Raw genomic sequence first — 136,406 nt, 5'->3', positions numbered from 1 at the left:
TACTATTATGTTGCCTACAAGATAATCAATTTTACGTGATCACAATCACATACCAGATTATTGCTATCCGATCCCTGAAGTTTGACAGAATTAGACCAAATATACATTAATCCTATTTCCAGTTAGTCCTTTGTCAAGTTCGCTGTCACTCCTCAATAAAAATGAAGAAGACCCTACATCGCCATTGTGTCCCATGTTCGCCCGTCCCACAGTAAGCTTCTAAGAGCCCCGGCAACCTTCCTCCAATCTCCGAGTCACCCCTTACGCCATCAGCTTCATGGCGTCCGCTCTTGCGAATTACGCTTTTCCTCACTGAGTTACACTATAATTGCTCACCATCTGGAACATCAGTCCGATCCTACTTCAGCGATACAAATGAAACCTTACCAATAAGGCCGTACTCCCGCATAACACTGTAGGTATGATACACATTACTACACCTCAATACCGATAACACGTACACGTGATCGGTCGCTGATTGTCAAACTTATAATGTCAATTTGATTTGTAATTGATTTTGAGTTCATAAAAAATGTATCTTTCTGTTTACCGCACTTTCTCCTCTTCTAAATCAGCAGCAATAATTAAGGAGTTGGTATAGATGTACACGCTAGAGCTTGGGTTTATATAAACTAGCTATTTATGTGTAGTATGCAACAAAGTTGATCCAGCTGATGGACCAATCAGCAATATGCCCAAGCGGGGCATTATTATTGATGTATTGATAGGGATTCAGTTCAGTTTTCAGTTTGATGTTTATTTTTGGACTTGTTACTTTCATTATCTACTTGCTACGGAGAACAAATATACGCGTGACTTAGGACTTGAAATGATCTAGGGTCTATGTCTAAAAGTGATGTAGCCTTTCTGCCTCGGGTGAACTTTTAGGATTTCTGCATATCTGTGCTACACACTTGTTCTTTGTACATTTCCTCTTTTCAACCCTAGTGTTTTAATGACGAACTTCCGTGTCAGTGGGTCATTCGTCACGCTTTTTCAGATTTTCTCATGGTATCTGATTATGTAATTTATTACCATGGCGCCTAAACAAAGGAACACTTTCAGGCCAGCTCCTTACGATCCCGGGTTGCTAGAAAATTTGACAATTAATTGTGCCACTCCGGAATCCAACAATTTCCTGCGTCTTGATGGCGGACATTCCGGAAGTACGGTGACTAGTTTGCCTTCCAATATCGTGAATATGATCTCTAGCTTGGCAGATAGTGTTAACACGTTGCAGAATTGTTTACTCCAGATAAGAGTATGAGTCTTTGAGACAGTTTCACGGAGGAGACAACCTGCTATTGCCGCTGGAAGCCCAAATTAAATCGAGCGACTATACATGTTTCTTCGCAAACTGATGGATTATCACTCGAGACGGCAAATCAAAGGCTACAGGAGGAAAGAACTTCTAGCACTCTAGCAGGTGAGCAATCCATTCCCAACGCACCAGCTATGGCTTGGAATCAGAAACGTTGCCGCTAGTTGAAACCATATCCCCGACTCTACGTCAACAAATTATTACTGGGGAGGATGTCAACTTGGCGGCCATTCTGATTCCATACTTAAGCGATCAGACTGAGACCAGTTGTTTCAACGAAAAACATGATGCTCGTTTAACCAGATCGTTATATCTGGGCGAATTTATATTGGCCTTTTGGCGTTGATAAACAGGTCATGTGTGACGCTCATCCCCACAAGCGCGTTGATTTGGACCTGAATTAACGTGATATTGTTGACAAGGCTACCCGTTATAAATCTGAGTTTTATGAGTACCATCGTCAGTTTTTCTTTAAGAGCTAATGATCAGTTCACCTAAAATAATAGAATTGATTGGTCTGTGCCAGACAATACACTATTTTGCAATATTTTTGCAAATTAAGCCCATGTGGCGTATTCACACTGCGATAACACTCTTCATTAATCATAGATCTGCCCTGTTACTACCCAGGATATTAATCTGGATCTTGGGCATACTTCAGGCAACATCACTTCAAAATCGTCCAAAGAAATGCCAAATACCTCGAACTATAAAGGCGGACCTAGAGTTTTACGCGAAGGTCGGTTCGAGAGTGTCTCCACCCGCTGCCAATTTCTACAGGTCTGCTTGAACTGCAAGGGTAATTATACTAGAGTAGCTTGCCCTTTGTGGATCCGCCAGCTTCAAAAGAAATGTACTTAGCTGTGACTTCTCACTTTTGAACACCTACTGCGGTCAATGTTAGAGTATTGTTTTCTGAGCTTTCAGGACACCCAAGTCAGTCTTTTGTGAATCATCTTATATAAGGTCTAACTAAGGTTTTGACACAGGTTTAGAGTACATCCCTGTCTAGTCTATTATTTGTAAGACTATCAGCAACTAGGGACTCTGAAAGTGTACGTGTTTTATTAGAGAAAGAATTGGAGAAGGGATACATTATAGGTCCTTTTGACTATATTCCATACCAACATTACCATATCAATGCCATCGGTTTAGCGGAACAATAATATTCTAAAAATCGTTTGCTTGTAGATTTATCTGCTCCACATTAGGAGGAAAAATAATCCTAGTTTGAAGTTTAATAGAAAAAATCACATGTCTGAAATATGTTACGGTTGATGATGCCATTCAAAGTATTAAGCGTTGTGGTCTAATACGTGGTTAATAAGAACTGGCATTACAGACGCCTCTGAGCTCATTCCAATAAAACCGTCTTTGTGGCCTTATCAGAGCATCACAAGACAAGTATTATTTCATCACTCGTTTGATGTTTGGATGCCGATCGAGTCCAAAGATTTTTAATTGTCTTTTTCAAGCATTGTGTTTTGTAGTTATAGAACGAGCCAGTGTATATGCATTAAGCACTATGGACCGGTTTATTTCTCTCTTTAAGAACCTTGGCATTCCCAAATTTTCTTATTTTCCTTCATACTGATTGGGGGCACCACTCGTCTGTAACATACAATCTACTATACATATACATAACACTCGCTCATTTTTGGCTTTTAAATTCTTCTTAATCCATTTCAATCCATTACATTCTATCTTCCAATTGGCAAAAATAGCGACAACCCCCACCCCCAACCCCCTCAAAAATAACATCCTAACACCCTCAATAAAAGCACCCGGTATAAATAGTACGCTATAATATTACTATAATGACAAAATAACAAAATCATACTGTACCCTTTCTAATACACTGAACTACAAGCAGGTATCCCACTTTCTTGCACGTGTAAGTAGAACAGTCTTTTGTCTCCAGTTTTCCGTTCACTTGGACACAATTTTTGTCATACGTTGGGCATTCTAAAGATATACATAAAATATCTTACCGTAATAAATGAACTTCATACTGAAATATTAAATACATGTATATCTTTAAGGTCTACTTCAAAAAGAAACAAATCAAAATAAGCTTAGAGTAGGATTATTTCAAACGTGTTAATACAGTATCAGTTTATTTATTCCATCGTTGGTCATATTCTTAATCAACTTTACAGAAGCAGACATGACAGTGTCAGAATACTGTTTAAATAATAAAACTGGTATGAAGACTGAAGTTTAAAGTTAAAATCGACGTATGATGGTGTAAAGACTGGTAAATGATAGTAAATAAGGACTGAAGTATATATATAAAAAAAAACGATAAGTAAGGACAGGTGTAGGAAGGTAAGTAAGGACAGGTGTAGGAAGGTAAGTAAGGACAGGTGTAGGAAGGTAAGTAAGGACTGGTGTAGGAAGGTAAGTTAGCAATGGTGTAGGAAGGTAAGTTAGGACTGGTTTAAGAAGGTCAATTAGGACTGGTGTAGGAAGGTAAGTAAGGACTGGTGTAGGAAGGTAAGTAAGGACTGGTGTAGGAAGGTAAGTAAGGACTGGTGTAGGAAGGTAAGTAAGGACTGGTTTAGGATGGTTAGTTAGGATTGGTGTAGGAAGGTAGGTGAAAAGTAATGTTGAATGCTAATGCCATGGTGGCCTTTAAGATAAATCTGAACAAGTCTTAATTTTTGTGTGTATCGGAGGTAGGTGCATTTTACTCACTTTCTGCACACTTCGGGAGCTTGAATCCTTCGGACTGAGCCACCAAGAGAAAGAGGCAGAAAAGAAGTAACGGAAGTATGTACTTCATCTGTAATGTAAACATTGATTACGAAAAGTTAATTATCGTAAAATATAAATTAATAACTTTGAGGACTTAAGAAAAACATTATTTAAGGACCTTATACTAAAAAATTAATTATGGACTTTAAGAATAGTAAAACATGAATTAAGGACTTTATACTAAAACATTAATTATGAACTTTAACTGTACTCAAACATTTAGTCATTACGGACTTTAACTATGCTAAAACATTAATTAAGGACTTTATACTAAAACATTAACCATGGACTTTAAGAATAGTAAAACATTATTTAAGGACTTTATCCTAAAAATTATTATATGACTTTAACAATAGTAAAACATCAAATAATTACTTTAAGAATAGTAAAACATGAATTAAGGACTTTATACTAAAACATTAATTATGAACTTTAACTATACTCAAACATTTAGTCATTACGGACTTTAACTATGCTAAAACATTAATTAAGGACTTTATACTAAAACATTAACCATGGACTTTAAGAATAGTAAAACATGAATTAAGGACTTTATACTAAAACATTAATTATGAACTTTAACTATACTCAAACATTTAGTCATTACGGACTTTAACTATGCTAAAACATTAATTAAGGACTTTATACTAAAACATTAACCATGGACTTTAAGAATAGTAAAACATTATTTAAGGACTTTATCCTAAAAATTATTATATGACTTTAACAATAGTAAAACATCAAATAATTACTTTAAGAATAGTAAAACATGAATTAAGGACTTTATACTAAAACATTAATTATGAACTTTAACTATACTCAAACATTTAGTCATTACGGACTTTAACTATGCTAAAACATTAATTAAGGACTTTATACTAAAACATTAACCATGGACTTTAAGAATAGTAAAACATTATTTAAGGACTTTATCCTAAAAATTATTATATGACTTTAACAATAGTAAAACATCAAATAATTACTTTAAGAATAGTAAAACATGAATTAAGGACTTTATACTAAAACATTAATTATGAACTTTAACTATACGCAAACATTAAGTCATTAGGGACTTTAACTATACTAAAACATTAATTTAGGACTTTAAACTAAAACATAAATTATGAACTTTAACTTTACTCAATAATTAAGTCATTACGGACTTTACTATACTAAAACATTAATAAAGGACTTTAACTATACTGAAACATGAAGTCATTACAGACTTTAACTATACTAAAACATTAATAAAGGACTTTAACTATACTCAAACATGAAGTCATTATAGACTTTAACTATACTAAAACATTAATAAAGGACTTTAACTATACTGAAACATGAAGTCATTACAGACTTTAACTATACTAAAACATTAATAAAGGACTTTAACTATACTCAAACATGAAGTCATTACATAGTTTAACTATACTAAAACATTAATTAAGGACTTTAAGAATAGAAAAACATTTAGTCATTACATAGTTTAACTTTACTCAAACATTAATTCAGGACTTTAACTACACTCAAACATGTAGTCATTACGTACTTTAACTATACTAAAACATTAATTCAGGACTTTAACTACACTCAAACGTGTAGTCATTACGGACTACAACTATACTCAAATATTTAGTCATTACTGACTACAACTATAATCAAATATTTATTCATTTCGGACTATAATAAACATTAACCATAGTGAAATCATTAATGTATTACGTGTTTTAACGATAGTAAATTTGTTATGAACTTAGATTGTAGTAAGCTATTGATAATGAATATTATATATAGTAAATCATTGATAATGAACATAATGAAATTATAAATAATTATTATGATCTTAAACTCTAGTAAAAATTTGTTTTTTATGTCAATTTTTAATTATATAATGTAATTTGCCTATAATTTACAACAGTGGACATGTAGTTCGTCAAAACTGAAATAGTGGCGAATTTTATCCAGTAAAACCTTACCTTATGAACGATCAAAATGAGATCCCTACTTCATTATGAGGTACACTTACTTCTTCGACAGCATGAAACAGTAAGCATCTATTTTCTCAATAGCATGAAACATAGAACACCTACATATCTTACGACATGAAACAGTGAACACTCATATCCTACGACATAAAACAGTGAACACCTACGTATCCTACGGCATAAAACAATGACCACTCATATCCTACAGCATGAAACAGTGAACAACACTCATATCCTACGGCATAAAACAATGACCACTCATATCCAACGGCATAAAACAATGACCACTCATATTCTACAGCATAAAACAGTGACCACTCATATCCTACGGCATAAAACAGTGACCACTCATATCCTACAGTTTGAAACAATGACCACTCATATCCTACAGCAAGAAACAGTGACCATCCTACAACATGAAACTGTCATATCCTACAGTTTGAAACAATGAAACAGTGACCACTCATATCCTACAGCATGAAACAGTGACCACTCATATCCTACAGCATGAAACAGTGAACACTCCTATCCTACAGCATGAAACAGTGAACACCTACATATCCTACAGCATGAAACAGTGAACTCTCATATTCTACAGCTTAAAACAGTGAACACTTATATATCTTACGACATGAAACAGTGAACACTTACACATACTACGGTATGAAACAGTGAACACCTACATATCCTACGGTATGAAACAGTGAACACCTACATATCCTACGGCATGAAGCAGTGAACACGTACATATTATTAAACATCAAATTGTAAACCCCCACTTCGAAATTTTTTCACTGTCCAATATTTCGATGGCATGAAATTTTAAACACTTATTTTCTCTAGAGTATCAAATTGTGAATTATCACTTCAAAAAAGCTAGTAAAATAAATAATGATAATGATAAGTATTTAATGGTTATTTTAGAATAATCTATCTCACGTACTTAATCTGCAATAAAATGTCAAATGAGAAAATATTTAATGATATTTTAATAGTAGTATCGATATATTTTCCTGTATGGAAATGGTACTTAATTTATAACAATATCTTATTTAAGAAAATATGGGACGAACTTACCTTTATGTCGGCGCTCTGGCAACGATAATACAAAACCGTAGACGTCTCCTTTATGTACTCGTTATCTCAAGACAACGTACATTAATATTCTAGCAACATTTCTTACGGATGCAACATATGTTATTTACTGATAGATCAACATTACAAGCGATACATATTAAGTATGCAATCTCTTATCAATCAATTATAGTACTGTTTGCTTAGCATATAAATTTTACATTGTCGCTATGACAGCAGTATATATATTACTCTTTTTTTCTTAATAACATAAAGGTAAGCGTTTTTAATAAGTGAACAATCAATTTTGGTAGATCGCTGATTTTTTATTTAATAAAGAAACGGTAAACCTAAGAAAAATTTGTTTGGTCTCAAATCAAAATTCTTAAGATTTTGTTCACTTCCCTTCCATGAAATTAGTAAAACGACTAAACAAAAGGCACAAACACCATTCAATGTTACATAAGATAGACACACATGACTATAGACTCATTTTCCAAGCGTTTCATGATTATGTTGGCTACAGTAGGAGACGCTGGACTGCCCATGACTTTCCCAAACCGTTGCCATTCAGAGGATTAACCTGGTCATCAAAGGTCTATCAGAAATATTCAGAGTATTTACCGTTTCATGACTGTTGCAATATCATGACAACGGTAAATACTCTGAATGGTTTCTGATAGACCTTTGATGACCAGGTTAATCCTCTGAATGGCAACGGTTTGGGAAAGTCATGGGCAGTCCAGCGTCTCCTACTGTAGCCAACATAATCATGAAACGCTTGGAAAATGAGTCTATAGTCATGGCCCCCGTAGAATGCAAGGTCTATCTTATGTAACATTGAATGGTGTTTGTGCCTTTTGTTTAGTCGTTTTACTAATTTCATGGAAGGGAAGTGAACAAAATCTTAAGAATTTTGTTTTGAGACCAAACAAATGTTTCTTAGGTTTACCGTTTCTTTATTAAATAAAAAATCAGCGATCTACCAAAATTGATTGTTCACTTATTAAAAACGCTTACCTTTATGTTATTAAGAAAAAAAGAGTAATATATATACTGCTGTCATAGCGACAAATGTAAAATTTATATGCTAAGCAAACAGTACTATAATTGATTGATAAGAGATTGCATACTTAATATGTATTGCTTTTAATGTTGATCTATCAGTAAATAACATATGTTGCATCCGTAAGAAATGTTGCTAGAATATTAATGTACGTTGTCTTGAGATAACGAGTATATAAAGGAGACGTCTACGGTTTTGTATTATCGTTGCCAGAGCGCCGACATAAAGGTAAGTTCGTCCCATATTTTCTTAAATAAGATATTGTTATAAATTAAGTACCATTTCCATAATATATCGATACTACTATTAAAATATCATTAAATATTTTCTCATTTGACATTTTATTGCAGATTAAGTACGTGAGATAGATTATTCTAAAATAACCATTAAATACTTATCATTATCATTATTTATTTTACTAGCTTTTTTGAAGTGATAATTCACAATTTGATACTCTAGAGAAAATAAGTGTTTAAAATTTCATGCCATCGAAATATTGGACAGTGAAAAAATTTCGAAGTGGGGGTTTACAATTTGATGTTTAAGAATATGTACGTGTTCACTGCTTCATACCGTAGGATATGTAGGTGTTCACTGCTTCATGCCGTAAGATATATAGGTGTTCACTGTTTTAAGCTGTAGAATATGAGAGTTCACTGTTTCATACTGTAGGACATGTAGGTGTTCACTAATTCATGCTGTAGGACATGTAGGTGTTCACTAATTCATGCTGTAGGATATGTAGGTGTTCACTGTTTCATGCTGTAGGATATGTAAGTGTTCACTGTTTCAAGCTTAGGATATGAGTGGTCACTGTTTCAAACTGTAGGATATGAGTGGTCACTGTTTCTTGCTGTAGGATATGAGTGGTCATTGTTTCAAACTGTAGGATATGAGTGGTCACTGTTTTATGCTGTAGAATATGAGTGGTCACTGTTTCAAACTATAGGATATGAGTGGTCACTGTTTCATGCTGTAGGATATGAATGGTCATTGTTTTATGCCGTAGGATACGTAGGTGTTCACTGTTTTATGTCGTAGGATATGAGTGTTCACTGTTTCATGTCGTAGGATATGTAGGTGTTCTATGTTTCATGCTATTGAGAAAATAGATGCTTACTGTTTCATGCTGTCGAAGAAGTAAGTGTACCTCATAATGAAGTAGGGATCTCATTTTGATCGTTTATAAGGTAAGGTTTTACTGGATAAAATTCGCCACTATTTCAGTTTTGACGAACTACATGTCCACTGTTGTAAATTATAGGCAAATTACATTATATAATTAAAAATTGACATAAAAAACAAATTTTTACTAGAGTTTAAGATCATAATAATTATTTATAATTTCATTATGTTCATTATCAATGATTTACTATATATAATATTCATTATCAATAGCTTACTACAATCTAAGTTCATAACAAATTTACTATCGTTAAAACACGTAATACATTAATGATTTCACTATGGTTAATGTTTATTATAGTCCGAAATGAATAAATATTTGATTATAGTTGTAGTCAGTAATGACTAAATATTTGATTATAGTTGTAGTCCGTAATGACTACACGTTTGAGTGTAGTTAAAGTCCTGAATTAATGTTTTAGTATAGTTAAAGTACGTAATGACTACATGTTTGAGTGTAGTTAAAGTCCTAAATTAATGTTTGAGTAAAGTTAAACTATGTAATGACTAAATGTTTTTCTATTCTTAAAGTCCTTAATTAATGTTTTAGTATAGTTAAACTATGTAATGACTTCATGTTTGAGTATAGTTAAAGTCCTTTATTAATGTTTTAGTATAGTTAAAGTCTGTAATGACTTCATGTTTGAGTATAGTTAAAGTCCTTTATTAATGTTTTAGTATAGTTAAAGTCTATAATGACTTCATGTTTGAGTATAGTTAAAGTCCTTTATTAATGTTTTAGTATAGTTAAAGTCTGTAATGACTTCATGTTTCAGTATAGTTAAAGTCCTTTATTAATGTTTTAGTATAGTAAAGTCCGTAATGACTTAATTATTGAGTAAAGTTAAAGTTCATAATTTATGTTTTAGTTTAAAGTCCTAAATTAATGTTTTAGTATAGTTAAAGTCCATAATGACTTAATATTTGCGTATAGTTAAAGTTCATAATTAATGTTTTAGTATAAAGTCCTTAATTCATGTTTTACTATTCTTAAAGTAATTATTTGATGTTTTACTATTGTTAAAGTCATATAATAATTTTTAGGATAAAGTCCTTAAATAATGTTTTACTATTCTTAAAGTCCATGGTTAATGTTTTAGTATAAAGTCCTTAATTAATGTTTTAGCATAGTTAAAGTCCGTAATGACTAAATGTTTGAGTATAGTTAAAGTTCATAATTAATGTTTTAGTATAAAGTCCTTAATTCATGTTTTACTATTCTTAAAGTAATTATTTGATGTTTTACTATTGTTAAAGTCATATAATAATTTTTAGGATAAAGTCCTTAAATAATGTTTTACTATTCTTAAAGTCCATGGTTAATGTTTTAGTATAAAGTCCTTAATTAATGTTTTAGCATAGTTAAAGTCCGTAATGACTAAATGTTTGAGTATAGTTAAAGTTCATAATTAATGTTTTAGTATAAAGTCCTTAATTCATGTTTTACTATTCTTAAAGTCCATGGTTAATGTTTTAGTATAAAGTCCTTAATTAATGTTTTAGCATAGTTAAAGTCCGTAATGACTAAATGTTTGAGTATAGTTAAAGTTCATAATTAATGTTTTAGTATAAAGTCCTTAATTCATGTTTTACTATTCTTAAAGTAATTATTTGATGTTTTACTATTGTTAAAGTCATATAATAATTTTTAGGATAAAGTCCTTAAATAATGTTTTACTATTCTTAAAGTCCATGGTTAATGTTTTAGTATAAAGTCCTTAATTAATGTTTTAGCATAGTTAAAGTCCGTAATGACTAAATGTTTGAGTATAGTTAAAGTTCATAATTAATGTTTTAGTATAAAGTCCTTAATTCATGTTTTACTATTCTTAAAGTCCATAATTAATTTTTTAGTATAAGGTCCTTAAATAATGTTTTTCTTAAGTCCTCAAAGTTATTAATTTATATTTTACGATAATTAACTTTTCGTAATCAATGTTTACATTACAGATGAAGTACATACTTCCGTTACTTCTTGTCTGCCTCTTTCTCTTGGTGGCTCAGTCCGAAGGATTCAAGCTCCCGAAGTGTGCAGAAAGTGAGTAAAATGCACCTACCTCCGATACACACAAAAATTAAGACTTGTTCAGATTTATCTTAAAGGCCACCATGGCATTAGCATTCAACATTACTTTTCACCTACCTTCCTACACCAATCCTAACTAACCATCCTAAACCAGCCAGTCCTTACTTACCTTCCTACACCTGTCCTTACTTACCTTCCTACACCTGTCCTTACTTACCTTCCTACACCAGTCCTTACTTACCTTCTTAAACCAGTCCTAACTTACCTTCCTACACCATTGCTAACTTACCTTCCTACACCAGTCCTTACTTACCTTCCTACACCTGTCCTTACTTACCTTCCTACACCTGTCCTTACTTACCTTCCTACACCTGTCCTTACTTATCGTTTTTTTTTTTATATATATACTTCAGTCCTTATTTACTATCATTTACCAGTCTTTACACCATCATACGTCGATTTTAACTTTAAACTTCAGTCTTCATACCAGTTTTATTATTTAAACAGTATTCTGACACTGTCATGTCTGCTTCTGTAAAGTTGATTAAGAATATGACCAACGATGGAATAAATAAACTGATACTGTATTAACACGTTTGAAATAATCCTACTCTAAGCTTATTTTGATTTGTTTCTTTTTGAAGTAGACCTTAAAGATATACATGTATTTAATATTTCAGTATGAAGTTCATTTATTACGGTAAGATATTTTATGTATATCTTTAGAATGCCCAACGTATGACAAAAATTGTGTCCAAGTGAACGGAAAACTGGAGACAAAAGACTGTTCTACTTACACGTGCAAGAAAGTGGGATACCTGCTTGTAGTTCAGTGTATTAGAAAGGGTACAGTATGATTTTGTTATTTTGTCATTATAGTAATATTATAGCGTACTATTTATACCGGGTGCTTTTATTGAGGGTGTTAGGATGTTATTTTTGAGGGGGTTGGGGGTGGGGGTTGTCGCTATTTTTGCCAATTGGAAGATAGAATGTAATGGATTGAAATGGATTAAGAAGAATTTAAAAGCCAAAAATGAGCGAGTGTTATGTATATGTATAGTAGATTGTATGTTACAGACGAGTGGTGCCCCCAATCAGTATGAAGGAAAATAAGAAAATTTGGGAATGCCAAGGTTCTTAAAGAGAGAAATAAACCGGTCCATAGTGCTTAATGCATATACACTGGCTCGTTCTATAACTACAAAACACAATGCTTGAAAAAGACAATTAAAAATCTTTGGACTCGATCGGCATCCAAACATCAAACGAGTGATGAAATAATACTTGTCTTGTGATGCTCTGATAAGGCCACAAAGACGGTTTTATTGGAATGAGCTCAGAGGCGTCTGTAATGCCAGTTCTTATTAACCACGTATTAGACCACAACGCTTAATACTTTGAATGGCATCATCAACCGTAACATATTTCAGACATGTGATTTTTTCTATTAAACTTCAAACTAGGATTATTTTTCCTCCTAATGTGGAGCAGATAAATCTACAAGCAAACGATTTTTAGAATATTATTGTTCCGCTAAACCAATGGCATTGATATGGTAATGTTGGTATGGAATATAGTCAAAAGGACCTATAATGTATCCCTTCTCCAATTCTTTCTCTAATAAAACACGTACGCTTTCAGAGTCCCTAGTTGCTGATAGCAAGTTCTTACAAATAATAGACTAGACAGGGATGTACTCTAAACCTGTGTCAAAACCTTAGTTAGACCTTATATAAGATGATTCACAAAAGACTGACTTGGGTGTCCTGAAAGCTCAGAAAACAATACTCTAACATTGACCGCAGTAGGTGTTCAAAAGTGAGAAGTCACAGCTAAGTACATTTCTTTTGAAGCTGGCGGATCCACAAAGGGCAAGCTACTCTAGTATAATTACCCTTGCAGTTCAAGCAGACCTGTAGAAATTGGCAGCGGGTGGAGACACTCTCGAACCGACCTTCGCGTAAAACTCTAGGTCCGCCTTTATAGTTCGAGGTATTTGGCATTTCTTTGGACGATTTTGAAGTGATGTTGCCTGAAGTATGCCCAAGATCCAGATTAATATCCTGGGTAGTAACAGGGCAGATCTATGATTAATGAAGAGTGTTATCGCAGTGTGAATACGCCACATGGGCTTAATTTGCAAAAATATTGCAAAATAGTGTATTGTCTGGCACAGACCAATCAATTCTATTATTTTAGGTGAACTGATCATTAGCTCTTAAAGAAAAACTGACGATGGTACTCATAAAACTCAGATTTATAACGGGTAGCCTTGTCAACAATATCACGTTAATTCAGGTCCAAATCAACGCGCTTGTGGGGATGAGCGTCACACATGACCTGTTTATCAACGCCAAAAGGCCAATATAAATTCGCCCAGATATAACGATCTGGTTAAACGAGCATCATGTTTTTCGTTGAAACAACTGGTCTCAGTCTGATCGCTTAAGTATGGAATCAGAATGGCCGCCAAGTTGACATCCTCCCCAGTAATAATTTGTTGACGTAGAGTCGGGGATATGGTTTCAACTAGCGGCAACGTTTCTGATTCCAAGCCATAGCTGGTGCGTTGGGAATGGATTGCTCACCTGCTAGAGTGCTAGAAGTTCTTTCCTCCTGTAGCCTTTGATTTGCCGTCTCGAGTGATAATCCATCAGTTTGCGAAGAAACATGTATAGTCGCTCGATTTAATTTGGGCTTCCAGCGGCAATAGCAGGTTGTCTCCTCCGTGAAACTGTCTCAAAGACTCATACTCTTATCTGGAGTAAACAATTCTGCAACGTGTTAACACTATCTGCCAAGCTAGAGATCATATTCACGATATTGGAAGGCAAACTAGTCACCGTACTTCCGGAATGTCCGCCATCAAGACGCAGGAAATTGTTGGATTCCGGAGTGGCACAATTAATTGTCAAATTTTCTAGCAACCCGGGATCGTAAGGAGCTGGCCTGAAAGTGTTCCTTTGTTTAGGCGCCATGGTAATAAATTACATAATCAGATACCATGAGAAAATCTGAAAAAGCGTGACGAATGACCCACTGACACGGAAGTTCGTCATTAAAACACTAGGGTTGAAAAGAGGAAATGTACAAAGAACAAGTGTGTAGCACAGGTATGCAGAAATCCTAAAAGTTCACCCGAGGCAGAAAGGCTACATCACTTTTAGACATAGACCCTAGATCATTTCAAGTCCTAAGTCACGCGTATATTTGTTCTCCGTAGCAAGTAGATAATGAAAGTAACAAGTCCAAAAATAAACATCAAACTGAAAACTGAACTGAATCCCTATCAATACATCAATAATAATGCCCCGCTTGGGCATATTGCTGATTGGTCCATCAGCTGGATCAACTTTGTTGCATACTACTTATAAATAGCTAGTTTATATAAACCCAAGCTCTAGCGTGTACATCTATACCAACTCCTAAATTATTGCTGCTGATTTAGAAGAGGAGAAAGTGCGGTAAATAGAAAGATACATTTTTTATGAACTCAAAATCAATTACAAATCAAATTGACATTATAAGTTTGACAATCAGCGACCGATCACGTGTACGTGTTATCGGTATTGAGGTGTAGTAATGTGTATCATACCTACAGTGTTATGCGGGAGTACGGCCTTATTGGTAAGGTTTCATTTGTATCGCTGAAGTAGGATCGGACTGATGTTCCAGATGGTGAGCAATTATAGTGTAACTCAGTGAGGAAAAGCGTAATTCGCAAGAGCGGGCGCCATGAAGCTGATGGCGTAATGGGTGACTCGGAGATTGGAGGAAGGTTGCCGGGGCTCTTAGAAGCTTACTGTGGGACGGGCGAACATGGGACACAATGGCGATGTAGGTTCTTCTTCATTTTTATTGAGGAGTGACAGCGAACTTGACAAAGGACTAACTGGAAATAGGATTAATGTATATTTGGTCTAATTCTGTCAAACTTCAGGGATCGGATAGCAATAATCTGGTATGTGATTGTGATCACGTAAAATTGATTATCTTGTAGGCAACATAATAGTACAAGTGCCATTGACCGGGAGCTCCAATATTGCTTTGTTTAGCAAACTGTCGTCTTTACAGTCAACGTATACTGATTGTTAGTACTGCCGATTGTCCTCGTCGCACGTTATGCATTCCGTCAGGATCGACTGACGTGGTTGCATCATTTGCACAACTGGCTCAGAACTGCACAAAAAATCTTCAAATGAGCCAAGATTCTTGCTGAGTCGTGTCCGTTCCAACAACCATGAAACTAAAACTATTACAGACACGACTCCAACCACACCATCCAAAACAGTGTCAGTAATTTTTTGACGTTGTGATGAAAATTATGTCGATAACTGCATGCAATATGTTCATTGTTGCTACTGAAATCGTGTAAACTTAAACCTGTAAACCGCTGCAGCGGCAAATCCCAGCGGTACTTATTTAATTTTCCCATGCAGTTTATCTGCTAGTATATATGGTAATTTAGAGACAGTGCTCGGTGCTTTGTGGCGAGGCGTGGAATGGACTGCTTTAACCAAATCAATTTCGACACCCTATCTAGCCTCGATGGCAGAGTGACACACAATATTAATGGCGGAATTCCAGCTGCAAGAATTGCTAACGGATGTTAGGAAGATTCCAATGGAAACTCTTTTTCATTCTTGACCCCTTTTTGCGAGATTATCGCTTGCGCTTAATTTACTGAATAATTCAACATGATTTAAGTATGTTTTCTTATTGTTATGGCTACATACTTAATTTTCCGTCATCATTTTTTCTTTATATTTCTCGATAAATACGGAAAAAATAAAGTTCCGCTCACTTGCTTATTAGTGGAGTTGTCAATTATCTGGTGGGAACTACTTTTTATATAATTTCTAAAGATCTCTTTACGTTCAGCTTCGTAGGGAAGTACGGACTACAACTTCGTATAAAACAATGTACAGAAATAATAAACAATGAATGAATAACGGATTTGTCAGGGGAACAATATGTAACGGTTCCACTTAGGATTGGATTTTTGAATACTGAAAAATGGCACAAAACAGCTGTCAATGACGTCACGTCCGGTCATCCAAGCTGTTATGCGTAGTGATTTGTTATAATCGGCCATTATATTATCAACTTTATACATCCAAGTGTTATTTTTTTGAAACCTATATAAGAAATTAATCATACACTGCATGTATTACAAGACGATTTGACGTCTAAATATGATGAGGTCAATAAGAAGTACACCACGCTGATGTCGGTACATAAAACAAGACTGCTTATTATATCGATCGATTAATGAAAATTACTAAAACATTTCAGTGTTCATGTATTATCCTAAGCTAACTTTCTTATTACCTTAAGCCACTTATCTGATTAAATACTTATCTAAATAATTTTTCTTCTCTATTAGTATATTGGAAATATGTATTTTATCATTTTTCGATTTCTTTGTCCTCTCTAGTAGTTTAAAATGCAGTTGGTAGGAAACAGGCATATTGTTGTTCAAAACTGCTTACAAATATGAGGATTTTCATTCATATAATTGTGTTGAACAAATTCAAAGGAAATTTATTATCAACTGTGAATGTGAGACTTTCCGAGTGCTTGCAGTCTAATAATCTTTCTCAAACGGTGGGGCTAAGGCGTTGAGACTTTCTTGTTCACCCATGAATGAGGTTTTGCTTTCTCCTATCGTGTTAGCATTGATGCTTGATGTTTTCAAAGCGTTAATTCTGGAAAAGAGAATTAGTCCATCAACTTGTAAAACACCATTGAAAGTTCTAAAACAACGTTTATAGATAATGGATTTATCATTGTAAATATGAAGATGTAAAATACCCGATCAAGAGGTACATTTCTATATTCAAATGCTGCATGAGGCTGTAGTTGAGTTCATGTCATTTTCATCGTTCGAACTCAGTCGAATATGTCACATCAATGATGATTTTAGATTATTTTCAGGATCAGATGCGTCTTTCCTGGTTATAAAAAACTCTTGATAGATTCATTTCAGGTTTTAAAAAAAAGAGGAAGCATTAAGTTACCGAGAAATTACAATATTGGCATAAAAACATTTGATGAAGAATATTTCCTATGTTGTGTTCGTTTCAATAAAGGAAGCGCAAGGCGATATTCTGTGTATAACCGGTTAATGTTGTTTTTTGGTTTCGTTATCCAGGTTGCAAAGTAAACGGTAAATGTTACTACAAAGGCACGACGTGGAAGGAAGACTGTTTCATTAAGCGGTGTGACGTTCAAAAGAACAAATATGGCAAGCTAGTGGCTACCCCTAAAATTATAAGTGGAGGTAAGTTATTTCTGTAATAATGTCAAAAGAAGAACACCTGCATCAAAAATGTATCAATGCAAGTAAGTTCACTACCCAAATCAACTACACAAATGTCAGTACTTTAAACGAGACTGCTTATCATATCAATAGATTAATGAAATTTACTAAACCATTTCAGTGTTCATGTATTATCCTAACTAGCTTTCTTATTACATTAAGCCACTTATCTGATTAAGTACTAATCTCAATGTTTTTTCTTCTGTATTAATGTGTTGGAAATATTTTTGTATTTTAACATTTTTCGATTTCCATTTTCTTTCTAGAAGTTTAAAATGCAGTTGGTAGTAAACAGGCATATTGGTGTTTTCAAACTGCTTACAAATATGATGATTTTCATTCATATAATTGCGTTGAACATATTCATAGGAAATTTAATATCAACTGTGAATCTGAGGCTTTCCAAGTGCTCGCAATCTTAACATCTTTCTCAAACGGTGTGGCTAAGGCGTTGAGACTTTCTTGTTCACACATGAATGAGTATTTTCTTTCTCGTATCATGTTAGCATTGATGCTCGATGTTTTCAAAGCGTTTATTCTGGAAAAGAGAATTAGTCCATCAACTTGTAAGACACCATGGGAAGTTCTAAAATGTTTAAAGATCATGGTTTTATCGTTGTCAATATAAAGATGAAATATGTCCAATTAAGAGGTACATTTATATATTCAAATGCTGCATGAGGCTGTAGTTGAGTTCAAGTCATTTTCATAGTTCGAACTCAGTCGAATATGTCACATCAATGTTAATTTTAGATTATTTTCAGGATCAGATACGTCTTTCCTGGTTATCAAAAACTCTTGATCAATTCCTTTTAGGGTATACAAAATAAGAGAAAGCATAAAGTTACCGAGAAATTACAATATTGGCATACAAACATTTGATGAAAAATATTTCCTATGTTGTGTTCGTTTCAATAAAGGAAGCGCAAGGCGATATTCTGTGTATAACCGGTTTAGATTTTCTTTTGGTTTCGTTATCCAGGTTGCAAAGTAAACGGCCAATGTTACTACAAAGGAGAGAAGTGGAAGGAAAACTGTAACACTATGCAGTGTTACGTTCAAATGAAAGACAATGGCAGGCTAGTGACTACCCCTACAATTGTAATTGCAGGTACGGTATTTCTGATATAAGGTCAATAAGAAGTACACCCGCATCAATAATGTAGCAAGGCAGGGTAAGTTCACTACCCAAATTAACTACACAAATGTCGGTACTTAAAACGTGGCTGCTTTTCACGTCAATCGATTAATGAAAATTACTAAAACATTTCAGTGTTCATGTATCATCCAAACTAGCTTTCTTAATACATTAAGCCACTTATCTGATTAAGTACTAATCTAACTGTTTTTTCTTCTGTATTAATGTATTGGAAATATGTTTGTATTTCATTATTTTTCGGTTTCCATTTTCTTTCTAGAAGTTTAAAATGCAGTTGGTAGTAAACAGGCATATTGGTGTTTTCAAACTGTGAATCTGAGGATTTCCGAGTTCTTGCAATCTATACATTTTTCTCAAACGGTTGGACTTAGGCGTATAGACTTTCTTGTTCCCCCATGAATTAGAATTTTCTTTCTCCTATCGTGTTAGCATTGATGCTTGATGTTTTCGAAGCGTTAATTCTGGAAAAGAGAATTAGTTCACCAACTTGTGAGACACATGGGAAAGTTCTAAAACAACGTTGATAGATCATGGATTTATGATTGTAAATATGAAGATGTAAAACGCCCGATCAAGATGTACATTTCTATATTCAAATGCTGCATGAGGCTGTAGTTGAGTTCATGTCATTTTCATCGTTCGAACTCAGTCGAATATGTCACATCAATGTTAATTTTAGATTATTTTCAGGAACAGATACGTAATTCCTGGTTATGAAGAAACTCTTGATAGATTCATTTCAGGGTAAAAAAAAATAAGAGGAAGCATAAAGTTACCGAGAAATTACAATATTGGCATACAAACATTTGATGAAGAATATTTCCTATGTTGTGTTCGTTTCAATAAAGGAAGCGCAAGGCGATATTCTGTGAATATCCGGTTAAGGTTGTCTTTTGGTTTCGTTATCCAGGTTGCAAAGTAAACGGTAAATGTTACCCCAAAGGCAAGACGTGGAAGGAAGACTGTAAAACTATGCGGTGTGACGTTGAAAAGAACGGATATGGCGTGCTAGTGGCTACCCCTAAAATTATAAGTGGAGGTAAGTTGTTTCTGATATAAGGTCAAAAGAAGTACACCCGCATCAATAATGTAGCAAGGTAGGGTAAGTTCACTACTCAAATCAACTACACAAATGTCAGTACTTTAAACGAGGCTTTTTATCATATCAATCGATTAATGAAAATTACTTAAACATTTCAGTGTTCAAGTATTATCCTAAGCTAACTTTCTTTTTACATTAAGCCAATTATCTGATTAAATACTAATCTAAATGATTTTTCTTCTGTATTAATGTATTGGAAATATATTTGTATTTTATTATTTTTCGATTTCCATTTTCTTTCTAGAAGTTTAAAATGCAGTTGGTAGTAAACAGGCATATTGGAGTTTTCAAACTGCTTACAAATATGATGATTTCCATTCATGTAATTGCGTTGAACAAATTCAAATGGAATTTAATATCAACTGTGAATCTGAGGCTTTCCGAGTTCTTGCAATCTGAACATCTTTCTCTAGACGTTGGGTTAAGGTGTTGAGATGGAGACTTTTTTGTTTACCCATCAATGAGTATTTTTCTTTTTCCTATCATGTTAGCATTGATGCTTGATGCTTTGAAAGCGTTAATTCTGGAAAAGAGCATTAGTCCATTAACTTGTGAGACACCATTGAAAGTTCTAAAACAACGTTTATAGATAATGGATTGATCATTGTAAATATGAAGATGTAAAATTCCCGATCAAGAGGTACATTTCTATATTCAAATGCTGCATGAGGCTGTAGTTGAGTTCATGTCATTTTCATCGTTCGAACTCAGTCGAATATGTCACATCAATGTTAATTTTAGATTATTTTCAGGATCAGATACGTCTTTCCTGGTTATCAAAAACTCTTGATAGATTCATTTTAGGGTATACAAAATAAGAGGAGGCATAAAGTTACCGAGAATTTACAATATTGGCATACAAACATTTGATGAAAAATATTTCCTATGTTGTGTTCGTTTCAATAAAGGAAGCGCAAGGCGATATTCTGTGTATAACCGGTTTAGATTGTCTTTTGATTTCGTTATCCAGGTTGCAAAGTAAATGGTCAATGTTACTCCAAAGGCAAGACGTGGAAGGAAAAATGTTTCATAATGCGGTGTGACGTTCAAATTATAGGCGGGTACAAACTAGTGGCTACCCCTAAAATTATAAGTGGAGGTAAGCTATTTCTGTTATAAGGTTAAACGAAGTACACCCGCATCAAAAATGTATCAATGCAAGTAAGTTCACTACTCAAATCAACCACACATATGTCGGTACTTAAAACGAGGCTGCTTATCATGTCAAACGATTAATGAAATTTACTAAAACATTTCAGTGTTCATGTATTATCCTAAGCTAACATTCTTTTTACATTAAGCCACTTATCTGATTAAATACTAATCTTAATTATTTTTCTTCTGTATTAATTTATAGGAAATATGTTTGTATTTTATCATTTTTCGATTTCCATTTTCTTTCTAGAAGTTTAAAATGCAGTTGGTTGGAAACAGGCATATTGGTGTTTTCAAAACTGCTTACAAATATGATGATTTTCATTCATATAATTGCGTTGAACAAATTCAAAGGAAATTCCCTATCAACTGTAAATCTGAGATTTTCCGAGTGCTTGCAATCTAAACATTTTTCTCAAACGGTGGGGCCAAGGCGTTGAGACATTCTTGTTCACACATGAATGAGTATTTTCTTTCTCGTATCATGTTAGCATTGATGCTCGATGTTTTCAAAGCGTTTATTCTGGAAAAGAGAATTAGTCCATCAACTTGTAAGACACCTTGGAAAGTTCTAAAACGTTTAATGATCATAGTTTTATCGTTGTCAATATAAAGATGTAAAATTCCCGATCAAGAGGTACATTTCTATATTCAAATGCTGCATGAGTGTGAAGTTGAGTTCAAGTTATTTTCATCGTTCGAACTCAGTCGAACATGTCACATCAATATTAATTTTAGATTATTTTCAGGATCAGATACGTCTTTCCTGGTTATCAAAAACTCTTGTTAGATTCGTTTTAGGGTATACAAAATAAGAGGAAGCATAAAGTTACCGAGAATTTACAATATTGACCAAAAAAAATTTGATGAAGAACATTTCTTATGTTGTGTTCGTTTCAATAAAGGAAGCGCAAGGCGATGTTCTGTGTATAACCGATTTAGACTGTCTTTTTTTTCGTTATCCAGGTTGCAAAGTAAACGGTAAATGTTACTTCAAAGGAGAGAAGTGGAAGGAATACTGTAACACTATGCAGTGTTACGTTCAAATGAAAGACAATGGCAGGCTGGTGACTACCCCTACAATTGTAATTGCAGGTACGTTATTTCTGATATAAGGTCAATAAGAAGTACACCCGCATCAATAATGTAGCAAGGCAGGGTAAGTTCACTACCCAAATTAACTACACAAATGTCAGTACTTAAAACGAGACTGCTTATCATATGAATCAATTAATGAAAATTACTTAAACATTTCAGTGTTCATGTATTATCCTAAGCTAGCTTTCTTATTACTTTAAGCCACTTATCTGATTAAGTACTAACCTAAATGTTTTTTCTTCTGTATTAATGTATTGGAAATATGTTTGTATTTCATTATTTTTCGGTTTCCATTTTCTTTCTAGAAGTTTAAAATGCAGTTGGTAGTAAACGGGTATATTGGTGTTTTCAAACTGCTTACAAATATGATGATTTTCATTCATATAATTGCTTTTAACAAATTCAAAGGGAATTTACTATCAACTGTGAATCTGAGGCTTTCCGAGTTCTTGCAATCTAAACATTTTTCTCAAACGGTGTGGCTTAGGCGTATAGACTTTCTTGTTCACCCATGAATTAGAATTTTCTTTCTCCTATCATGTTAGCATTGATGTTCGATGTTTTCGAAGCGTTAATTCTGGAAAAGAGAATTAGTTCACCAACTTGTGAGACACCATTGAAAGTTTTAAAACAACGTTGATAGATCATGGATTTATCACTGTAAATATGAAGATGTAAAACGCCCGATCAAGAGGTACATTTCTATATTCAAATGCTGCATGAGTGTGAAGTTCAGTTCATGTCATTTTCATCGTTCGAACTCAGTCGAATATGTCACATCAATGTTAATTTTAGATTATTTTCAGGAACAGATGCGTCTTTCCTGGTTATAAAAAAACTCTTGATAGATTCATTTCGGGGTTAAAAAAACTAAGAGGAAGCATAAAGTTACCGAGAAATTACAATATTGGCATACAAACATTTGATGAAGAACATTTCCTAAGTAGTGTTCATTTCAATAAAGGAAGCGCAAGGCGATATTCTGTGAATATCCGGTTAAGGTTGTCTTTTGGTTTCGTTATCCAGGTTGCAAAGTAAACGGTAAATGTTACCCCAAAGGCAAGACGTGGAAGGAAGACTGTGAAACTATGCGGTGTGACGTTGAAAAGAACGGATATGGCGTGCTAGTGGCTACCCCTAAAATTATAAGTGGAGGTAAGTTGTTTCTGATATAAGGTCAAAAGAAGTACACCCGCATCAATAATGTAGCAAGGCAGTGTAAGTTCACTACCCAAATTAACTACACAAATGTCAGTACTTAAAACGAGACTGCTTATCATATTAATAGATTAATGAAGATCACTTAAACATTTCAGTGTTCATGTATTATCCTAAGCTAGCTTTCTTATTACTTTAAGCCACTTATCTGATTAAGTACCAATCTAAATTTTTTTCCCTGTATTAATGTATTGGTAATATGTTTATATTTTATTATTTTTCGGTTTCCATTTTCTTTCTAGAAGTTTAAAATGCAGTTGGTAGTAAACAGGCATATTGGTGTTTTCAAACTGCTTACAAATATGATTTTCATTCATATAATTGCTTTTAACAAATTCAAAGGAAATTTACTGTCAACTCTGAATCTGAGATTTTACATCTTTCTCAAGACGTTGGGTTGAGGCGTTGAGATTGAGACTTTCTTGTTCACCCATGAATGCGTATTTTCTTTCTCCTATCATGTTAGCATTGATGCTTGATGTTTTCGAAGCGTTAATTCTGAAAAAGAGAATTAGTCCATTAACTTGTGAGACACCATTGAAAGTTCTAAAACAACGTTTATAGATCATGGATTTATCATTGTAAATATGGGTATTGTAAAATTCCCGCTCAAGAGGTACATTTCTATATTCAAATGATGCCTGCATGAGTGTGAAGTTGAGTTCATGTCATTTTCATCGTTCGAATATGTCACATCAATGTTAATTTTAGATTATTTTCAGGATCAGATGCGTCTTTCCTGGTTATCAAAAACTCTTGATAGATTCATTTCGGGGTTAAAAAACTAAGAGGAAGCATAAAGTTACCGAGAAATTACAATTTTGGCATAAAAACATTTGATGAAGAACATTTCCGAAGTAGTGTTCATTTCAATAAAGGAAGCGCAAGGCGATATTCTGTGAATATCCGGTTAAGGTTTTCTTTTGGTTTCGTTATCCAGGTTGCAAAGTAAAAGGTCAATGTTACCCCAAAGGCAAGACGTGGAAGGAAAACTGTTTCATTAAGCGGTGTGACGTTCAAATCATAGACGGGTACAAGCTACTGACTACACAGAAAATTATAAGTGGAGGTAAGCTATTTCTGTTATAAGGTCAAAAGAAGTACACCCGCATCACAAATGTAGCAAGGCAGGGTAAATTCACTACTCAAATCAACCACACATATGTCGGTACTTAAAACGAGGCTGCTTATCATATCAATCGATTAATGAAAATTACTAAAACATTTCAGTGTTCATGTATTATCCTAAGCTAACTTTCTTTTTATATTAAACCACTTATCTGATTAAATACTAATCTAAATGATTTTTCTTCTGTATTAATTTATAGGAAATATGTTTGTATTTTATCATTTTTCGATTTCCATTTTCTTTCTAGAAGTTTAAAATGCAGGTGGTTGGAAACAGGCATATTGGTGTTTTCAAAACTGCTTACAAATATGATGATTTTCATTCATATAATTGCGTTAAAAAAATTCAAAGGAAATTTAATATCAACTGTGAATCTGAGATTTTCCGAGTGCTTGCAATCTAAACATTTTTCTCAAACGGTTGGGCCAAGGCGTTGAGACATTCTTGTTCACACCTATGAATGAGTATTTTCTTTCTCGTATCATGTTAGCATTGATGCTCGATGTTTTCAAAGCGTTTATTCTGGAAAGGAAAATTAGTCCATCAATTTGTGAAACAACATGGAAAGTTCTAAAACGTTTAAAGATCATGGTTTTATCATTGTCAATATAAAGATGTCAAATGTGCGATTAAGAGGTACATTTCTATATTCAAATGATGCATGAGGGTGAAGTTGAGTTCAAGTCACTTTCATCGTTCGAACTCAGTCGAATATGTCACATCAAGGACGATTTTAGATTATTTTCAGGATCAGAGACGTCTTTCCTGGGTATCAAAAAATTTTGATAGATTCATTTTAGGGTATACAAAATAAGAGGAAGCATAAAGTTATCGAGAAATTACAATATTGGCATACAAACATTTGATGAAGAACATTTCCTATAAGGCGATATTCTGTGTATAACCGGTTTAGACTGTCGTTTGGTTTCGTTATTCAGGTTGCAAAATAAACGGCCAATGTTACTACAAAGGAGAGAAGTGGAAGGAAAACTGTAACACTATGCAGTGTTACGTTCAAATGAAAGACAATGGCAGGCTAGTGACTACCCCTACAATTGTAATTGCAGGTACATTATTTCTGATATAAGGTAAATAAGAAGTACACCCGCATCAATAATGTAGATAGGCAGTGTAAGTTAACTATCATATCAACCACACCGATGTCAGTACTTAAAACGAGACTGCCTATCACGTCAATCGATTAATGAAAATTACTAAAACATTTCAGCGTTCATGTATTATCCTAAGCTAGATTTCTTAATACTTGAAGCCACTTATCTGATTAAATGCTAATCTAAATGTTTTTTCTTCTGTATTAATGTATTGGAAATATGTTTGTATTGTAACATTTTTCGGTTTCCATTTTCTTTCTAGAAGTTTAAAATGCAGTTGGTAGTAAACAGGCATATTGGTGTTTTCAAACTGCTTACAAATATGATGATTTTCATTCATATAATTGCTTTTAACAAATTCAAAGGGAATTTACTGTCAACTCTGAATCTGAGGCTTTCCGAGTTCTTGCAATCTAAACATTTTTCTCAAACGGTGGGGGTAAGGCGTATAGACTTTCTTGTTCACACATGAATGAGCATTTTCTTTCTCCTATCATGTTGGCATTGATGCTTGATGTTTTCTGTCACGTAGACCGAGTCAGCCAAGTAATTACATTAAAGAATTTCACAACTCAAAGACTGTGGTAATTTCTAACATTTAATAAAATAACAACAATAACAATATTATACAGTTAAGATTCTAAGTAACCCCCATCTCTGGAGCTCCAAGACTAACTCTGACCTACAGTGGCTAATAAATTCCCTGAATGGAATAATTCCCCTATAGAAATACTTTACAGTCATAGACTTAACCGTAGCACAACACCATTGTATTATATGAGTATGAAGCACATACAATTCCTCACTACAAAGTAGTATGACATATCTGTCCGCAAATAACAATAAGCGGTCTTTACTGCGCACAGAATTCCATCATCTCTTTCACCATGAACAGAATATGTCGCGGAGGTGGAAAGGAGATTGATCATAAGGTCACGACACGCCTATAGGGACGTGCGACATCCATCACCACTGATAGTTGTGGTCTCGCATTGTTCCAGTAACCGTGTATCACACACTTGCACTCATCATGCTGAGCCGTAACAATTAGTCGTTGTACCAATAACGTTGTACCAATAACACAGTTGTACCCATAATCCCGTTGTACCAATAATAACGTTGTACCAATAATACGGTTGTACCCATAAGAACGTTGTACCAATCATACAGTTGTACCAATAATTACATTGTACCATAAGACTATGCCAGCCACCACGTGTACTCTGTTTACATCCATGGGTCACATTCCCAGCCCGCACGCCTGCTTATCCCTACGACCCCCATATTGGACTGTAATTAACAAAATACGTTTCACTATTCTGGACTACCCTATTACGGCTTAGTATTAGAAAAATATCTACAACAATTATATTTACACTGGCTTCATATTGCCAATATGAAATGAACACGAAATGACCTCGTGCCTAATTGTATTACACACCTGGCATGACATCATGGCTAGCTACCGCTTCATGTAACTTTGGCTTAATACTGGCTAAATACTCAATGACAGCTTAGTATACCATTATGTACATATACATATCAATAATTTGTGAAAACATTGTAACACTCACTCCCGGGGAGTCTTCCTACCCCGCTCTAGCCCTTCATCGTGTCCACCCTGCCTCTATCAGTATTAACTGGTGACTGCCCCGAACTAACCCGGGTTCCTTGCTACGGCGCATTACAGCCATAATGCATTTTGATTGGTTAGTAATAATAATGCAATAACAACCTTATCCGATGATTCCCCCTCACACAATAACAACTTCCCATCTGAATTACTCGGTCCATACTCTAAATCACCAGAATTCCAAACATCCCCAATTTAACTATACTACTTAACGAAGTTCCTGACTTCCGGTATATTTACATAGACTTACACAAGTGAAGCGTTAATTCTGGAAAAGAAAATTAGTCCATCAACTTGAGACACATAGGAAAGTTCTAAAACAACGTTTATAGATCATGCTTTTAGCATTGTAAATATGAAGATGTAAAATGCCCGATTAAGAGGTACATTTCTATATTCAAATGATGCATGAGTGTGAAGTTGAGTTCATGTCATTTTCATCATTCGAACTCAGTCGAATATGTCACATCAATGTTAATTTTAGATTATTTTCAGGATCAGATGCGTCTTTCCTGGTTATCAAAAACTATTGATAGATTCATTTCAGGTTTAAAAAACAATAAGAGGAAGCATAAAGTTACCGAGAAATTACAATATTGGCATAAAATCATTTGATGAAGAATATTTCCTATGTTGTGTTAATTTCAATAAAGGAAGCGCAAGGCGATATTCTGTGTATAACCGGTTTAGACTGTCTTTTGGTTTCGTTATCCAGGTTGCAAAGTAAACGGTAAATGTTACTCCAAAGGCAAGACGTGGAAGGAAGACTGTAAAACTATGCGGTGTTACGTTGAAAAGAACGGATATGGCGTGCTAGTGGCTACACCTAAAATTATAAGTGGAGGTAAGTTGTTTCTGATATATGGTCAATAAGAAGTACATCCGCACCAATAATGTAGCAAGGCAGGGTAAGTTCACTACCCAAATCAACCACACAGATGTCGGTACATAAAACGAGACTGCTTATCATATCAATCGATTAATGAAAATTACTTAAACATTTCAGTGTTCATGTATTATCCTAATCTAGCTTTCTTATTACTTGAAGCCACTTATCTGATTAAATGCTAATCTAAATTTTTTTCCCTGTATTAATGTATTGGTAATATGTTTATATTTTATTATTTTTCGGTTTCCATTTTCTTTCTAGAAGTTTAAAATGCAGGTGGTTGGAAACAGGCATATTGGTGTTTTCAAAACTGCTTACAAATATGATGATTTTCAATAATATAATTGCTTTTAACAAATTCAAATGGAATTTACTATCAACTGTGAATCTGAGGCTTTCCGAGTGCTAGCAATATAAACATCTTTCTCAAACGGTTGGGCTTAGGCGTTTAGACATTCTTGTTCACCTATGAATGAGTATTTTTCTTTCTCCTATCATGTTAGCATTGATGTTCGATGTTTTCGAAGCGTTTTTTCTGGAAAAGAGGATTAGTTCACCAACTTGTGAGACACCTTGGAAAGTTCTGAAACAACGTTTATAGATCATGGATTTATCATTGTAAATATGAAGATGTAAAATGCCCGATTAAGAGGTACATTTCAATATTCAAATGATTCATGAGGCTTAAGTTGAGTTCATGTCATTTTCATCGTTCGAACTCAGTCGAACATGTCATATCAATGTTAATTTTAGATTATTTTCAGGATCAGATACGTCTTTCCTGGTTATTGAAAACTCTTGATCAATTCCTTTTAGGGTATACAAAATAAGAGAAAGCATAAAGTTACCGAGAAATTACAATATTGACAAAAAAACATTTGATAACGAACATTTCCTAAGTTGTGTTCGTTTCAATAAAGGAAGCGCAAGGCGATATTCTGTGTATATACGGTGTAGATTCTCTTTTGTTTTCGTTATCCAGGTTGCCAAGTAAACGGTCATTGTTACTCCAACGGCAAGACGTGGGAAGAAAACTGTGTTACTATGCGGTGTGACGTTCAAATCAAAGACCAGTACTACTCGGCTACCACTAAAATTATAAGTAGAAGTAAGTTATTTCTGTTATAAGAAATAATAATAAATGTGAATCAACATTTCTATTTTGTTGATGGTATTTCTTATGGTCTATTAATAGTTTATCATTCCTGCTCATTACATTGAAACATGTTTCATTCCAACTGTTATGTCGGTAGTGATGTAATCCATGTTAACGTCTTACTGTAAACTGTAGATAAGAGCTATGGAAAACACATTATCCTATGGAGACATCAGTTGTTTTAAAAGTCTTCATACACGGCGCAGTTCATTCGATATTCAGATGCCTGTTTCCGATATTCGTGATAGTTGACGACACATTCCAGAAAAACACTTTTACGAAAGATGCAGGTTGATGGCTAATATTGCAATAGTTGTTAGAGTTGGTTCTGTTAATTGCATTGGCCTAGATTTTCATAGCAGGCGGCTTCAAAGAAACAGAATATTCTTGCCCTTCCGAGATCCAAGGCCATACTATCACTGTTCATGGTTAATGTTTTATCACTCCTGATTTTCGATCACAAAATGTCCATTAGGATATTTCATTGTTGAAGTATTCTATTGAAGTTAGGAATTAATGATTATACAAAAGACATATAAGAGCATAGCGCATTTCGATACAACAACAACAATAAAAACACCATGTTTACTGAATCACAATTTAAACGACAATTCGACGGAGCTAGAGCAAATGATAAAAAAAACAGAAAACTTAACAGGACACTTTCTTTGATGATGTCACAATACATATGAAGCCAGGACGTCACAATTGAAACAACGGAAACCTGAGCCAATCACAACTGTATTAAACGTAAAAATTATATCCGTTTCAAAATACAATTGATGTCACGTGTGTTATTACACTGATAGCAGTGTAGCTTTGTGATAAATATACGAATTTAAACATGTTTTCTTTTTATCTTTGTAATTATGGAAGAGACGACATGCATAATTTAGAACTTATGCTTAATGTGATCCCGTCGCTTTTATAATAGAAATGCTGCCAGAGCACTCGATATTTCCTTGCGCTATTATTTACCCTGCCTTAACTTGGCGTCTCTGTATACATTGCAGGTGTAACGTAAACAAGTCATGCTAAATCTTCACTTCTTTTATAAAATGTTTTTTGTTTTTTTCAGAATGCAAATCTTCGTATGGAAAATGCATTTCCGACGGGAAGTATTTTCAACATAAAATTAACAACACGTTGTACACATGTAAGTGTGAAATCAATGGCAACACAGCCAGTTTTAAACAGTGTTCTATTCCATATTAATTGTCAACACAGAATGACATGACGGATTAATAAAGCATCTGAAGCAGAATGTTTTTCGAGATTTTTTTTATTCAAGATTTAGCAAATAGTGTTATGGTCCAATACGATACGGATTTACATTACAACGATTCGTCCTATAGGACCATGCCATCATTTCTGAAATTTCTTTACTGGTATTTACATTTTATAGAAATGATAGGAATTATTGTCACATATTGTCCGCTGATAAGCAGTTCAGGATATGCATAGCATTTCATTACTTACTTCGATAAACCAATATGTACATGTGTGTCGTCTATGAAGCAGAATACGCTTACTCTTCTGGAACACCTTGTCTTATTCTCTTTGATATTTTTTCATGAGTCTGTGCGTAAATATTTTTTTGTTCATATGTTGCTCTAGTTTCATGAATCTGAGTTTGGATTATGATAATGTTCATATGTCGACACCTTCCTGAAAAGTCGATCTTAATATATTTTGTCTACACCGCAATGATTGAGTAGCCAATATAAATACGTATTTCTGAATACAAACATAATAAACGCCATTGGTGTCACAAACTAATAAAATCAATTTACATGCCAAAGGGTAAGTGTCTTCTGGCGTGCAAAGTCAATTTAGTAATATCACAATTTCAAATGAGAGCAAAATAAACAATATACATTGGTTTGTAATCCACACTCCACAAAAATTGTGATCGTCCTATAAAATCTGGACGACATATCATAAATCATGCTGTCGTACGTCTGCGTGTGTTATATTAGTAATCAAAATTTTGACGAAAAACAAAAATAATAAAAACCGACAACAGTCATATGGTTTAATGTTTGATTTTATTTTTATTTATACGATACATTGTATTCGTTGTTGGTGTGTGTATCGATAACACGTTTATGTATCGACAACATACCAGCGTCGGACAATACAACTTAGGACTCCGACACTTTCGGTCACGTCAGGAAGCACCAAAATCCTAAATGTTTCGACTGACTATGGAATGGCACATACCGGCATTCCTTGGGGATAACCCTGGGCAGAAGTAACTTGTTCACACATACAATCAAGGATGACATCATCTGACTGATATTTAACGGCTTCCCCGTATCCCTTGCATGTCCCATCTGCGTCCTTACATACTGACAAAAAAGTGTAAACAAGATATAGAGAGAACACATCATGAAATGCTGTAAAGACGCAAGCAAAATAAAGTTAAAGGTCAAGAATTAATACTTATTCATCAATACGTCCAGAAATGTTGATTCCCATATATTTACCTCATATATTGATATAAGTATTTTAAGAAAATGAAAATCACTCTGATTCTTCACATTTATAACTCACATGAAAACAAAATCCTGAAATGAAACATTGAAACTGTACTGTGTAAGGCATGAGATAATTGTGAAACATTTATTTCTTCAATGTGGTAATGAGTCATTACAAATGTAGGACAAACGTCACGGTCAAGGTCACAGGGTCAAAATATTTGGTACCATCGGAAAAGTTTTGTCACAAGGAACATACATTCCAAATATGAACGCCCGACTTCGTACCGTGTAAGGGTCGAGTTAAAGTTGAGAGCAGACAAACAAACAGAGAGACAAACAAACAAACAGACGGCACGAAAACAATATGCTCTCGATCTTTCGATACGGGGACATCAAAACATGGAAAATACTATTTCGCTAACAATTTGCATGGAATTATCAAGAAAAGACATATCTCTTCATGTAATGAGAAAAAAATAAGGAACAATTAATATACTATTAGAAATTCCATCAACAAAATAGAAATGTTGATAACGGGTCATTTCTATTATGGTTTCGTAAACATGAAATAACTTACTTCCACTTTCAATGTTAATGGCAGCCAGTGACTTGCCCTCATCTGTCACATTAACGTCACACCGCCTATTGTAACAATCCCCTTCCTGCCACGTCTCACCATTGTAGTAACATTTACCGCTCGATGCTCTGCAACCTGCATAACGGTAAAACAAGACAATCTAAACCGGTTATGACTAGAATATCCCTTGCGCTATATGTTACTGAAAAGGAGAAAGAAAATACTCATTCATGGGTAAATGAGAAAATCTCAACGCCCTAGCCCCACCGTTTGAGAAAGATTATTAGATTGCAAGTACTCGGAAAGCCTCAGATTCGCAGTTGATAGTAAATTTCCTTTGTATTTGTTCAACACAAGTACATGAATGAAACTCATCATATTTGTATGCAGTTTTGAAAATATGCACGTTTCCAACCAGCTGCATTTTAAACTACAAAATAATACAAACAACCTGGAAATGTTACAATACAAACACATTTCCAATATATTCTTAAAAGAGAAAAAATATTTTGATTAGTATTTAATCAGATAAGTGGCTTAAGGTAATAAGAAAGCTAGCTTAGGATAATACACGTACACTGAAGTGTTTTAGTTATTTCCATTAATCGATTGATATGACGAGCAGTCTCGTTTTATGTACCGACATCTGTGTGGTTGTTTTGGGTAGTGAACTTACCCTGCATGCTACTTCTTATTGATCTTATCATATTTGACGTCACATCGCCTTGTAACACACGACGAAGCATCAAGATCTGACCATTCATCCTTATCATATTTACAGCCCTCATCTGTCGAACAACCTGTAAAAATGAAATATCGCCATAATTTTACGGTTCATCTGCTTGAACTATGTCTCACAGTACATATCTGCAGTATGTCCGACGTTACAACCTACCTGTCTTAGTTATTTCTCACAATATCAACCACCTGCTTGAACTATGTCTCACATTATACCTGTCTGCAGTATGTCTGACCTAATAACTTACCTGTCTTAGGTATTTCTCACAATATCAACCACGTTCCTGAACTATGTCTCACAGTACATATCTGCAGTAGATCCGACTTTGTAACCTACATGTCTTAGGTATGTTTCACTGTTTAGCTCACAAGTCTGGAAAATGTGTTTCATTAGAAGTTATCGGTCTGAACTTCTATCAGATCTTATAACATGCTTTTTTCAAATATGTCTATCTAACATGCCTATCTCAGATATGTCTGACTCTATAAATAAGACCCAAAATGTCTGTTTCTGGTTCTTGCATAATAAAAGTAGGATAAGAAAGTTTTTCATTTCTTTTTAATACAATGATTAATTGCTTTTGACACAGACTTCTCAAGTACAGTATATTGATTATGGAAGAGTCCATGATCATGAGTCTGTTATGTTAAAGTGTCGCACGTGTGTAGTACGAGATGTTTCCCGAGCTGAATATCACAATCTGCCAGAACGATTGTTCTGTTTAATTTTTTAGTCTTTTCTGTACTATCATATGCCGAGATTTCCCCGGACAGCTGTACAGACGAGAGGATTCCTATATAATTCCCCTCCACCTACCATCGGGAGGGTTGAACCGAAAATGAAAATAAAAAAAAGATAAAGAAGCAAAAGTTTCGTCAATATCTTTCGAAGCAAAGCAGAGTTATCAAAAGTTCATGATGTCTTCCAAGTTTGTTTTCTCTTTATTAATTATATTTGTCTTATCTCCTTTTTTCGGTTCCCATCCATTGTATCTTTTGTTCTTGCACGATGGTATTCCATTTTGTTTTTCTTTTTTTCCCATCCATATCTTGTTTATGTTTGCGTGTATATTTTATTACACACATATATCGGCACGGTTATAAAACTTTGTTGCTTTTTTATATAGAAATATACAGGTTTTTAAACTGAACTAAGATGCCAGTCACTTTTGACGGTTTTGCGACGGACGTCTTTCCAGAAAGATGTCAACAGAATAATTGACATCGAACTGTATGTAGATATATTAAGCGTCTAGGCGAATTTGCTTCATAGTACTGCTACTTCTGTGGATTGCCAGCAAATAAAACATAATCAAAAGTATTTTCCAAAATGTTGAGGGAAAAAAGAGAAAAAAAAACAACAACCTACAAACAAAACGAAAACTGGAGTCGGTAGCAAAAACATGTTGGTGGATGAAAAAACGGAAAATAGACATTTTTGCCTTATCTGTCTCAAGTGTGCCCCACCGTAAATCTTAACAGTCTAAAGTATGCCTCACTGCTTAATTACATAGACAAAATCGTAGTCATTACCTGTCTTTACTATTTTCCACTGCATGAATTTCCGCCTTTTTGATAGGACACAAATATGGGTGGTGCAGTCGGCAAATTTTGTTGCACCTTCATCTTCACATCCTCCATCCTTTGGACATCCTATCCGACAAGACAAACATTTAATATAAGATCGTTAGCTATTGCTAAACATGTTCTCATGGACTACCATTGTTCAATACATTGACATACTAAATGAGGTTTGCTAATAGTTCTGAATATCATTTGTCATGAATGAACTTGTATCGACAGTTAGATTAGATTGATGTAGAGATACAAACACAATTGATAAATGTTGTGTGACCACACCTAGACTTGTCGATGAACTGCCTCGGAATCATGCATTCCTGTTTCTTACACACACCCTAACTAATCCCCATCACAACTGTTACACACAAACGCTGATATATCTTCTCGGTAAAGGATAAGATGTTTCTACCATTTAAAGTTGATTTATCATCGTCGTATTCCCGATGTGAGTAAAGAGCGAGTAAACAGAAATGTATTAATACTCAAGAACAAAACCAAAACGTGACATCTATACGAAAAACACAGTGAATCGGAAAACTATCGGTTTTTTTATCCTGAAAAATAAAACGAAAAATTCGCTCGAAAATGGTATCCATGAGAGGAAGTGACATCGACAGTTAAATGTATCATACTTATTTTGACGAATTCATGAGTACCATCACAATTTAAAATTTACTTCTAAAACTGGGCGAAGTTTAAAGACCTTGTGATCATTATTTGAGTTTACCTTTTGTTCTGCTGTTGATTTTTTGAAAGATTAGTTTAAAGAAAGTAATTAATATATATGTGATCAATGAACTAATAACGACAGCACGGACAAGTGAATTGTCAAATTTTCGAGGAAACCTGCCCGTTTATCAAGACACAAATATTACATCAATTATATCACATACGTAGAACATAAAACAATTACAAAGTTAAAAACTAATATGGAGAGCGGTGGTGTAAATGTAGATGTCACGATAATCCCTTCGGCCGATGGACGTCGTAAGCCCTTTATAAGGGACAAAAACATCTTAGGATGTGTTATGAAAGATGATGATTCAAATATCAAAATGTTTTACATAAATCTAGGTATATTGTGCAATGTTGTCACTCTGAGTAATTTTAATAAATCAGTGTACAGTAACAATCACAATACTTTTTATTGTAACTATATATCCATTCATTAAACATTTACAACAAATTTTCTTATTTGTAATCAACCAATTCCTTTCTTAAGAGTGTTGCCTCTTAGTGCCATTTTTGAAATTATTATTTGTGATGTGTTATACTATGCCCATGTCTGTATCATTGGGTATGTAACTATTTCAAGAGAAAACTTACATTGTCTGTGTCTGTTGGTCACTCCATTTTCAAACTGAAATTGAAATTTGTTGTAATAATTCATGCAAAACTTATTTTATATTGAATTATGTACATTCGGTCGAACATGGTTTTCAGGCATCCTTCAGAATATATCACTGAGTCATAACACAAAAAACGGGGTCGCTCTAATTAAACCATAGCATGAGTGCACCCTAGTTTTTGTGTCAAGAATCAATACTTAAAATAATAAAAGATAATTCATATAATGCAATCACAGACTGTAAAATGTTTGACATTTTTAATGAACTATTTTTATCGATGATAACATCTTGCACTGCGCATTGACCAATCAATCGTGACAAAATGACGTCAAGTGAAAAGTCTTCTTTCATAGGGGATTGAAATACGATAGCTGTTAAGATTTTTGTATCAAAATGAAATTAAGTATTGCCATAGATGTTTAAATATATGTTTACCGTAATATTTTTGTATTAATTTGGCAATGTACTCTCCCTTCTTTTTTCTATATATACATATTGTATCCGTGCATTTTTTCTGGTTTCTCAACTTGTTTCGCTTTCCGGATCGTAAATATGTACCATCCTCTAATGGGCAGCCTGGAAAAATAAACAGATTATCGTGATATACAGAATTGTATAAATGATATATTGTGTCGTGTTCACAATACAAAATATGCCATACATGACTTAATGAAATGTCAGAATATAGCATATACATTTATATACATAAGAACACTTACAAATGGATGACCTTTGTCTGGATAGACAGCAGTTTGTAATGAAATGTTTTCTACTGTCAACAAAGTATTTATTTTATCTGAGATGGTTTCTAAATATCATTTGGGCTATTTTCAGCTTTTATGTCACGTGTCTGGATAGAAGAGACCCATGCTTTTTCTTTTTCATCAATGAACTTAGATTGGCCTTTAATCAGAAATAATTTTATAAGGCAAGTTTTAAGTGTGTCATACTGGCTCTGTTCAGCGGTCTGGCAGTTTTTGGATAATCTATATAAACTATACCTATTAATCCTAAGAGTTCATCTTTGTCTATAACTTACCATATGGCCTTTCTTTATAGAGCATCGTGAATGTTCCATCACTGTTTGCCTTCTGTCGAAAAATTTCCTGAACGCACCTAGCTTCATTCACTGTACACCTTTCCTTATATGGTTATAGGAGGACATTGTGTACCTTTCCTTATATGGTTATAGTAGGACATTGTTATATGGTTATAGGAGGAAATTGTACACCTTTCATTATGTGGTAATAGTTGGTCTTTGTATACCTTTCCTTATATGGTTATAGTAGGACATTGTATAACTTTCCTTATATGGTTAAAGAAGGACATTGTAAACCTTTCCTTATATGGTTATAGGAGGAAATTGTAAACCTTTCCTTATATGGTTATAGTAGGACAGTGTACACCTTTCCTTATATGGTCATAGAAGGACATTGTGTACCTTATTTGGTTATAGGAGGACATTGTACACCTTTCCTTCTATGGTTATAGTAGGACATTGTGTACCTGACATGGTTATAGTAGGACATTGTGTACTTTATATGGTTATAGTAGGACATTGTGTACCTTACATGGTTATAGTAGGACATTGTGTACCTTATATGGTTATAGTAGGACATTGTGTACCTGACATGGTTATAGTAGGACATTGTGTACCTTATATGGTTATAGTAGGACATTGTGTACCTGATATGGTTATAGTAGGACATTGTGTACCTTACATGGTTATAGTAGGACATTGTGTACCTATGTACCTTATATGGTTATAGTAGGACATTGTGTACCTGATAGTAGGACATTGTGTACCTTATATGGTACCTTATATGGTTATAGTAGGACATTGTGTACCTGACCTAGTAGGACATACATGGTTATAGTAGGACATTGTGTACCTTATATGGTTATAGTAGGACATTGTGTACCTTACATGGTTATAGTAGGACATTGTGTACCTTATATGGTCATAGCAGGACATTGTGTACCTTATATGGTTATAGTAGGACATTGTGTACCTGACATGGTTATAGTAGGACATTGTGTACCTGACATGGTTATAGTAGGACATGTGTATCTTACATGGTTATAGTAGGACATTGTGTACCTGACATGGTTATAGTAGGACATTGTGTACCTTACATGGTTATAGTAGGACATTGTGTACCTTACATGGTTATAGTAGGACATTGTGTACCTGACATGGTTATAGTAGGACATTGTGTACCTTACATGGTCATAGTAGGACATTGTGTACCTTACATGGTTATAGTAGGACATGTGTATCTTACATGGTTAAAGTAGGACATTGTGTACCTTACATGGTTATAGTAGGACATTGTGTACCTTACATGGTTATAGTAGGACATTGTGTACCTTTGAACCATCACGTAGATTATAAAGTTAGACCTATATATTTGATATTTATACATTAAGTAATGAGCATTGTCATGATAGATCTCACCATCAACGCATGTGTCAATATTTTGGCTGAATAAGGACTCTCTCCTCATAAAGAAAAAATATGATGATCCTAATATTTTCATTTCCGTTAAAAAAAACCGAATGATCAAAGTATTCACTGCTCATGTAGGATCTATTTATTATAAAATAGCTTTAATCTTTTATCCATACATGTTACATATCGAACATGTAGAAAAATGTCAATTTTGGTAAAACATCGAATCCAATAGTGACAAATTGTAATTGTATTTCTTTCAATAGGTCCTTAAAAGCAGTAGCAAGAACAATCGCAACCTTTAGAAGTCGAATACATTTTCTTTCTACCATTGATTCACTATGATACAACAATACTTTTAGGTGAATATGTATTTTAGTTTACAATTTGATACACTAAGGTTTCAATTGAAATGGTGTTAACACTTCCGTGTTTCTGGATTGTTTGTCATGGAAGGAAATGGACAATACAACAACTTCTCTGCCTTGTTTAATTAATTAATATTTTGACCATTAAGCGGTTTTCATGAAAATAAATAAAATGAGGGTCGTCTTTACTGCTGTGCTTACAAATCTTTTTAAATAGCCCACATGTACCAGACTCAATTGGTTAGATCCGTAAGTGATCGCAACCGCTGGAGGTTTGAAAATGACCCAGTGCCCATAATGTATCGTGCTATGAATATTATTTACTAGAAATTTATTGAAATAATACAATAATATGGTAAAGGTAAATTAAAAGACTCGCTTTAGGACATACTTAACAATCTGTTGACGATCTTGTATGTTAAATCATTGTTCATTTTCTTGCAAATGTAGGCATTACATTTCTCCAGGCGTTTAGCTCCGACTGGTACACAGGTGACGTCATCAAGGGCCGTGCATTGTCCTGGAAAACATAAGTACGCATGGTATATTCATATGATGCATTTTTTCGTTATTCCTGTTTTTTCGAATTGTCTTTGATGGAACGCATTCTGTCTATTACATTGATCCCATTTTTATAGATATGTAATTAGTAAGATGCTTTATTACTAATGATATAACTGTCAATTAAATTCCAACTGTTATACTTCTTACATACCATACCATAAGGCAAATATTTGATTAAATAAAATTATTATGTATTTTTTTCATAAACAAATGATACAATTGATATTATTAAAAAATAAGAAATAAATGTGACTTGAGGAAAAGTCTTCTTCTTTCAACACATGAATCAATGGAATTTCTTTATATACAAAATTTAAGTATTATGCCATTGTCTTTAACATTGGTAGTTTAAAAGAAGTAATTTCTTCTTACCTTTAGATAAACATTCATCATTGCCAGCAAAAATCACCGGCAAAATGAAAATGGCGGTACACAATGTTAAGACGTACATGCTTGTCTGGAACGTGAGTGTGTGTGAACAAAACGAAATACGTCTGCTATTTATTTCTTATAACCTAATCGCTCAACAATGCTATACGTGTCGGTAATCTGAAAATTATATTCTGTTTCATGCCTTTGGTTTCATTGAACAAAACCAAGACAATACCGATGTGAAAACAAAACCACTATTCTAACACATGATTGATAAAACTATCACGAGATATTATTTGACAAGATTTTCACAGAGATCATTACAAAATATACAAAGAACAAGACTAATCGGTTTAGGAAATGTAAGTTTTGATTTATTATCATAAGTCTTTGTCTTCTAATGTGGTAGACAGTTCTCAAAGAGCACGATTGGAGATTTAATATTGCATCATAAAGCAATATATTATTTCAACCAATGTTCGTCCTTTTGTTTGTCGTTTTTCAATTCATCAAAAAACAGTTACTTTCCTTCGGCTGTTACAATTGCGTCAACAACACAGTCCGCCGCGGAACATGATTTATGTTTAACAACCCTTTCTTGTTAGCCTGTGTCCCTTTGATGTTATTTACATAACCCATAATCTGATAACGGAATCAATTGTTGTTGAGAAATAGGTTGTTAGAGGAAAAACTTTAAAGTTTTTTTGTTTTTTTTTTTTACTTTTTTCGGGATATACACTTTTACTTGAAGTTCTTTTGGGGGGGAAATCATACACCGAAGTCATGAAATGTATTGAATTATAGGGAAAATACTAATTCTATTGTAGTTTTTATCGATTTTCGTCGGTCATATCCTAGTTTTCAACACTATAAGTACTAAGTATTACTAACGCGTCCTTAAACAACAAATCAGTCTTAGGAAGCATTTAAATAATTGTAAATTTGCATTAAATGGTGCTATTCACATGTGCGTTTTGTACAATCTATTGTTATTCGTGAAAACACATCACGTTACATAGTATGTTGATTAAATAAAATAATTTCATTCCGGTACTGATATAAAATTGGATCTTCAATGAAATTTATGCATCACATCGTAGGCAACTTTCAGACAGGTAATTAAGATTGAAAGTTTTTACGAAAAAGAAAGAAAATTGTCTTATTCATTATAACTTGAAAGTTATAGTTATGGACAGTATATTCAGGAAAATTATAAAATATAATGAAAACCAGTCGACCTTGTAAGCAATCCTTTAATAACAACTTCAGTGTTTATAAAACTTGGCATTACTGACCACTTGAAGGACAGAATAAGGACGATTCTAATAATGCCATTGGAAATTAATTCTTTTCTAGGGGAATTTACAGTTTTCCATGTGTTATTTTAACAAACAGCGCAGAAGAAGACTAAAATAATGCATGCACATCTTGATGAGAGATTTCAATATCAGACGAATAAGCTTTGGCCTGTAACTATTATCAAATTTAAAGAACCTGTATACCTGAACATTTTTCCTTTGGTCAACTTTCATGCTATTACTTAAATGTGTAAGATATTAAGAAGTTGTAAATCGCAATAAACAGAACTAAACTGTTTCCAAATGAGGGACTCATTTTAAAATTAACGCGATATTGTAAAGTGACGAATCATCCTGCTGCTTCTGTTCTATTTGGGAAATACAGGGCAGGTAGTTTGACCGATAGAGTAGCCTTCCGTCGATATAATTTCATCACATACGCAAACGCCCTCCTGCGTCAACACTTCATTACCATATCCACACAGGATCCGTCTACCGCTTTGCAAAATGGGGACAACACGTGATATGAATAAACAATATCAATAAGCAATGACATGGAGCAAGTTCAACAGGCGAATGATATTGTTAAATCAGGATTGTGATACGTTTCTCAAATATATGATTGAATCAACCTACCACAAGCAATCGTACTTAGATAGCATAAAAAGGGAAATGCACTGTACATGTCTCATTAGTCAGCAGCGAAAAGAGAATTAATATTAAAATATATTTTATAGTGTGATCCTTGTACCCTTGATCAACTAGATCGCAGAGATGCATGGAACGTTACCAACTTGTTAAATGTCACAATGATAGTAATGACGGAATCGCGCCCTTTAATAACTTTTTATCTAGTGTGTCATGATATTTGCCATGAGTGTGAAATATATGTTGGGAAATGATTCCGAAGATTTATACATCATTTAGTATCTTATTAGAGATTACTTACATCCACCTTTAATGCCAGTCCTTACACTAGATCCCCCGTCTAGTGTGTCACTAACTGTACAATTCTTCGTGAACCATGTGTCATCCAACCAGGTATCTCCGTGGTAATAACATGTTCCACTGTGTGATCGACAACCTGCAAAACAATCAGATTAATTTGCGTAAAGTAAAACTGGTAATATTAAAACCATAATATACAAATAAAATTAATCTGGAAAAATAAAACCAGTGATCTCAAAATCATTATTTACAAATCAGACTAATTACGGTTTAATTAAACTAATGAGCTTAGAATTATAATAAAGTTAACTTTAGGTCTTTCTCTTCTTCATCAATGTCATATATTTACACAGTTGACGTGGTTTTGGTTTTCAATGCCAACTAGTGAATATATTTCATAGAGTTATTTTAGAAGTTAAACAATAATTCAATGGTGAAAGTAAAAGTATCGGAGTAAATATAGTCTAACATATATACCATAAGAAGTTCGTGTTGGGAACATGTTTTAAAAAGGCTGACAATATAGGATGGAGAAGTGAATTCTAAGAGCGAAAAAATAGTTCTCGACTGTGACCAATTACAAGAAAATCCTTAATGACATTTTGTAATGAAATTTACTGATTAGAGCCGAAAACACAATTGACATACGAGCATTCACAGAAACAATTCTATCACCACCCAAATATTCTTCTAGAAATAAATAAATAAATAAATAAAACATATGAGATCTTACGCATTATCAATATAATTAAGAGGACGCTATACTATAGATAAAAGGTCTAAACAAAGCAAAGAAAATAGTAGGAAGGATGAAAAAAATAATCAAATACCCTAAGTGTTGCATTGAGGGCAGTAAATTCATTTAGGTCGCTCCTATGGCTGTATAATGCAATTTGATAAATTATTTGGCTCTACTGAATCTAAATCTAAATATATCTTTAAGATAGACACGACTTTAAATCCCAAGCTTTGACGAAATCTGCTTGTCACGTTTAATTCATTCGAATAGTGGTAGGTTTAAGAAAATACACATGTGCTTGACACTTTTATAAAATTATCTGATGTATGAAAAATTGCGATTCTTTAAACAGAAATATATGAATTTGCTGCACCTCCCCATTTAGATTTTGACTTTTCTTTTGATCACTTGGAATTTTCCGTAGTTACCTCCTAGGCTTCAATATTTTAGTCCCAAAGCATTATTGACGAGTCCTAGAAGGATGAAACAGATGTATTAAATTATAGAAAGGTGTTATTCAATTGTTCGGCTTCTGCACAATCTTAGTGTTAAATGAAGTTATTTACTTGTATGTCTTGTACAATCTTAGTATTAGCGGGGGTTATTTACTTGTTTGTCTTGTACAATCTTAGTATTAGCGGGGGTTATTTACTTGTTTGTCTTGTACAATCTTAGTATTAGCGGGGGTTATTTACTTGTTTGTCTTGTACAATCTATTTGTTGTCATTTGGAAGGTGGAGTAACAGATTACTGTGACGAACGATTGAAGTCTCCCCATTTGTGATCCCCGTTGTAATCTTTCTCAACGAACATCGTTTTATCACACTCATGGACTTATTGTCCTCGTTCCATTGTTCTGTGTGGTTCTTACACCCGTCAGCATCACTGCAGCCTGGCAACAAAGACAAAATAGCAAGTTCACCAAAATATCTGGCAAAAATGATTAGTAAGTAGTATAAAACAATGCATCTAATCTTTTTGTACAGCTATTATTAGTCAGTTAAATCGGATACGTTTTAGGTAATAAAGAAAAAAATACTTCTCAATATGAAGACTTTTATACGATGTTGCAAGAAGAACTATACAAAAAGCAATATAATTTTTTTACAACATTTGCAGACATAGTATAGTCAAATAATGACACAAACTGTATCATACGGCTGTCTTTGTAGTAATTTTGGGCATTGAAATTCAATAAGCACTATGCATGTTATCAATATCATTTTACGTTATGACAGAACTTTGTTTATTTGGTTCCGTATATCAGAGAATAAATTCTAAGTGACAAACTGACCTTGGTGTACGATTTTCCAATTCATGTAGACACCATTGTTGACGATTCCGTGGCATGGAATGTCGGAGAATAAAGACGTGGGTAAATGTTTTTTGCTTCATCGACGACACTTGTCAAGCCTAACTCATTCTAAATATTGTAATGTGATATTCTCAATATGATAACTGGGAAAATAGCTATTAAACTTCCAAAGGACACACACAGAAATGCACAGGACACCCACAAATACATAGAACACACACAGAAATACATAGGACACACACAGAAATACATAGGACACACACAGAAATACATAGGACATATACACAAGTACATAGAAAACACACACAAGTAGATAGAAAACACATATAAAAACATAGGACAAACAAAGTAATTCATAGAACACACACAGAAATACATATTATTTACTCAGTCTTCTTCATCCGTAACAGAACGTGAATGCAGGTGTTCCACAAGGTTCTGTCCTAGGGACCTTATTTTTTTGTTTATATAAATGATATTTCTTATAATCTCGCTTCCCTATTTAGACTTTTTGCTGACGCTACTTCCCTCTCTTACTCATCCTGTGACTTATTGAAAATGGAGCAAAATTTGATTTGAGAAAACGTAAAGTTTGGTCAAAAGTCTGGTTGGTGTCTTTAAATCTCAATAAAAATGAGGCTCTAGGCGTAACAAATCGCCACCTACAGTTTAATCTATCACTTAATTTAACAACACTCTAATCCGTATTACTAATCATCATAAACACTTAGGAGTCCTCCTTACTAACGACTTTAAGTGGAAAAGTCATGTTGAGTATACTTACCTATATTAGAACTTTGCTTGAATATGCTTGTGAAGTATGGGGCAAAAGAGGGGCAACACATTCTTTGATATTAGAACAAATTCAGTTAGAAGCTGTGAGAATAGTCACAGTGCTGCCCATATTCACAAAAACTGAATTCTTGTATCGAGAAACTGGTTATCGTTTCAACAAAATTTTATTAACATTCCATATGTTAAACGGATTGGACAACAGGCAGAGCCTATATCAGTCCTTTCCAGAATTAATACATAAATGCTTTACATTTATCTGCAAGAAAATCCAGTGAGTAAAATATTGTATATATTAAATTAGGATATAACAGGTAAAGGGAGGTAACTCCAATTTATTGTCGAACGTTAAGTAGTTCATTATGTCAGATTATTTTTCATAGGATTATAAATAAGTTGAAATAATACAGGTTTACTGATAATTTACCATGCAAGAATCCAGGGATTCAGGTCATAAAGTCCATGTGTATAAACACCTCGACCATCCACCCAAGGATATGCATAATAACTTTTATTTACTATGTTGATAGGTAAGACCATGGTTAAGTTTGAGAGGTTTATAAAATGGTATTTCAGTTTTTTCATCTATATTGGAGTTGGTCCTCTTAACATAGTATATAAGTTAACAAATTAGTTACTACTACATAAGTATAAGTAGCAGTCATGAATTTAATGAATACATTCAAAAAAATACTTTCAAAATGCTCATCAATTTCAGTCAGAAATGCTATCAAAATGCTTGATATTGCTGATTTACATACATCAGGTATTATTTCAGTGATCCGTAGATTAAATGGAGAAATATTAAATGGAGAAATTACACATTAAATCTATTAGTAAGATGGAAATACTCAAATACTATATGAAGTACGGCTAAATTGATGTCAGCATTACATACCTTACAACCATTCAAAAGAGTTTCAATGTTTAAGTGGTCATGATCTAGGTGTATGTCTATTTCAGCTATATTTTGAATTAACCGGTTTCTATAGTCAGTGTATAATGGGCATTCAAGTAGGTAGTGCTGAGCATTTTCAGTTTCATTACTACATATACATGTTGAAGTATCAAGCAAATGGTCATTAAATAAATCAGAGTTTAAGTTACTACCATTGTTTCTAAGCTGGCATAAGAACATATTATATTTTCTAGGTCCTGTGTATTTAAAAGTTTTGATGGCACCTGTTTGATTATTTACATTGGGCTTTATAACTTTCTTAAATTTCTGTATTGAATTAATGTTGACTAAGTCAGGTTGGAGCATATTAAAATAACTTACAGTTGATGGGAAATAACTTTCTTTTCTACAAACAGGAGGATTGAATAAACAAGTATTTCTTAGAGGATATCTTACATTCTCATTAGTATAAACAAAAAGTTCAATAATATTACGTAAGTAGCTTGGAGTTTCATTTCCCAGAATTTTATAAATAAGAAGAAGTTTATGTTGGCTTCGCCTATTACTAAGAGTTTCAATTCCAGTTTCTGCATAGAGTTTATAATGAGATGTCCCCCTTCTTAACCCAGTAATTATCCTAAGTGCTTCTAACTGAACTGATTCTAATAAGTTTTTTTTCGTGATTTGTACAATTATCCCAGATGACATCCCCATACTCTAAAATTGGTATATAGTTGTTAGGCTTTTCCTGTCTACTTTGTGTTTAAGCATTCTCAAAATATTTATTCTCTTGTAGGCTTTATTGTATATATTAGTGATATGTTGAGACCATTTACCATCACTACTAAAAGTTAAACCTAAATGTTTATGAATCTTGACAGAGCTGACTGAATCACCTGCAAACAGTATATCAGGAATAATTTGTTCCCTTTTTCTTGAGAAAAGTGAAGATTCTGTTTTCTGAGGATTAAACTTGATATCCCATCTGTTAGCCCATATATTTAGATTGCTTAAGTCATAGGTTAATTTCTGTGCAATTTCACCAGAATTATTTTCAATCACTTCAAAAATTGATGTATCATCAACAAACAGCTTAAACTTGCTTGTGATGCAGTCAGTTATGTCATTAATATAAACCAAAAATAAGAATGGACCGAGAACTGAGCCTTGAGGAACACCAGCTTTAACATCTTTAAATGTTGAATGAAAACCCTCAGTTAGTACCCTTTGCTTCCTATCAGACAAATAGTTTTTAAACCAATTCAAAACATTACCACTTATACCATATGATTCTAATTTAAAAATTAGGCTTTCATGAAACTGGTTGACTGCCACTTTAAAAACGACGTGAATCCCGCAAGCTTTCTTTATTCTATTTCATCGTTCACAATTTGGCACCCGATTTTTATATTAAGATATGTTTATGTTATAACATTTATTTTAACATTCCGTGCTATATTTACATGTTATAACGAGTTTTATTTTTACATTACGTGCTATATTTACATGTTATAACGATTTTTATTTTTACATTACGTGCTATATTTACATGTTATAACTAGTTTTATTTTTACATGTTATAACGAGTTTTATTTTTACATTCCGTGCTATATTTACATGTTATAACGAGTTTCATTTTTACATTACGTGCTATATTTACATGTTATAATGAGTTTCATTTTTACATTACGTGCTATATTTACATGTTATAACGAGTTTCATTTTTACATTACGTGCTATATTTACATGTTATAACGAGTTTTATTTTTACATTACGTGCTATATTTACATGTTATAATGAGTTTTATTTTTACATTACGTGCTATATTTACATGTTATAACGAGTTTTATTTTTACATTACGTGCTATATTTACATGTTATAATGAGTTTTATTACATTACGTGCTATATTTACATGTTATAACTAGTTTTATATTTACATTTTAACGAGTTTCATTTTTACATTTTTACATTACGTGCTATATTTACATTTTATAACGAGTTTCATTTTTACATTACGTGCAATATTTACATGCTATATTTACATGTTATAATGAGTTTTATTTTTATATTACATTACGTGCTATATTTACATGTTATAACGAGTTTTATTTTTACATTACGTGCTATATTTACATGTTATAACGAGTTTTATTTTTACATTTTTACATTTTACGTGCTATATTTACATGTTATAATGTGCTATATTTACATGTTATAATGAGTTTCATTTTTACATTACGTGCTATATTTACATGTTATAACGAGTTTCATTTTTACATTACGTGCAATATTTACATGTTATAACGAGTTTCATTTTTACATTACGTGCTATATTTACATGTTATAATGAGTTTTATTTTTATATTACGTGTTATAACTATATTTATATTTACATGTTATAACTATTTTTACATTACGTTATATATTTATAATAGTTTCATTTTTACATTCCGTGCTATATTTACATGTTATAATTTCATTTTTACATTACGATATTTACATGTTATAATGTTTTATTTTTACATTACGTGCTATATTTACTTTTATGTTATTACAAGTGTTTTTCCATTTCATTACGAGTTTTATTTTTTGTCACTGTCTATAATTATCTCTCTCATATTCATTCCGTGTTTCTATATTTACATGTTATCTTTACAGAGTTTCTCCATCATTTTTACATTACGTGCTATATTTATATTCCTCATAAATGATCTTTACAGTGTCCATAGATAAAGGTAGTCTCCGTCATATTCTTAATAAATTATCTTTACAGTGTCCATAGATAAAGGTAGTCTCCATCATATTCCTAATAAATTATCTTTACAGAGTCTATAGATTAAGGTAGTCTCCATCATATTCCTCATAAATTATCTTTACAGTGTCCATAGATAAAGGTAGTCTCCATCATATTCCTAATAAATTGTCTTATACATAAACTATCTCTGTAAGGGTAATGCTGTGGTGAATATAAACTAGTTCTTTTTTGATATACCACTAGACATTGTTCAAAATGTAACAACCTTCCTACATAAAAAAGTTTTCATTTCAAAAATGGTCAAAATGTGTACAACACCATTGTGTGATGTTATGGAAACTTGTGTTCCTTCACAATATAGCTATCACCGTTAGAATGGCCACTTGTCTACTGGAAACATGAGGTCCTATACAATATAGCTATCACCGTTAAAACGGTCACTTGTCTACTGGAAACATGAGGTCCTAGACAATATAGCTATCACCATTAGAATGGTCACTTGTCTACTGGAAACATGCGGTCCTATACAATATAGCTATCACCGTTAAAATGGCCACTTGTCTACTGGAAACATGAGGTCCTAGACAATATAGCTATCACCGTTAGATTGGTCACTTGTCTACTGGAAACATGAGGTCCTATACAATATAGCTACACCATTAGAATGGTCACTTGTCTAGTGGAAACATGCGGCCCTATTCAATATATGTATCACCATTAGAATGGTCACTTGTCTAGTAGAAACATGCGGTCCTATTCAATATAGCCATCACCATTGGTCACTTGTCTACAGTATCGAAATAGTACAAATGTCACACAAGTGAACAAAGATTGTACATAAGTAAAAAGCAACTTTCAATACTTATTTAGAAGTAGATAAAGAGTTATAAAAATGAATTTATTTGCATCCTACTGTTTAAAGCTTCTTCGACTTGGAGGTGACTTTGGAGAATCCTTATTGGCCAATATAAATTGGAAAAACCAGATTTCATAATTTGCAATACTGAATTATTTCAAAAGTACATGATATGTATATTGTGAAGCATTCCACTATTGAAGAGTACCAAAGCATAACATGTATGATAAGTACATGTACTCATTATGATAACCCAGCTTTGTCAACGAATATAAAAATAACTAAAATAACACATGATTTTTTCTGTATTTTAATATATATATCATTCCGAAAATAAATAAAAAAAGGTTTGTTCAATGTAAATACACTACTTTTCACATGTCTGCTACCTGAAAGTTTATATTAAAAATCACAACCGTCTGGTCAGTTAAACCAAAGACTGATAATAGTTTGTTTGTTCACAACTGCTCCAAAACGCTGGATTAAACTCCGGTTTGTAAAAAGTTCTTGTTTCCTAAGGGCTTTCGAGATCCCTGCAAAAAAGAGCAAACAAAACATTAAAATATATACCAAAATTATGAAGATTTGCAAGCCCAGAATGATGACATTAAGAAATTAAGCCACATTGATATAAAGACATTACTGTTAACATTAATCATTCAGATGAGCTAAGGATACATCAAGTCAAACCAAGGTGTTCAAAAGAAATAAATGCTTTCAAAAACCATGTAAATGATATCAATATTTATCAGTTAACAGTTCTGTTAAGGTTAAATAAACAATTTGTTAAAGTATTACAGAAACATTATGAGTAAACATGTTAGGGCTATTCCAGTATATATCCTAGGTTTTGGGATACCATTCAAAGTATGTAACTGACAGCTTGCTTAAAATCAATAGGCAGGAAACCAAACCAAGTATAGAATACTTGTGTCCAGTAGATGTTTTACTGGAATAGCCCATAGTTTAAAGTTGTAAATTCAAGCATTAAAACATTCCAATACACCACCAATACAAATTCAGTTTTCTTTACAAGTGACAATAAAAAAAAGATGAATTATTAAAGATAAGATCTGAAGACAAACATGCAAAGAAGTGCACGGCTGTGTAATAGATATTATTTCAGTAAAATCAAAATTTCCTGTAGAAACTGTATACTTTTCACAAAGAATTCTACCAAATTATGAGCCCTAATGTCTTTCTATTAACTCCCCACATCATATAAAAATGTTCTCCCTTGAACAAAACAAAATTTGCCATGACGCAAATTGTTTCTCAAAGACTGAAAGAAATTCACTAAATATCAGTCTGCACCATGTTAAATTTATTTTTTAAAAATTCTCTTTGTTTAGAAAAACTCAAGTTCTGGAATTACTCTAAATAGATTCTTGCTATTGTATAAATACGTCATAAAATACTTATTTTCCCTACAAATGTATTTTTTTCTCTCAAAACTTCAGCTGAATTCATTAATTGTTATTACAAGCAACACATTTTATGCCCTTGTAAACGTGTCAAGTGAATGTAACAAGTGCAGATATTTAACACAACATGAAAAAAGCTATTCATAGTTCCATAAAGGGATTTTATAAATTGGTAAAAGAAATAAAGTGATCATTTTGTCACTTTGAAGTTTCAGGGTGTTATACCAATAGTGCTGTTTAACAGAACTCCAGAATTAAAACACATACCATGTAAAATAATGCTGTAGCTGTGTCAACGACAACAAAGAGACAGAAAAATAGGCAGGGCAGAATCTAGATCACTTCACACAAAAGATTCAGTTATACAAGTAACATTTCCATACTATTCACATAAAACATTAAGTATTTTCTTTCTAGTACATCTTTAATTAAGTATTAAAAAAAACAAATGTTCCAGCATAAGAAATAGCACTTTATATTGCCAAAATTGTGATATTTTTATACTCTTATAAATTCCACAAAATGTAAATAAGATATTCTCAAATATCATTATTACTCAAATTTTCTGAAATAACTATTTTTCCAAAATTTAGAATATATCTTCTCTTGAAAACACTGTAAAACCCTGACAGCTTGTTCAAAATTAAAGAAGAAAAAAACCCACTTTAATTAATCATCACTACATGACTGAATCTACAATGACCTAATAACTTAATGTTTTGTTTACATTTTTCACATTTTATTGAATAGATAATTAATCTGTCCATTTCAAACATTCTTTATTTTAAAAAGTGCATGTGTACAAATTAATATGTCCTATAACATCCCTGGCAAATCTTACCCAGAATATCAAAAGTCACTGACCTACAGTTTCATCACTCATTTCACATCAATCATGTAATACCTGGGTAATATTCCTGGTGTATAAAACAATCATGACTACATGCTGATTATTACATGAATCTAAATATACCTGCATCTTGCTTTCTAGAATTCTGTAGACAACATGTTTCTTTAGCTTATTCATTATGCTAAATTACACCTCAACTCATGTATTGATTTACTTAGAATGATCATGTAAACCACTGCGGATGATATCAAAATCTGTACAGAATCTGTACAAACCAGAATCTTTTTTTTATATATTTCTATACAATAATATAGATCAAAATAACTCTTCAATGGGTTAAAATTGTACAATCTCTATCACACAACACTTCACTCACTTTCACACATTAAAAACACCTTTAAAATCATAAACTAAACAGACATCATTAAAAAGCAGCATTGACCCCAAGAGAGGTGTACTGGCTACTACACAACTACTGCTAAGACACTACACCTGGGTCTATTTTGTTGGACCGTTTCGGAGTGGACATGGAATTGATGATTTTACCAATAGCTTTGATTGGTGTGGCAATAGTATACTTCTTTTTATCAGGCGGTATATTGGATTCATCTTCAAACAGTTTGACAAGATTACGAACCTTGGAGGCGCTTTTTGTGGCTGATGATACAGATCCAGTATTTCCACGCATTTTCTTATGGGGTGTGTTCATTATGTTGAAAGCTGTATTATTTAACCACTTCTTTGCTGACTGGAACAAGCAAACACAAAATATGTCATCAAATAACAAATCATCTTAATATATAAACAAAATGAAACTTTTGAAGCCTTTTGTCTTGTTTTCTTATTGTTTTTAATTCTTCTATTATTCTTTTTGGAATCTGCCTCGATAATGAACTGTATATACTATTTTCTCTCCATTCCCCTCCCAATTTGATGCGATTTTCTTTTATCTAGGAGACACAAATAATAATGTGAATGTGATCATACCTTCCTTAATGATGTGGGTTCATTTTCAGCATTGACAGATCGCTTTGGTGTTCGTTTGGATCTGGAGTTGCCGATGGGGGTTCTGGGTGAGCGAAGGTTGTAGCGTGGTGTTCCCTTGGAGTTCCGCCGTACGTTGTTTGAGTTACCTGGCGTTGGAGGACCAGGCTTCTGGTAAACTGTACTGGCATGCTTTGACTGCTACAATGTTTACAAAAAGTTGACAAAGTCACATAGAATTCTACAAAATTTAAAAAAAAAAAAAAAAAAAAAAGAAAAGGAAAAAGAAGAAAATACTGCAAAATTTGTTTTAAAAAAAAAGAAAGAAAAAAGGGTGTAATTTGTAGTAACGCTGTTGGAAATTGTCTTTCAATTTTTTTATTTTTTTTTCTTTTCGAATTTCTGGATGATGTAAAAGCAGTATACAATGGTAATTTGGGATTAATACATACTGAAAACAACATCAAACATATTCTTATAACCTCTTGGTATTGATCTGTCTAATTACCTGTTTAGAAGATTCTCCCTCATCACTGGAACTCTCCTGTTTTCTCTTTTTAGCACTGCCCTGTGCACAACCAGTGGAGAATGCCAGACTTTCCCTTACAGAGTTCTCTGCGTACTGCTGCATCTCCACAGGATATGTGGACCGCATGTGGGGTAGCAGAAGTGTGTTACGTCGCTGAAGCTCACTGAACCTCTTCCATTCTAGATCAGCTGGCTCATCTTCCATTGCAAATAATTTGGCTGTACCTCCTAGAATTCAATGAAAAAATATTAGCGTCATAACACTAATTTCCTTCTGATGATATTCCTACAAATTTAAGTTCTGCTACATGGCAATGATAGATAGGAAAACCTCATATATATTTATTCAAATAGAGTACAACTCATATTGAACTAAGCAAAAATATTGTCCTTAAAACAGCTGGTATAAAATCCCTCATTTGATTAAGGTGTAATATAGAACCAGACTACTTGAATGACCGTAAGTTCACAGCAAACTTACGTGGAAGAGATGCAACAGAACGGCCAGAGTCTGTACTAATTACACTTTGGTCCATACTTGCAAGGCGAATCCGAGAGGAACGTCTTCTGGGTGCCTCCTCCTCTGAAGAACCACTAAACATAACAAACAAACACATCAATCATAAATTGTAATGTCAACACAAATCAGTGAGATGATAAACAGATAAACCACTAATTGATGAATGATTTTCAAAGATAACCATACTCAGAAAAATATTTGTGTTAAATAGAATCAAACTAATGTGAGTATTTGACCAAGAAGTACCTGTGAAACATGAGATATGTTCTAGAATCCACCAATATTATACCTGATGTTAGCACAGGGCATATGATTTAATCAGAATATATCAGTACTATAAGTCTAATGTTCAAACCTGTATGATATCTTGAATGAGATATCTCCCAAAACTTGAAGGCAAACATTGATACTCATGGAAGACAAATTTACACTGTGCCTTTATTTGAAGCTAGAGTAAGATCACATTCTATATTACGTAACAGGACCTTCCTTTAATGTTTCTTGGCTGTTAGTGTTATGCAAGGCGGAACAGAGCAGTTTACTTTTTGAAACCTGACTCCTTGTCATGAAAGAAACTACTACTCTGCACCAGCATCAATATTAGTTGAGCCCCTGTGAAGAGGATTTCCGATTTACAGAAGCATACCTGTGTAGTTCGCTCAGAGTGTCCTCATCCTGACGGTTTAAACATGTCTGTACAAAGTGATTGTTGTCGCCTATGTAGTTCGTTCCTGTAATCTCTAACTGAGTACGTAATGTTTCCACCTGTTTGTTTGTTGCCTTAAGTTCAGCTTTCAGCTCTACTACCTGTTTGCCTACAATAAAATAATGCTTTTTGGTACACAACTGACCCTTATATCAAATCATGATATCTGATTTAATTGCTTTCTTCTTAATCAATATTAAAAAATCTATGAGTTTTCATTTGAGGCATTCAGAAGATTCCAACAATGATATATAGAGCATTAAACACAATAAAATGTACCTGCCTGCCTCCTCATTTCAAAAAACAAATTGAAGTACAAAATACTTCATGAACACAGGTGAGTTATAACATTACTGACCGATTCTATCTTATTTTGCACTCTTTTCATCTAAATCAGGCAAATGCTAATAAAGCTTGTACTTTAACCCAAACAGGTTTCCCTCAGAGTATAGCTATGTTGCCAGAATTACTTTCGTTTTCCCATAACTTAACCCTGTGATACTAATGAATTTCTTACATAGTGTCTTGTTGTTGCCTTTTTCCTTGTCCAGCTTGTCCTGGATGCCTTGCTGTTGAGTTTTTTCCGTTTGTAGAAGGACCTGTTGGAATCATATATGTAATTGTAGTATGATTTTGATTTTTTAATCTTTTCTTAAATATTTTGAGTCTTTGCTTCTATAACTATGAATTGATTAAAGAAATAAATAGGATAAAACGTTACTGCTATTCTGCCTTAGTAATTAAGACAAGACAGTTAAGTAAAAAGGTAGCAAACTTCATAACACTGAAGGGCACAGAACACTACTATCGATATTGTTTTAAAATCAGGATGTTATAGAGTGATTTAGTTGATACTCATAAGCCTTGAACTTGTGTGTAAACAAAAAGATAAAAAAATTCACCAGAAATTTTAGGACTGTAATACAGTGGCTTTCATGTGTATTATCCACAAAATGAACTGCTGCAGAAAAGGTTTGTGATTTTAAATTTTTTTTTCTATTTAAGAAAAGGAAAAATTTCAGCCCCACAATATATGTCATCTTACAATTCATTTAAACTTTGTTAAAGCTATGTAAATACAGTGTGCATTAGGTAATATCTATTCCCCTCTAAAGCTGGTTTTACAAGATTAGTCATTTGTCTTACCTTGAGTCTTTTCACCTCCTGAGACAGGTCAATAGATTTTGTCTGGAAATCTTTGCCAACCTTCATATTTACATCAACTTCTTTCTTGAGAAGGTCAATAACCTCCTTCTTCTTGTTGTAATGGATACGATAGTTGTCTATTGTCTGTTGTAGTTTGGATTCTTTATTCTCCATCTCTAAGATTTTCTCATTTAGCTGTATCAGTCAAGAATATATTATATACATATCTTGTTTTTGGAGTAAAAGTTAAATAAATAAAGAATTGAATCAAAACATTAAGATCATCTTTGTCAGGCCCTATTATTTGAACCGAGCCATCCCCTCTATCCCCTGAGCCATGAAGGATAATACTAATAAGAAAGATGTCTTTTACAGAAACAGAGGTATCTGTACTGAAATAAAGAAAGAATAGGGAATAACATAAGTAAATGAACAGAGTAATATTTACCTGTTTTATTTCAGCATTAGCACCTAAGGACTGCTCCTGAATCCTAGATAGTTCTGCACGGAGCTCGGTCTCTTCTGATTCCTTGGCATTTTTTACTTCAGCAACCTTCAACTGCCACTGCTGGAGCGTCAGTTCTGAGTTATCTTTCAACTTTTCCACCTAATACAAAGAATGAAGGTATAAACCTTCACATTTTGTCAAATCATAATTTTTCTTACAACAGGTATTAACTTTGAAAATAATGAGGAAACTGATTTAAAATACATAGTGTTACATCCTTCCCATTTTTCAGTATAATTGCAATTAATGTTCTGTTACTTTAGCTTATACACTTGATATTTATCATAAGGTTCTGTAACTAGATAATGAAAGGGTAAATATCTATGTAGGATCTGACCTGTCTTTTGTAGCTGGAAATTTCTTTTGTAGCCTCGTCAAGCTTGTTGCTGAGTTCAGAACATTGACCCTTGACTACTGTTGTACGACGCTGTTCCTGTTCCAGTAGCTGTCTACTCTCCATCTGGAGATCTGAAAGCTTAGACTTGAACTCCTGACGCACAGAGTTCAGTTCCTCACTGTGACTTTTGGTCTGATCTGCCATGCTGAGGTCACAGTTGTGTTTCATTTCTCTCAGCGCTTTTTCCAGCTCATCACACCTTGACTGTTGACTGTGTAGTCTATTTGCCAGTTCCTTTTGACTTTGTGTCTCTGACGTCAATAAATCCTGGATTTTATCAATTTTAGTCTGATAATCTGATTTCACTTTCTCCAACATGGTACTGTTTTCTGTTTTATGTTTCTTTTCCAGATCTACTAAGTCATTTTGTTTCTTCTCTAGTTTTTTCTCTAAATGTGAAATGCGATCTTGCAGTGCTGCTTTCTGACTAACTGCAATCATTTCTTTCTCATGTACAAGGGCCTGGCAGCGTGTCTGGAAATTCTGTTCCTGACTCGACAGCTGGTTGCGATACTGTTGGGTCTGTTCTTCAGTTGCCTTATGGTACTCATTCTCTAGTTGTGTTAACTGTGAGCGCCAGTACTGCTCACTCTCCTCCATTGTCTGTTGACAGCTGACACGTACCTGGTCCAGGAGCTCTGTTTTCTGCTTCAGTTCTGACTCAACTTGTGCAACTTTTGCCTCTAAGATAACTCTGTCCTTGTTATCCTGCTGAATGGTCAGTCTTTGATTCAGTTCCAGTATGGTTTGTTCAAGTGCACGCCGTTTCTCACCAGCTTCTTTCAGTTCTTGGTTTGTTGAAGTCATATCTTTGACAAAACCTCGCATTTTATCTTCGTGACTTTTCACAAAATCATTACAATCAGATTTCATCTGCTCTTTCATTTCTGAAATCGAGGTCTGGTACTGGGCTGTCATAGATTCTAACTTTTCAGTCAAATCATCATTGTCTTTCAATGCCTTTTCCAGTTTACAATTTAACTCACAGGCAGAAGCTTCATATTTATCTGTCACAGACTCCAACCTTTTGGCCAAAACATCATTCTCATTAACAGCTTTGTCCTTCTCTGACTTAAGCTCTTGGACTGATGTTTGGTGCTCTGCCGTCAAAGACTCTAACTTTTCAATCAAAACAGCGTTGTCACTCACAGTTCTCTGCTTCTCTGACCTGAGCTCATTGATTGAGGCTTCATTCTTTGCTGTCATAGACTCTAATTTTACCATTAAAACATCATAGTCACTTTTGGCCTTGTCCAATTTACACCTGTATTTAGTGATTGAAGCTTCATACTTCGCAGTCACAGATTCACACTTTTCAGACAAAACATCTTTGTCACTCAATGCCTTCTCCTGCTCTGACTTGAGCTCACTGACTGAAAATTCATACTTTGTTGTCAGAGATGCCAATTTTTCAGCTAGATCTTCATTATCACATAATGCCCTCTCCAGTTTGGATCTAATCTCACCAAGAGATGTCTCATATTCTGTGGTCACAGACTTCAACTTTTCTGTCAAAACACTATTGTCACTCAGTGCTGTTTCCAGTTCATGTCCTTGGATTTGAGATTCAGACACAAGGTGTTCACATTTCATTTGTAGATTTTTGATGTCTTGTGTTTTTTCTGCTACATGTGTTTTCAAAGAAGAGATCTCTTCACAGTTGGTATTGTTTCGTGTTTGAATTGATTCATTTTCCTGTGTATGTTGTAACACAAGCAACTCAAGAGAGGAAATCTGGTCACTTTTGACCGTCATCAATTCCTGTTGTGAGCATGTCTCTTCATTCAGTTCAGACAGCTGTTTGTCAAGACAAGAAATCTTTTCACAGTTCCTACTGCACAACTCCTGAAGTGATTCCTTTTCTGATATCAGTCCAGCTACTTGCACAGTCAAATCTTGTTTGTCTCCAGTCAGATTTGAGATCACAACATCACGTTCAGAAATACATTCACTCAATGATGAGATCTCAGTGTCCTTGGTACTTAACATTCTTTCCAGTTCTCTTGCCTTTTGATTCAATTCAGAGACTTCAGTTTTAAATTCACAATTGACTTTCTCCAGATTTGAAACACTATTGTCCTTTTCTAAAAGGGAAGCCTCTAATGAAGAAATTTGTTCACATTTCTCTTGAGTGTTCCTCTCCTGTTCTGCCACTGCTTGGTCAAACCTGGCTGACAGCTGTTGCATCTCGACTGACAGTTTATCCTTTTCCTGTGTCAGCTGATCATTACTGACTTGTTTTGTCTCTGCCACTTTTGTGACTAGGACCACTTGACCAGTGAGTTCATCAACCTTTTCCTGAAGATGGGCCACTTCTGTTGTAAGAGCCTCATTATCTTCATTTCTGGTCTGGATCTGTCTTGTAAGGTCGGCAAGTCGGCTGTCCAGACTCGAACCCTTATTCACACTAACCTGAAACTGTTCCTTGAGGTGTTCCAGCTGTTTAAGTACACTTTCACACTCCTTTTGAGACTTCGCCAGATCTTTGTTCAAAGTAGATTCCCTTTCTGCTGACTCTGTATGAAGCTTCTCTAACTCCTTCTTAAGACTATGCATTTGATCTCCATTTGCCTTCTGACTTTTCTTGAACTCTGTTTCACTGTCTTTCAACTTCTTTTCCAGGAATGCTTTGGTTTCTGATACTTTCGAAAACTGCATGTGTTGTTCATCTAAACACTCTGTGAGATGAGATAACTCACCATTAGACTGTGACAAAGACACCTTCAAATCAGAAATCACAGACTGTTGGGCCTCTATATCATTTTTGAGTGTGCAACACATTTGTTTCTCTTTCCCTAGCTCCTTCTCCATACTCTTTAGATTCCGCTCATGATCAAACCTTGCTTCCGTCTCCTGAGTCAAATTCTCCTTCAAGCTTGTAACTTCTGCCTCTGTCTTTTGAAGTGACTGGGTAAGTTCTTCACAGAACCTCTCCTGCTGTGCTATCTGTTCCTTCAAGCCAGATTCTTTTTCTAACCATTTCACCTGCTGTCTCTTTGAATTTGTTTCCATCCCCTGTACCTTACTGTCGCATTCAATCCTGTTCCTATCCAACTCAACCTTACATTCATCACAGCGGCTTTGGAGTTCCGTTATCACATCCTTCAATTGATCTTCTTCTGATCTTGCTCTCTCTCTAATATTAGTTATTTCGGCCTTCAAATGTTCGACTTGACATTGATGAGTGGTCGTTTTCTGGTTAAGTTGACCCTCCAGTATGGCCTTGTTTTCCTTGAGAGCACTGAGTTCCTCCCTGAGCCTTGTTTCTGTCTCACAAATTTCTTCTTTTAGACTGGTCATCTCTTCCTTTAAACATTTTACACAGTTGTCCTTGACCCACATCTCGTTTTCCATACGTATCTCTAATTGTTTGTAGCTGCTTTGACTGGTCTTCAGCTTGACCTTGAGTTCATCCTCAACATTCATGGCCTCCTCCTTCTGCTGCTGCAGCTGCGCACTAAGTGAGTCTAATTTTGTCTTCCATGACGCCTGTTCTAGGATCAGCTTTTGTTCCATAGATTTCTGCTCAGATTTGGCAAGGTCCATAGATGCAGCCATAGTTTGTCGTCGTTCTTCTGTGGCTAGTTTCTGTCCCTCAGCCTCCTGTTAAAAAAAATCAAGATAGATGTATATATGTATACATATCACTGACACTGACAAAAAAATGCATCACACAGGAAGATGTTTGTATATCTCATGTTACTGCTAGGAGCTGGGATCGGCTAAACTTAGTAGTAGTCACAACAAGATGTTATTCAGTGATGTAACTTGCTTTCAGGAAATCATCATATAATATTCCAACAGACAGAAGTATTATACTAGAGATTACCAATTTGATATCCTGATTTTGTTTCTGAAGGGAAATGACTAAGTAGCTACCTATTGGCTTGTTTACACAATAAGTAGACCTTAGTTATAATGAATTTCTTACCATACACTCTGGTGTATTGAAAAGTACTTGCTACTTACCATTGTCAGAAGTTGAATCTCTGTTTGAGCATGTGAGAGTTTTGTCTGTAGACTGATGATCTCCTCCTCTGCCGCCTGTTTATCTGAGTTGGCTGTCTGTAGAAGGGTGCTTAACTGGGACTCCTTAGATCTCAATACTTCATTGTCAGTCTGAAGAGCAGTTAGATTCGTGGTCATTTCAGACAGATTCATCTCAAGTTTCTCCACATTTTTTTCACTGGTGGTCAAAGTCTGTTGTACTTGCTCCATTTCATCATCTTTTTTCAACAGACTCTGATGGGTCTCCATAAACTTAGTCTGAAAGAATGCATTTCATTCTCTTAACAACAAGTCAATAACTTCAAAAAATCCAAATAACAATTATCTAACTGTTGTAAACAGAATTCAAAAACACTGACAATTCAAATTTACAAATGCAAATATATCCCAATGTTCTGACAGTGACCTTGACCTTTGAATTCCTAATATTATAACTATACATATTAATCACCTCTTTATACCACAATGTACATATGAAGGACATTTTGAAGAAATTGAACTTCTGGATTCTAAGATATCACCTAAGTTGAGAACAGATGAAGAACATTGTGATTGACAATAGATCACCATCACCTTGCACAAGGCTCAAAGTATCATAACACCGTAGAAAAATCAACAAATCTACAGGATTGAGAAAGGTAAATAAAGGATTGCTCGATGCTAACCTCAAATATCCTCTTTGTTTCTTCAATATTAGCTAGTTCCTTTTCTAGATGTTTGTGAGATTCTGGGTCTATCCATGATCCCCTCAGTTCACTCAGTTGTTCCTCCAACTCTTTAATGCGTGTCTCCATTATCATCCCCATACTCTCTCCATTTTTATTATGACAGTCTATGGCTGTAAAACACAAGCATTCAATTTTATAATACATAATCTGACAATGAGGTTAATGTCTGTCTTGCAGACTGTTTCCCCTATCAGCTTACTTTCCTTATGTTTTTCACAGATATTGATTTTAATCCATTTGGTTATACAATAATTGTAACCAGATTTATTATCAAACCACTACCAACCATCTAAAGGCTTCTGTAATTATGACTTACCAGTGATTGCCATCATCTCCTCCATTTCTGTTTTCTCTGCCTTTATTTCATCCAGTTGCTGCCGTAAAGAGACACGAGATTCCTCCAACTCTAGAACTTTTTGCTTGGCCTGTTTAGATTCAGACTTGCAATGTTCGAGAACAGATTCCATTTCAGCTATCTGCAGCTTCTGATGGTGACACTTACTGCGGTATTCCTCATGGCTCTTCTTGAGTGACTCCAGCGCCAACATCTGTAATAGTTAAAAAATAGTAAACTATTTCAAAAGTAGTAATTTTAAAAAGAATATACATACATGTATGTTTAATCATAAAGCCATATTTCAAGTCAACAAATTTGATTTGTTTACTTCCAGCCTTTATCTTGACATATACATATAAATAATGCAACAGAAATTCAATCACCTGCACAATTATGAACCTTGCAAATAAGAGCAATCTTGAACCATGTATAAATGATAATGATAAGTTGTAAAGAAATCCTAATTTTATCTGACACATAGGAGTTGTGAATTCTTGATTGTACCTGATTTGCCAAGGATTTTGTTTCTGCAACTTTCTCATTGTTTTCTCTCTCCAGAAACTTGCAATGGTCTTTAATATCCTGCAGTTCACTACATCTCAGTTGTGCACTGTGAAAGAAAATTCTTCCAATTTTGAATTGGTGCCAAAATGTTATTATCATGCATTGAAGTGAAATAAAAACTTCTAAAATATCTCAGTTTTAAATAAATCTGATAATTCATTATTCTTATCAAAACACCTTATTAAACTCAATTTCATAAAGCAGTCTTAATTCCAGAGGAATTTAGATTTTGTTGTAGAAACCTCATATAAGTACTTACATACAGAAAGAAAATTTTCCTGTGCATCAATATAAGTAAATATGTTTGATTTTGATGGAGAAGTTGTGTTCCGATTGATCTTCCCGTTAACAATATCTGTTATGACAATCCTAAGTGAACGATTCCTTACCTACTGATTTCTTTCTGTAAATGGTCTCGCTCTTGTTTCACTAGCTCCAGTTCATCATATACATCTGCTATATTTCTCTGTCCTTTCAATGCTGTTTCCAACTCTACGATTCTCCGGTCTAAAATAGTAATTGAATCACAAAAATATTCTTTTTCTACCAAGATGAAAACTGACCACAAAGATATAAAAGGTAAATTTAATTTTGAAGTCAGCTGAAGTTGAAAATGATAATCTTTTAATTTTCCCCCCATTTATTCTGTACATTTTGACCATGAATATCTATCAGAAGACCTGTTGTTCAAACTTATTCCATCGTTATATGTTTCAAACAGTACAGAAAATTTCTAATCAATTTGTTCAATCAATATTTTTTCTACCCATTAGAATCTTACACTCCATTTCATAAGCGATTTCTCTTCAGTTACAAATACTGTCTAGGGTGCTTATTCTTTGTTCAGTAGTTTAACAGGATCTGATTCTCAATAAAAGCAGTATTTACCTCTCTGACTCAGCAGTTCACACTTCTCTTTAATATCCAGCTCAAGGTTGTCTTTGAAATGTCTCTCACTTGCCACAACCATCTCTAGTTTCCTGATCTCTTTTTCCTTCTGTCTTAACAACATCTGTTGAATGACAGAACAACTTTCATTCAATGACTGTCACAATTGTTTTTCATACATATTTTCACAAAGATATGTTAGGCACTTGCAAACATTTCAACTGTAACAAAGCTTGTTCAAAACAGGCACAACACATTTAAGGGTAAGCACCTAAACTTAAGTACAACTTGGGGAGATATTAAAGACAACACACATTATTTTAGGCCTGACAGAGCCACTTGTATTGTAATATTATAAGTACATTTAAATTGAACAATTTTACTCAAGTTTAGCCTGTCAATGTCAAACCCATATTTTCATAACAAAATGATAATGTAAAGTTTCCAAAGACAATCCATCACCTTGACCTGCCATAATCCTGAATTTCTTGTCGTCTTCATATAAATTCAGAAAGTACTAGGAAATGTCTGAAATACATGTAGGCCCGCAATCCCATACATGAGGATTATTGTTAAATGTTAAATGTTATCAATTATTCACCTTGATCGCTGACCACTTTAATTTGAAAAGGTGTGGATGAGATAGGACAGACCCCCTTTCCCCCACCCACCCACCCAAAAAAACCAGGGATACAAGAAAGGGCCTCAACATACAGTGAATCCTACAGGTCAGTTTCTGATAATAAACACTTACCTTCTGTGCCACCTGAGGTGACTGCATTAGAGCTGAAAGAGGAGTGAGTGGTGCAGGAGAAGCCAGAGTTAACATTCTCATCGGGGAGCTGATTTCATGGGGGCCACAACCCCTCGCTGAGCCAGTCATCAGAGGGTGTACAGGTGTCAGGGGCGTACCATTAGAAACTATAAGTAGGATTTTAGACTTTTATATTATCACTAAATATCTCACCAAAATTAATTTACTGATTTGGATTAATGAGTACTTCTTTCTTTACATCAAAACCAATTTACATAGCACAAATTTAAATTGTACAAATATCTATATTGTCAAGTCATAAATGAATTCAATATGATTTTAAATACCAATTGCTGATTGTTCTCAAAATGTTTTATCTTTGTCAATAAATGACAGTAATGTACAGGTCTTTATATCAGCTGATTTTTACAAATTACACATTTATTACAAAATTACAAAGATTCTTTGTGTAAGCTTTTGACTGTCAAGGTACACAAATCTAAATACTTAAATATTACACAAAGGCTACAAAGCCAATACAATCATGGTGCTACCAAACCACAAGAAACTAATTTCTATAGCTGTCGGCACTTATTTTACTTACATTCTGTTGAAATCAGAAATAAACATTCAAGCTCATATAACCAGCATTTTAAATGCCTATGTCACTTTAATATCCTGTTTCTATGCCAAAAATCTACTAGACAATAAGATCATTTAAACAACTTGACAGTAAGGATTTGGTGTGTGATGTGTTACGCAGAAATGTTTGTGAATTTGAAAGAAATAATTGATGTATGTGCAAGACAGTCTGTCAATACTGTAACTTTACAGTTTTTGTAACTGATTTTTCAATTAAATTCAATTATTTCAAGGATGCAATTTCCTTTGCATGTTAAATATAAAACATACAAACTTAATATCATCGTTCACAACAAAACAAAAAGTCTAAAATGAGGTCAATAAACAGGTTTATAAAGAAAGTAGGAAATTCAAGTTCCATAGAAACTTTGTAGACTTGAAAGATTTCAAATTATCAGCATTTTCTAAAATTTCTCTGATATGCTTGTACTGTAGGATATTTTTGACCAACAGCACTATCTAAACATTCTGAAACCTGATTTTAGAATTCTTAAAACCAAGCACATTTCAAAGAGAACGCAAAAAGGAGTGCTCCAGATAAATCTCCGTATAGAATCAGTATTTGATTTATCGATAACCTACCATAAACAAGTACCTACTGAGTGCCTATTATTAAGCATTGGATTAATAAAGAATATTTCCACAAAATTTATGGACACTTTTTAGTTTTCAATATATGGCACTTGTGGATTGATGCAAGGCTCATTTGGCAGAATTCTTCCCATCAAATGCCATTTCAACAAGAATTTTAGCCGGAAGTAGGTTCTATTTTTGTTTGGTATTACATTCCAAATCATCAAACAAAATGAAGTCCTTTGATTAACAAACCAAAAATTTAGAAAAGCATTTCATCCTTTAAGAACTCAGACGTATGCTATGTTTATTTTTATATTAAATCTGAAGGCAGTATGTTTGATTCTAGCTCCTAATATGACTTCACTTTATATACACAAATACATGATTACCTAGAGCACTGTTGAAAGGATGAATAAGTGAACGGATGAACAAGTGAACGGATGAACAAGGGAGTGAAAATGTGCATAAATGAATGAAATCATGAATGATGAATATGATGAATGACAAAACTGAATAAATAAACACTTTAGTAGATGTAATTTGTGAATATAAACATGTGTATTTAACAATATTGTAATTATTATACCGGTTGGAAAGTTGAAAGATTGGTCAACCGTCGGCGTTGATGTAACTATGCCTTTGCCCTGGGTAACTAGTTTGAAGAAAAGATCAGCATCTTTGTGAAAAGTTGACTCTAGGACAAACGGAAAATAAGGATGTGTCTAATCTTATTCATGTTAGGGTGACGGAAAAGTTAAAAGGTTTTCTTAAATTTCCATTAATGATAAGATCTAAAACAAATGTTTTGGAAATGGCTTATTATTTAAAAGTCATGAAAAGTAAGGGTTTTAGAAAAGTTAATGCTGTATTGTGACAGAACTGGAACTTCCATTGAGAAATACCTGTGTGGTATTATCAAATAGTGATCAATGTAAAACATTTATCTAGTGCTGTTTGTGATTTATATTGGAAGATAGATAAGGAGTAAGATATCATGTATAAACACAAAACATGCACAATGACATTACTACAATAAGCAACACACAATATTTCAATTTGTAATTTCAAAATTAGATTTATAAAGATACATTTGGTGAATATTTTCACAAAATCTAAATCAATGTCTCACATCTAGCAAATAACAGCTACTGCAATCAAAAATACTATTATTTAATTTTTTTGTCCTAAATTCTAATTCTCCTCTATGGTTTGTAACTCACAACAAAACCTGGAGGCCTGGGATATCATGCATGTTTTTAAATGATTTATCTGATAGCTAGGCCTGCCACTGGAAGATCTAGGGCAAGCTAACAAATGGTGTGTTTTATTGGTGACACAATCTACACCTTTGAAAATTTAAGCATAAAGCATTAAGTCTGACATGCATCTTATCACTGTATATAGGACAACTATTAAACCAATGACAAATCTGATAATGGAAGCTCTAAATAGTATTGATACACAATTTTCTGTTTAGGCTAGGGCATAGTGACAACAGCTAAATTAGTCATATGAGAACTTCTGCTGGGATACATACCATTTTCTCTCTTCTTTTTTAAGATTTCAGCAAAGTCTGCTGGGAGACGAGTCGTCAGATCTTGAGATGTGACCATTGGTTCCAGCAGCTGCATAATGTCCATTTGTTCCTCTTGAGATAAGGTCAAGGCAGCATCAACAAAGTTCTGCTTCATTTTGTCTTGTACAAATGCCCCAAGTAAAGCATATAAAACCTGCACAGGATTTATAATATTTCACAAATATCCAACAATACAACACATAACATTGTATAATGTTCATTTATCTTTATTATACCAACATAATTGTAATCAAATGAAAAAACATTTTTAAGTCAAAATCAAACATTCTTACATGAAAATTAGTGGTTAGATTAGACAAAAACTGACCTTTGCTAGCTCCCATTCTACAAGCTGTGAATCACTGGAGGACAAGCCATTCACAATCAGGGATATATCTATTACACAGGATCCTGATTCCAGCTTGGTAAAGTAGTGCTCTGAAAAATGTCAGAAAGATAATTGTATTGATATCAAACCTTCAAATCCCATTATATTGATAAAAACCTTAAAGAATATTTGTTTTAATATGATTAAAGTAATTCATGATTCTGTGAAATGAACACTGCTACAGAATTATAGAATTTAGTTTATTTAAAAGGATGTAAAGTGTACCTTGAGTTTCACTTGACGTCAATAGTAAATTATCTTCCTTCTTGATTGTTGCTATTAGTCTATATCTCACCATAGTGGAGGATTATTTTCGTGATCTAGACTAAGAACATTATGGACATTTATTTGTTGTCTATTTTATCAAGCTTTTCAAATAATCTATTTCTACTTACCCTCTATATACTCCTGAATCTTTATGTAGCATTCTGGTACTGAAGAAACAGTCTCGCATTTCTCACTGAAATTGAGCCAAATAAATATTTACAAATCATTATTTTTATAAATGAACTGCTATTATATCATTCCTTAAATAATCATCACCAATGAATCTAAAATGGTTCTTTTAGTGTTTTTCCTGGGAGAATCCCATTTTGCCACATTGGAAAATTTTTACACATAAATTGCATTAGAAGTTCTAATGCCAATAAATTCTTTAGGGAAACATCAGACTTACATATATAGAGAAGGTGTTGTTTATGGCACCTAGTTATATAGACAGGAAAAACACTATTTTTTTCGTGTTCAATTTTTCTTTTTGAGACTGAACTTTCTCCATTGCTTGAAATTGAGATCTTCAAAATAAGTAATAATGCTATTTGATGGTAAATATTTCCTTCTGCTTGGGTCCAAATAAGCAATACCTACACTTTACCTCTAGTGAACTAGGTGAAATCATTATATCTGCTTTGAACAATACATGTGGCTTTATATGTGAAGCACATAACATAGACAGAAGACATGTACATGAAAAAACAAGGGCACTGTAGACGAGTAAGAGAACTGAAGAGTTTGTTGTGGTGTTAAATGTATCAACATAATTTTGAATCACAATATCTTTCACACCAAAATATGCTACATACTGTACCTCAATCTCATAAGATTAATAAACACACGTCCATCAGCAAGGTCCAACAGTCTAGATATTTTACTGTCAGGGATCAGAGCATTTACCTAAAAACCAATCAATACAATTATAAATATCAACACAAATCATCATATCCTGAATCAGAAGAGGAGTTTTTATAAAAACATATTTAAAGATATTGACCGTAATTTTAAATGAGATCTGTAGACCATTATGGTTTAGTGGTAATCATTTTAAATTGACTGGTCAATCATGATCAATATCAAGTAATGTAAGGATCTGCATAAATGTTGTGTAATTATAACTTTAACATGTATAGCAAGGTATATAATGGTATATTTTGATCAGTGTATCTTCAATCACAAATGTAACTAATTATGTAAATACCCAGTTTATAAGAGCTTTTTCCTTCCTTGTGTCCATTTTGTCAGGTAAAAAGGTTAATGTTGAAAGTTCTTGTTTTTTCTCTGACCTGAAAATACAAACAGGAAACAATTCTTAAAAAGTAACAGAATAAATTTGTTTTAATGTGATTGCCAAGCCAAAGCAATTTAAACTAAAACATATTGTGTTTGATCCAAAACTCTTATGCAAATGTTGTCAATCAGTCTCCACACATATACTGTATCTCTGACAATTCTGAAAGTTAAATATCATAAATTGACTTAACAGAACAGAAGTCAGCTGATTGTTTAATGCTAGTGCCTGGGTTGCTTTTTTGGTTAAAGACCATCTTCTAAGCATGTTATACATTGTTTCCCAGGGCAAAAGTTGGTTCCAGTGCTAGTCCCCATCTGGTTGACATATAATTTTCAGTCTCTGGAAAAATTATATACAACAGGTGATAGCCTTTAATTTATAGACAATTGATCTTGGAGTCTAGGTTGAATGTTTCTTGTGTCTGTTGTATATTCCTCCATGAAATAAGGGGGAAATGATGTTAAAGAAAGATATCAAATTACTAAGATAACCATTTCTGTTTATACACCAACATGTTAATTGTTATATTTTTGACATATTGAATTCATAAATCGTGACTGACATGCACATGTCACTGCATGTTGAATTGTTACCACAAGCATTGAAATACTTCCTGAAAACTCGTTAAAAAAACAATAGTGAACGCGCGAACAATCCTGGTCTAACCGGTATCCCAACGTAGTAGGTATAAAACCGCATTAAACGGGCAAATATGTCATATTATGGTGGTTATTTGTCAATACGTTCATTTTTTTCAGTTCTTTCCCTAAACTTTTATTGAAGTATAAGTATTCAAAGCTGTATATGCAATTCAGCATGGCTCGATATATTGAGGTGGGCGGGGTGGATTTTAAAAAGTGCAATCACCTCAATACGTGATAAACTTGTTTACATTCACTTCGTCATTTGTTTTGAAGTATGTGCATTAACTATATCATGTTTGCTTATATATGCGAATTTGTTTATACCATAGGCAGCAACATATAAGCAACGTAAAATATATATTAAAGCATGGACTCATGCGGTCAAAAATACACGAACGTCTATAATCAGCTTTGAAGAAATTTTGGCCCGGGAAAATGTATAGTAGTGTTTGCCAATTTTGCTCGAAATAGAAATATTCTTAAACTGGTTACTTTTGTTAAATCAAAATAACGCAACACTTACCGTTTCAACGCAACTCAGATGTCTTATATGTTCGGCATGCTAGACAATTTCGTTCTTAGCAGCGAGGATCAGGGGCACCTGCTAAGCGACATATTTTGTTTTGAATTTTGCGCTAGTAGCCTCGTTTTGAGAACAGCTTTTGAAAACTAACCCGAAGAATAGAGTCGTGGATCGTAATAGCGTTTCATGCTACGTACAAGATTTATACCTTTGTTAGTATTTTTCACCGCGTTACGAAAAATTTAAAATAAAGTATCCTAGTGCTTCGAAAAAAGTCAGATACTTGAAGCAGACAATGAAAATTTTCATGTTTATTAGCTTGTTGAATTATAGAAAGAGAGCAGAAGAAAAATATCTAAACCGGTGTCTCGTTGAAAATGTTACCTCCAAATTATGTCCATGTTTCAGAAGCTATGAAATCTTGTACCATGTACTTACATCATTCGTCTTATATCCTTAGCCTGCCGTAGATATGACGGCTTAGTGTCGAATCTCCTTGGTCGTGTAATTGGAATTCTAGTAGGTTTGAAACTAAGATGCATTTTTGAGAAATTATGAAAAGCCTGCAGTATAGATGATGGAATGTTATTTCCGATTAGGAGGGATTTATATAGTTGAATTTCAACCTTCTTCAACCCACAACAATCGGCAAATGTATATCATCTGCTAAGTTTTTCATTATATATACACTAAAAAATGGCGGGACTAATTGTTCTAAGATGCATGCTAATGGATTGCCCCCAGGTCCCCGTTGCCACGCCCATCTCTGTCATATGGAAATAATTATTAGACAATTACTGACTATTATATTTAATCGCAGAAATGTTATCAGTGATCGAAAAGAAAACCCATCTTTATCCCCAGGATAATTAGTTGTTTTCAGCTGTAAGCAGTATTATAATCACGGTTGTTAAATGTAATAGTTTCACACATTTATGTTTCGGTGTGGAACCTATAACATGTCGGATTTACTGGCCCCGACTGTGTAATTGATATTTTAATAACAGTGTGCATACTGAGATTTATTTCTTGAAATATAATATCATAGTATTTAATATTAACAATATTGTGTGTGTGGATTATTTTTAATGGGATTCTAAACATTATGTTTATTTATTTCATTCTTTAAAACCTGTTGTGTCAACTGATAAATGAATGAGAATCCGATGTAATGTAACAAACATAGATATCGCCTCCACATTATACGAGAGGGAGAGGGGGGTGGGGGGAAATAAAGATTTCACATGTAAAATTTTATTGTTTCAATTTTCATCTTCTACGAAGTCCTAGCGATCAAATAACCAAACAAAACCACAGGCACTCGAGGCCAGGATATTATTTTTTAAACGTTGATTTTTGTTTTAGCACTCATGACAATTTTCATCTTCTACGAAGTCATTAAAAATACATTTTTAATGACCGATCAAATAACCAAACAAAACCAGACTGTGTACAAAACATGTCTTTTTTACTCGGTACAACAACGTTTATCGTCGTTATTTCTCATCAATCTGCGACAGGTTCTTCCTTTAATGTATTTGGCTTTGAGATATTATCAACAGATCTAGGAGAATTGGGTGTAAGTCTTCATTCTTACAGTCGTTCAGCGTCGTTATTACAAGAAAATTCAATGTCTATTACTGTAAGATAATTTTATTTCTCATTAGAAAGCCTTTTCAAAGAATGATTGTGTAATGTTATAACATGTCACAGGTATGCTTTGTTGGGAATTCACGCAGATATTAATACTGACAAAACACAATACTTCTCGGCAGCCCCAAATAATGTATGATGGATATAATATAAACATATCTGGATTTAATTGTTGTGCAATGCATATTGGGCCTGGTCATGCATATTGGGTCTGGTCATGCATATTGGGTCTGGTCAGTCATAATTTTGACACTCTTTTTCAAACGCAATGTCGTAGCTTCGTCACGGTGATTGTTTTCTGCGATTAAATGATTATTTGGTTTATTGTCAGTGGATAATTTGTACAATGTACTTCTAGTCCACAGATCGCCAATGAAACGTAGAATGATAATAAAGTTATTAATACCATTGAACCAGGGTTTCCTCTTCTTTCTGTGTTTTTTCTTGTGTTGATATAACCATGTTTATGAATCTCATTAAAATACATTGTATAATATTGGACAATCACATGACATCACATAACATTTTCTCATTAATATAGCAGAATGTAGTTGATTTCAACAAATACAGCACATGTGATAAAGACGTGTTTTACATAACTGTTCTGTTATCGATTTGATAACACCAATTATTTAGCGGAACTTGGATTGGTTGAGGGTCCGCATTGTTACGTAACTCAGTCATAGCGTCATATGCATTTTAACGTCTCAAAGAACGATATATAGCCTGTGTACGAATATCGCTTAATTTACATCTGTAATGAATTGTTGCTTAACACTGTCTGCAAATGTTTTGAATTAAACAGAATCATACATTTTATGAGATTTATGAAATTCGTCATTCGTTAATGTCGTGTCAGATCAGATAGGCATCAACGTACAAATGTACATTTTCTGAACAGTTATCAAAATGTTAGTTCAATGATGGCATCCAGCTTTTAAAGATGTCTATCACGAGGTACAAAGGAAAGTTCTACAAGGTGATGTTGTCAATCACATGATATGATTTGTACAGAAATACTACTTGAATTTGCACTAGAAAGGAAAAGATTGAACATCTTCATAGTAGATCCGGAAGCAGTGATGTAACTAACCGGAAGCAGGTATGTGTTACTATCTGGAGGCAGTGATGTTGCTAACCGGAAGCAGTGATGTTACTATCCGGAAGCAGTGATGTAACTATCCGGAAGCAGGTATGTGTTACTATCCGGAAGCAGTGATGTTACTATCCGGAAGCAGTGGTGTTACTATCCGGAAGCAGGTATGTGTTACTATCCGAAAGCATTAATGTTACTATCCGGAAGCAGTGATGTAACTATCCGGAAGCAGGGATGTTACTATCCGGAAGCAGTGATGTTACTATCCGGAGTCAGGGATATTACTATTCGGAAGCAGGGAAGTAACAATCTAGAAATCGAAAAAAAGGAATATTGAAATAATCACATAGCTGGGTTGAAAAGATCGAGGCAAGCGGTTTATGTCTGTTGGGTATATAAAGGATTTCGTGGTTTAATTCCATATGTATTTCAAGAATATGACAAAATATTGTCTGTTGCCAAAATGTTTACTTGGGAGTTCATGGTCAGCATAGATTTATTTATCTGATACTCTACATAAATGTAGTCGTTTTTGAAACTGATGCTTGGGATGTTATTAGAAGTTTTAAGCTAAACAAAGTCGGAATGTTGTAAGATCCAAAAACTAAAATTAATGACTCAACATTTTTGCATTTTAACTAAGGGTAGTGTAGCTTACGCCAATCTGTTTTCCTTTTAAGTTGGTTTATCAAATTTATTTTCAGGAAATTACACCATATGTTTATCAGTACGATAAGTAGGTTGTTGACAAGTTCAAACCCGTGACAGCTATATAGACAGTGAATAAGAAATTTACCCGGAAAATCTCATCAGATAAAAAAACCAAAAATAGTAAGACCAAAAAAACACACACATAAAGCACACAACAAAACACGTGCATAAAAAAACACAACAAAACACACACATAAAACACACAACAACAAAATACATAACAAAACACACACATAAAACACAAAACAAAACACACACATAAAACACACAACAAAACACGCAAATAAAAAACACAACAAAACACACACATAAAACACACAACAACAAAATACATAACAAAACACACACATAAAACACACAACAAAACACACACATAAAACACACAACAAAACATGCACATAAAACACACAACAACACACACAACAACACACACACATAAAGCACACAACAAAACACACACATAAAACACACAACAATACAATACATAACAAAACACACACATACAACACACAACAAAACACACACATAAAACACACAACAAAACACACACATAAAACACGCACATAAAACACAATTCAAAACAAAATATTATCACTAATACTGTCAATATTTAGTTTAGTATTCATTTATTATTTAACTGAAGTGTATATTCATTTTCAATAGCAAGGAGAGGACTTTTGTAGTTCATGCCTGTTACGTTAATTCCTTTTGCTAGTAAAATCATGACAATGAAATACAATGTATTCTGAAATGAAAATAACGTATTATGATTTAGTAAATGATAAGCATTCAACAAACAGCATACCTTATGTGGCGAGCAATTAACACTCTCTGAAAAAAGAAGAGTAACTTTGGCGCCTGGCCTCCTGGGTCAGTATGGCGTAGTTTCGCTTACCTTTGCTCCAAATATATTATGATTTTTTTATAAGTACGTTTTAATTAAACTAGGTTGAAAATAAACGGCTTCCCTATTCTAAAAAAGGGTATGCCAAGATTTTACAGCCAATTTGATTGTTTGGTATTCTTTTCTTGACATTTAGAGCAAACAGAGCTCGAGGTATAGATAATTTCTATTATACTTTAGCAGGACAAAAAAGGAACAGTAACTTTTGTGATATGAAGCTGTACGTATTTGATGCTCATTAGTTTGCCCACTGGTTCCATTGTTGTATACCTTATTCTTATTTTGAGAACGTGACATTATTTACGTTTTTACTCCTCCGGAACACCTGGTCTTATTCTCCTTGTACATTTCCAGGTATGTGTATATTTTCCTTTAGTTTCATTGAATTTGAGTTTGGATTATGATTACGTTGACATATTGGTATTTTTCTGTTCTTTTTTAAGATAAGACAGATATTCCGAACATCCGGAATCTTTTGAACTGGCACGTTGGGTATACTTACCATCATCAGACGTTCGGTATCCGAAACATCTAAAAGTGTAGTACGAAAAACACATGTTGACTATAATGTAAATAAATGGTTAAATTCGTATGTCGTACAGAACTGACATTTTGATCACAGGAAAAGAGATATACCTAGTCCTCCAAAATATAGAAAATTACTGCCATTCCCCATCTGAATCAACAGATTTTCCAAACGTGTTGGTTTTTACACATAACTAGTTGTATTATTGAAAACATATCTCTAGATATAATATAAGAGAATTTGTAAACATTTCTTAAAATACACACAAAATGCGATTGATTTATGTGAAATTATACACCAAGTTTACCCCATTTTTTTCCACATATATTTTTTCGATATGCTTCTGATAAATTTATTTTCCAACAAAAATTGAAAATAGACAATACGTGTAGACAAATGTGGCCTGAGACTAGAACAAGAACTGGAATAAGTATTTCTGTGTGTTTGCTTTGTTATATTTCTGTATCCTCAGTTCCGGCTACTTTTCATTGATCTGGTCTCTCGTATACGTTTTTATCCTTATTGTCATATTCTTAGGCTTTTCTGTCTCCTTGAAACTTATTTCAGCATCCTTTGATTTGACACCGGTTTAGGATTCTTATTAAACTTTTAAGTTTTGTGACGTTCTTGCTCGCATTCATTCTTCTTCAGATACAAATGCTGTATATTCGTTTTTTTTTAGATGTAACTCCGGTCCTAATAATTATAATATTTTAGCCTACTTTTATATTTCTCTGCTTCTTGATAATTGTTTCAACTCAGAACCAGATGTTTATAGTTTTATTTGTCGTATTATAAATTAAAGGAGGGGGTGACTTAAACAGGCTTCTTGTTTCTAGAAAACATATCGACATAAACTTACTTAAAGTAATAATTTCGTGACTTCTTGTCCCCATATAAAATGTGTCAAAAAGGTATTCACAATCAACTAAACGTTATAACATACGACCTGGGACATCATTCTTCTTCATACGTAGTTATACGTGTTTTAAAGGCACTGACAATGTAAAGTCTAGTTTAAAGTCACTGACAATGTAAAGTCTAGTTTAAAGGCACTGACAATGAAAAGTCTAGTTTAAAGGTATTGACAATGTAAAGTCTAGTTTAAAGTCACAGACAATGTAAGTCTAGTTTAAAGTCACTGACAATGTAAGTCTAGTTTTAAAGTCACTGACAATGAAAAGTCTAGTTTAAAGTCACTGACAATGTAAGTCTAGTTTTAAAGTCACTGACAATGAAAAGTCTAGTTTTAAAGTCACTGACAATGAAAAGACTAGTTTAAAGGCACTGACAATGAAAAGTATAGTTTAAAGGCACCGACAATGAAAAGTCTAGTTTAAAGTCACTGACAATGTAAAGTCTAGTTTAAAGTCACTGACAATGTAAAGTCTAGTTTAAAGTCACTGACAATGTAAGTCTAGTTTTAAAGTCACTGACAATGAAAAGTCTAGTTTAAAGTCACTGACAATGTAAAGTCTAGTTTAAAGGTATTGACAATGTAAGTCTAGTTTAAAGTCACTGCCAATGTAAGTCTAGTTTAAAGTCACTGACAATGTAAAGTCTAGTTTAAAGTCACTGACAATGTAAAGTCTAGTTTAAAGTCACTGACAATGTAAAGTCTAGTTTAAAGTCACTGACAATGTAAGTCTAGTTTTAAAGTCACTGACAATGAAAAGTCTAGTTTAAAGTCACTGACAATGTAAAGTCTAGTTTAAAGTCACTGACAATGTAAAGTCTAGTTTAAAGTCACTGACAATGTGAAGTCTAGTTTAAAGTCACTGACAATGTAAAGGTCACTGACAATGAAAAGTCTAGTTTAAAGTCACTGACAATGTAAAGTCTAGTTTAAAGTCACTGACAATGTAAAGTCTAGTTTAAAGTCACTGACAATGTGAAGTCTAGTTTAAAGTCACTGACAATGTAAGTCTAGTTTTAAAGTCACTGACAATGAAAAGTCTAGTTTAAAGTCACTGACAATGTAAAGTCTAGTTTAAAGTCACTGACAATGTAAGTCTAGTTTTAAAGTCACTGACAATGTGAAGTCTAGTTTAAAGTCACTGACAATGTAAAGTCTAGTTTAAAGTCACTGACAATGTAAAGTCTAGTTTAAAGGTATTGACAATGTAAGTCTAGTTTAAAGTCACTGCCAATGTAAGTCTAGTTTAAAGGCACTGCCAATGAAAAGTCTAGTTTAAAGTCACTGACAATGAAAAGTCTAGTTTAAAGTCACTGACAATGAAAAGTCTAGTTTAAAGTCACTGACAATGTAAAGTCTAGTTTAAAGGTATTGACAATGTAAGTCTAGTTTAAAGTCACTGCCAATGTAAGTCTAGTTTAAAGGCACAGACAATGTAAGTCTAGTTTAAAGTCACTGCCAATGTAAGTCTAGTTTAAAGGCACAGACAATGTAAGTCTAGTTTAAAGGCACTGCCAATGTAAGTCTAGTTTAAAGGCACTGCCAATGTAAGTCTAGTTTAAAGGCACAGACAATGTAAGTCTAGTTTAAAGTCACTGCCAATGTAAGTCTAGTTTAAAGGCACTGCCAATGTAAGTCTAGTTTAAAGGCACTGCCAATGTAAGTCTAGTTTAAAGTCACTGACAATGTAAAGTCTAGTTTAAAGGCACTGCCAATGTAAGTCTAGTTTAAAGTCACTGACAATGAAGAGTCTAGTGTAAAGGTATTGACAATGTAAAGAACTATTGCTATCAATGTATTTCTTGAGGAGTGCTGCAAGGATATTTCTCAAACTTAAATGTGAAGTTTTCCTCGTTTTTTTCGTTGTGCGCATTTCATTTGGAGTTATTTCAGGTGTATAGCTCCTCGCTGAACCCTCATTGTACCATTCACTGGTAAATAAAACCGAGAAAATCGGGAAAATGACGGGCGACCATATTATATTTTGATACTGAAAGTTTGTTATTGCTATTTGAGAAGTACCGGAGGGGTCTTTCTCATATTTCATTTTGAAAAAAGATCGGCCTGATCGGAGCTAATTTATCGGCCATTGAGAAAGGAATCTCTTTTTCGTAACAAAAATGATAGTTGTAAGCTAAACTGACATGAAATAAAAAAATAGATATTAATAATAATAAGAGACTGCTCTCAGATTCGGACCGACAGTAGTGTTCAGTATAACAGTTATTCAGATGTAATCAATGGGTATTGATCGCAAAAGCACAATCAAATTCAATTGTTCAGCTTTACTGACACTACTACGGAGAAAAGTCATAAATAAAAACAACAAGACCAGTAAAAACGATTTTTTTCCTGTAGTTTTACAAACAAATAAAGGCGGAATCCGCTAATTAAGTATATGTCCTCGTTTTAAGTTAAATAGATTTTGAATAATCTACAATAGGTCCCAGATGAAATGTGAATAGTAGGATGACTTAACACTTCCATACAGTTTCAATATGTATGGAAAGAGTAAATAAATCAGAATGCAATTATGTGCAATAACAAAACAACGGAAATAAATAATGCTTTCGCGCGATAATATTCGCCAAAGCTAAACGTCATTACCTCCCTTGACAAATTTATTCGTGGACCAATCGGAGAGTGCGTTACAAAAGAATTAACACGATGATGAGATAGTCACGAAGAAAAGCACTTTTCTTAGATTTTGGAATGAAATGCAGATAAAACAGGTTTGATACACTTATCATTGTCTAAATCAGATGTTGTTGCTACCAGTTGTACTAAAATTCACCACCAAAGGGACATTTTGCTGCTTTTATTCAATAAATTCCGTTTATTAAGGGACTCGAGAATAGGTCATTCGGTGCGGACTGTGATTTTGACTCGGTTTAAAATTGTCCGAGGACAATTAGTCGTAGTTGATACATGCGCGAAGTCCATGAATGTATATTAATACACTTTTGAACTTTCATCTGTTAAGAAACAATTAAAAAGTCATTGTATCAAAATGAAGAGAGCGGGTTAGGTTCTATTTAATCTGTGAAAACAGTTGTATATTTATTTCGTTTTTGAGAAGTATGTTATTTTAGATTATGAACCAATGTTTGGGATTTAAACAAGTTGAGTTGATGGTTTTTCGGCCTTTTTAAGTTGAACTCAAGGGAAATAGATAAAAAGAGTGTAAAGGAACTTAATTTGGATTAAACTAATCTAGGCCACATTACATTGATTTAAGCCACATAAACCAATATTCAAGATGGCTGGCATCCGCCATTTTTGATTTTGACCTTTGAAAGATGTGAGCTCTGGTATTTCTTCGAAATTACTGACTTCATTGTCTTGAAATGTCATTTTAAAACTACTCGTAATTGTCTTAGTTGTGCATACCACATTAATACATTTATCAAGATGATTGCCACTAATGAAATTTGTGTATATTTTTGTTATTTTTTAAACCAAACACATTTCTGTGGTATTTGAAAGAGTTCTCTACATTTTCTCTAAATAGCTGGAAAACAGTCTTTTAAGAACTGAAAGAGATTTGAATTATGACAAAGGCCAACAAGGTCCACTGTCTACCACCTCTTGCTAACTCAGTCTTTATCATTAAAAAACATGTAGTGCAATTAATTAGGAATGGAATGGACACAGAAAAATTTGGAATGAATGCTGTCATCCTTTCTAGCTTTCAAAAAGAAAGTGACATAAATCAGCTTGTAAAATTGTGACCACGAAAACCACATCATTTGTTAAAGTCTTGACAAATATTTTAACTAATCCTGTTTAGTAGAGAATATTATCAAATGATATTTTAGATGGCTAGATTAATATTTATTAAGATGGACACCTCTCCTTGATGGAGATCAATGACAACCCTGTATCATATGATGTACATTAAGGGAGATATGTCACTTTCTATTTAAATGTACTCATATGTGATCACAGTGCTGATATAACATTATTCAAGCAAGACCTCTTCAGAAGCCTGAAGAGTACATCTCGGCTCTGTCTTCATCAGCACTTACAAATGAAGAATTACTACACATAATTTACATTTTTAACTGTTTGTACATATACACAGTCTCAAGGACCTGTCAATATGTCAATCTGCAGGAAATGGAATGAAAATTGATAAATTTATGATTTGATTATATATTGTGGCAAAACTTTACATGAAAGTCTCAGACTTAAAAAAACTTTATATCATTGCTTGAATTTATGCCTGTTACTATCTTTTATGTTACTTTCAGTTTCTAGTGGGCACAGTGCTGTAGTGACAATGACGACTGAACTCCCAGCCAACACAATGAGCCTACAGCAGCAGCAGCAGCAGCAGCCTAGCTTGGACCTGTCCAGTTATATGGACATTGTCACCACTTACAAGTGTCGCTTCTGTACCTTCACTAGCACAGTACCACAGACTATTGGTCTCCACATTCGTCAGGTACATGTTGCACAAGGAGAGTTTATGGCTCAAGAGACAAATAATGACTCTGCAGAGGTCAAGGACACAAAGAACACAGAGAATAAGATCACAACAACTAGTATTTATCAAGATTCAAATGTAAATGGTGTACAGGATGTATCTGAGCAGACAGCCAACAACCAAATTACACAAGTAATGACCAATTTCGTTGATATGGAAACATCAGCTGTTTCTGTCTTACCACTGTCTATGGAGACAACAACTGCTGATGCCATTTTACAATTGTCCACAAGACTGCCAGACAGTAACGGCGATGTTGATGATGGCTCATTGTCAGAGAAAAGTAACTCTAATGATGACAACACAAATATAACTCACTTTGTCACTGTCCATGAGGAAGACCAGGATGAAGAAAGTTTTACTGCTGACCCCACCATTATCCAACAGAGCTTCCAACAGGTCCATAGCAACAGACAGCCTGTAATGACAACGGGAGAATCCCAGACTGCGATACAGGAACCCTCCATGGAATCTGAATCATTGATACTGACTGATGCCAGTCAGCAGAAGTCAGCACCAGTCACAAGAGAGCTCTTTCTATGTGGTCAGTGTAGTATTGGGTTTAATAGTATTGATGAGTGTCGGGCTCACATGATGGATGACCATGCTGATATGAGAGTGGAAGAGGATAATGAACTCTCACATCGCGTCAGTGTGGGAACCCAGGTGGAGACTACAAAACGTGGTAGGAAAAGAAAAACAGTAACTGTTAAATCTGAATCACCACCTTATGCATTAGACTCAGACCCAGACCTAGACTGGGATGATCAGGAAGAGTATAAGCCACGAGGTAGTCGGTCTCGTAGAAAGATACGTCCTCCAAGGGCTCTGAAAGAAGATTACTACCTCGGTAAAAGTAAAGTAAAAGAAAAACCTAAAGTTATGCAAGGGTTTAAACTGAAGTGTGATGAGATTGGTTGTTGTGCCAAATTTAGGACTAAAGAGGCACTTGAAGTGCATTTAAAATGTCACATGACTGATGTTTTTGAATTTAAGTGTCCAGAATGTGATAAATCAAATGAGACTTGGAAACAGATTCGTATACATCTGTGGAAAGTTCATGAAATTGATACAGATCTATTGACTTGTGATATTTGTGGAAAATTTAAAACTGATACTATGAGTCGTTTGTTGATCCACAAGGAGATTCACAGTGTCGACCGCCCCTACACATGTGACATCTGTGGCAAAGGTTTCCGACAGTTTAGCCAGATGAAGAATCATCAGACAATTCATGGAGAGCACCAGGAAGATGATCCAAGTAAATGGTATCACCGAAAGGAATGTCACATTTGTAAACGACAATACGCCAATCAAAAGTGTCTTATAAAGCATATTGAAGCTGTTCACAGTAAGATTAAACCCTATGTATGTCCATACTGTGGTCATACAGCAGCACGTAAGGCCATGATGGAGCTCCACATCAGGACTCATACTGGAGAGAAACCTTTTAAGTAAGTCAAACCATACAATACAGCCGAAGCCCTAACTGCATAAATAATGGATTTGCAGGATTTGTGATGATGTGTGACAAAAAGAAAGCAAACTGGTAGAATTAATTTACTCTTTGTTTGATATTGTAATTCTCATGATACATGAAGCAAATACTATTCATACTTAATTCACATACTTTCAGTTAGTGAACATGTGAATTCCAGTAACTTAAGTGGTACTAGTTGTATGTACTTTATTTTGAACTTTATCAGACTTTTTGTGATGTGTTTTGTGTTGTACATGATGTTTACTTATTATATTAAAATGCTTTTTATTTTAGGTGTGACAACTGTCAGTATGTGACGGGTGACCACAATTCCCTGCGTCGTCACAAGATGCGTCATTCTGGTCAGAAGCCATATAAATGTCAGTTTTGCGGATATTCCTGCATACAAGCCATTTCCATTAAAATGCACATGAAGAACAAACACCCTGGAGGAAATATTGGTGTCTTCTGCTGTGACATTTGCACCTTCCGCACAGTCAATGAGGTGAGCTTCAAAGGTCATATGGAGGACCATAAAAATGGCCTCATTGTTGAAAATGCTCCGCCTGTGCCACAGCAACAACCCAGACCTCACATCATTATACAACAACCAGCAATCAGTTCACAATTTCAGCAAGGTGACAAAATGGAAAAAGTCACAGTGCAAGGTGCAACAAGTATGAAGTTTGGTGAGACAATTAACTTTCAAAGTTTAGGTCAAATTGAGGGTCAAACCATTGAGGAGCATGTAGTTGAGGTTCCTATGGACAAAATGGAAGACAATCAACTCCAAATGCAAATTCAAACATTAGAGTCTGGGGAGACTCAGATCAGTGAAGAAGATTTAACAAGACTTTCAAGTTATGAAGGACTTGTACCCTCTGACTTGTCTGCAGCACAGCTTGTGCTATCAGCCTTGAATGCCATATCTTCACAGAATTCTGAACGAACCAACAATGAAACACCACAAATTTTGAATGGTGTAGAAACATCCATTATGTCATCAGATATCAAAGATGGTGTAACTACACACACCATCACTTTTCACATGCCTGCATCAGCTGCTGAGAATGTGGTCGGTGCCACAGAGACTATTACAGATGCAATGGTTGCAGACAATGTTGTGGATATGACAGAATCTATTGGGTCTCTGAAAGGGGTAGAGGACACTACTAGTGTACAGAATGGCATGTTAATCCTATCAGGTCAGCCTGTCACTCTTAACCCTGTGATTATGAATAGTGATCAGACAAGTAGTGCTACAATCCAGGACCTGGCTCAAGTCAGCTGTCTTATGGTCAACCAGTAACAGACATTTCAAATAATTCCAAATTGTGATGATTGTTGAAATGTTAAACATCAATAATTTTGCCTATTTAAAAAGCCATTGTTTCAGTATAAATGTTTCAATTTGTAAAGCACTTTGCTCAAATAATTTCCTTCCTTTGCACCTCAAAAAGAATTTGATGAGTTTAATACATTTTTAATTTGTAGCTTCTTTTCAATGTTGAATGTTTTTTGTTCAAAGCATAAGAAAAAGGAAGTTCAAGGAACCAGTTGAAATACAACAATCCTTGTAGATTGCAGCAGCTGTGTAGATAATTACTTACAATCTAGTCTATGGATTACTACATGTATCTAACTGCTAAAGCATGCAGGTTACCTTCATGTGTTTCATACTCAATGTGTTTCAGATTAAGGAAAAGTATTTGTAAATCTTAATGCAAATTAATATTGTATCTTATGATTCTTATAAGGCCAATGTTTCTCTGGTATTGAAGACAGTATAAAAATTGGATGTCTTGAAAATGAAATAGTTACAAAGAAATTAGTTACTCCATTCATGACTTCAGTGAAAAAAAATACATGTGATTAAAGTGCATCTGGAAAATTTAGAATTAAAAAAAAAGAAAGAAACCAAATCCTTTACATTGTATCAATTAACAATCATTTTGAATAGGAAGAATTTTAGACAAAAAAAATGGTTTATTGGTATTGATGTGTATCACTTGATTTACTGCTGAAAGACCAACTTACTATATAATGCATAGTGTGAAACCATGTTTATTTATTAATTTTTTGAAATGCCCTCTGTGCATCACATTATTTGTCTGGCTTTGTTCATCTTCCGGCATATGTCAATAAACAATTTTTATTTTTGACTTCTTCTCAGAATGCACTGAAACAATTTTAATGTAAATTTGCGGAAACCTTCCATGGGAACCAAAAGTATGAATTAGATGGTCCCAGCCTCCTCTCTCGAGGGGCCTGAGGGATGGGATAAAAAAATGTAAATTTGTGGAAACCTTCCATGGGAACCAAAAGTATGAATTAGATGGTCCCAGCCTCCTCTCTCGAGGGGCCTGAGGGATGGGATAAAAAATGTAAATTTGTGGAAACCTTCCATGGGAACCAAAAGTATGAATTAGATGGTCCCAGCCTCCTCTCTCGAGGGGCCTGAGGGATGGGATAAAAAATGTAAATTTGTGGAAACCTTCCATGGGAACCAAAAGTATGAATTAGATGGTCCCAGCCTCCTCTCTCGAGGGGCCTGAGGGATGGGATAAAAAAATGTAAATTTGCGGAAACCTTCCATGGGAACCAAAAGTATGAATTAGATGGTCCCAGCCTCCTCTCTCGAGGGGCCTGAGGGATGGGATAAAAAAATGTAAATTTGCGGAAACCTTCCATGGGAACCAAAAGTATGAATTAGATGGTCCCAGCCTCCTCTCTCGAGGGGCCTGAGGGATGGGATAAAAAATGTAAATTTGTGGAAACCTTCCATGGGAACCAAAAGTATGAATTAGATGGTCCCAGCCTCCTCTCTCGAGGGGCCTGAGGGATGGGATAAAAAAATGTAAATTTGCGGAAACCTTCCATGGGAACCAAAAGTATGAATTAGATGGTCCCAGCCTCCTCTCTCGAGGGGCCTGAGGGATGGGATAAAAAAATGTAAATTTGCGGAAACCTTCCATGGGAACCAAAAGTATGAATTAGATGGTCCCAGCCTCCTCTCTCGAGGGGCCTGAGGGATGGGATAAAAAAATGTAAATTTGCGGAAACCTTCCATGGGAACCAAAAGTATGAATTAGATGGTCCCAGCCTCCTCTCTCGAGGGGCCTGAGGGATGGGATAAAAAAATGTAAATTTGTGGAAACCTTCCATGGGAACCAAAAGTATGAATTAGATGGTCCCAGCCTCCTCTCTCGAGGGGCCTGAGGGATGGGATAAAAAAATGTAAATTTGCGGAAACCTTCCATGGGAACCAAAAGTATGAATTAGATGGTCCCAGCCTCCTCTCTCGAGGGGCCTGAGGGATGGGATAAAAAAATGTAAATTTGTGGAAACCTTCCATGGGAACCAAAAGTATGAATTAGATGGTCCCAGCCTCCTCTCTCGAGGGGCCTGAGGGATGGGATAAAAAAATGTCAAATTAACTCAAAGTCTTCTCATGATGCATAGATTGGATCTTCAGGTACGGTACCAAAATCATAGATCCCTTAGGGTCTCTCATTTCTCCATGTAGGGAAAGAGTAAAATTTAGTTTGAGCTTGTACATTGAGGTACATTTGGATTGTTACAGATACAGTCAGGACTTTCCTTATACAACATTATAAGATTGAGATATATTAGCAAATTAACATTGTTGCTGAATGTCTTGCTCCATAAAAAATGATGATTTTGTTGGATTGGGAGATAGGGATAACTGATGACATGCTGAATGTTAAATCAGAATTAGTATTCATACATGAAAAGTTTTGCTTGTAGAACCTCCAGCTATTAATAATCATCATCACATCAGTATTTACTTGTACCCTTATCTGTATAAGTAGCATTTAGGTGCAGAAGATTTCTAGTCATACAAGTCCTGAAACACAGCATTACTGTACATTATCTAAACTGTCCATTCCAACTTTGTGTTAAAACGTTTCAGTACAACTTGTTCTGTACCCAAACAATGTAATGTTTCTCCAAGGGTTTATAATAAGTTTTAGTCTCTAAAAGTGATTTCTAACTTGAGTTCTAAGAGATAAACATGCCTGTACAATCTAAGTCCTGATTTTATACTGTCTTTGCATTATGATATGCGTGTAGAGTTATATCTAATAAACTTTAAAATAATTATTCTTGCTCTTTGTGTTTATTATCTAAGATCCATCCATTTGTCATCCGGCAACAACTTCTCCTCAATAACCAATGGACCAAATGTTTTAATATTTGGCTGGTATGCTCCTAGGATGAAGTTTGACAAAGCTTGTGAAAAGAAATTACCTTGACTTAAATTCAAGGTCACAGGGGCTGATTTTGTTAAAATCTTTAAATGACTTTATCTGATGAACTAAAAGGGCTAGAGGCATGATATTTGGCTGGCGTGTTCTTTGATGAAGCCTGACAAAGTTTGCAAAAATAAATTACCTTGACCCATTTTCATTGATTAGCTAATAAATGGTTCTTAATAAATATCTGTTTGTTGTTTCTTTAACATTTTTTCAATGAAATCATTGTTTTTTATAATATTGAATTTGTCCTGTAAAAACAAGTGAATATGATATATATGTAATAGTAAAATATAATCAACATCTAAAATATCATTACTGCAAAAACATGCAACATGTGATTGCTGCTAAAGTATATAGATGTATCACAACAGCTGAAAGTAGTTTTCATGACACAGTGTTTTGTCTCTATATAGGGTCAACTTAAGCAGCACCTTGAGTCAGATAGATTTTACATGCCTGTCAACAAGAATTTTGGCATCATGTGAGTGGGCGGGTGAACGGCGGAACATGTGGTGTCCATTTGATAACTTGAGTAGGTTTCAATACAGCAACTTCAAACTTCATAGGGAGGCTCATTACCACGATCGCGCAAACAAGTTCAATGATCGTAATTTTCTGACCAAAGTTGACAAAATTATGGCCCCTTATTCAAGTACCAAAACACTGTCTGCTCAATATCGCAGGTAGTTTTCACCAAATCAGCTACAAACTTCAAGGAAAGGTTCAATACACTGTACTGTAATAGTTCAGACTTTTCCGATCACTGTAATTTTTGGATTGTAATTCATGAAGTTATGGCTGCTTATTCAATTACCAAAACAGTGTCCACTCAATATTGTGACAGATCAACTTTAACCATTATAGGAAGGTTCTTACCATGAAAGCTTGGACAAGCTCGATGACCACAATTTTAGGATCGAAAATTATGGAGTTATGCCCCTTCATTCAATCATCATTACCATGATCACCTATAAAAAGTTTGATGACTGCATTTTTTTCTCTGAAATTCACAGGGTTATGGCTCTGTATATAATTAGCAAAACAATGTCTGCTCTTTATCTTGATTAGTTTTCAATAGATCAACTTCAAACTTTGTAGGGAGGTTCATCACCATTCAAGTTAGGACAAGTTGGAAAATCGCAACTTTCAGTCTGTAATTCAAAGAGTTATGGCTTCTAATTTCAATAATATTTCTAAACAGTGTCCGCTTGATATCTTCAGGAGTTTCAAACGGATGCATTTAAAACTTCATTGGGAGGTTCATTATCACCATAGTTAAGACAAGTTTGATAACCTATAAAATTGATGAAACATGACTTCAGATTATCTCAGAATGTTATTACCATTGACGCTCAGTGATTTTCTCCAGTTTCCTCCACCATTACACAAATTGCACTGTCTATATGACCTTAATGTGTTGATCAGACATTAAACATTCAACTTATGAGAGGTGTACATGTATCATGTATCGCTCATAAACTCTTCTTGCTTATAGCATGCGAAGGCATGAAATATCTGTATTATAAAAATATACTTCTGATTTTGATATTCAATCGTTAAGCCAGCAATGCCATTGATTTTTCAGGACAGAACCCAAAGCTTTCTTCACAGGAGCGAATACTTACTTAAGTATATCTTTCTGGAGCAGGCCTATAAGGCCTCTATACCAGACTCTTCAGGTTCATCCCAACTAGTTGATGGGTCACCACTTCCGAATGCTCAAGTAAAGGCCCTACCAAGTTGACTAATGTTAGTCAAACAGAGGGTGGTAAATAGTTGATACAAATGCCAGAAAACAACACATTCCTTGAAGTGAACCAGTATTAGACAAATGTATATTGAATTTGCCATTTCTGTACGAACAACTAAAGTATGCGACACTTTAAAATTAACTTTTAATCGCTTTGATCAGACGTTTAGTCCTAGTAAGTATGTATCATGTACACTTGGGTAATGGGTATGGAAGCCATTCTCCAGGGATGATCAACTTTGTTTTTCTTTGCTGAATATCGGACACAGATCATCATTCAGTTCAAATTCCGTTTCCAGAAATATTTAACCGATATAGAAGCATTACTTCTTAAAACGGAGAATCTGCACTACCCATTACCATGAAAGAAAAAAAAACAAACAATGAAAGAATAACGATTTAAAAAAAAACAACAAAAAACAATAACAACAACAACCACTTACACTCAACCAAAGATTGCATGTTGGGTAAAGTGAAAGTAAAAGCAGTGTTCGAACTCTTTCTCGTGGAGGCGTAGATAGTAAGTCACAGGTTAACAAAATGGAGGCCGACGGAACTCTGATAGATAATGCGGAACGAGAAAAGGGAGACAGGGAACATGAGGACGCAGTAGATATGCTGGAAAGACTTTCGAAGGATTATTCAACCTACCTCGAAATTGATGCTTCCAAAGACGTAATTTTTTCAGTTTACTATGTCCATATACTCTTCCTCTGTTCGGGCAGTAAAAAGTTGGTGATAAGATAGAAAAAAAAAACAATTGCTTAAAACATGTCAAAAGTGTGAGGACTCAGAAGTAAAATGCTTATCAGAGATTATTCAGACAGACCAGAGAGGAAGAATTCCTCCTCGGCGTGAGCCGGAATATTTTACATTGTCCCAGTTCCACTTACCCTACATGTACACTTATGAAACGGGAAATTCATTTTGATTGGCAGGTCCAGTACAGTCTGCAGATCGGTCTATCTAGCTCGATACACTTATCATAGTTATCGATCGACAGATTGTACTGAACCTTATTGATTGAAGAGGTTCGGTCTTCAGTTGTCACAGTACTGTGTTGACATTTTAGCGTTCTGAAAGGAAAGGTGAATTGATGACTAGATAACATTTTAGTAATTTCTAAAGCAGGATAGAAAGTGATCTTGATCTGGAAGTTTCATATCCTCTTGTGTCGGTATTGTAATTGCATTTGGTTATACTTATTGGTTACAACATGTTTAGATTTGTATATGTCTGCTTTAATTCACTGTTTGCAGTATTTCAAGTTGGGATTCAAAATGTCTCAACACAGGTTCTACTAAAAGGTTTAACTATTTAAAATTTTTAGCAGAAAAATGCAATTAAGACAAGATTTTCATACCTTTAGGTATGTTTAGGATATACAACCTTCATTGTCGAAATCTTCAGGTTTTCTTTTTCTAATGATTTGCCATTCAGTTACTGATAGTATAAAGATGCTGACACCTTGCATAGAGGATTTTTAGGTATCAAACATGAATGCTGTGGTTTCAAATTGTGAAAATAAATGAATTAGTCACATTTCTTTATGAACCATATATCCTTATAAATGATTACAGTATAAGATTTTGGGGACCAGTAGGGAGCATGTTGTTTTCTTCAGCGATACTCAATACATATACTTTTGTATAATTTCCTAAATTGCTTTGATAAGGTTCCACAATCTTTCTGCCATCCAGACTTAGTGCTGTGTATTTTCGAAATGGGGGCCTTTTCTTATAAAATGGAGTCCTTCTGACAGTTTGAGTAAAATACCTAAAAATAACTGTGATAAGTTTTTTTATACCAGGTATCTATGTTTCAAAATGTTTTTTAAACCATATTATATATGCAACTATAATGGAGTTGTATTGACTTTTTTATTTTAACAGAAAAGTAAATTTGGAGAAACCATTGAAGATATGTTGACAAAACTGGATGAATTTGGCAGTCTTGTGGACATGGTGAGAGAGAACTGTATGAAATAATTTGATGATATCTTCAATTAAGTTAGCAAATTCTCAATGCAAAAGGGGAAGTAAAAACAAATTTGCTTGTGTAAATGTGTTGATAATTAAAGCAAACTTCATCAATTTCATGACATATGTTAAAATTGATTGAATATTACAGATTCGCAGTGATTCCACTCTATGCCTAACTTCCACCTTGCCAAAGGTACAGGAGAAGCAGGCTGAAATCCAAGCTATATTTGACAAGATTGACAGACTGGAGGTTTGTTGATTCAATAACCAAAATGTGTATGGTCAGCTGGTTTACATGTTTAACATCCAGGCAGTCATTTTTGGGCTGATGCTGTATATACTACTGTATACACTACATTTGTTTTACAAGAAGTTCAAGGCACAGTATAATCTATAACTCAAAGGATTAGGAAAAAAACTGACTTATTACACAAGACAATAATAAACATATAAACTATATGTTGACATTATTACTATACCAGAATAGAAGTGGATGAACTTCATATGAATCACAGGGTTTCATCAGAATAAATACTGTAAGGACAGATATTTTGGAGGACAAGTCACACGGTTTCAAAAGAATAAATACTGTAAAGGCAGATATTTTGGAGGACAAGTCACAGGGTTTCAAAAGAATAAATACTGTAAGGACAGATATTTTGGAGGATAAGTCACAGGGTTTCAAAAGAATAAATACTGTAAGGACAAATATTTTGGAGGACAAGTCACAGGGTTTCAACAGAATGAATACTGTAAGGACAGATATTTTAGAGGACAAGTTACAGGGTTTCAAAAGAATAAACACTGTAAGGACAGATATTTTGGAGGACAAGTCACAGGGTTTCAACAGAATAAACACTGTAAGGACAGATATTTTGGAGGACAAGTCACAGGGTTTCAAAAGAATAAATACTGTAAGGACAGATATTTTGGAGGACAAGTCACAGGGTTTCAAAAGAATAAATACTGTAAGGACAGATATTTTGGAGGACAAGTCACAGGGTTTTAAAAGAATAAATACTGTAAGGACAGATATTTTGGAGGACAAGTCACAGGGTTTCAACAGAATAAATACTGAAAGGGCAGATATTTTGGAGGACAAAAAAATATACTCTTTCATGAGAACAAGGACAAACCAATTATAATTAGTTTCAGACAAACCATAGATCTTTCAACCTGCTTTCAGATGTTCACAGTATTGGATATAGAAGGGATTCAGGTTAAGGTCATGTGTAAATGTTTTATTGGCAGGCTTTTGTGTCGGTGGTACGTGAGAACATAGCCACGATGGAGGACTGTGTTAACAAGGCAGAGGACGAGATGGGCTCATTTAGTGGTCTCAAGAAAATGCTTTCCTCATTTGTCAGTCCAGTAAGTCATTATCAGAATTATTGACACAATTAGTTACAAGTCTGTCTTGATACTAAAGAAGTTTTCTACCAGGAAGACAAGGAATATATACAAGTAATTGCCTTTATTAAGAGTACATTTGAAATTTGCAATTTAACTTCACTGGTCATTGTTCAAGTTATACTGATAAAAATGCTGCAAATTTGAAACAGGTTTTTAATATACAAATTGACCATTGACTAAATTCTACTTTAGCAACAATGTGATTGAATCAATGCATCCAACATGCTGGTTCTGATACAAGGACACTAAAGGGCATGTGACTGAATCAGAATCCAATCAATGCTATAGAGGTGGAAAGTTGAGATGCAATCTTATTTGATCTAAATTCTTAATAAAGGTTTGAAGTGTGGATCACAGTTTGTAGAAGTGACTAGTTTGGATATAATTTAACAAATTCCGTTCTGTACATTACATTTACCTTTCTGTGTGCTTTCAGCATTTACACTGCATGTGTCCAACTGAATACAGAAAAAACTTACTAGAATAAAAATACTTCGCTGAAGTGAAGAAAGCAATACTTGTATAAAATATATGACTTCTCTTGAGAAGAAATCTATGCACAATCCCTTGATCATGAAATATGCCCTCTGGATGGTTGGCTTGTCTGAAAGTGTTTTCAACCAATATGTTTCATGAATAGGTGTTTTTGTGATCAGTACAAAAAACATCTTTCAAAACAATACTCCATTGTTTACCTTTAAAATGTGTTAAAATGATTCCATTAAAATTTAGATGAAACACAGCAGCTTTCAACTCTGCATCGTTTCTAGCTTGGATGAATTAATGAGTTAGTTTCTTTTTCAAATTGGAGATAACTATACATATTGTTTGTGATGATCTTCCTGTTCAGGGTAGGTACTGAGTACAAGGCCTACTGATGCAAGTATGTGCCAAGGTGCATAGCTTACAATTGTTATCACAGGTGTTGATTTCATGGTCAGCTGGTGGAAGGTATTGTTTCAATTATTTCAGACAGTAAGTTGGTTTAGTATTAGGAATTGAGAGGAGTTGGTATTGGGAAGTTTTTCATTGCTATGATATAGAGGATATAATTCCATACATCGCCACTTCATTTCATAAAGAGGTGATTGGTTTCGCAAAGGATTGGTTCAAGGACAAATGTCTAGCAAGATCCAGGCAGATTTGTCGTTAGAGCATATGTATTTTTTATCAAAATGAATGCATATGATTTGATTTGTTAAAGGGAGTCATATTGTACATTTACATTTTTTGTATACTTCAGCATATTTTATTGAATCTCTTTATATATTTCAGAAACGTTCACAAACTAAAGACAATAGAACTGTATCATTCACCCCTCCACATATCTTTCGAACAGAGGAATATTTTCCCCAGCAGCCAGCACAAAAGCATGAACCAGGGGAGACAACTGATTTTTCAAAAACTAAGAGTAATGTCACACCTGAGGAGTCAACAGCCTCTTGATAATTAATGTTTTAGTTAATATAGAGTAGTTCATTTCGAGATTTGTGAATGTGAAAGAGAGTGAGTGTGTGACAGAGGTGAATGCTTACATGATTAGACACATTCCAACAAAATATTAAAGTTAAGTAGAGATAAATTTTCTTAATTTGAAATTGCCTAGCATTAATTCTCAGTTATAATTCAGTAATTGATAGCTGTCTGAAGTTCCTTTTAAACCTGTTTACAATGATTGTGGTGTATTATTTAGAGGGTCCAGGATAGCCTTGTCAGTACCAGCCAATGCAGCTTCAGATGAAGATGTGTAATGGAGATGTATGGTTTATATCCCTTCTCAGGGCAGTTTGTCTCTGGAAGCTGAAATCATGGATCAGTCTATGCTGTCTTGATTGTAGTCCTATTTCTCTAGATGGCATGTGACGACCTCCTGTATATTTTGTTCATTGTCAGTGAGGTAACCACCTAAACTACATTATGGTACTAATGCCAAAGTTACTGAAGTATATCATATCTATAGAAAATGATGAACTTTGAAATAATGAATCTGATGTGAACTTATGATGTTACACTGACTAACTGTTTATGTTCCTGCTTTTGAACATTAACAACATTAATTCAAAATCAATAGTTCATGGATTTATCATGAATTTGAGAAATACTACCATTGTGGTAGAAGGAGAATTTTGGGGTTATTTGTAGAAACGGAAGAATTTGAACAACCCTTCAGAGTGGGATGGGGTAAAACTATATGACATATATAAAGTGTGAAAAAGATCAATATTTTTTTTCTTGATAGCACGATTTGAAAACATTTTAAGTAAAAATCTACTGATTAGCTCAGTTATTAGGAAAGTTTTCTCTATTTGGAAAATTTTCCCATGTTTTCAGTACATTGTCTTGACAGGAAATTTGTTTATATTCAGAGGGGAAAACATACCACTTGTAGAATACTACTCATTTCTGGTAGTAAAATTTGTCATGATTAATCCCTGTGGTTGTACATCTATATAATTGAGATATCTGGCCTTTCAAATTGTATTAGGAATTAAGCATAACTATTGGAGAATACTTTAAATTCATTGGTTATATTAATCTTGGAGCCATGATTCCTTTACATGGAGTGTGACTTACTTGTTTAAAAACTGAACTGTGATTTAGAAAGTGGTACAATTTTGTTAATAAGAGACCTGTTTGTTTGAATACAACTGTTGAACACTTTGGATGTACTTGTGTGTATAATGGATGCAGACACTTTGTAATGACACTGGACTCTTGATTATTGGTGGTAAATATTTGTACGATAAAGCTATGAAACTGCCATTGAAACTATTTAGCTTTACAATTACTTAACAAATGCTGTAAATTCAATAAACATGTACAGTACTTTGAATGGAAATTCACTTGAGTTTCAAAATCAATGATGCATGGCACAATTTTTTAGAGTTGCTTCCCTTGTATCATGACATAAAAATTTTCATTAAGACTCCAAAGGCTAAGTAGCTATATTTGAAAAGTCTTCATGTAGTCATGCATTTGTATGGTGGTAAAGACATACAAAGATACAGACTTGTGGTGATTTAGCTTAAAGCTTCTTTTGCAGTGGAACTGTTATTTGCAATGAGGTATGAAGGACGATTGGAAAGCACAAAATAGTCCCAATTTAAAAAGCCTTGTATACTGAACTTACACCTACCAGTATTTCCCATCTCCAGAGTCTTGTCCTGGATTCAATGTTCCGTGAAACAGATAAAACAATTTTGATGTATTAAAACAAATCAGAAGCTTGTAAGGAACTTGTTGACCTATATTTCTGAGGTAGCTGTAGCAACAAAATTGTATAGATTTGTGCAATATAAATGAAATAAACCTGTTACAGTTATATCTTGTTTAGTTTTTAATTTTTCGTCCATCCATTGACAAATTCTTCCTTTTAATGATCTCTCCTTGACAAAAAAACTTAGCCATCAAATAGGGCTGATAGCATCCTATGATGGATGTCAATCTGTTTTATTCAAATAAATGACCTTGATTGACTTGCAAGATCAAAAATGTCAAAAGAGTCCATTGTTCAGAAAACATATGAAGAATAACAAAACCAAAGTCATGAAATTTGGCCAGTAGTCTCCTGGAATGAGCACTAATGAATGACCTTGTTACACTTTCAAGGTTATAGGAATGTGTATCAGGTACCAGAATACATGTGCATCAAAAAGGGAAGAAAAGTGGGGGGGTAGAGGGGTGGTGGTGGTAGATAACCAAGAGATCCATGGTAATTTTACCGTTTTAATCATTATTTCTGCAAGAGGCTAGAGTTAATGAGCAAATCTATATTTGTATATAGGTAAAAGTGTTCCAATTGGAAAATTTCTTGTAAAATTTGAGCTCAAAACATAGTTACTGATCAAGGCTCAAGTTATATTTCGTTGTAGTCCACAATGGCCACTGGAAATTAAAGTGAAAGTATTTTATGTCCCAATACTAAATAACATTATTTATGGACCATTGAACTGGTGCAAATTTAATTTCCTGTCTTTAGATTGTTTTTATATAGAAACACTAATGAATAACCCCTATGATGTTTGTGCATCTGGGCATTGTTATTATGTTTTGGTAAATTTCCTAATGCAGTTATGCTACTTTGATGAAAATTGATGAAAAAAGTCCTCACAAACAATGTCGAGTGAAGATATGAATGCATCTTGAATGATGCAATGTACCAGAAGTTGATATTGGGACAGTTCAGTGTCCTTGACCTTGGAAACCTGAAACATGTTTCATCATAGATATATGTTTTTTGTATTTAGTTTATGAATGAAGCTGCCAGAGCAATGACATCCATTAGGCTCTGATGCAGTGATGTTTATTACTTAATGTGCCCCTCTTCATAAAATGATGAGGACATAACACAGTCTAATTAGATTTATGTACTACCTAAACACCAGTGCAGAGATAGGACACATTGTATGCTTCATTCTAGTAGGTGAGAATATTGCATCAATATTATCCCTTGAACATGGCAACTGTCTATTTCATGGTTGACCATTTAAAGGAAAACATAAGACTGATTAAGTTAAAAGAGAAATAAATCATTTTATTTTTCTTAAAGGCAATTGTTACTTTCATATTTTTGTAAAAATACAAATGATTTGAAAGACATAGTAGTAAATACATTAAAACTTGTGCGATTGTGAAAAGAACCTGATATTTCTCTCGAAAGGTAGGAGAAAATTGCATGTTTGAATGTAACCAAACAGATATTTCCTCTGTGAATAATAAAACTTAGCCCTATATGTTTTTACTGGAAATACAATGTACCATTAATTGCAATTTTTATCTTAAAATGAGCCCAAAGGGTCAATGCACTACTTCTGACTCAAAAGTTAATGAGACATGTTTCTTATATAATCATGTAATAGCTGTTAGTGCTAATTTTACGGAATAATAAATATATACAAATGGGTTTATTATCAAGCACTGACTTATCGCTACATAAATTTAGCAATACCGTCTAGACAGTTGAAGTCAGGTGACAATTCTTTTATGACTAATCTAATATGTTTACAAAAGTCAAATCTCTCCAGATATCAAACTTTCATCATCACTGTGATAGTACATTAAGGTCACTTTATCTCTGAATACCCTATCATAACACGATTACGTTAATCAAGTTTTCAACAAATTAAATCATTATCCTCTTTCAGACTCTGCTTATTAATCCTAAGAGATACTTATGTGTCCAGCCCAACTAGAATGATCTGTAGCATTGCACATTTCCTGAAATATTTAAATTGACAATAATATCACTTTGAAGGTATGTCAATCTGATAATTAGATTACCAATGCACCACATGTGATTTTTGAATCACATGTAATCATTGCTTATCAAATCTGACTATACAAGGATTCAGTTTAAAATAAAAACTTCATAACTTTACAATTTCTTCCAGAAAGTTACATTTTCAGGATAATATTGAAAAGTAAAGAATGATGGATATGAAAGTTAATTTTTTTAAATATCAGCAGTCTCGTTTGAATTAGTGGACACACCTGGATACTGATCATAGATGCAAATCACCAAACACACCTGTAAGATGGGAGTAACTGGACACACACATGGACACTAATCACAGATTGGCATACCTGGACACGGGTCAATATTAATCACAGGTGGGAATCACTAAACACACCTGTATACTAATCACAGGTGGGAATCACTAAACACACCTGTATACTAATCACAGGTGGGAATCACTAGACACACCTGTATACTAATCACAGGTGGTAATCACTAGACACACCTGTATACTAATCACAGGTGGGAATCACTAGACACACCTGTATACTAATCACAGGTGTACATTACTGAACATGTGAGGATACTAATCACAGGTGGGAATTACTGGACCCACCTGGATACTAATCACAGGTGGGAATTACTGGACCCACCTGGATACTAATCACAGGTGGGAATTACTGGGCCCACCTGGATACTAATCACAGGTGGGAATTACTGGACCCACCTGGATACTTATCACAGAAAGAAGAATTACTATTTTATTACTACATGTATTTTGGAATTACTCCTTTTACTATAACTCATAATGATGATTAAATATATAATTCAATTATATACCTGGTACTCATAACTATCTACATGATATTGTATTTATTATTCAAACTGACAAAATCAATAAGGGCCATTCCTGTAAAACATCTACTTGACCACAGCACTCAAAAATAAATCACTTCTATCTAGGATTCCATTTCCTGACTACTATTTAAGCAAATTATCAATTAAATTTTTGCCATACCCTGTACATACTCTGGAGTCCTTGGATAGCAGTTGTTTTACTAGAATTGTGTGGTACCCTACACAAAGTCTTCAGTACTGGAGGTGGTAGTATAGATGTTTTACTAGAATTGTGTGGTACCCTACACAAAGTCTTCAGTACTGGAGGTGGTAGTATAGATGTTTTACTAGAATTGTGTGGTACCCTACACAAAGTCTTCAGTACTGGAGGTGGTAGTATAGATGTTTTACTAGAATTGTGTGGTACCCTACACAAAGTCTTCAGTACTGGAGGTGGTAGTATAGATGTTTTACAAGAATTGTGTGGTACCCTACACAAAGTCTTCAGTACTGGAGGTGGTGATATAGATGTTTTACAAGAATTGTGTGGTACCCTACACAAAGTCTTCAGTACTGGAGGTGGTAGTATAGATGTTTTACTGGAATTGTGTGGTACCCTACACAAAGTCTTCAGTACTGGAGGTGGTAGTATAGATGTTTTACTAGAATTGTGTGGTACCCTACACAAAGCTTTCAGTACTGGAGGTGGTGATATAGATGTTTTACAAGAATTGTGTGGTACCCTACACAAAGCTTTCAGTACTGGAGGTGGTGATATAGATGTTTTACAAGAATTGTGTGGTACCCTACACAAAGTCTTCAGTACTGGAGGTGGTAGTATAGATGTTTTACTAGAATTGTGTGGTACCCTACACAAAGTCTTCAGTACTGGAGGTGGTGATATAGATGTTTTACAAGAATTGTGTGGTACCCTACACAAAGTCTTCAGTACTGGAGGTGGTGATATAGATGTTTTACAAGAATTGTGTGGTACCCTACACAAAGTCTTCAGTACTGGAGGTGGTGATATAGATGTTTTACAAGAATTGTGTGGTACCCTACACAAAGTCTTCAGTACTGGAGGTGGTGATATAGATGTTTTACAAGAATTGTGTGGTACCCTACACAAAGTCTTCAGTACTGGAGGTGGTAGTATAGATGTTTTACTAGAATTGTGTGGTACCCTACACAAAGCCTGGAATACTGGGGTGGAGGCAGTTATGTTTTACTGGAATTGTGTGGTACCCTACACAAAGCCTGGAATACTGGGGTGGAGGCAGTTATGTTTTACTGTAATTTTGTGTTACCCTACACAAAGCCTGGAATACTGGAGTGGTGGCAGTTATGTTTTACTGGAATTTTGTGGTACTCTACTGAAAGCCTGGAGAACTGGGGGTAGGTGGGTGGTGGCAATGATATTTTACTGGAATTTTGTGGTACCCTACAGAAAGCCTGGACTACTGAGGTGGTGGCAATGATATTTTACTGGAATTGTATAAAACCCTTAAGTTATGCTGTGAGTACTGGAGGTGGTGGTATAGATGTTTTACTGGAATTGTATAAAACCCTTAAGTTATGCTGTGAGTACTGGAGGTGGTGGTATAGATGTTTTACTGGAATTGTGTGGCACCCATAAGCAAAACCTTGAGTAGTTTTTCAATGGAAGCGCCCTAGAACCACCTATCTAAAGGTAACATAGAAAAAAACTGCATATTAATATTAATGTCAGCTGACATACGTCCTTAACTATATACACATTATGTGTATAACATATCCCTACATATTATACCTATTAAGGCCCCATTGATAACTTTTAAACTACAATCCTCTACAGGTCCTCAACACACATGAATTAATAGACCATTACCTGAGAAAATATTGCAGATATGGTTTCAGCAAGACTACACAGGACTGCTTCATCATAACAGGAGGAGTTTCAGGACTAGGAAGTACATCCATTACACACTGGATACATTTTATCTAAATTGTTTACTAGATCTGTTAAAACAATAACAAATAACAGGTAGTCATCAACAGCATTCTTAATAAGAAACGTACGAAAAATCTATAGGAAAAAACAAAAATTAAGAAAAGAAGGACCCAAAGCAAAGTTTACAATCAAACCCTTAACACAGTCAAGTGATCAGCATCTATTTTAAAAGTATGTTGTTTTCCAATTTGAAAACAATGATAAAAAAAGCTTCTGGACCATCTAGATAAAAACCCTCACTGACATTGTGTATTTAATTTTACCTTTCATTCAGAAACAATTGTAAAAAGAGTTTTTACAGAATGTTTTCATTATATGTGATTTTTGACATAACATTGATAAATGTACACTTAAAACATTCCTATATCATGTAGAACTGGGATAAACTTGTAATCCTCAGATAACACATTATTCCTTCTCACTTTTGAAATAGATGTACAGTTTATCTGCGACATTTTGTTGCAGTTTTGAGTGAGAAGTATCCTCTGTACAGATGTTCACGGACAAAACTTTAAATCAACCTACACATAAAATTGAATGTTAGAATTCTGTGCAAAAACACATTTTTTCTGCATTTATCTTAGCAACCAGGTTTTCTAGATCTTTCCCATTACAGTATAGACATTCTAAAAACATTACCATATTTGATCTGAGAAGTGTACTTTCTTACAAAACCATAAAAGGTCTTCTCGATAACTCTGCTTCACATGGAAATGGAAATTTCCACACTAATTTTCAGACATGTTACTTGGTAACTGGGTATTTCAGAGGCAGTGAGCGATAAGTGTAACCAAGCTCTTTACTGGATTTAAACAAAAACACCTATCCTCTTTCTCAGTAAAGAGGTTGGAGAGTGCTGAAAGGGACAGGAACTCTTATCTGGTGAAATAAGGTAATATAAATCTTCTCTCAATAAGTAAAAATTTCTTCATACATATTTACCATGTGTTACTTTGTTGCTAAGTTTGAATACCACATTAAGTTACAATGCATGGTAGGCTCTGATATATAGACATACATATCTTATATATCTTAAATCAAATAAGCTATCCTATGACAGGATTATGTGCAAGGTCAAATCTATGAAAATGTTAAACTTAATACAAGGTATGATTGGAACCTGGCACCATAGAAACCTGGTACAACCCATGTTACAATGTCAGACATTTATAAGTAAAGTATGCTGATCTCGATCACTAATCACATTGCTTTGCTTGTGCCTTCAATTTTGCCTTGAAATGTTTCCTGAAGCAAAGTGATTTTAACTCTTACAGTATTGATGATGTGGTAACAACTGCTTTGTTGTTTTCCAGCCAAGTCTCTGATTTATAAAGGAAACTTCATAAGAAAAAAATTAGGAATATTTTACAGTATTGCTACCAGTCACATTTTGTGGGACATCAACACTATCCTAGCAATGATAAAATGTGCAACAGTACCTGGGAAAACAGAAAAAAAAAGAAAAAAAAAACCAAACCAAACACGAAACAGAGGGTTTGGATATAAATATGATCCCAATCAAATTGCTATATCTTTATCTGATACAAGATGTGAAAACAAGTATCAGCTGTTCAAAGCAGGCTCCTGACATAGATTACACAGAACTGCAACAAACACATTCAACCAGACCAACACGATGGTTAATGTTTGAAATTTAATACCAACGTTTTCCAATAAAATTATCATACATTCTAACACAAATGTAAGAATTCTTTATCAACCTTAGGACTTCTTGTACTCAATACTTACACTGATAAAATGGCTTATAACAGCTTTATATAAAACTATCTTATTGATTAAGATAAAGCTCTTGATGCATACTGAAGATAACAGCTAGTTTTCATACCTGTGTGTAATCTGGCACCATCATATGGTATAACAATACACAACTGATTCTATTATAATTTATAAATAATCATACACATTATTTCACAACCAAACAACTTCTATCAATACACCATGTGGACAATTACTTCACTGGTTCCAAAGCTGTATATTGGCACACTTAACTTTTTTAACGACGCAGGTGGAGTGGGGTTTCTTGTGTTCAAATCAATTATAATAATAGTAATTTCTGAAGGAATGATATCACCTTAGTCTAAACTCTTTGCTTCCTCTTTTGGCTGCAGTGAGACAAAAACCATTGCTAGGAATTGCAATTCCAGAAAGACAGCTGGACGGATCATTATTTCTGTACAGCAGTCTCGATCTTAACAAGAACTGCAGCACTCATTCAGGAGAAAATCACCACTAGTTTGCTTACTGTAAGTCATTCCATTACAAAAATTAGTTGTATTAAATTGCTACATATAATATATAAATTGACTTGATAGTCACTTTTGTAGAAACTTTTGACTCCTGCACAAATCTGAACATTTACAATCATTCTCAAGCACTTCCAAACATGATTCAAATTGGAATATCATAATCTTTATATTTTGAAAATTCTAGTGAAAACACCATTCACCCACTATCAGCTCAGAGAACTAGTAGTTTGAGGGGAACAAAACAGTCATGGATTGCTTGGAATTAGTCACTTAATTCGGCTTTCAAAGCTGATAAAATGTTAAACAATCAATTCAGTTTGAGAGTAAATCCTACATACTAAATTCTGAACAAAAACTTCAGTACTTAGAGAAAACAAAATAAATACTACCATTTTTCTTGAAAAAGCATTAACATGCACACAATTGTACATGGAATATGCCTGAAATACTGGTATATCCCAATTTGTATTTCTCCAGAAAATGCTAAAGAAGCATTGAATATTGCATTTTAATATTCAACATTGCTTTCTCTCTTTCTCACTACAAACATCCTTTTTCCCATTCAGTAGATACAATCATTTCAAGACATATTATCATATTCAATTTTAACAGCAAGGAATTCCCTTCTTTCTATTTTTAATGAGGTAGTTTGTGATTCCTAGAGCACCTCCAATACCAAACCTAACAAAGTTATCCCCTACCAATGGTCCCATGGAGAACAGGCCTTTATGCTTGACCGACTCATAGGAGAACATGTTGACATCCAGGACATTGTTCTTGCTGTTAATGGGATATTGAGGATCCACCCCTAGGCTTCTTCCTTCCTCAGGAAGAAATGATAAATTGGGACGAGAACCAATCAAGATGACTGCAAATGTGACATCAACAGTAGTGATATCGTTTCCTTTGGTATTTTCCAACAAAACCCGTTTATCGTCGTCGATCTGCACCAAGCGATGCTTCTCATATGGTCTGTACAGAGGGTCAACAACTTTTCCCTTCATCAGTGAGTGGATTCTGTGGTACTCAGGGTACAGACCCTGTGGCAGTTTCTTAAAAATTAAGTTTGAGTCATTTGCTCCTCTTCTAAAAACATGAATCACAGGCAGGTTTGCATCCAAAGCCATGAGAATGGCATCTGCAGCACTTAATCCTGCGCCAACAATTAAAACTGGGTCATCAGATGAGCTGGGGATCTCCGTACGACATTTCAGCGCAGATTCAAAATCGTGAAGAGAATGAATAACGTGTGGTAATAGTTCTCCAGGTATGTTAAGTCTGTTTGGAATGTCAAATGTCCCAGTGGCCACCACAACATGTGGTGCTTGGATACAAAACTCCTTACGGTGCACATCCTCCTCATCCTCGATGGACTGGTCAACAGAACTGATGTAACCTCGGACTTCCCACAGGTAGGAGTGATTCTTGGCAATGTTTTTACAGCATGGTTCTACCTCACCACTTTCCAGGTCCATACAATTGCTTAAGTGGTACACTTTCTGAATTGAGGTGACAGTGTGATGATCATAAAAGTGTTTCTGAAGGTCAAGGTTAGCCACATAGTCCACATAGTAATTCCTCACATCTGATATGGTGGCTCTGTTACTACAAGGATCAAGAGATTCCCCTTCCCTGAATAAAAAAGTAAACAGTTATGTTTTAAGATTTGAAAGCATTACAATGTAGAAATTAGATGATCTGAATACAACAGTGTTAAGATATTTAGGAAGGAAAGTAACAAATTCCAATATTTTCTGTACAAGGGCAATTACAAACACAAAAAAAATCTATTAAGAATTGATGAGTTTAAACATATATACTAACACGAAAAAGAAACGCCGGGTACACTAAATATAATACAAATGATTTATTGCTTGGCCTAGAATAATGACACTCGGTCACACAATACCTGACCTCCGCGCTCCGTGCGAGGCACGTACTAAAATACAAGAATCCTGTGCAGGGGAAGGTCATTGAGTTCACCAATGGAAATTTTCAGTCTATTTGATACTGTTCAAGTATTCGGATTGATTTTTCAAAGTTTGATTCGAATTAAGCAATTTACATCCATGCCACGGGGACCGGCTATAGGAATGTTTTTGCAGGGTCAGGGCCAACTTCAGGTTGCTGCACATTTTGGTGTGCATATTCGGACAATTCAACGTCTTGTCCAACGTGTGCGAGTGACGGGGAGGGTCATCGACCGACCGCGAAGTGGACGTCCGCGCGTCACGACGCCACATCAGGATCGGTTTATTAGACTTTCTCACTTACGTAATCGCCATCTCACAGCTACCGAAACTGCAAATAACACCATAGGCAGTCATAACCGCCATATTCATCCTGATACGGTTCGAAACCGATTACGCGTCAATGGCCTAAGAGCCCGACGTCCCTATGTGGGTCTGCCCCTAACTCCTGCTCGTCGCCAACGCCGATTGGCGTGGTTACAAGCACACTCGCCCAGAAATTTTCCTATGAGGCAATGGAGACGGGTATTCTTCACTGACGAATCCTGGTTCACTCTCTACCATTCGGACGGGCGACGTCGTGTGTATTGACGTCGAGGGGAACGTTACACCAACGCATGCGTCGCTGAGCGGGATAGGTTTAGCGGTGGTTCAGTATGTGTTTGGGGCGGTATCTCCTATGGGTTTAAATCACCCCTGATCATGATTGACAGTAATTTAACCGGTTGTAAGGTATAGAGATGAAATCCTTCGCCCAGTTGCCGTGCCATGTGTGCAAGCATGGAACCTGATATTCCAGCAAGACAATGCCCGGCCCCATGTCGCTAGAGTTTGTCAGCAATTTCTTGCCAACAATAACGTAATTCCAATCGAATGGCCAGCATTCAGTCCAGATTTGTCTCCAATTGAGCATTTGTGGGACGAATTGGATAGGAGAGTTAGGAGACGTCCAAATGCCCCCACTAATCTGGTCCAGCTCACAAGTGTCTTGCATGAAGAACGGAATAACATCCCCATTGCAAGTGTTAACACCCTGATGAATTCCATGCATAGAAGAATCAGGGCTGCGACAGCTGCGCATGGAGGACACACAAGATACTGAAATGTCCGGCCGTGTTGCGCAATACAAGTAGGGTCATCGCTATAAGGGGGATATTTTTGGCATAATTAGCATTGATAATCTATAGAACCTTCAACAAATGGTTCAAAACAGATGAAATTGTATACAAAAATGAATGAAATAATGTAACATTAAATTATATCATTTGAAAGAATCTTTTTAGGTTACACGGCGTTTCTTTTTCATTTTAGTATATAAACTACACAAGGTGATCTCTCCATCATATTTCCCTTCCTAGCAATATCTTTGATAAAAAGATTCAGCACGAAATAGTTCTAAACTGCTAAGAATAATAAAACCCAATTGAAAAAAAACCAGATTGATATGAATTTGATTTTTTAAACGTTTAAAAACCTAAGTGTTTGAGCTCCACCCATGTGATAATGTACATTTAGGAAAAGGTGAACTATTGACCCTAGTGATGATTCCTCCAAAGTGGTAATCATAAAAACATTTAATATTTACAAGATATTTTCTTTACGACCATGCACAAGGGAGCTGAAAACAAATCAGACTGCATGACAAAGCAAAATGTCTTAAGTGAATTAGAATAGGCAGGCACATAAACAGGAAAGTAATAGGAAACATTGTAAACTCTGTTAATGCTGACCTGAATTTACGATCACGCCACTCCTTCAGTGGAACGGATGGCAACTCCATCCAATTTCCCAGGCTCAGTGTCTGCATACTCCCATCCATTTTCTGTAAAACATAGGGCACCAAATGTAAGGTTTATAAACCTTGCAATTGTAGAAATAAAAAAAAAAAGTAAACCCAAATCCTTTGCAGAAACTTGTAAATACACATATCTGTAATATGTGTTCCCTTCTTGCCCATTCAGTGAACTCACATACAGTTATTCCCCTTACCCATGTTTAATGTAGCACCACCAATTCAGACGAAGAATTTCTAACAAATGAAATACATAACTAATGATATAGAATGACCCACCTGAGGCACATAACCTGATATAGACTCATTCATACTTCCTCTCTCCCTTACATGTCTTGTTCCAGTGATAAAACATTATACTGATACAGGCCAACTGGCTCTGTCCTGGTCCAGAAAGAAATCTACCACCATGTATACCACTAGGCAGAACAATCAATACATATCCAATTCCTTACTTATACATAACATACAAAAAGCTGCTACAAAAATATCATGATACAGGTATCTAAGCTGTTATAACTAGGTCTGTCAAAGCTGAGAGACGATATCAAGACAAAGGGAAATAACTCTTTTTGAAGATAGTTAAATCTAACAGATCCTTATATCCTAGAAATGAAATGTAATAATTCTAATAGAGATCAGCCTTAAGCTTTCACGGTCTTCTTGGTTCTAAGGTATACAAAATATACAATCATATAGTCAAAGGAGAAAAAGTGTTCACTGTCCAATAAATCACACTTATTTCTGGTAGGTCTATTTAAGGGAAATATTTATTCAAATGTTACCTGCCAAGCCCCTCCCACTTTGCCACGCCCTAAAGCAATGTGCCTGAAGGCATGTTCCTCTTCCTTGTTCCAATCCAAAAGGGAGGGTATCTCTGACCCCATATCAGCATCAGGGTGGACAAGGGCATCAAACAACAGAGCCACCGGGTTTGAAGTACGTCCTTCCAGACCCTCAGACAGATAGTCAAGGTCCTAAAACACAAACCATTTTTAAACTATTAATAATTTGTCATGGAAAAAATGACTTTCTTTTTCTGTGTAATTGTACCTTTCCTCAGTATGAAAGGTCTTGCCAATAATGGTCTGTCTCATGATCTTTAAACTGTTCGTTATGATCAGTTAAAGCTGGAAAATAACAAAGATAATAAACATTTCATACCTGGTCCACTATTGACTGGGAGGTTCCAATCTCCTGTAACTTGGAGTGGAGGTATGTGTTAGAGTGGGGGTTCCCATTGTAATACGGCCGGTGTCCAGACAGGAAGTAGGACAGACAGATCGCAGATGGACCATTTCCTTAAGAGAAATACAAAATCACTTATGATATACTTAAATATAATAAAATTAAGAAAAAACAACTTTTTTTCACCTATACCTCCCTTGTGGCCGGTGTATTTATTCTTTAAAATGTAGCCTTTGTTAATAATTAAATTTGTATTGTCATATTTGTTGAAGGTTTATTCGATTAGAAAACAATGACTGTCAGGGTAATAAGGTATATCATTAATCACAAGAGGCATCTGTAGAGTGCTAATGCTGTCATGCAGGTGTAACTGTATTTAATAGCATGCTATCATTCATCAAAAGTGTAAAGGAAGTTTCTAGTTATTACTTATGATATAAATATGAATATATTACATATATAAATGGTTTCTAATGACAAAATTTTTTTTCCTATAATAGGTTTAGAAATTATGCAGATAAATTATCTGATAAAGATGCTGACATCACAATTTTTATTTTCTAGTACTGCAAGAATTAAGAAGTTAAAAACTCCAAACATCATGGAATAGTAAAGATATTAAGCCAGAGTTCATCTGATCATCTGCTTATAAACAACAGTGACTACGTAACAGGATATAATTTTATGCCCGAGACAACTCGATGATTCATCACATCCGTATATTACACAGACCAATACAGATCAATGAGGTTGTGTAAACCCTATGTATGGCTTCACAGCTGCTCCACGTTATCCTGTCAATAACTTTGTTACATTCCTATAACAGTACATAATCTAGTAATTCAAATATTTTAATCAACAGTCTGGTAAGGATTTGCCTATCAAGATTCTTTACAGGGAAAAAAAAATGAGGTGATAATGCTCTCTGACAGGTTTTCTACTGATCTCAATAGAAGATATCTGTAAATTTATTGCCTCAGCAATCGTCATCACTGTTTTTTTTTTACTTTTTCACAACAAAAATGTTTAACACTTTGACATCAATTTGATATATTGCTCAATTTGGTGGCTGAATATTCACATGGTATTTACACAAAATTGTTATCAATAATCACTAACATTTATCCAAAACAGCAGAACACTCTTAATAGGTTTCCATGGAAATGGCTGGATAAGGACAATTACATGTAAGGCTGATAAACACCTAGTTCACATTCACACCATTGACTGTAGGATATGTTGGAGGTTCACTTTTATGTAGTCAAGTGATGGGTGATAAATACAATAAGATAGAACCTACACTTTACTTGTATAAAATGAATTGTCACATTTTGATATTTGTGAGATTGAAAACGAATGAATGCTCTGATAGCTGAATATCCAAATGTACATGTGTAAGCTGGTTATAACATGTTCTCTCGAAGAAATAACATGGATGTATCGATAGGAAGTAATCACATCAATATCTCTTATTCAAGGTCAAACATAATGACCTACCAATCAAACTACAGTCTCATTAATTATAATAGGTACTTAATGAAATCTAAAGTAAAGTCTGAGACAACACCGAGCAGGGTGAGTTCCAAAAGATATATAATTTAAAGACTGAAAGCAGAACTCATTATAAAACATGTTAGAACTACAGGAAACCTGGGCAGTAATGAATTTCCTTAGATCTATGGTATTGAGCTCTGACTCATCAAAGCGAAGAAGAGAAATGTACATTAGCCTTATTACACTGATACTCCAGAAGTCTAGAGAGTAGTAATGCACAGCTGATGTTACTCCACCTAATACAACATTCATGATCAGCTGATGAAAAGCCTGAAAAAATACTGATAAAATCCTAATATTAAGAGGGTTTCAATATTATAACTACCTCCAGTTACAATTTCTGAGAATTTTGTCGTATACATTCTAACTTAAATATGCACAGTAATGTAATGAAGTAAATTTATTTATACAGAAACAGGTAAATATATGTACTTATAAAGTGACGGGCAGATAATTGAAACTAATTGACAAATTAAGGACACAATACCAATTAGCCAAATTCAAAATCACAAAGATGATTAGTTGTTAGAGTTGAGGAATGACAGGGCTCTTACATCCCATTTTGTAGGGCCCAGGGCCCTTAGAATTGGGAAAACAGCGGCGTTTTCTTTAGAATTGGGAAAACTTCGGGTCTAAATTGGGAAAAAAAGATACTATTTTGCATTGGGAATGGGGCCGAATATCGGCCCCAAATCTGGCAGATCGAGAGCCCTGAATGACATTGAGATCTCAGAAATTCAGGGACCATGTGGGAAAAGATGGTCATTTAGAAGTAACTACTCTTCCTGGCAGCTGTGAATGGGTTATATCAGTGGTTTTCAATAAACACAAAATCTAGGTGTACCAGTATGGTAACAGGTTTCAAGCTTCTATCAAACTCAGTTCAAGAAGCAGTTAAATCCACAAACATCAATTGTAGGCATTCAATTATCAACCGATTCCTATAACTATGAACAGCGAAGTCTTGGATGTAAACTGTGAAACTTACAATTTTCCTTTAATTACTAATCTAATCCAACAACATTTTCACCACTTCTCTCTATATTACTATAGTAGTATATTAATTTTCAAAAAAAAAGTTATTTTGATCGGAGATAATGAGTTGATTACAACACCCTATTAAACTGATAGTCTTACTGCTATAATGGTGATTTGCCTTGGATCTAACCAAATTAAAATTTTATATTGACTGAACATTAGAATGATCTACATTTTCACATGTAAAAGTACCAGTCTAACCTTTATTGATTCCAGGAACACTTTACAGGAACTGTGTGAATATTTCAGGAACACCTGAACATTACTCCTGGTGTGGTATTGTCTATTGGGTATGGATATAGTATTAATTAAAAAGAAACAGTCCAATAATCTCTGAAGAACTAAAGGCTATAATAATGGGTGTATATTTCAGGTCTCTTGTAAATATGTTGGCAAATAACCGTTTTAAATGTCCAATACACAATTCAAAACTATTGACCGATCAGGACTGATCTAGATTTTCACCTGCAGAACGTCACGCTCAGACTACTTAACCAAGCCTCTAGATCAAAGCAGGCCAGATAATTATTGACCTAAATATACACATTTCTGAGTTCCTGATTGATTGGCTAATATAAATTTTCACCTGTGAAATATAATTCTTTTAACTGTACATCACAGGTCTTAAAAACAAGTTTATTTACTAAGTAGGGGCACATCACTTGACCTGACATATAATCATCGCTAATTCATCGCAAGGGTGAGTTACACAAGCTGTATGCTAATTTATATTTCAAAGTTTGACAACTTTGGAAACTGGCAGGTAAATATTTGTATTCCTACAATCTCCTACCATTCAGTGTCCTTAAGTACAAGCCATAAAGTTTCAGAATTGGATGACTTGTCTGCTTCCTAGAAGAACATAAATTAATGACAATAACATTAAAGCAGTCACTTAGGATTGGCGTTTCAACACCAGAAGATTTCCACAGATTTTCATCCTGTTTTCAATAATTTATCATGAAACAGGACATAAGACGACACCGGTATGTGTGTGAACTGTGCCCATGACATCGACCTGGCACACTGTACTTAGTCACTCTAGTGACCAAACATACATTACAACAGGGTTATAATCATAACAATGAATCACACTTATTAAACAGGTAGGTCTTGATAAAGTCACATCCGACAGGTCTGGTCCACATATATAATCTATACTACTAATTTACATGAACCACCATCCTTCTTTTCCTTGTAAGTACCAGCCTAAACCTGAGATAGGAATGTCTTCTTTCCCCTTCACAATACTCATGGGTTGGTCGTCTGTAACGATTTTCAGATTTTCCATAAGAAATAAATTTGACTATCAGGTACAGATCAGATCACTCTAACATTCATTAGGAATATTTCACTGAACAATCTTTAAATCTGTTTAAAAAAAAAAAAAAAATGAAACTAAACATCAGAGCTGAAATCTTACATGTCCAATAATATCCTTTCCAGTTGACCAAACATTTCTGTCTCTCAAATAATAATTTCATTTTTATTTCTATGTTTACTTGATATTTAATATCTGTTCTTTACTGATCATGCTCATGTTAATCAATAAAATATAAATTAACACTAAGCATCACACAAATTTGAAAATAAGCATGAAATTATCATTTTTTGAGACAGAAATTTTTGGTCTGTCTTTCCAATAAGTTTTTTGGTCTGCCTTTCCAGTAAATTTAATTTAGAAAATTTCTCAACAATGCAAGTCAACAAAGAAGATGAACATCATGGAAGCTCAGCTGTTGTGCAATACAATCATTGAAGCTGGTATAACAATAATCAGCTACTGTAGCCTGGAGATTTTCACTTTCTATTACATGTGTATCCTCTTCAACCAGCCTACAAACACACATATAGTGCTAGATAGATTGAGGGTTTTACTCTTGTGTGTCTACCCCAGCTGTGAGTGTGAGGGCTGGTTTCCCAGCTGCCTTATAGTGCGAGAGCTAGATTGAGAATTATACATTTAGTGTGTCTACCCCAGTCACCTCACAGTGTGAGAGTGTAAGATTGAGTATTATACATCTAGTGTGTCTACCCCAGTCACCTCACAGTGTGAGAGTGTAAGATTGAGGATTATACATCTAGTGTGTCTACCCCAGTCACCTCACAGTGTGAGAGTGTAAGATTGAGTATTACATATCTAGTGTGTCTACCCCAGTCACCTCACAGTGTGAGAGTGTAAGATTGAGGATTATACATCTAGTGTGTCTACCCCAGTCACCTCACAGTGTGAGAGTGTAAGATTGAGGATTATACATCTAGTGTGTCTACCCCAGTCACCTCACAGTGTCAGAGTGTAAGATTGAGAATTATAAATTTAGTGTGTCTACCCCAGTCACCTCACAGTGTGAGAGTGTAAGATTGAGTATTACATATCTAGTGTGTCTACCCCAGTCACCTCACAGTGTGAGAGTGTAAGATTGAGGATTATACATCTAGTGTGTCTACCCCAGTCACCTCACAGTGTCAGAGTGTAAGATTGAGTATTATACATCTAGTGTGTCTACCCCAGTCACCTCACAGTGTCAGAGTGTAAGATTGAGGATTATACATCTAGTGTGTCTACCCCAGTCACCTCACAGTGTGAGAGTGTAAGATTGAGGATTATACATCTAGTGTGTCTACCCCAGTCACCTCACAGTGTGAGAGTGTAAGATTGAGGATTATACATCTAGTGTGTCTACCCCAGTCACCTCACAGTGTCAGAGTGTAAGATTGAGAATTATAAATTTAGTGTGTCTACCCCAGTCACCTCACAGTGTGAGAGTGTAAGATTGAGTATTACATATCTAGTGTGTCTACCCCAGTCACCTCACAGTGTCAGAGTGTAAGATTGAGGATTATACATCTAGTGTGTCTACCCCAGTCACCTCACAGTGTCAGAGTGTAAGATTGAGAATTATACATCTAGTGTGTCTACCCCAGTCACCTCACAGTGTGAGAGTGTAAGATTGAGGATTATACATCTAGTGTGTCTACCCCAGTCACCTCACAGTGTGAGAGTGTAAGATTGAGTATTACATATCTAGTGTGTCTACCCCAGTCACCTCACAGTGTCAGAGTGTAAGATTGAGGATTATACATCTAGTGTGTCTACCCCAGTCACCTCACAGTGTCAGAGTGTAAGATTGAGGATTATACATCTAGTGTGTCTACCCCAGTCACCTCACAGTGTCAGAGTGTAAGATTGAGGATTATACATCTAGTGTGTCTACCCCAGTCACCTCACAGTGTCAGAGTGTAAGATTGAGGATTATACATCTAGTGTGTCTACCCCAGTCACCTCACAGTGTGAGAGTGTAAGATTGAGTATTACATATCTAGTGTGTCTACCCCAGTCACCTCACAGTGTGAGAGTGTAAGATTGAGGATTATACATCTAGTGTGTCTACCCCAGTCACCTCACAGTGTGAGAGTGTAAGATTGAGTATTACATATCTAGTGTGTCTACCCCAGTCACCTCACAGTGTGAGAGTGTAAGATTGAGGATTATACATCTAGTGTGTCTACCCCAGTCACCTCACAGTGTGAGAGTGTAAGATTGAGTATTACATATCTAGTGTGTCTACCCCAGTCACCTCACAGTGTGAGAGTGTAAGATTGAGGATTATACATCTAGTGTGTCTACACCAGTCACCTCACAGTGTCAGAGTGTAAGATTGAGTATTACATATCTAGTGTGTCTACCCCAGTCACCTCACAGTGTGAGAGTGTAAGATTGAGGATTATACATCTAGTGTGTCTACCCCAGTCACCTCACAGTGTGAGAGTGTAAGATTGAGGATTATACATCTAGTGTGTCTACCCCAGTCACCTCACAGTGTGAGAGTGTAAGATTGAGGATTATACATCTAGTGTGTCTACCCCAGTCACCTCACAGTGTCAGAGTGTAAGATTGAGGATTACATATCTAGTGTGTCTACCCCAGTCACCTCACAGTGTGAGAGTGTAAGATTGAGTATTACATATCTAGTGTGTCTACCCCAGTCACCTCACAGTGTGAGAGTGTAAGATTGAGGATTATACATCTAGTGTGTCTACCCCAGTCACCTCACAGTGTCAGAGTGTAAGATTGAGTATTATACATCTAGTGTGTCTACCCCAGTCACCTCACAGTGTCAGAGTGTAAGATTGAGGATTACATATCTAGTGTGTCTACCCCAGTCACCTCACAGTGTGAGAGTGTAAGATTGAGGATTACATATCTAGTGTGTCTACCCCAGTCACCTCACAGTGTGAGAGTGTAAGATTGAGTATTACATATCTAGTGTGTCTACCCCAGTCACCTCACAGTGTGAGAGTGTAAGATTGAGGATTACATATCTAGTGAGTTCAATTTGAGTTCCGTACATTTTTTTCATCTACAAGTGAGTAAACCTAACCCCTTTAAAAAATCATCATTTCGTGTCTACTGTAATTCTATTCAGTGTTTTCTCAAAGTGACTGACATAAAACCTGCTTGTTGTCACAGAAGATACACACATCAATAAAGACCCAGACAATTCAATTGTGGTGAAACAGGTATACCATAGCTATATAATATTCCAGATTTTGTCTCCTGGCTACCGTTTTCCACTATTAACATCAGCAAAAGTAAACAAGGATATACCTGTTAACTTATCTAAGATAACAGGCAGGTCAATAGCAATGCTTCCTTATATATACATGTACATGCAAATAGAGCACCATTTCTATATTCCTCTTTAAAAAGAAAATTCTTTTTATTCTTGGCAGAATGAATTGTTTGTAATGAACAATTTTGAATTTCTGATGTCATGGACAATCATTACACTTGAGGAAGAGACTCTCATCACCAAATCTAGACAACAGATATAGAAAGAATGTTGACAAAGTCAGTCTACCAGAAAATCAATGTAACTTTTTTTTGCCAGTATACATACAGTTTGTATCATCATTCACAATTTTTTAAAGAATCCCCTCAAATACTATGCAAAATGCATATCAGTAATAATCTTGAAATTTTTCAAAAAGTTTCGGATTGGAAACTTTCTCATAAATTTGAATTAAATCAAAGGTAAGAAATATTGCTTGTATGGATTTGTTTTTACTTCATTGAATATATTGGCATTCTGAATCACCACAAATAAATAGTGACGTTCTTCAAACTTTCTTCTTTGTATTGTTTGTTTGGACAATGTAATCATCATTGAAGAATTTAGTTACAATAAATTTTTGACATATAATTATGTAATTAATGGGGTAATATCAGAAAGATATTTTTTATCCTGTGCTACTTACCAATGATGATGACATCTGTGTACTCTGTTCCATTGCAATTGGCTGACTGTGATGACATACTGATAAGGCACTTGATGTTTAAACGGCCCAAAACCTCAGACTCCCTCCTACCTCCTAGTGGACAATTGGCCGGACAGATTGGTCAGTCTCTAACCATCAACTTTAAACCCTATGTTGGCTATATGTATAGCCAAATTAGATGTTTAGGAGTAGCTCAGCACCATGGTTTCCTCCTGTCAATATACAACCAACACTTCAATGTTTCCATGGTTATAAAAATAGGCAGAATTTATTTTTAAATGTGGAACACTCAACTACAACATAACTTGCTAACAAAGTCCTTTGGTGGGCTGAAAGATGAAAAGATGCTTGCTTCACAACCTTTTTATCACACAAGCTTTTGGTATTCATGTATAATATTTTTCTTAAGCTTTTATACATATAATTTGACAAGTTTCTCAGTTACTGGTATGCATATATCGACTGCAGATATGGAATTGTGATCCAGTGACTTACTACAAGTGTAACATGTGTGCTATCTACAGCTGTTCAGGTATCTTTCTGCTTACTCAGATAGGTTTGGGCCATTGTCATATGTATACACTGCAGTGAAAATGACCTTCTTCATATTCCTTCACACTATCTACCAAACAACTCAGTTATTTCAAATGGCCATCTCAGGTAAATTACAGAATGAAAAAGCTTAAACCTCAAAGTAAGTAATTAGAGTCCCGCTATCTTATCTAGCACCTGTTCGTTAAAGATGTAGAACTTAGATATTGTCTGACTGTTCACTAAAGATGTAGAACTTAGATATTTTTGACTGAATGTTTCAACACCTCAAAAACAGGTTTATGAACACTAATGAGTTAAAAAACAAAAAAATATTGTTTTAAAAATTTATCAAATTTAAAGCTCTAAGTGCATTACTTATGCAGGATATATCTTTGTAAACTTTTAAAAGATTTTTTTTTCCATTTTAAACAATGTCAAAATAAATAACTCACCACACAGTGGCAGCAACAACCTGACCCTGTGACTCTTAAGGTTTAAAAGAAAGAGAGAGGATGCATGATACCTACATAAATAAGTATGGTCGCTAAACTTTATAAATAGATTTAGACATTAACTGACCAGGAATTTATCACATGATTGCAAAATGAACTTGACCATGACCTAGATCAATGAATATGGACATGAAGTGGTGTACATTATATAATTGTATAATTTATTTTATAAACCATTTCATTAGGTCACTTGTAAGACACATAATAACTTAAATGAGGTTTTTTTTTTTTGTTATTATTTCGACATAATTTCTAATTATTCTACTGTCAATTACCATCATTAGTTCTTAGATAAACCTAACAAGACTTACAAGTGGTCAACTCCTATTGGTTTTTATGGCACGCTCCCAAATCTTTATTGACACAAGAGAAAAAAATACTTCAAGAGTTCATAATGTTACCTCCCACACTCTTGACATTTAATACAAAAGAATGGTATTATCACAGGTGAATAAGACCTTACCCGGCTTTGACCATAGCAAAGCAACCTGGTCATTAAAAAGGCCACTGAAAACGGATATTCCACATTGACCTAGGTGAATTGGATTTCATTCAATATTTGGTTGGTGAATTTATACATGGGAAAACTGGTCTAATCTTTCTTTGTCAATTCAAAGTCCTATACATGAACAAATATTTATCAACATTTTCTACGGAGGTCCGCACTGGCTATAAGCTGTTGAGGTGCTGTCTCACTTACTTAGGGTGCTAGATATCAAATTTTAGGTTCTAAAACTTCAATGATTGACTTTTTTACATGGTGAAAATCATTCTTCTTATCTAATGTTCAGAGTATGTTGTGAAAAACTAAGAAGCTTAAGCTTATGCCTATTAAATCAAATTTTGAGCACCCTGAATTATTATAGAAAGGTCTTTAGCCTTAAGCTTTTCTATAATCATTTGGATATATTAAGCACTCATCTGCAGAAATGCTCAAAGGCAAATTCATTGTTTAAAGGTAGACACTGACATCAAATACCGCACCACAGCATAATCTTACACACTAAATGTATCGAAGCATTTAATGAGCAAAATTACCTGTTAATCAAATGCCTGTCCTGCATTATACACCTGTAGTATCTAATGCTTAAATGACTCTCAATGATATTCCGGAACTATAAGTCAACTTAAATAGAAAACATATTAGAATAAATGGAAAGATTCATCTGTCTTGTTCTCCAATCGTGACAAAATTCCTGTAAAAAAGCTACATTACCATATCAGTAGGTCTAAATCTTGACCCTGTCAATAACCGCTGCAGTAGTGCAATTATATGAATAACGTATGTATCAATTTTCTCAATACTAAATCAGCAAGCTGGCAAATATTATCCACCATCTCTCATATTGAAGATTAAAATATACTGCTATCAAAAGCAAACAGATTTACCAGCCTCTGTCACCTGTATCAATCCTACAGATTAAGACATATTATACAGGGTCAAATATTAAGTATGTTATCTTTTTCACGATGGATCACAATGGCAGTATTTTTTATCCTTATTCTGTCCACACATGTACAAACCAGTTCAATATTTTTCAATATGAATATTAGCTTAACCTACAAAAGATTAATTTTACTGCAAATAGCTTTATATTAAAGAACCTGAAAATGAGAATTTCTAACCTACTTATCTAAATGTGTACTTGGTTACAATACAGAGAGTATACATGAGCCAGTAATTCAGATACAATATATTATTTCATTGATCTTTTTTGCATTTTAGACATTTGAGACTGAAGAATACTGTATCATAAAATATTCACTGAATTTGAAATGTTGACTATATTTCCTAATTTTCGTATTCCTGCAATTTTAATCTTATCTTTAATGATGATGATCCATTTTAGAAATTATTTTTATTCTGTACACCTAATTAGTTATAAAAAGATAACACATTTCCATATTTACAAATCAACTGAAATGGGCATCTTCTTCAGTATAGGGGATCACATTACTGTAGGCTGACACTACTGACATAACACTCACATTTCTGTAGGCTGACACTACTGACATAACACTCACATTTCTGTAGGCTGACACTACTGACATAACACTCACATTTCTGTAGGCTAACACTACTGACATAACACTCACATTTCTGTAGGCTAACACTACTGACATAACACTCACATTTCTGTAGGCTGACACTACTGACATAACACTCACATTTCTGTAGGCTGACACTACTGACATAACACTCACATTTCTGTAGGCTGACACTACTGACATAACACTCACATTTCTGTAGGCTAACACTACTGACATAACACTCACATTTCTGTAGGCTGACACTACTGACATAACACTCACATTTCTGTAGGCTGACACTACTGACATAACACTCACATTTCTGTAGGCTAACACTACTGACATAACACTCACATTTCTGTAGGCTGACACTACTGACATAACACTCACATTTCTGTAGGCTAACACTACTGACATAACACTCACATTTCTGTAGGCTAACACTACTGAAATATCACTCACATTTCTGTAGCCTAACACTACTGACATATCACTCACATTTCTGTAGGCTAACACTACTTACATAACACTCACATTTCTGTAGGCTGACACTACTTACATAACACTCACATTTCTGTAGGCTGACACTACTTACATAACACTCACATTTCTGTAGGCTGACACTACTGACATAACACTCACATTTCTGTAGGCTGACACTACTTACATAACACTCACATTTCTGTAGGCTGACACTACTGACATAACACTCACATTTCTGTAGGCTAACACTACTGACATAACACTCACATTTCTGTAGGCTAACACTACTGACATATCACTCATATTTCTGTAGGCTAACATTACCTACATACTACACACATTTCTGTAGGCTAACACTACCTACATACCACTCACATTTTTGTAGGCTAACACTACTTACATAACACTCACATTTCTGTAGGCTAACACTACTTACATAACACACACATTTCTGTAGGCTAACACTACCTACATACTACACACATTTCTGTAGGCTAACACTACCTACATACTACACACATTTCTGTAGGCTAACACTACCTACATACTACACACTTGTGTTGGGAATCGGTTGAGATTTCCTGATCGATCATCAACTTTGTGTAACCGATCGATGATCGATTAAAATCGATTAATTCTTAATTGTCTGTTTTTGGATATTATTCAAGTCTAAATACATATTTTGTGTTATGTTTTAACAGCAATTCATGTAATAACTAAAACTGTTGTACCTACACCATCATTTTGTGTGCTTGTTATTCGTTTATTGCACAGAATACTTTTTAATATAGACAAATGTCGTTTTTTTTTTTTTTTTAATTTATTAATGTTGATAATAATTTAAATATTGAAATAATCTATTTTCATACATCACGATGATTGATTACAGATTTCTTACTCGATTAATTGATCAAACATCTCAAACAAGTGATACTCCATTAACACGATTAATCGGAACAACACTACTACACACATTTCTGTAGGTTGACACTACCTATATACTACCCACATTTCTGTAGGTTGACACTACCTACATACTACACACATTTCTGTAAGCTAACACTACTTACATAACACACACATTTCTGTAGGCTAACATTACCTACATACTACACACATTTCTGTAGGCTAACATTACCTACATACCACACACATTTCTGTAGGCTAACACTACCTACATACCACACACATTTCTGTAAGCTAACACTACCTACATACTACACACATTTCTGTAGACTAACACTACCTACATACCACACACATTTCTGTAGGCTAACACTACTGACATACCACACACATTTCTGTAGGCTAACACTACCTACATACTACACACATTTCTGTAGGCTAACACTACTTACATACCACACACATTTCTGTAGGCTAACACTACCTACATACCACACACATTTCTGTAGGCTTACATTACCTACATACCACACACATTTCTGTAGGCTAACACTTACCTACCACACACATTTCTGTACACCATCATTTTGTGTGCTTGTTATTCGTTTATTGCACAGAATACTATACACTACCTACATACCACTCACATTTCTGTAAGCTAACACTACTTACATACCACACACATTTCTGTAGGCTAACACTACCTACATACCACACACATTTCTGTAGGCTAACATTACCTACATACCACACACATTTCTGTAGGCTAACACTACCTACATACCACACACATTTCTGTAGGCTAACACTACCTACATACCACACACATTTCTGTAGGCTAACATTACCTACATACCACACACATTTCTGTAGGCTAACACTACTTACATAACACACACATTTCTGTAGGCTAACACTACTTACATACCACACACATTTCTGTAGGCTAACACTACCTACATACCACACACATTTCTGTAGGCTAACACTACTTACATACCACACACATTTCTGTTGGCTAACACTACCTACATACCACACACATTTCTGTAGGCTAACAATACCTACATACTACACACATTTCTGTAGGCTAACATTAACTACATACTACACACATTTCTGTAGGCTAACATTAACTACCGTATCGATGGTCTTTAAAGACAATGCAATTATGAATTTTAATTTTTTCACTTCTAACATATCTTATAGCTGTTGATGTAATTTTCATAATAGTAAGCTTTGCTAAAATTGTGTGTAGTAAACAGAAAACATTTAACAATGTTTTAATAGTCCAATTTACTATCTATTACAGGCTAAAATCTAAACCATGTACTGCATTGCTCTTGTATATAGTGCAGGTTTGGTGATAACAACACTTCTAATTTCATGCTGATACCACTGAAGTCTTGATTCAGTAATTCTCACCATAAATTTTACTACTAATTGCGAGATATAAACATTGAGAGTGCTGGTATGCAAAGCTCACAATCACAATACAGTACCATATTTTAATATTTTCAATCAAAATTACTAAAACCTATTAGTCCTAGGCATTAAATAGATTATGAAATTGTGACTTTACATGTTCAGAAACTTCTCTGGCAAAACACAGTTTGGTATCATGTGTCACCCAATGGTTTTTACCTACATGTTAATATATCATTGATGGACTGTTAGGTTTGGATTGTTTTAAGCCCTGTGATCTGTTATAATGGTCTGTCAAAAACTCAAAGAAGCAAATCACCAAGAAAAAACCATTAGTGAAATGTAATTACAAAACTCATTTACAAATTAAAAATCATATCTAACTTTGTTAAGTGTCCACATATCTGATATTTAGAACAAGATTAAGTTCAATTTGAAACTTAAAAGTCATTCTTATCTATTTAGTCCAGCATTAACTAAACGGTTATCAAACAGTGATTGTGATTTGGCCACTAGTAGGATCAAGGTTGTAAAGCATCCTCTAGGCCTTAAAAGGAAGGAAAGTAATGTGTCTGAAGTAATATTGAACTTGAAATTTGAAGAATGACACAGCACATTTAGGTTTCATCCTAGCTTTCTATTTAATGTCAAGTGACATTTTCTCAACATTTCATGCACAGCAAAGGTGTTTTCATGTGATTCTGCAAAAGTAAACTTAAGTCAACATGAAAGCCATTATTTCAAATGTCAAATTATGGTAAATAACTGAACAAAAGGCTTTAGAATGACAGTGATAATTTTCCCGAAATTTGCTTTTCAAATTTTAAAACATCATGTTTTGTACACATTGCTCATTTTTAAAAAAGAAATCCTGTGTGACCCACATTCATTCTTAAAATAAAAATGTAAAATTCTATTTATATCAGATGGAACCTGAATAACAAGACTATAATCATGGTGACGCTGCAGAAAATTGTCAAGCCAGTAAAGTATGATACCAAGGTAAGCATCCTGGACCAGGTTGTTCAAAGGTTAGTTAGAGTAAACCAGCAGTAAGTGAAAAAATCAGATTGTTGCTATTGAAAAACCAAAAGTGTTAAAGGCAAAAGAAACACTCAAAACATTCCATTCTGGCCTTTCACAACAAAAATACACCTGTGAAATGATAAAGAAAATTTCCTATTTTGTTTTGTTCATATTTGAAAATTTTCACTAACCACTGGTTACTAACCAGCCTTTTAACAACTGGGTCTGGCCTATACAAAACTAGAATGTAGCTTTCACAGGTAAAATCATACTTGTCTCATTCTACAACTTACTGAAAACCTTTGCTTCATCGACGTATAAAAATTGATCCTTCCAATTAGGAATTACTGATTTTGTTTTTATTCAATACCTGAAAAAACATTTATCCAAGCATTGAACATTTTTTAACAACTTTTGAAAGGCTCTGCACTCACATTAATCTTTCAAAATTTTACTCCATCATAACCTGTTTGCATCAGTGCTCCAGATAATTTTGTTACCAATGGGTACAGTACTCTTAGTTTTCCAACATTAGGGGTTGAAATAATGTTTGGATTGTCCAACTATATTTGCTTTTCAGCATGAAATAGGCATACCTGTTGTTGACTTGCGTGAAATTTCTACATGTAATAACAAAACCAAACCAAAATGGCTGCTGCTCACTTATTTGATTGTTTTCTCACCATTGCTTTTGTGTTAAAAGCGGTGGAAGTTATAAAGCCCCTATGGGTTTCTGTTTACCGCAGCTTCAGACCACCATCATACTTCCGGGTTGAATGAAGCCCACAAGGGAATTTCGTGCCATTTAGCTAATAATTTTTTTTTACTTATTTATAACATCTATGTAATCATTTCTATCCAGAAATAAGTACAATATCTGTTCTAGTGATTTTTTTTCACATAGATTACATATTGATGGGTTTGGAAGGACATACAGTGTAATATGGTTTAATTGATAATTCTATGGAATTTTCCATCCTTTCTTACAGTTTAGAAGGGTGCCGACATTTAAATGAAAATATTTTTCTCAATGCATGTCTTCAGGTACTTTCCAGCTCAACTTGAGTGGAGGAACAAAATGGTTCACTAAAATTATCACTTCAGAGGACTTTTCACATGTCATAGCTGCTCTAAATATGGTCCAAGTACATTGTAACATTGATAATATCTGTATGTACATGTTTTATTTACCATAGTTTATGAAACTGAAATCTGAAGACTTGTTACAATTTTATGGAAACAGCTATTAGTTTTTAAATACTGTTCAATTAAAATCCCAACTTATCATAAAAATGGTAAGTAGAAAAATTAACTTGTTGAACGTCAGTCTTGAGATTTCTCCATTCATATAAATGTTTATTTTGTTAAATAGTCAATTAAAAAGTTGTGTAATATAAAGTTGGCATTTGTAAAGAAACTTATTTTTGATATTATAACTGGTTTGTTTCAATATTTTTGTACAAAAATTTACATATAAGTGTTATACTTCAAATATTGAATAGGATTATACCCATCAATCTTTTTATCTAGTCATTTTTATTCTTCCTTAATCAAACTATCAGGATTATACAAGAAAACACATACTTTATAATACATTTCTGATTCTTAATTTTCCAATGAGCACATACATGTTCCTAGTTCATATTACTGTCCTTAATTGAACATGGATTTTTGAAACCATGACTGCTTAAGAGGTTTCAATGATATTGTCATATTTTTCCAGGGTTGGCAAGTATATTTCAAATTCCAATGTATGGCATCCTGGATTACAATAAGTCAGAAGGTTATAATAAGAAAATGACTGTTATGACAAGTTCTGTAGGTAGAAACTGGCCACAAACCAATGTACAACACAGAAAAAATATCTATAGATAATCGTGGTTTTTTTAATTGGATGTATATATGAATATATAAATTATATAAATATATAAACATTTGATTCCCCATTGCCATATAATTATGATATATGCATCAGGTCCAGGCCATTGGCAATAAATATTCCAAAACTTTACAAAGAAACAAGAGATCCCAGAGGGATCCATGTGCCCACCATTGTTTAGTCTTCATTTGTTCTTTAAAAAGCAGGATATTTTCCATTCTTTTTTCGCAATTGTTCTTAAATATACCATAATTCTTCTAAGGAAATAGCAATGATAATATCCGACTGTCAGATAAAAGATTGCCATCTGTCGGTATTCTGTTTATCTGATTAGGATACAAGGGGGCTTGATATTAACATTTGATAAAATCCATCCATTACTTTTCAATAAATGGTGATAACAAACTTTCAATGTCAGAATCTAAGACCTGTTGGTCCTTTTATTTCAACCATTTTGCTTTTCTGATGAGAATGAAAACTGAGTGGGCACAATAAGGGACCGAGGAAAACCTTTAAGTAAAATTTGCCACAGACTGATTCAGTGCTTCTGATGAAAAAGCAGAAACAACCTTTCATTGTCAAACTCCAAGATGGCTGACTGTGGGCAATGTTGTTCTTCGGATCTGTTAAAAATGGGGACAATGCAGAAATAGGGACCAAGGGAAACCAACATATGAAATTTGAGAAAAGATCCATACAGTGCCTCTGAAGAATTAGCAAAAAAAGTTATTGTGTAAGGACTGATAGACAAACAATGGGTCTAAGGGATGACGGACAACAAACGCCGAGCATTCAGTTTAGCAAACCACCTAATGATGATTGGCTTAACGGAAACGAGGCAACTCCTGATACAGTGTTTCCAAACAGTATATTCTACTTTCTTGGTAGGACGTTGGTTTTTGGAAAATGTCTGAAACAGATTTTGCTTATCTTGTTTCTTCTTGAGACCGTCAAATTATAGTGCAATTTAAGGAAACCAGATCATATTTGAAAGAAAATGTTTGAAAACAGGAAGAGAGTGTCACTGACAACAAACTATATATGAAGGATGGTCAGATTATCAATACCATATGATGATTTGTTTATTACTCATATTCACGGCATATCAATATTCATTAATAATAAACAGTATAAAAATATCGAATAACATGATGTAGTATGAGTTATTATCTGATAAATACATAATAATTTCTTTTGAATTTCTGATAACATCTAGTACAGAAGAATCATTTCAAGCACAAGTACTTCAGCAGTAGGACATTAGCGACAATCACAATACACAAATACATCACTAAAAAAACAGTCATGTTGAAACATTTCAGCTGGCTCCATTATAAAGATAGATTTTAATACACATGTTGAAGAGTTCCTATTTCATATGATATTTATCTAAATAGGCTTTTTATTTCATTTTATTAAGCCTCTGCTGGAAAAATGACAAGATTCATAAATCCGAAATGAACAATAAATAACTTTGATTATTCAGCTCAAAAATCAGGGAAAAATGTGTTTGATTTTAACTGGTGACATTCTTACTCAACTCATTTTCTTATATGACTTTGAAGCAATGAGGTAATGAGGTCAAAATATTGAAACAATGGAACCCCTTCATTAATTACAGATTCTATCATAACAAAAACATACTTAACTTGCGTAATGAGTACGTACAGTGAAAACATGGTAAGCGTGAGTATATCCAGACCTTGATGCAAGATTCAGAAATTTCTGTATGCTGTACAAATGTTTGAAATATATATCCTTGTTTGTCTAGAATTTTCCACGACTGGAACAAAGTTACCACATGCTACATTTATATGTCATAATTGACATGTCACAGCTGTGATTTGGAGGTGCTGAACACTTAAACCAACCCCAAAACTACATTCACTATTTCATATCATCAATTATAATGTGATAAATTTCTTCTTCCTGTAATGAAATAATATCTTCGATGGACTCTGTTACATTCGTACATACAAACTATATAACGATGTCTACACATAGAAATAGCCCGTTCCATGCGAAATAAAGCTATTATGAAATAACGGAAGATATAGTTTCTGTCGAATGATATATTACTCCCGATTTCTGTAGTCTACAGGTGAAAGCCACAAGTGAAATGCTGCGAAGCAGATTGTTATAGAGAAAGATGAGGAAGCCAGTAAAACGCTTCATACCGGCTGAGTGCGAAGATCCCAGGGGATGGGGATGTTCTGGTTTCTCACCTCGACTGTTTGCCGTTGTCACTTGTGGTTTTGTATAAGTTGGTACAAACAGATGATACATCTGATGAAAGGTTAGGTATCATACTAACAACAATAATATCAATAGTCACAGAATAAAAATCATAACGAGTCATGAGTCAAGACCACTGCAAATTACAACACGTGAACCCGGCATGTCACGCTTGGAAAGGGGCATGTAACATCATAACATGGATGTTTCGAGAAATAAATTATATGAATGATTGTGGTGAAGCTTTTGGTTCTTACCCTTGAAGTGATGTCCAAGCAGTTACAAGGATACCTCTCCTCCAGGTAAGTCGAAGTACCGGCAAATAACATATTGCTTTCCAGTTTTGTCGGTGTTTATCTCGCGGGGATCATATGGGTTTTAAGTAGGTTACAAAATGCTGCAACCTGATTGGTTGAACACATGTGTCACACTGTATTCTCATACGTGCGAAACGATGTAAGCCTATCATTAAACATTTCGAATTAGTTTATTAGCCAATAACTGCTAATATGTAAGTATTTTCATTGTCATTCTTGTGTTTTATTATTTGTTTTATCAAATATGAGGAGATATGTTACCCAATAATGCGGAAGACTGACCGCTAACTGGCACATGCTAGTTACTGTAGGCAGTCGCGGTTGCCTCGTCCCAGCATCACGAAAACCTCACTTTACTGTACAGAGCGCTGGATTTTAATAATTAAGTGTTAAATATTTGAAACTTGGCATAAATCAGGAGCGGTCGACGTGACGCCCAACGGCAAGTGAAGGGGAATACAACATTCAAAATTATTTTATCAAACTAGTGAGCTGTCTGTCGAAATGTAGAGTTTATTTCCATTTTATACTCTAACACTTTTACAGTAAGTCAAATGTTCTGTTTTTTTTGTCAATAATTATACATGAAGGTTTTGAAAACCTTGAAATGCACATTAAAAATACAGACCACAAAAATCATACAGTTGGCATACATTATTAAAAATACAGACCACAAAAATCATACAGTTGGCATACATTATTAAAAATGCAGACCACAAAAATCATACAGTTGGCATACATTATTAAAAATACAGACCAGCCCCTCACACTATTTACAAGTGTAGCTCAGCTATTTAGAATGTGTCCAATTATCATTTTGATACACAAATTAGTGTGAAGTTTACAATGTTTTAAGTTATATTGTAAATCTGCGTTTTTAAACAAATAAAGTTCCAGTCAGTCCTGTTGTTGTGTCGGAACATCGATCAGTCCGCATTCGGGACACCAGTCAACACTGTTGTTTGTCGGGACACCAGCCAGGCCTGTTGTTGTGTCGGGACATCGGTCAGTCCTGTTGTTTGTCGCGGCACCAGTCAGCACTGTTGTTGTGTCGGGGCACCAGTCAGTCCTGTTGTTGTGTCAGGGCACCAGTCAGTCCTGTTGTTGTGTCGGGACACCAGTCAGTCCTGTTGTGGTGTCAGGGCACCAGTCAGTCCTGTTGTTGTGTCGGGACACCAGTCTGTCCTGTTGTTGTTTCTGGGCACCAGTCAGTCCTGTTGCTGTACCGTTGTTGTGTCGGTCTCCAGTCAGCCTTGTTGTCGTACTATGATGTGAGGAGGTACTAGTAAGACTTGTAACCTCGTGTGTCGGGAATGTAGTCAGTGCTTGTGCAATACTGTTGATGTATTGGGGAACTATAGTTAGTGTTGTTTACTTGTAACAACCATCTCAAATTCCCCAACTCAAGTTAGATAAATTTTAAATTTGCTTAAAATGTGTTTCCAAGATCATGGTCACGGCACCAATGTGAAAGAAGCGGTTTCTAGCAATGAAAAAAAGCCAACGGGGCCTTACAATTTTGTTGTGAATGAAACTTGACAAGTAAAGACACATTTTATCAAACAAAACTAGTGTAATTTGAGTGATTTGATCTCAATACCTATAAACTAGTTACTCGCTCACCTATGTGCAGCACTGCACGACACATTTTAAACCCCAGATTTCACAAAATAGACAACATAACATTTTTCGACATACTGTCGATATAATTCATTGTAAGCAAAGTGAACGCTCACATAGAAGACTATACAGAAGACATGCTTTGTTTTCTAAAGATTTGGACATATAGGAGTGGGCAGTTCCAGATATTGTAGACATTCCAAACCTAATTAAGATATCTACACATTTACCTGAACATTATACTGGTAATTGGTTGCTAATTGGTTGGGAGCTAATGATAAGTACATACCATATACATCTAAGCAGTATCTCAATAGTAGGTCTATATGGTCATTGAAACACCGCTTCAGAATCACTATTGAAGTTTTTTTTATCAACAGTGCTGAATTTGCTTTAAGCACGCCAACAAATTAATGCATTACACACGCAATGCTATTCAGGCCATGATTCTTGAAGCTAACGACCACTGTTCTGTTTACACATTTGTTTTGTCACAGTTTATAGGGTTTAAAAACAACAACCATTTTTGTCGTACGAGGACGTGTCAATCAAGAAGGACAAAAAAAAAAAAAACAAACAGAACGGAAGAACAGAAAGGGGAGGAAATGAAACAATCAAGATCACAAGTGTTGCAACGGAAACAGTAGATATATTTTGGTCTCTTCGTGCAGTTGAATACTACATACCGTATTCAACAGGTCTGTGATGTATCCTTTCAGAGAAAACCACTCCCGATGTTCCACAATTAGTCGCCTCTTACGACACGCAGTTATAAGTTACAACAGGAATGGCCTTTCCCCCCATATACGACTTATTTTACACGTGATTAGCTAATTGTTCATGGCGGAATATGTATCTTATTAACAGTATGATTCTATCATTTACAGTTCGACAGAAACATGTAAATTATCGTACGATAATGACAAAATTAAACTTGATTATCGTACGCAGCGTACGTCTGACATTTTCATATCTATGTATGCATATTGGATAAATTAATTCATCGAGGAAAAAGGCAGCAAAATGTGTCCTTGACGACGCTTTCTCCTTACCTTACAATATCATTCTTCTACTGCATATGCAGAAGCAGGTTGAAATTTAGTACCAAATTTGATGAAATCGAAAATGACAACCTCAACGAAATGAAAACAGCCCATATTTATCAATTCTAAGAAAATTGAAATACACGATGTATTCTCATACATAAGTGTTGCCCATTGATTCAATATTGTATATATTGTATATAAGTGTACAGCTTAATTGATATGAAATATATGTTTCCATACAATGCCTAAAGTAACGTCTTAAATATTTGGAAACAATGGGAATGGAACAGAAAGTCAAACGTCGATTTCCCATAGAGGAACTATTTATTTTGTTAAATTCAAGGAAAGAAAGAAAGGACGCGAGTAAAACGAACGAAATGATAATAAAGTAGGTAGCTTCTCAATGACATATGTGGCCACACCTGATCAGATGAAAACTGAGTAGTATTGTCTTGAGTTTCAATGAATTCGAGCTCAGGTCCATAGACACAAAGTCACCGGTGTTCTTGCAGTTGGAACCATAGCGAAGTATGGGTTCATGTACCATCTCGAAATAAAACTGGCCTCTTACGACTTTGCATATTAGTCTAAACTTGCACCATACCAGACTTAATCTCGCTTAGATGCATTCAGCCATCTTCAGGCCAGGCAGCAACCTGGTTCATATAGATCATGCCACCTATGGTAAACTGACATTGTATCACCCGGAGCGTTTCGATACGACTTAGTACTTCATAACCCTTGAAACAATGCTTTGAATAGGCCGATTATAGGCGTACGACTGATCATAATGATATGTTTGATGTTTTAGGAGAGTGAAGAACAATGAAGGTGATCTGGAACTGTTAATAGTGAAGGGGATTGGTAGGAGGTAGTGAAGGGGAGAGGTAGGAGGTAGTGAAGGGGAGAGGTAGGAGGTTGTGAAGGGGAGAGGTAGGAGGTAGTAAAGGGGAATGGTAGTAGGTAGTGAAGGGGAGAGGTAGGAGGTAGTGAAGGGGATTGGTAGGAGGTAGTGAAGGGGAGAGATAGGAGGTAGTGAAGGGGATTGGTAGGAGGTAGTGAAGGGGAGAGGTAGGAGGTAGTGAAGGGGATTGGTAGGAGGTAGTGAAGGGGAGAGATAGGAGGTAGTGAAGGGGATTGGTAGGAGGTAGTGAAGGGGAGAGGTAGGAGGTAGTGAAGGGGAGAGGTAGGAGGTGAAGGGGATAGGTAGTGAAGGGGATTGGTAGGAGGTAGTGAAGGGGAGAGGTAGGAGGTAGTGAAGGGGAGAGGTAGGAGGTAGTGAAGGGGAGAGGTAGGAGGTAGTGAAGGGGATTGGTAGGAGGTAGTGAAGGGGAGAGGTAGGAGGTAGTGAAGGGGATTGGTAGGAGGTAGTGAAGGGGAGAGGTAGGAGGTAGTGAAGGGGACAGGTAGGAGGTAGTGAAGGGGAGAGATAGGAGGTAGTGAAGGGGATTGGTAGGAGGTAGTGAAGGGGAGAGGTAGGAGGTAGTGAAGGGGAGAGGTAGGGGTAGTGAAGGGGAATGGTAGGAGGTAGTGAAGGGGATTGGTAGGAGGTAGTGAAGGGGAGAGGTAGGAGGTAGTGAAGGGGATTGGTAGGAGGTAGTGAAGGGGATTGGTAGGAGGTAGTGAAGGGGAGAGGTAGGAGGTAGTGAAGGGGAGAGGTAGGAGGTAGTGAAGGGGATTGGTAGGAGGTAGTGAAGGGGAGAGGTAGGAGGTAGCAAAGGGGAGAGGTAGGAGATAGTGAAGGGGATAGGTAGGAGGTAGTGAAGGAGATTGGTAGGAGGTAGTGAAGGGGAGAGGTAGGAGGTAGTGAAGGAGATTGGTAGGAGGTAGTGAAGGGGAGAGGTAGGAGGCAGCGAAGGGGAGAGGTAGGAGGTAGCAAAGGGGAGAGGTAGGAGGTAGTGAAGGGGAGAGGTAGGGGTTAGTGAAGGGGAGAGGTAGGGGGTAGCAAAGGGAAGTGGTAGGAGGTAGTGAAGGGGAGAGATAGGAGGTAGTGAAGGGGACTGGTAGGAGGTAGTGAAGGGGAGAGGTAGGAGGTAGTGAAGTGGACTGGTAGGAGGTAGTGAAGGGGAGAGGTAGGAGGTAGTGAAGGGGAGAGGTAGGAGGTAGTGAAGGGGATTGGTAGGAGGTAGTGAAGGGGAGAGGTAGGAGATAGTGAAGGGGAGAGGTAGGAGGTAGTGAAGGGGAGAGGTAGGAGATAGTGAAGGGGAGAGGTAGGAGGCAGCGAAAGGGAGAGGTAGGAGGTAGCGAAGGGGAGAGGAAGGAGGTAGCGAAGGGGATTGGTAGGGGGTAGTGAAGGAGGTAGTGAAGGGGAGAGGTAGGAGGCAGCGAAGGGGAGAGGTAGGAGGTAGCGAAGGGGAGAGGTAGGAGGTAGCGAAGGGGACTGGTAGGAGGTAGTGAAGGGGAGAGGTAGGAGGTAGTGAAGGGGATTGGTAGGAGGTAGTGAAGGGGAGAGGTAGGAGGTAGTGAAGGGGATTGGTAGGAGGTAGTGAAGGGGAGAGGTAGGAAGCAGCGAAGGCTGGCGTCAGAAAAATGCACGACATAAAACATTCGGAAGGATACGTGATTTTTTTCACCTGTCTTGGCCGCAGTCTTAAGGCACCGGACTAGGTGTAGTATAGTAAAGGCGGTCATTGACCTAAATGGTCTGGTGGAGACCATTAAAGGGAATTCCGGGGTTAGGCAGACGTTCTAAACCTACGAATGAATGAAAACAAAAGAGAATGAACGCTATTCAATCTCTGGGTGGCTTATCATAGATTCAAGTTACCTCTATAATCTACCGACATTAATGTATTTACTTTTGATAGCCATGAATTTTATAAAAGACGAACTTATTCAGCTTGCTTTATTTAATATGAAACCGACAAGGAAGAACGATTTAGTGAGATTAAGGAAAATTTGTAAGATGGACGACTACACAATAGTTAACATCTTACAATGGATTTTGGTGGTGATATCTAATAAACATAATTATTTTCATTTTATATAGTTTAACAAAGCTGTCTACATTATACACATTCAATATCTTTTCATCCTATGTTTCGCACATTTAGAAATACTTCTTTTCTATATTTCAATACGCCTGCCTCCATGTCACTGGTGAACGTGAGAGGTTGCTGACTGTGTGACAGTCAGTGCATTGGGTCTTTTTAAGATAATTAATGACGCATAATTTACGCTCCCATTTTCAAGAATGATACATTTTCCTGGGATTGGCTTAAAATTAAACATAAATTAGAATTATGAGGCATTAGGTCACGTGACTTCCCTTGGGTCTGTTGTGTAGGAGACATAAGACAATCTAAGATTAAAACCTCTACTGGCTGTCGTAAGAAGAGACTAAAAGTAATATCTAATTTCGAAGAATATGAAATTTTCATGTGTAAATATAATAGGATGGACATTGACGAGAAAAATTCTGTTTCAGTATAATGTGATGGGATAATATGCTTGGCCAGGTTATGACACATGAGTTAATAATCCGACCGTTCATCTTTCAAATGACATTCAGTTTTGTTATAACGTAAAATCCTACACAAAGAAACAACTTTGGTTATCTGTCATATTAACTAAATCTTGTTTTTATAAGATTACACACACGTTTTATTGAAAAATGTCCTGTTTTGGTACTAGAGAGATTGTACCCACTTCAGAGAAAGTGGCTTAGTACACCTTTGCTGATACCGTCCGTTATTGTTTCTCAACGAACTGAGTTATTCAAGTTTAAAAACGCTCCGGAAACACAGAAGTTAATCCGGTTTAGTCTCGTGTAACATTCTCTTAACTTTGTTTGTTCTTTGTTCGAAAATAGGTAGATGTCAAATATGTAAACTTGTCTTGTATGTTAAAATTACAAAACGTCAACGAACAACACGAACTTCTAATTTGTTTGAAAATAGATCGAAGAACTGATTGTACATTTCAATGTGTATAAGACTCATAATTACGACCAGGCAATGCTTGTCCAATTTCTATCGCAGTTCTAGAACTTCACCCCAACGTCAAAGTTCACGAAGGCTGATATATAGAACGAGGATGCAATACAAACAGGCTTATATATATACTGTAATCCTGTAGTCACAGTTCTCTATTGACATCCCAAGTGTAAGACGCTTTGCTTTTTTTTCATGGTTTAGTGATTAATAAACTTGTACATAGGAGGTATAGCCCATAGCCTATATAGTCTACACGTTCCATAAGATCACCCTGTTTTTCTGTCAACATTTGGTTGTTGTCAGGTATTATTGTTGTCCTAGTAACATTCAACAAGATGAAGTACGGAACACTTAAATGGAAAACAAAAGTTTTTAAGCATTGCTCAGATTTATTGGCATTACAGCTCATGTCCCTATGTAAATTCTCGTATAAATTTATGTTTTTTATATGCTGAAATGATAAAGAACTTCTTCAATTGTAAAATATTTTGTATTTAAAATACATGGCCGTATAAAAAGTAATATTAGGGCACCATACCTAATCCCCCAATAAATGTTAAAAATCCGTCATCCGCGACACACCAGGTGTGCCGATATTACCAATATGTCATGATTGTACAAATACATGCGTTCTCTATCACAAAGATGCGTGATCGCCAACACAATCAATAATTGTTTTACAAATATACTACGGCTGTCCCAATTAGATAGAGGACGTGTGTAACACAGTAGGCGTAAACACACATTCTGGTTTGTAATAGCCATGTTTATTTCATGTTGAATAATATTAATGTTGCATGTACAAAGCAACATCTTATCAACATTCAGAGTTCATATTCTCATACTTCACATTGTGTCTCGTATCAGAACTGTCCATCTGGTGGGCTCCCCCAAGGCTGTCTCTGACCGTGCAGTCGGGTGTCCAAACCCCTTCTTCCCTATCCCCAGAATCTAGCTTCTATTCATCTCATCTTGACCGATTATGTCCCGCTATCCCCTTACATGGACTTCACTTGTTACAAGATGATACGATTGTTGAAGTATAGCCACCTGTACTCGAGGTGCAAGGTTGAGATTCCTCCTGCTAATTTGTTACTTGAAATAAACCCTAATAATTACTCCACCACTAGGTAGCCACTGTCCAAACGGTAAATTACACAAGTTTAATTATCGAGGAAGTGGGAATAGTCTCTAATTAATTAACTGGCCAAGGCTGTACACCCGCTGATAAGATTCTGGGGGCCCAGACTACACCAACCGAAGTGTATATATCCTAGTAATTATCCACACTCCTGTGAACTACCTATATGTGTTTTATTGATATACTATTGAACATTAAACGAACTATTGTTTAAGCTTACTTATTTCAACCAATCCCATATGAAAATCCAGATGTGTTACGATAAACCCTATTTTGTTACATTCGTCCCCTTTTCAATAAGAAACTTTAAAACTTTTAAAAAGGTTAATTCCAATACTAAGTGTTATAATTTCATTTGGATACATCATCGTACATCAACATATATGCCTTAAATATATCAATTAAATAACATAAATTATTTCCTAAATTAAGATTCACTTTCAACGTACTACGTATACCCTCTTCAAATCTTATAATTGATCATAACATTATACAACTTCTGAAATATCTATACAAATCATAACTTAACATAAGAATGAAACACTCCTCGTTCATATATACTAAACAAAAAAAGAAAGGTAACATTACCTTATTCTGTGATTAATTAATTAACCACTTCATAAATCCTTACCAATCATGTACGACTAAAGTAATTGATCAATTCTGATAAAACTGCAGTCATGGTTTATTATAAAACTTTGCGTTCAGTTGATTATATTCAACTGTAAAGGACGTTGGGGTCAATTTCAAAGGTAACACCATTAGTAACGGGTATGGCCACCGTTTGCGAAGTAAACAGCATTGCAGCTGTCGCATGGAACTCGTAAACCGGCGGATAATTCGAGGAGAGATGTTGTTCCATTCAGCGATCAAGGCTTGGGCCAGCTCCTGCAAGTTTGACGGCTGATTTTGATGTTCTCTCACGCGTCGCCCAAGAACGTCCCAGACATGCTCAATCGGTGACAAATCAGGTGATTTAGATGGCCAATCTAACACCTGTACGTTATTCTGCTACAAGAAAGTTCTGCTGACGCGACTGGTGTTCGCTGGTGCGTTATCCTGTTGAAAAATGGTGCCAACGCCATGGCGTCTTAAGAATAGCAGAACCACTGGTCTTAAAATTTCGTCCCGATATCAAATGCCGGTTAAATTGCCATTTAACACAACAGATCTGGTACGATTCCCCCCACAAATACCACCCCAAACCATTACACTTCCGCCGCCAAAGCGGTCCCGTTCTGCGACGCAGCAGTTCGCAAAACGCTCCCCTCGTCGCCTCCACACCGTCACCGTGTTGCAGACATAACCTGGACTCATCTGAAAACAGAACATTGTTCCATTGTCGTAAGGCCAAACGACGGTGAACACGGGTCCAGTTACGCCGATTATTACGGTGACGTCGCAACAAATTGGGTCCAGTGTAGGACCCTGGAGGTCGTTTTACGGGGTCGGCCGCTTCGGGGACGATCTGATGTTGACACAGTTTGGTTTAAACGACTTACCAATTGGCAAATTGTCTTAACACTGTAACCAAAATGCCGTGCAACTCGACGGCGAGACTCCCCAGCCTGGATCATGCCTACAGCCCATTCTCTCTGTGCTTGTGACAGCCGGGGCATAATGATAAAGTTGATAGATAGCAAGATTCGATGATTTCTAAGTCCTAACGATCTAAGGAACAGTTGTCAGTTTGAATGTTTATGAAATTCAAGCGAAGATACAAGTTAGTCGCAGAAAACCTCGTGCAGCTCTTTCGCTAATAGACTTTCACGCTTGAATGATTTTGGTAACCCCCTTGGATTTTGTAATGTAAAACATTACCATTTTCTAATATTGCACAAACGTCATTTTGTTTTCACTCATTTACAGGTATTCGCCAAGGAAACATGTTAACCTTTCTTTTTTGTTGAGTATATGTACCACGTATATATACGTAATTGATAATCGTCAATATTGCTATAATACAAGACAACAAATTTAGTATTAACCAGTTCTCATAAAAACATTTAACCTTTTCACATCCATGAAAAAAATAAAGAATACCTTGGAAATGTTACGTTTGACAGAACCAATCAAACATAATGTATTATAGTGTCCATGATCATACTATCCATCGAATACGCGTCAAAGTTATTTACAAGTGTCGCATATTTTATGCGCTTATTGTCCTTTGATTTAAACAACACCATAGTCTTTATAGTTCTCTTCCTGGTCGGAGAAATGGGTTTCCGGATCCTCTTCCTTTTTATAAAATCTATGCCCGATCATGTGTACTCTTGTACATGTGTAAGAACACATGTTAGTCTCTCCTTGTTTGGAAAATAGCTTTAACTACTTCCTGTCCCGTACTACTACTTCCCGTCAGAAAATGAGCTTTACGAACTTCCTCCTTATAAAAATCCACTTCAAACGTCCGGATGGAATGTTCGTACGACTCTCGATTAATTAAGTCGAAAGTATTCTTCGTCCTTCTTAAACTTTCAGTGATTTTCAACACTTAATTGTCTCTTGATTAGCGTCATGGATTGTTGCTAATCTCAATTGGTTGGTGTAGAGGTAATTTCTCTAAAGATGTTCTCTCATCCTCAGCTTCAGCCGACACCATTACGTAACTCAGCAAAGTGATTAGCTTACCTGACCGTTTTCATTCTCATACGAATTAAAGTTGATGCGTTCAGTTCTTCAAAATCTATGTAACATTAAAAATTAATAGTTAAATTTTTCATTTTTTTTTAATCGAAGAATTATTCATTTTTTTCTTTGCTTGCTCTTAATTTGTTATTAATCTTTATCACAATTAAATCATGATCTACTTTTTAGACACTCCGTTATTGAGCAAGAGATTGAATCTCACGTACGGTATTGCGCAATTGGTTACGAGAAGAGTTCTTTCTTTCACTCAGTTAACTTTCTATTATTAACATGTTAAATTCTAATTTTAAAAAACTTTAAATTTCTTCATCAACTGACATATAATCTGAGCTATCTTCACTTGTAAGGTCATTTTGGTAAGCATCTTATCCTGTTCCTGCATCTCTAATCTAGACTTTCTATCTTTTAAGCGTTTTGATAACTGCATTAAAGGAATATCATCTTCATCTGATGAATCATCCCTTTCTTGACGGCATCTCTGTGCTATTCTGTCAAGGGGTGGTAGCTCAGCATCATCTGAACTAATCTCTGAATCAGAACTATCTTCTGGTTGTACTACAAACTGTGGTTTTCTAATTG

At 34.8% G+C, this 136,406-nt stretch overlaps 6 protein-coding genes across 6 annotated transcripts; 3 read left to right on the top strand and 3 right to left on the bottom strand.

Moving 5' to 3' along the window:
- Positions 1-15,166: 15,166 nt before the first annotated feature.
- On the top strand, positions 15,167-30,602 carry LOC132553602 (adhesive plaque matrix protein 2-like). The gene is made up of 11 exons (XM_060217858.1): positions 15,167-15,251; positions 17,569-17,697; positions 18,719-18,847; positions 19,806-19,934; positions 20,968-21,096; positions 22,119-22,247; positions 23,277-23,405; positions 24,409-24,537; positions 28,058-28,186; positions 29,214-29,339; positions 30,466-30,602. Exons 1-11 carry the CDS (start codon positions 15,167-15,169, stop codon positions 30,600-30,602), a joined length of 1,380 nt encoding a protein of 459 aa, XP_060073841.1.
- A 990-nt stretch (positions 30,603-31,592) lies between these two features.
- On the bottom strand, positions 31,593-39,950 carry LOC132553601 (uncharacterized). The gene is made up of 7 exons (XM_060217857.1): positions 39,872-39,950; positions 39,327-39,455; positions 34,719-34,838; positions 33,136-33,247; positions 32,917-32,936; positions 32,448-32,582; positions 31,593-31,738 (listed from the first exon to the last, which is right to left on the bottom strand). The coding sequence occupies exons 1-7, from the start codon at positions 39,948-39,950 to the stop codon at positions 31,593-31,595; spliced, it is 741 nt and encodes a 246-aa protein (XP_060073840.1).
- A 10,007-nt stretch (positions 39,951-49,957) lies between these two features.
- Positions 49,958-68,509, bottom strand: LOC132553582 (nuclear mitotic apparatus protein 1-like). The gene is made up of 23 exons (XM_060217838.1): positions 68,474-68,509; positions 68,087-68,172; positions 67,395-67,459; positions 66,940-67,049; positions 66,573-66,765; positions 65,622-65,729; positions 63,818-63,984; positions 63,064-63,187; positions 62,565-62,682; positions 62,116-62,221; positions 61,591-61,822; positions 61,212-61,384; positions 60,508-60,804; positions 56,479-60,141; positions 56,082-56,240; positions 55,634-55,828; positions 55,005-55,086; positions 54,428-54,596; positions 53,743-53,855; positions 53,242-53,489; positions 52,737-52,934; positions 52,387-52,497; positions 49,958-50,008 (listed from the first exon to the last, which is right to left on the bottom strand). The coding sequence occupies exons 1-23, from the start codon at positions 68,507-68,509 to the stop codon at positions 49,958-49,960; spliced, it is 6,804 nt and encodes a 2,267-aa protein (XP_060073821.1).
- Positions 68,510-78,226: 9,717 nt separating this feature from the next.
- LOC132553581 (zinc finger and BTB domain-containing protein 24-like) lies at positions 78,227-85,592 on the top strand. Its single transcript, XM_060217837.1, has 3 exons — positions 78,227-78,271; positions 79,793-81,482; positions 81,803-85,592. The coding sequence occupies exons 2-3, from the start codon at positions 79,822-79,824 to the stop codon at positions 82,815-82,817; spliced, it is 2,676 nt and encodes an 891-aa protein (XP_060073820.1). The 5' UTR covers positions 78,227-78,271; positions 79,793-79,821; the 3' UTR covers positions 82,818-85,592.
- Positions 85,593-86,295: 703 nt separating this feature from the next.
- LOC132553600 (biogenesis of lysosome-related organelles complex 1 subunit 4-like) lies at positions 86,296-94,255 on the top strand. Its single transcript, XM_060217855.1, has 6 exons — positions 86,296-86,471; positions 88,012-88,213; positions 89,431-89,502; positions 89,669-89,770; positions 90,772-90,891; positions 92,209-94,255. The coding sequence occupies exons 1-6, from the start codon at positions 86,296-86,298 to the stop codon at positions 92,377-92,379; spliced, it is 843 nt and encodes a 280-aa protein (XP_060073838.1). The 3' UTR covers positions 92,380-94,255.
- A 7,564-nt stretch (positions 94,256-101,819) lies between these two features.
- LOC132553591 (oxidative stress-induced growth inhibitor 1-like) lies at positions 101,820-114,122 on the bottom strand. Its single transcript, XM_060217847.1, has 5 exons — positions 114,065-114,122; positions 106,190-106,326; positions 105,811-106,002; positions 104,964-105,055; positions 101,820-102,895 (listed from the first exon to the last, which is right to left on the bottom strand). Exons 1-5 carry the CDS (start codon positions 114,120-114,122, stop codon positions 101,869-101,871), a joined length of 1,506 nt encoding a protein of 501 aa, XP_060073830.1. The 3' UTR covers positions 101,820-101,868.
- Between the last annotated feature and the right edge of the window lie 22,284 nt (positions 114,123-136,406).

The sequence above is a fragment of the Ylistrum balloti genome, unplaced genomic scaffold (assembly GCF_031769215.1).
Source record: "Ylistrum balloti isolate Yb309-2 unplaced genomic scaffold, AGI_CSIRO_Ybal_v1 Utg370338, whole genome shotgun sequence".
Classification (NCBI taxonomy): Eukaryota; Metazoa; Mollusca; class Bivalvia; order Pectinida; family Pectinidae; genus Ylistrum; species Ylistrum balloti.
Note: the sequence above shows the minus strand (reverse complement) of the source record. Positions and strands in the feature narration are given on the sequence as shown.

Bases quoted from the DNA above. Each gene is read 5' to 3' on its own strand.
- LOC132553602 (XM_060217858.1), top strand. From the start codon at position 15,167: ATGGGTGACTCGGAGATTGGAGGAAGGTTGCCGGGGCTCTTAGAAGCT. The intron at 19,935-20,967 runs GTAAGTTGTTTC...TTCGTTATCCAG, and splicing joins CCCTAAAATTATAAGTGGAG to GTTGCAAAGTAAATGGTCAA. The intron at 21,097-22,118 runs GTAAGCTATTTC...TTCGTTATCCAG, and splicing joins CCCTAAAATTATAAGTGGAG to GTTGCAAAGTAAACGGTAAA.
- LOC132553601 (XM_060217857.1), bottom strand. From the start codon at position 39,950: ATGTACGTCTTAACATTGTGTACCGCCATTTTCATTTTGCCGGTGATT. The intron at 39,456-39,871 runs GTAAGAAGAAAT...TATGTTTTCCAG, and splicing joins TGATGAATGTTTATCTAAAG to GACAATGCACGGCCCTTGAT. The intron at 31,739-32,447 runs GTAAGTTATTTC...CTTTTTTGTCAG, and splicing joins CATTAACATTGAAAGTGGAA to TATGTAAGGACGCAGATGGG.
- LOC132553582 (XM_060217838.1), bottom strand. From the start codon at position 68,509: ATGGACACAAGGAAGGAAAAAGCTCTTATAAACTGG. The intron at 65,730-66,572 runs GTATGTATCCCA...CGTTTGTCCTAG, and splicing joins AAAAAAGAAGAGAGAAAATG to AGTCAACTTTTCACAAAGAT. The intron at 63,985-65,621 runs GTATAATAATTA...TCCTACTTATAG, and splicing joins ATCTTTCAACTTTCCAACCG to TTTCTAATGGTACGCCCCTG.
- LOC132553581 (XM_060217837.1), top strand. From the start codon at position 79,822: ATGACGACTGAACTCCCAGCCAACACAATGAGCCTACAGCAGCAGCAG. The intron at 81,483-81,802 runs GTAAGTCAAACC...TTTTTATTTTAG, and splicing joins ACTGGAGAGAAACCTTTTAA to GTGTGACAACTGTCAGTATG.
- LOC132553600 (XM_060217855.1), top strand. From the start codon at position 86,296: ATGTGGTGTCCATTTGATAACTTGAGTAGGTTTCAATACAGCAACTTC. The intron at 89,771-90,771 runs GTTTGTTGATTC...TTTTATTGGCAG, and splicing joins ACAAGATTGACAGACTGGAG to GCTTTTGTGTCGGTGGTACG. The intron at 90,892-92,208 runs GTAAGTCATTAT...TATATATTTCAG, and splicing joins TTTCCTCATTTGTCAGTCCA to AAACGTTCACAAACTAAAGA.
- LOC132553591 (XM_060217847.1), bottom strand. From the start codon at position 114,122: ATGTCATCACAGTCAGCCAATTGCAATGGAACAGAGTACACAGATGTC. The intron at 106,327-114,064 runs GTAAGTAGCACA...ATTTCTCTTAAG, and splicing joins CACAGATGTCATCATCATTG to GAAATGGTCCATCTGCGATC. The intron at 106,003-106,189 runs GTATGAAATGTT...TTTGTGTTTTAG, and splicing joins CCCAGTCAATAGTGGACCAG to GACCTTGACTATCTGTCTGA.